The sequence below is a fragment of the Acanthochromis polyacanthus genome, chromosome 19, assembly GCF_021347895.1.
Source record: "Acanthochromis polyacanthus isolate Apoly-LR-REF ecotype Palm Island chromosome 19, KAUST_Apoly_ChrSc, whole genome shotgun sequence".
Lineage (NCBI taxonomy): Eukaryota > Metazoa > Chordata > Actinopteri > Pomacentridae > Acanthochromis > Acanthochromis polyacanthus.
Window position 1 is genome coordinate 12,976,312 of NC_067131.1, and position 115,401 is coordinate 13,091,712.

The 115,401-nt window shown below is 39.9% G+C and overlaps 7 protein-coding genes across 15 annotated transcripts; 3 read left to right on the top strand and 4 right to left on the bottom strand.

Annotated features, from left to right (window-relative positions):
- Positions 1-7,544: 7,544 nt before the first annotated feature.
- Positions 7,545-19,688, top strand: atp2a1l (ATPase sarcoplasmic/endoplasmic reticulum Ca2+ transporting 1, like). 2 transcript variants are annotated; one of them, XM_022220602.2, is made up of 24 exons: positions 7,545-7,811; positions 8,770-8,787; positions 9,120-9,202; positions 10,355-10,459; positions 11,331-11,469; positions 12,287-12,367; positions 12,457-12,542; positions 12,644-12,941; positions 13,048-13,214; positions 13,298-13,386; positions 13,485-13,587; positions 13,685-13,816; positions 13,964-14,080; positions 14,184-14,402; positions 14,506-14,617; positions 15,112-15,335; positions 15,456-15,676; positions 15,771-15,973; positions 16,623-16,708; positions 16,801-16,934; positions 17,586-17,703; positions 17,856-17,973; positions 18,272-18,317; positions 19,363-19,688. In XM_022220602.2, the coding sequence occupies exons 1-23, from the start codon at positions 7,694-7,696 to the stop codon at positions 18,274-18,276; spliced, it is 2,976 nt and encodes a 991-aa protein (XP_022076294.1). In that variant the 5' UTR covers positions 7,545-7,693; the 3' UTR covers positions 18,277-18,317; positions 19,363-19,688. The 2 variants fall into 2 exon arrangements, with proteins under 2 accessions (XP_022076294.1, XP_022076293.1); XM_022220601.2 differs by lacking the exon at positions 18,272-18,317.
- Positions 19,689-20,033: 345 nt separating this feature from the next.
- sult1st6 (sulfotransferase family 1, cytosolic sulfotransferase 6) lies at positions 20,034-30,349 on the bottom strand. The gene is made up of 7 exons (XM_022220603.2): positions 29,625-30,349; positions 27,869-27,997; positions 26,110-26,207; positions 25,792-25,918; positions 22,006-22,100; positions 21,338-21,518; positions 20,034-20,411 (listed from the first exon to the last, which is right to left on the bottom strand). The coding sequence occupies exons 1-7, from the start codon at positions 29,809-29,811 to the stop codon at positions 20,299-20,301; spliced, it is 930 nt and encodes a 309-aa protein (XP_022076295.1). The 5' UTR covers positions 29,812-30,349; the 3' UTR covers positions 20,034-20,298.
- Positions 30,350-34,766: 4,417 nt separating this feature from the next.
- LOC110970350 (tectonic-3) lies at positions 34,767-40,454 on the top strand. The gene is given in 18 exon segments (XM_051939981.1): positions 34,767-35,438; positions 36,668-36,782; positions 36,873-36,914; positions 36,916-36,940; positions 36,942-36,956; positions 37,296-37,361; positions 37,363-37,405; positions 37,922-38,034; positions 38,122-38,159; positions 38,436-38,448; positions 38,671-38,712; positions 38,714-38,797; positions 38,883-38,979; positions 39,077-39,188; positions 39,367-39,514; positions 39,756-39,890; positions 39,992-40,058; positions 40,061-40,454. Coding segments are annotated over 18 exon segments (1,446 nt in total). The 5' UTR covers positions 34,767-35,323; the 3' UTR covers positions 40,237-40,454.
- mto1 (mitochondrial tRNA translation optimization 1) lies at positions 40,392-46,277 on the bottom strand. The gene is given in 16 exon segments (XM_051939489.1): positions 40,392-40,632; positions 40,748-40,905; positions 41,037-41,146; positions 41,238-41,409; positions 41,575-41,778; position 42,884; positions 43,163-43,293; positions 43,465-43,578; positions 43,581-43,654; positions 43,735-43,847; positions 43,970-44,172; positions 44,175-44,267; positions 45,517-45,634; positions 45,736-45,935; positions 46,081-46,197; positions 46,200-46,277. Coding segments are annotated over 16 exon segments (2,040 nt in total). The 5' UTR covers positions 46,270-46,277; the 3' UTR covers positions 40,392-40,470.
- A 2,836-nt stretch (positions 46,278-49,113) lies between these two features.
- Positions 49,114-63,211, top strand: LOC110970348 (ataxin-2-like protein). Of its 2 annotated transcripts, XM_022220605.2 has the most exons (24): positions 49,114-49,347; positions 49,749-49,858; positions 50,766-50,805; positions 51,396-51,452; positions 51,866-51,937; positions 52,104-52,263; positions 53,124-53,245; positions 53,425-53,516; positions 54,175-54,423; positions 55,258-55,709; positions 55,789-55,875; positions 55,993-56,106; positions 56,293-56,373; positions 56,567-56,628; positions 57,551-57,894; positions 58,001-58,070; positions 58,415-58,549; positions 59,006-59,069; positions 59,803-59,984; positions 60,568-60,709; positions 60,831-60,940; positions 61,582-61,761; positions 62,210-62,375; positions 62,472-63,211. In XM_022220605.2, exons 2-24 carry the CDS (start codon positions 49,806-49,808, stop codon positions 62,519-62,521), a joined length of 3,084 nt encoding a protein of 1,027 aa, XP_022076297.2. In that variant the 5' UTR covers positions 49,114-49,347; positions 49,749-49,805; the 3' UTR covers positions 62,522-63,211. The 2 variants fall into 2 exon arrangements, with proteins under 2 accessions (XP_022076297.2, XP_022076296.2); XM_022220604.2 differs by having other exon boundaries at positions 49,114-49,858.
- A 91-nt stretch (positions 63,212-63,302) lies between these two features.
- On the bottom strand, positions 63,303-95,986 carry LOC110968257 (ADP-ribosylhydrolase ARH1-like). 5 transcript variants are annotated; one of them, XM_051939485.1, is made up of 10 exons: positions 95,920-95,952; positions 95,631-95,667; positions 94,053-94,124; positions 79,274-79,388; positions 69,785-69,893; positions 69,375-69,473; positions 68,910-69,015; positions 67,222-67,488; positions 66,013-66,227; positions 63,303-63,924 (listed from the first exon to the last, which is right to left on the bottom strand). In XM_051939485.1, exons 3-10 carry the CDS (start codon positions 94,058-94,060, stop codon positions 63,776-63,778), a joined length of 1,068 nt encoding a protein of 355 aa, XP_051795445.1. In that variant the 5' UTR covers positions 94,061-94,124; positions 95,631-95,667; positions 95,920-95,952; the 3' UTR covers positions 63,303-63,775. The 5 variants fall into 5 exon arrangements, with proteins under 5 accessions (XP_051795445.1, XP_051795446.1, XP_051795447.1 ...); XM_051939486.1 differs by lacking the exon at positions 95,631-95,667 and having other exon boundaries at positions 95,920-95,986; XM_051939487.1 differs by lacking the exons at positions 94,053-94,124; positions 95,631-95,667; positions 95,920-95,952 and adding exons at positions 83,643-83,714; positions 85,708-85,726.
- Positions 85,537-95,986, bottom strand: LOC110968258 (ADP-ribosylhydrolase ARH1). 3 transcript variants are annotated; one of them, XM_051939480.1, is made up of 9 exons: positions 95,920-95,986; positions 94,053-94,124; positions 92,187-92,301; positions 91,180-91,288; positions 90,770-90,868; positions 90,093-90,198; positions 88,405-88,671; positions 87,197-87,411; positions 85,537-85,899 (listed from the first exon to the last, which is right to left on the bottom strand). In XM_051939480.1, exons 2-9 carry the CDS (start codon positions 94,058-94,060, stop codon positions 85,751-85,753), a joined length of 1,068 nt encoding a protein of 355 aa, XP_051795440.1. In that variant the 5' UTR covers positions 94,061-94,124; positions 95,920-95,986; the 3' UTR covers positions 85,537-85,750. The 3 variants fall into 3 exon arrangements, with proteins under 3 accessions (XP_051795440.1, XP_051795439.1, XP_051795441.1); XM_051939479.1 differs by lacking the exon at positions 95,920-95,986 and adding an exon at positions 95,631-95,667; XM_051939481.1 differs by lacking the exons at positions 94,053-94,124; positions 95,920-95,986 and adding an exon at positions 93,965-93,987.
- Positions 95,987-115,401: the final 19,415 nt, after the last annotated feature.

Sequence of the window (115,401 nt, forward strand, 5' to 3'; positions counted from 1 at the left end):
TGTACTTTTTTCCATGGCATATTTCAGAATAATATAATAATAATAATAATTATTATTATTAATATTATTACAGATTTTATTATTATTGGATTATAGTTATTGAATTATAAGTATATTCTTCTCTTTAATATTGAAGCTGGTAGAGGTGGTCTATCTACTTTGTATAACTTATCTGATGGTCTGATGGGTTCAATTGATGAGATTACGTCAAAATGTATTTTTTGATCGTGGTTTGTATTAGTAAATGAAGTTTGCACGTAACTTAATGCTGTCCAATAACAGATGTGGAGTAAAAAGTATCTATTTGTCTGTGAGTTGTTGTGGAATGAAAGTATAAAGTAGCAGAAAATATAAATATTCAAGTATATACACAAATACCTCAAAACTGATCTGATCCAGTAAAGCTAACAGGTGGCTATTCTGGATTCTGCAGACTCTGAGTTTCCAAATAAAGCCTCTTTGCCATTAAATTAACAACATTGGCCTTTAAAAAATGCAGAGTGAGCCGAGTAAACGACACTCCAGTAAAATGAAAGCTACTTTTGATGAACAGTCTCACTTTCCCGTCGGCTCCCCTGTGGCTTATATAGTAAGTGTGTGGAATGGTGCGAACAACAAGGAACTCTTCGGCCCAATGTACCCCATGGATACTGATGACACCGTCGAGTCAGAGGTGTCCTCCAGCATCCTTCTTATTTTCACTCAATCAGCAAAAGTGAGAGTCCCATTGGATTCTGCCACAAAAAAGCAGCAAAGCCTGTGTGGTGCCGTGCCCAGCAGCACTGTTCCACCTGCTCTATTTATATCCTGGCAGGAATTCAGGATTCAGAGACTCAGCTGCCACTTCTATTATTAATATTAGCTAATACTGTACCAAGTACCCTGCTAACACCAGCTCTCTAGCTCCTTTATCCACAGCCTTATTGCCTGGTGCTAATTATGTCCTCACTGTCAGTACCACACATGTTATTAAATGTTATGATGTTGCTCACGTGAAGGTGTATGTACAGTAAAGATGAGCCTGCTGCAGTCATGCATGGGGTCATTTGAGTTGCAAAGTGGCGTTGAGATGAGATGAGATGAGGTAAGATAAGACAAACCTTCATTAATGCTAAAGGAAATTCTTGTGCCAGATATTGCCCAGAAAAAAACAACAACAAATGGCCTCACATGAGAAATGCAGTGCCTAAAAGTAAAAAGCAACTTGATATAAGTGTAATACATTACTGAAATTACTGGAATAAATGAGCTAAATTAAGGCTATAATCGAACAGTAAAAGTAATGTTGGCAATTACATGGGAGTGATATTACATATGAAAATAAAGCAAAATTAAATATATTAGATTGCACATGAAAAATTAAATTAAAATGAAATATTGCACAATTTTCTCCATGAAAGTGAAATATCGCAAATGTTGTCAAAAAGAAAATGGAACCAAAGCATTTTTGTGACACCTGTCACTTTTTATGGATCCAACAGCTTGACAGTATACACTGTGCAACCCGCAGAACGTGGCGCTAATGGCAATAACCCATCCATCCATTCTCTATTCACCGCTTTATAGTCACTAGGGTCGTAGGGGTGCTGGAGCCTATCTCAGCTGACTCGGGCGAAGGCAGGGGACACCCTGGACAGGTCGCCAGTCTGTCACAGGGCTACATATACAGACAAACAATCACACTCACATTCACACCTACGGGCAATTTAGAGTAACCAATTAACCTCAGCATATTTTTGGACTGTGGGAGGAAGCCGGAGTGCCCGGAGAAAACCCACGCATGCACAGGGAGAACATGCAAACTCCATGCAGAGAGAACCCATGCCCAGGCCGGGATTTGAACCAGGGATCTTCTTTCTGGCGAAAGTGCTGAGCAATCCACCACTGTGCAGCCCCTAATGGCAATAACCTTCTTTGAGAAATATGTCGATCTTTCGTGGTTCTACGCTGTTAAGTGACAAACGTCGCCTTGTCCCTCTCACTTTGCTTGTGGCGTGCGAGTCAGCAGAGACAGACTTAGTTGCATAAGATCTGTACAGCTGCACCACCACAGCACTTAACACTTGTACAGAACTGGGAACATGCAGTGGGTTCACAAGTGGAGGAGGGAGGGCCTGATGGGTTTCGGGGGGCACATGGTGATCCCTCAGCCTGGCACGAGGGCGTGGCGCGTTAGCACTGTGCTGGGAGCTGGGGGAGATGGGTGTCCCAGCCTTCTGGGGGTTTTACGCCATAGAAGCCCCCGGCACATTCGGGCTACTGACACTTCAGTGGTAGACAGAGGCGGAAGATGGAGAGGAGGGAGGGAGAAACCTTATCCTTCTGGGATATTGAGTTAAATGTCATTGCTCTGCCCTGAGGGAGACACTGACAGGCTGACCCCTATCGCAGCCCCCAAATCTCAGAGGTCAGAGCGGCTGCACGACAGCTGAGGCCGGGAGAACGACTGGGTGGAACAGAGATGGGACACTGGCGAAACAGGACAAATATGAAATGTTTTATGATGCTTGTCCAGGAACAACAAAAGTTCATGTAAAGTTCCAAATATTAGTCCCTTTAACTTGTAACTTATTATTCACCGCCAGTCCAGTGCTTCAACACTCCGAATAGTAATATCTTTCACACTGTAGAGTGCAATGTCAGTTTGCATTGTCATAATTGCATTAATCATTAATATACCATTTGGAAATTGCAGTTCTAAATGATTATATGCACTAAATTCAATTCATTCATTTGCGACATTTATGTTTTTATGATTATATGCATACACACCCCATACAGCTTTGTATGCATTTTGTTTTTTAAAGAATATGGATGCTAATTATGGCACAATTCTGCTGCCATTTAAAATATACATTGAACAGTATCTCTTGCAACTCTCCTCCCACATACTTCACTGCAGTCTGCTTTCTGCAAATGTATTTTCACCTCTCTTGCAGGCCACATGGCAGGTGGTCACCAGCAGCTGATTGGAAACTTGAAAGCTGTCACAAAAACAACTTCCTATTTTAGAAATTCTCTGTGGATGAGCAACAGAAGCTTATGTTTGTGTTATGAATAGGCTAGTACTGTATATAGTGTAAATATGGCCTCATAGTTATGTAGCATATCAACAGTATGTTACTCTGCCAGTTCTCCAGATATCTGTGGTTTAATTCTATGAAGTGTGTCTACAAATTTAAAATATAGAGTATATATTTATAAAGAGATATTAATTACATATCAGTGGGGCCTATTTGTTTAGAGACACGCAAACGGAACAAAACTGAGTCTTTGTGTTTCAACACAGAAATCATATTTGTAATGAGTCAAAGAGCTGTAGAACAGTGATTTCCAGTCAGGAAATAACGATATCCAGGAGGTAAGTAGAAAGACAGCTAAAACTCATCTGAAAAAGACAGAAATTACAATTTTATTAAAGAACTGAATTGACCTGAACAGGTTTGAGTATTTAAGTCACTAAACGTGGTGGATGAGCAGAAAACACTGGCAACCAAAAGTAGTATTAAAATAGATAATTATTGATGACAAAGATAAAAGTGATTAAATGGTTGAATTATAAGGCTGTAGTTTAAATTAGCTAAACATAATGGACAAACAGTTGAAATAGCTAGCTATAATTATGATGAAGCAATTGTTAGCTCATATTATGGCTAACGTTTGAAATTGCTAGCTCACATTATGGCTAACAGTTGAAACTGTTAGCTCGCATTATGGCTAACAGGTAAAATTATTAGCTTGAAGAATTGCTAACAGTTGAAACTCTTTGCTCATATTATGGCTAATAGTTGTAATTGTTAGCTCATATTGTGGCTAACAGTTGAAATTGTTCGGTAACAGAATTGGCAACAGTTTAAATTGTTAGCTCACATTATGGCTAGAAGAATGAATTAACTATTTAAAAATATTATCTAAATGTTTGCTTAAAATGTTTGCTATTCTTAAGGAAAAACCGTCAACATAAGAAAATTTTAGATAATCTGTTTATTTATTATTATTTGCTAAAAGTGTGAAATGACAGTGGCAATTGACAACTAAATGTAATAGCTCTTAAATGGAGTTGTAACTAAACACAGTGAGTGAATAAAAGGCAAAAGTTAAAGATAAAGTTTACTGATCTGTCTCTGGGATAATTCACACATTACCGCAACCCAAAGATATAAACAGATGGAGAAAAGTGATGAGTAATTGATGATATATTAAAGACAAAAATAAAATTAATAAAGACTATATATACTATATATTCCTTCACATACACTGATATGATATCATGGATAGCTGTACCCATAGTTTTAGGACTCACGTAGTATGGAGAATTGCATTTAAAAACTGTAAAGAGATGAATGTAGTTGCACATAGGCTGAATTGCATACAGGAATTAACATTGTAGTGGGACAGTATGAATACAGAATCATTGTAATAGGAATAGTTAATCGCTCATGGATACTCACCTTACTTTTCATAAACAGCCAGCAAACCATAATTTAGAAATGGTAAGCCAAATATATATATATATATATATATATATATATATATATATATATAGATAGATAGATATAGCTTAAACTAATAATAATACTAGCTTAAGCCAAACTGGCTTAAACACATGAAACACTGTTTTAATATTAATTCTATTTTATTTTTTTAATAACTATGTTCAAATGAGCACATTTGTATTGATAAAGCCTGTGGGGGTACATCGGATGAAAAAAAAAAATCTGTAAAATAACAAAACAAGTTTGTAGCTGTTTTTATTTCTTTTTTAAAGCTGTCTTAAACTTTGCATTTGCTCTGTCGACAGCCATAGTGACAGTCCATGAGCACGTTCAGACAATCCTTCTGCTGAAAAAGGTGAGTTCAAGTGTTTCTTTCTGCATGCAGTTGCCCAGCTAGAGTAATTTAAATAAGTCAGTGTCTCTTACATGAGTTCCATCTTCCATTTCATCTGTTTCGGTGTTTTTCTCTTTTTCGACATACCATACAATTTATTCATTAATGTTGCATAAAAAACATAAGTAAAAGCCACATTCCTTAAAGAAAACTAGCCTTTTTTTTCCATTTCCGTCACCACAATAGAATAGCCTAACTTCAAAGGATTTGAACTCTTATGGAAATAAATCACATATCAAATTGAAATCAATCTGCCAATTGGAATTATGTCAAATTTCAGGTTACTGCTGATTTTAAAGGGCGCTTTGATTGGCAGTATGATTGGTGTACATCATGATGTGAGCTTTTGTGATTTCATATGATCAAAAGGCAGTTGTGAAACTCATCTCTTGAGCTGCAGAACGAGTTGTTTTGAATTCTAAATAAAATGATAATTTAAATTTTAAAAATGTGCATGCGTGGGTTTTCTCTGGGTACTCCGGCTTCTTCCCACAGTCCAAAAATATGCTGAGGTTAACTGATTACTCTAAATTGCCTGTAGGTGTGAATGTGAGTGTGATTGTTTGTCTTTATATGTGGCCCTGCAACAGACTGGCGACCTGTCCAGGGTGTCCCCTTCGTCCGAGTCAGCTGAGATAGGCTCCAGCACCCCCCGTGACCCTAGTGAGGTTAAAGTGGTGTATAGAGAATGGATAGACCATTCTGTAGGTGAGTATGGTGGAAATTACTGTTTCAATTTGTGTGCTAAGTTTTCATTTTCATTTAATCTTTAAATCACCACTTAGGGTACAAAATGTATAAAATGGTATAATGTAACAAAAGCAAAATGACTTTAACAGGCTTTAACATCCAAATGTTTCCTATTTGGTCTTGACTAGTGACTTTGATTAGTGATCTAATTCACACCCTAGATGACAAGGTTTTATTTTTGGTGAAAGTAATGTGTTATGCAACTCTCACTGTATGTGAAGTACATCAACAGCTGTTCTCATTTTCCCTCAGGTCCAGTTTGTTTGACCTCGTTTATCTGAAATTGCTGATCATCCAGCCTGTGCGTAATAGTGTCAGTGGCCTTCAGATGAACACAGTTCAGCCATTCATAAAAACACAGTGTGACACTACTGATGATTAAAACAACTTTTATATATATATATATATATATATATATATATATTAGAATTTCCATAATGAGATTGCAATATGTCAACAAGCGCATCTTTAGAATGCTTTATTAGTATTTCATGGTGAAAATCAAACAGATCTTTATGCAGGCTGGCACAGTCACACTGTACTACATAATGCAGTAACAAATAGACTGCGTCAAAAATGTGCCCTGCTGTCAAACATGGTGAGTAGTGTCCACTGCTGCTTGAACGGGGACAAATGTCAGTTTATTGATTAGCAACAGCAACTTGAATTCCTATCTACAGTGGAGTGTGTGCCACCCAATAGTGCGTTTACTGCTGTTACAACACATAGTAAATCAGCAGATCTCGGCGTTGTTGTCAGAAACAGACATTTTTATCCTGACACGTAACAAGCAGCCAAAAAATAAGAGAACAAATCCTGACTTCCTGCATGGAATAATGGTTAAAAATGAAACAAGCCGATTTAAACTCAAAGATATAAAATAGTTATTTCCTCTGTCAAATCATGAGGATGCTTAGATGGTGATGGACCATTCAGTGCTCTGATTCCACCACAAGAGGCCATTGTGCCTCACTGAATAGCAGTTTGTGGTGAGATCATCTGTCCTGCATCCACTTAAGTTGCACCATATCTCTCTGCTGCCTTCCCTTCCCCATAAAAAAAGAGAAATAAAACTTGATCCTCCTGTGTCCACAGTCTGGGCTTCTCCTCTCTGGAGTGATACAATGACACTCTGGCTGTCCTCTTGGCATTCCTCTCCTGCAACGATCATTCCTCCATTACACGCTCACTTTCCTCTATCATTCCCATGTCTTACTTAACGGTCAGATTCTCCGGTGTTACAAGTGTTTATTGTGTCTGTAAAACCTAAACGACGTGGACACATGTTGGTTACAGGAGGTCATGCAGCTCTGGCGTACAATGTTCTGACTTTTGTTCCCGGTGATGGAGAACATCATGTGTCAATGTGACGACATGTCAGACTCGCATCCTGTGTGGAAAAGCGACAAACAATTCAGAAATATTTATCCACCATCTCCCTTCCTCAGTGTCTTTCTCTGTGTAGCAGGTCTCTCCTCTCGCTCTGGCTCGGCCACCTTCCTCAGCAGAAACCAGTTGAGCCGTCAGTCAATGCTGCACCCCCTCCTCCACCCCTCTGGATGATCTCCTGTCTCACTCTCTCACCTTCTCCCTTCGTCTTATTCCACTGACCATGCATGTTCCAAAAACAGATCTCATTTTCATCCGTGGTTCACCCCACCCCTGCCCCCCCACGCCATCCGTCTCCTGCGTTACCTCGTTTCCAAATCCAAGCCTCGTCCCCAGTTCCTGTCCAAGTCCAACATCTCACCTCCCAATTGCTCCACCTCGAGCCCCACCCTCACGCCCCCCTCCACCATGACCGCCCATGCTGGAATTTGTAGGCGTGAGTAACTGGGGTGTCCACCAATCCCCGGCCTCTCAGTGGTATAAAACCCTGAGAATGTATGCACTTATTCGCTCTTTCTGTCAGTACAACACTCCTGAATTGGAGGGTGCCACACTTCTAGGTGAGGGTGGTGGACCAAGGGTGAAAACTGCAGAGAACAACAAAGAAGTGAAAGAGCGCGGATAGGCACGTTTAATCGGCCAATCCCTTGTCTGTCCAGAAAGGATGGAGAACGCACACACAAAGAGCCCGGCAGAATGCCTGGCCTACTTCGGGGTGAACGAGAACACTGGTCTGTCTCCTGACCAGTTCAAGAAGAACCTGGACAAGTATGGCTTCAATGGTGAGAGTTCGGGCAACAGGGATGGGGTGGGAGGCCTACTAAAGGAAGAAAAGCTCATGTAGTAGCTGTTTGGCAAATAGGCCACATAGAGAAACCCAACTGTCAAAGAAACATCCCAGTGTTCAGAATATTCCACAAAGCACAAAAACGTTTGCTAGGATGATTTGGTAAAGTGCTTTCCCGAGTCGACACCCGCGGAGTTTCCAGAGATACTTTGTTGAGTTGGGCTAGGTTGAGATTTTGCTTGTGATGCTTTTTTAGAGAGGAGTTGCAACAGCTGGTAGAAATGCAGAGACATTGAGAAGCAGAGACTTTGAGGGCTTTGAAGAGCTATTTAAAGATAGCCAAAGAAGATGGCTGGAGAGCGAGAGAGACAGGTGATGGCTCAAGAAGCTTCCTGGGTGATATATGGGGCGGGCGCTAACAGGAGAGGTGGATAATTTTAGGCCGGGTAGAATGGGGAGGTCCTTAGATGGCTTACAGCTAAATGATCCAGACAATGATTGCTAATCAATAACCAATGGAATGGTGAATTAAATAGCGAAAGGATCTGTGATATGATGGAGAATAGCAGCAATATTCTTGCTTTTACGGGAGTGTTGCTTTGGAGTGTTTTAGTGAGCTGCCATTAGACATGTATGAAAAATTAAACCGCTTTATGGAGGTTTTCAGGCCTAAGCTGCAAATCGTAAAGCTTTTTAGTGTAAAATTTAGCCAATCAGCTGCAATGCTTAAAGCCGTCAAGTGTAAAACACACAGGGAATATTGAAAAGGTGGAAGTTTATGAAATCAGTCATCTTGTGGTCACAGTTATTACTTTCCACCAAAAGGCATCAATTTTTGGCACTTTTGTTGAAAGTGTTTCTTGGTGAACACACGTCATTTTGACTAACCATCCTATTCTCTGTCTTTCTGTTTCCACACTCGTCCACCTCCTTCACTTGTCTGTCAACACCAGAGCTGCCCGCTGAGGAGGGTAAGTGTTCATCCAACCACATTTACAAAATGTGAACATCCACACACTTGATTTGACCCAGATAATGTGGCCATCATCATTACTCTGAACTGGCTCTCCTCCACAGAGGGGCTTGTTTGTGTAATCCCCACACCCCGCAATAACATCGTACTTACCACTGGACACCACCAGTCACTGACAATATATCATATTTCTACCATCATAATGAGCAACTAAAAGTACAAATCAGTACTATATCCTGTGAGCATGTCCCTTTCCACACAAATACCCTCCCATCTAATCTTATTAACCACTGATTAATAGAAGTTGAACTTTGTCTCTGTGCTGCTCAGGTAAGAGCATCTGGGAGCTGATCATTGAGCAGTTTGAGGACTTGCTTGTCAGGATCCTGCTGCTGGCTGCCTGCATCTCTTTTGTAAGTACACAAGCATTAGTACTACTTTTCATTCACGCCAGTAGGTTTCATATGAGACATAATACTAGCAGCAAATTCCACAAGACACTGTTACATGTGATCATTTCTCCATAGTGACACTTGAAACACAGAAAAGTTATTCTTACTTTTGTCATTGACAAGATTAACACTGCTTCCATTTTCTTCCATTTTGACAAAATCTTTTGTCCCTCTCACAATCTGCAAATAGGTGATTAATTGCATTCAACTTAAAGCCCGTCACACAAACCAACCCAGTAAACAGGCAAGCTGTAGCTGATCATAACTTCATGGCCTCTTTGTCAAGACACCATGTTATCCTCCAAGAAGAGTTCTCCACCCCTCTATGTATTTTTGAGGACAACTTGAGAGGAGGGAGACGGATTGCGAAGGCTTGTAGGAGGTGTATTAATTCCTCTGCACAATTTTCACCCCTTCGGGCAGCTGTCATGATGGCCTTAGAAGGCGAATATTGAGGAGCAAGTGAGAGACGGGGGTCAGAAAAGTATAGGGGGGCTAAGGGGTAAGGGTTTATTTTAAGAAAGCATCAAGCTGAGGAGAGAAACTGAATCCTTCGGGAAAGGTCAGGCCAGAAGGAAGGAACGAAGGGCCTCCTCAGAAAGAGGGCTGCAGTCAGAAGAAGCAAGAAGCTACGGGACACTGATATCAGATTATCAGTAATTATATAATCATGTTGGGACATACAAAAATTAGATTAATATACCAGCTGTTGACACAAGAAATGAAAAAAATGCATTTAAAAAAATGAAAGTAAATGAAAATAAAACCTAAAAAAATGGTTTCATAGAGAAGCATTTAAAATCATCATACATTTATATTTTATTGCATTGTTTACATGTTTTTATATTACCCAGCTGACATGTACAACCACATTAAATGCATCCAAAACTAAATTCCCTCTATATACCTGACTTCCTTTATAGTAGCCTCTGTAATCCTTAAAAACTCTGATGTTTATCGACTTTTTAACCCTGTTACGGGTACTTTCATTCAGACACAATGACATATTTTAACCATGTTAATCTTTCAATCAGGACAGATACGCGGAGACATTTTCACCCTGTCACTGCCGTCTCCACCACACTGACTGACTCTTTTTCACTCTGGCTTCAGGTGCTGGCCTGGTTCGAGGAAGGCGAGGAGACCGTCACCGCCTTTGTGGAACCCTTCGTCATCCTTCTTATCCTCATCGCTAACGCCGTTGTTGGAGTGTGGCAGGTGAGTGACAAGAAGCAGCACATTGAACAACAAGACATATCCATTACTGCCACGTTTTCTGCCCAGACACAGTTGCTCAACAGGAATGCTATCACTTTTAGGCTCAGAATAGTTTAGGTGTTGAGCAAATCCTAAATAAACAACTTCACACACAAAAGCTTTATATGATATCGCTTTAGTGTTATTATATGAATATTCTTTCAGTTGCAAACATCATCTCCAGTGTATGTTTTGACTGCAAGTGTCAGATCACGCTCTTCTGCATGTTTGCCAATAAGGAACTGGCACTGCTGTCAGGCATCAATCAGTGAGGGAACATTGCTTTCATCACATCCATGCCAAGTGTCGAAATCAGCTGTGTTTCTCATTTAAAGGACTGACTTTAGCTATTAGAAGATCTACACTGTGCACCCCAGATCAAATTTATCAGTTCAAATATTATCTCTGAACACATCTGGACTCTTACTATATATATGCACCAACTTCCACACAGAAAACTGTGTTTGAAAAAGAAAGAATCCCCACCACGGTGTCCTCAGATGTTCTCGTGCACATCAGATAACAGATGTGACCTACTCATGTGTCATCAGTAACTTGTGTACCACTCTGTAATTGCTGTGCGTAATGACTCAAAGCCTCTTAGAGGACATTGCCAGTGCCGGACCAAGGACAAAATGAGTATAGTTTACATCCAAGCGAGGATAAACAGGCGTGTCGACATCCCTCTGATGTTCTCATCCGCTTCATCACACACAAATGTGACACAGAGATTTCATTTGTGTGTTTTTGCCTCTTTTTTTTTAGCAGGTATTCTTTACTTGCTTTGACTTTGTATGACATTTTGTGTCTCTTCCGTCTGTGTTTGCCACAGGAGCGTAATGCGGAAGATGCCATCGAGGCCCTCAAGGAGTACGAGCCTGAGATGGGCAAGGTTTACCGTTCTGACAGAAAGAGTGTGCAGAGGATCAAGGCCAGAGAAATTGTCCCTGGAGACATTGTCGAGGTGTCTGGTAAGTAATTCCATTCTTTATCGGGAGTCTCTGTTATCTTTAAAAGTGGAAGCCAGTCTGTCAGCATCTAATTAGATACCTAGGTGCTATTTAATAAAAGACAGGCACAAATATAGAATTTATTTCTCTGGTAAAGGCTTATTGCAAAGCCATGCGTGTTTTTAAGGCAGCGTGAGTGAGACTCAGCAGTGTAGCGCTGCAGTGAAAACATGCTGACTGGAGGAAAACAAAATCATGAGTATAAATACTCCCACCAGCACCTGCCACACCTCTTCTCCACTCCCTGCCAAGGCCCGCTTCGGTTCATTTGTCAGTGCACACCTGTTGCCTCTAGCTGGCTGTCCCCGAGCTGCAGCGTGTGAACTTCACTTTCACTGGTCAAAGTGTGTATCAGTTACAGTTCAACATCATTATCAAATCCACTTTTTAGAAATTTGGCCAGTTGTGTAAGAATTTGGAGCTTATGTTGGAGAATTAAAACATTATTGTATTTTTATTAGTTGTGGTAATTTTCTGTTAGGTTTAGCTGAATTTTAATAGTTGGTTCATAATTAGTTTAGGTAAATTTTAATTCATCTTACACTTAATAATTTGACGCTATCAGAGTCAGAAATACTTCATTGATCCCCAAGGGGAAATTGCTTTTACACTATTACAGTCACTTGATCTTATAGTGTGCAAAAATAATTAAATACGACAAACACCACAGCAGTATGGCTGTATTTAACTGTTTAATATCTGTAAGAAAAGCATGTAGGCCTTTTGTGACAGGTCAGTTGTGTGAATGTTCATAATGGTTTTTGTCTGATTCCCACAGTTGGTGACAAAGTCCCCGCTGACATCAGGATTGTCTCCATCAAGTCCACCACCCTGCGTGTTGACCAGTCTATCCTTACTGGTAAACTGTCAAGAAAATCAGCCAGGAACTGGTTTTCTGTCACGTCTCAAACTGTAGTTTTTCAGTAAATCTTCTATTCTCTCTCTCAGGTGAGTCAGTCAGTGTGATTAAGCACACTGAGTCTGTTCCTGACCCCAGAGCTGTCAACCAGGACAAGAAGAACATGCTTTTCTCTGTAAGCATCCCACCGCTATCAATAATTTATCCTCAGTGCTTTTCCACATGCTCCTTGTTTCAATTTCATCTGTTTTCTTTTCTCCTTTCTCTCCACTATAGGGCACCAACATCGCTGCTGGCAAGGCCATTGGTGTGGCTATTGCCACTGGAGTTTCCACTGAGATTGGCAAGATCCGTGACCAGATGGTTGCCACCGAGCAGGAGAAGACTCCCCTGCAGGCCAAGCTTGATGAGTTCGGCGAGCAGCTGTCCAAGGTTATCTCCCTGATCTGTGTTGCTGTCTGGGCTATCAACATCGGCCACTTCAACGACCCCGTCCATGGAGGCTCATGGATCCGTGGTGCTGTCTACTACTTCAAGATTGCTGTCGCTCTGGCTGTGGCTGCCATCCCTGAGGGTGAGGGGGGAGGAGGGGAAGACAGTGAACTATCAGAAAGCCCTCATGTTTCTTTCACCTCCACTGCTTGTTCATCACACTGAAGTTTTTCACCGATGTGCCTCAGGTCTGCCCGCTGTCATCACCACCTGCCTGGCCCTCGGTACCCGCCGTATGGCCAAGAAGAACGCCATTGTCAGAAGCCTGCCCTCTGTGGAGACTCTGGGCTGCACCTCTGTCATCTGCTCCGATAAGACTGGCACCCTCACCACCAACCAGATGTGTGTGACCAAGGTCAGTACTAAACCAAAAAGAGACTTTCCTTCAAAACTACCCACTTGAGACACAATAAAAACTCCTTAATTCCTCCTCTACAGATGTTCATTGTCAAGAGCGTTGATGGCGAGCATGTTGACCTTGATGCCTTTGACATCTCTGGCTCCAAGTACACCCCCGAGGGCGAGGTGTAAGTTGGTTTTTCATCGCCGTGTATCATCATTCAGTATAGCCAGTGAAACTGTACATGAACCGTCTCTACATGTTTGTATTCCCCTTCTCTTTCAGTTCCCAGGGAGGCGCCAAGACCAACTGCAGCGCATACGACGGCCTTGTTGAGCTGGCTACTATCTGCGCCCTGTGCAACGACTCCTCTCTGGACTACAATGAGGTAAAACCACCAAAGTCATGCAGTCTGTTTGCCACACTGAAACCTCATTACCTTCCACAGTGTGACCGATTCTCTCCATCACCTTCCTTTTGTCCAGTCCAAGAAGATCTATGAGAAGGTCGGTGAGGCCACTGAGACCGCCCTGAGCTGCCTGGTTGAGAAGATGAACGTGTTCAGCTCCAACGTGAAGAGCCTGTCCAGGATCGAGAGAGCCAACGCTTGCTGCAACGTAAGTTGACTCTTGGCTTGTGCAACACGTGAAGGACAATTAATATTTTAGTTTTTAGCGCACAGAATTAGTCTTTGTTTTAGACTTTTTACAATTTTATTAATTGGCTAGAGGGTGACTACCTTGTCTCTTTGCGCTGTCCAACAGGTGATCAAGCAGCTCATGAAGAAGAACTTCACCCTGGAGTTCTCCCGTGACAGGAAGTCCATGTCCGTCTACTGCACTCCCGGTAAGGGTGATGGTGGTGCCAAGATGTTTGTGAAGGTCAGTCCCTACTTTCTTATTTGTTGCAGCCTTTAGTGAGACCCGCACTCTGATGGTGCTGCATTCGCTAAAACACAAAATAATCGTCCTGTTGTCTCTGCAGGGTGCCCCTGAGGGTGTGATTGACAGGTGTGCCTATGTGCGTGTTGGCACCACCCGCGTTCCCCTGACCAACGCCATCAAGGAGAAGATCATGGCTGTTATCAGAGACTGGGGTACCGGCCGCGACACCCTGCGTTGCCTGGCCCTGGCCACCCGTGACACCCCACTGAAGGTGGAGGAGATGAACCTCGAGGACTCCACCAAGTTCGCCGATTACGAGGTGAGAACACGACAACCTGATTGGACTTAGCGTTAAAATTTGTGGATACAACGCTGACTACATGTAAGAACTTAGACTGATCCGTTCACACTTCTCTTCTCAGATGGACCTGACCTTTGTTGGCTGCGTTGGTATGCTGGATCCCCCTCGTAAGGAGGTCACTGGCTCCATTGAGCTGTGCAGGGCTGCTGGAATCCGTGTCATTATGATCACTGGTTAGTACTGTGAATGGGTTGAATTAGTGATTCAGAAATGTGCTGTGATGCCCTCTGCTGTCGAACATTATCAGCCAGGTTGTATCGGTATCAAGATCTACACTTGGACTGAGTAAGACGCTGATTTGAGTTTGCTGGAAAAGGGGAAAAAAAAGTATGATTTTTATTTAAAACCAAACTATTTACTTATTTAGAGAGCAAATATAACATATTGTATATTGAATTCCTCAGTAATTTGCCATTTCATTGGAATGTTTGCCTCATTAGTTTCACAGAAATTGTAGCACACTGTAGATAGTATGTTTTGCATCACAGAAATTATTTTATTATTTTAGAACTCTGGTCATGGGTTGTGTATTTGTTAAAAATATACACAGTATTGTACCTCCTTTAGCACTTTTTGGTATTTCCTGTCCCACATGGCCCCAGAATGTTTGTTGAAACACCTCAGAAACTTTAACAACTTATCACCAAACGTCTCATCTGTATGTCAGGTGACAACAAGGGAACTGCCATCGCTATCTGCCGTCGCATTGGCATCTTCGGCGAGGACGAGGATGTTGAAGGCAAAGCCTACACCGGACGTGAGTTTGACGATCTGCCCTCCCACGAACAGTCCGAAGCTGTGCGCAGGGCCTGCTGCTTCGCCCGTGTGGAGCCATCCCACAAGTCCAAGATTGTTGAGTTCCTGCAGGGTTACGATGACATTACTGCTATGGTAGGAACCCAGCAGCAACAGATAGAACTTGAACTTGATACAGACACATCAGGTAATTTATCTATACGTGTATGTAGTGTGACAGCAATTTATTGCAGCCATCATGTCCTCTCAACCCAGACTGGTGATGGTGTGAACGATGCCCCTGCCCTGAAGAAGGCCGAGATCGGCATCGCCATGGGCTCTGGCACTGCCGTTGCCAAGTCTGCCTCTGAGATGGTCCTGGCTGACGACAACTTCTCTTCCATTGTGGCTGCTGTTGAGGAGGGCAGAGCTATCTACAACAACATGAAGCAGTTCATCCGCTACCTGATCTCCTCCAACGTTGGTGAGGTCGTCTGGTGAGTGATAAAAACACTACGACAAACACCTAACCGCCATCTTTCTCTCTGTCTCTGGCTAATCTCAGCTTTGTGTCCTCTTTCACCCCCTCAGTATCTTCCTGACTGCCGCTCTGGGTCTGCCTGAGGCTCTGATCCCTGTCCAGCTGCTGTGGGTGAACTTGGTTACCGATGGTCTGCCCGCCACCGCTCTGGGTTTCAACCCCCCAGATCTGGACATCATGGGCAAGCCTCCACGTTCCCCCAAAGAGCCCCTGATCTCTGGCTGGCTGTTCTTCAGATACATGGCTATTGGTGGTAAGTAGCAGCCCGATCTCACGGGGATTCGTGAAACTGTCACGTAAGTTTTCGTTTCGGTTTCGTGCGCACCAACACGATTTCGTCATGTTTTTTGTGCCGCTCACCACGAAATGCGCACCAATGTATTTTAAACGGCGGACTTTTCGTGCCACTCAGAACGTATTTCAAAAGAATGTGTATATTATATTTTTAATGTAAAACCGTGGCGAATCCAACGCTATATTTTGCATGACATCGTCCCTAAACATAACCCTAACCATAACCCTAACCATAACCTAACCATAACCTAACCATAAGCCGGTGGTACACTTACCAATTTGCATAGGAATTTCAAGAATGTCCGGCGGCCGCAAACGCGATCACACAAGCAGTATACGCCGATGGACAGCTTAGATCGTCATGAATCCGCCGGTATAAACCACTTTCAGATGTGATTACCACAGCGAAAAACATTTCGTGGTGAGCGGCACGAAAAACATGACGAAATCGTGTTGGTGCGCACGAAACCGAAACTAAAACTTACGTGACAGTTTCACGAATCCCCGTGAGACCGGGTTGCAAGTAGGGGTGCAGAGATTTTGTGAGGGTTTCGTTTAAATTTAAGAAACCACTTACCTACACTGACGCCGTTCTCCTTTCTTAACAGGATACGTCGGTGCTGCCACTGTTGGTGGTGCCGCCTGGTGGTTCCTGTATGATACCACTGGCCCCAATGTCACCTACCACCAGCTGGTAATTGACTGTGTCTGCTTCATACTGCCTTCTAAAAAAAAAAAAAACCCTGTGATGCAGACACTTTATAACCTCACTTCTCCTCTGTGCAGTCCCACTTCATGCAGTGCCACGAAGAGAACGAGGACTTCACCGGCATCGACTGCGAGATCTTTGAGGCTGCTCCTCCCATGACCATGGCTCTGTCTGTGCTGGTCACCATTGAGATGTGCAACGCTCTCAACAGGTACTACTTCACATGTGTTAAAATGAGACCCCGTTTTTGATGATATACTTAACCCTTCTGTTGTCCCGCGGGTCAAATTGACCCGTTTTAAAGTTTGAAAATGTGGAAAAAATATATATTTTCACAGTGAAACTTCTGATGTTCACATTTTCAACATTTCTGGGAAATTTTTAGACATTTTTTGGTGGGAAAAATAAATGTTAAAAAAAAGTTTCTTTAAGAACATTCACAAAAAATCATCCAAAATCCAGCGAAATTCGCTGGATTTTGGTTGATTTTTTTGTGAATGTTCTTCAAGAAAAAAGATGTTTTACAGATGTATATGTATATATATGTAAGCACTAGGTATTTTTAGGTTTTTTATGGAAGATTTTTTTCAAATTTTTTGAAACACATTTACAAGAATTTTCTTTCCAAATTTGGGGGATTTTTTTAAAATAAAACTTTTAAGGGAAACTTTTAAGGAATTATTCAAATTTTCTGAAGTTTTTGCAAATTTCCATAAATTTGGACATTTTTTTGCTGAATTTTTGTATTGTTTCAGACAAGGAAACAATATTTGTGATGCCCATAAATGAAGACAATAATTAATAATGTGGTTTCTTCATGCAACACAGACATTTACTATCACGCTTTTGTTTCTTTTTCAAGCTTGTCTGAGAACCAGTCTCTGCTGCGCATGCCCCCATGGAGCAACTTCTGGCTGCTTGCCGCCATGACTCTGTCCATGTCCCTGCACTTCATGATCATCTATGTTGACCCTCTGCCCGTAAGTCAGACATTCACTCTCTCTACAGCCTGATTTAAGAGCTGAGGGCTTTAAATCTCCCAGCTTTGTCCTCGGTGACTTGTAGTTTTTGTTCAAATTGCTCTCCTCTGTCGGTTTCCACCAGTCCTGACTTCCCTTTTTTGCCCCCCCAGATGATCTTCAAGTTGACCCATCTGAGCGTGGATCAGTGGATGGTGGTCCTGAAGCTTTCCTTCCCCGTCATCGCCATTGATGAGGTGCTGAAGTTCGTCGCTCGCAACTACGTTGAGAGTAAGTATCTTTGCATTTGTGCACATCCACTCAAACATATTTTAAAAAACCTAAATAATAATATTTTATTAATAATCATTTTACCTTTACTCAGTGAATAATTGGTTAGTATTGTCATCTTTGTAGAAGTAATGATTAATTGATATTAAAAGTTCCTCTTCATCTTGTTCAGTCATTTAATTTTCATTTAATAATCTCCGTCCATCACTCCATCATAACCTAAGTGTTTTAATCTTTGTGATCACTTGCGGTCTCCGCCCGTCATTAACTCACTTAACCACTTTTTGTCAATTTCCAGACTAAATGCAATCAACCAACCACCATTAGCCTGTAACTAAAGCAAGGTATTCCTCAGCTGCCACTGCCAGTCATGGCTATTACTGTTTATCTACAGTTTGTGTGTGTTTGTGTACTTTTCTGTCGTCTACCTGTTATCAGAATCATGTTGATGTGGAGTTCTGGGGTCTCCCTGTGACTTAGAATTCATTTTAAGTTTTGACAGTTTGACTCCTGTGTGGGGAGATCCCCGAGCGCTGCTGTCTGTCGGTGATGTTCTGCTCTGAGCTCTGTCTCTGTTTGTTGTTCTTTCTATTTCTGGCGGGTTGACTCGGTCACCTCTGAGTAGCTGCTGTCAGCATTAGCATCACAATGTGCGTGTTAAATGCTTATGACCGAGTGTGAATGGTGCCTTTTCTGGTACCATGGCTTGTAAAAGCGCATTTATAAGCATTTAATAAATGGTTTATAACACTTTCTAACATAGTAGCAGCGAGATAATATGATGTCTGTTTAGGTATTTATTGATTATTAACTCATAAACTGTGACCTGGTACAAATGCAGATAATAAATAACAATATAACATGATTTAAATCACGCAATTGTTGGCAAATACTGCACGAGGAAACACTTTACTTACATTTGACTATACATTGCAATAAGTTATAAACCATTTACTACATGCTTTTTTTTACAAAGTATTGCTGTGTTGAATTAGACTGCAATGCTCTTCATGCCCATATCTTAGTCATGACGAGATGTTTTTCTTCTTTGGAGGTACATGTTCTCTGTGGTTCTGTTTCATGCCTTGCGAGGCTACATTTGCTTGAAATATTTCCCATTTTACAGCATCAGTTTTGCTTTTTGCTTTAGGAGTCAGTTGAGCGCAGTTTGTCCCATTTAGTGATTTTTAACACTGAGTCTAATTTTATCCTCTTACTTGGCGACCTGCCTCTGCCAACAAACAAGATTCATTGAACATCAAATCACCTGGAGGTTAACTTTAAATGGTTTGAATTGTTTCTCAACTGACTCAAGAGCTCTGGGCCTGCCGATAAAAGAAAAAGCTGAAGCCCTTTCCCTCTCTGATTTATCTGTTTTTTCCTTCCCAGGTACAGAAGCTAAATAGAGATGTAGAAGAAGAGGATCTTAAGGGTTCAGGAGAAAGAGGTGGAGAAGAGAGAGAGAGAAAGATCACAACCAAAGAGGGGATCCATAGTGAGCCATCTAGAAAAGAGAGGAGAAAACACATGAAAAATGTACAAAAAAAACTATAAAACTCATTTTTTTAAAAAGTCAACATAAAAATAGCCTCTATATAAGGAAGGAGATTGGCTTGAAATGAAGGGAAGTATCCCTGCTGATAAAGTATTAAAATATTTAAGATTTTATTCTAAGAAATAAATATGTATTAAAGGTGATTTTTTTGTTAACCTTGGATATTCTCAGCTGTTGTGTTTTTGTGTCCTCTGTCCATTTTCATATGATTGACTTTCCAGCTCTTTACTTTGAATCTAGTCTTTGTTGCTCGTGTCTCGCGCAGCCTCCCTGCTTTAGCTGGGCTCTGTACAGTGTGGTGTAGGGTTGCAAAATGACTTCATATGGGCAGAAAAACCAGCCTCCAGCTGCCAGCGCTCTCCATAGGCACCATGCGGTCAGCGGACTCTGTTGGAGGTCTCATGATACAAAATGGGCATGTCCACTCAGTCACAACACTTTTGGTCTTATATATTGTTTACGTGACAAGCTGCAATAAAGTGATGATTAAAAACTCATTAACTCGTATTGTGAAGCACATTTTTATTGATCCTTCACACAGACGTTTGGATAATTTCCTCTCTATAGATAGATCATGAGGTGCAGTGATTACAGTGTTTACCGCCCACACATGAAGCCCAAGTCAAACCACTTTCATTTCATTCATTGTTTGTTTTGATTTTTAGCTCATGGCAAACTTTCTGACAGGATTTCTGCTGCTTGATTGCTGCACAGTGTCCGTTCATCGGTCTTTGGTTTGCAGAATGAATTTGCAAAAAACCTAAAATCCATTAGATGAGGGTCCTGAAGGGAATGTTGGACCCTTTCATTTGCTTCTCATAATCTTCATCAAACATCTTCGATTGCTCGGCTGAAAAATGATTTTGCCAATCACCTACTTCACCTGTGCAGGAAGAAAAGGCAGAAGAGACAGCAATAGCGTTAGAGAAGTAGATCAAAAGCTACACAGAGGAACTAAATAGTCAGTTCTTAAAAAAACTTTTCCTAAAGCTTCTATTGTTGAACATCACAGGTATAAATATCAGTTTAGCTGCTATTTTACTTGTTAAAGGACTGATTTGTTTGCTTTGTTAAGAAGACAGTGCCCAATATCCATGACGACTGCCTAGCTGAAGTCTTCAAATTACTTTTTCTTAAACAAAAATAATAGAAAATCCAAACTACAACCCTAAAATATATGAAAAACAGTAAATCTTCACATCTGAGAAGCTGCCACAACAAATTTGAGGCATTTTTGCTAAAAATAAAATCATTAAAAAGATGAAGACAACATCAAAATAGTTTCTGATTAATCAATTATTTATCAGTCACCTCAGTTATTGCATTAGGCTCCTCTATTCTGTAAAAATAATAGAAGGCAAGATATCCAGAAAACTCTAGGGGGCGACATTGCACCACAAGTCCTGATAAAATAGAATTTAGGAAGCTTGTACTGATGTAGTTCTGCTGAGAAAGACGTTGATTGAACTGTGCCACATTAATTTATGGACATAATGTCTTCAGCTCTCATCCTTGTGTGACAAATTCAGGAATCTTTCAATTTGAGAGCATTATGTCCTGATTTCATGTTTTACATTCCGATTTTGCAATAATTTCCCTCAAAACTATGTCCCCTTTCTCAATAGATCCAGCTCTGGTGCTCAGAGCTGTTTGTCAGCACTTAGATATGCTGCTTCTTGCTTTAACTTTAATTCTCCCACTGCAGAACACTCATCCTAAATCCAAAACCTGGAGCTTTGAGGCTGCATGTTTGCAATTCTGCAGATCAATATGTTAATTTTGGACAAGACGGAGAGCTGATTGATGCACCTTTTCTCATAAATGGAGAAATGGTCTGATCAAAAACAGGTGACGGGACGCAGGAGTAATTTGCCATCGGGTTCTCCTTCATTTTTTTAAAGGATGTGAGATCCACAATCCGGTCGATGACTTCATCAGAGACTGACAGGTCCAGGTACTTCATGATGCGCACCACTTCACGTCGAGGATTCTGGTAGTGGAAAACAAATGTTCAAACAGCTGTAACAACACATTATGTCATTATCTTGCAACTGAGAACACAACTGCCAGAAATACTGATACGTGAATTCATGTTTATTTTTTGAAGGTCTGTTTGTTCTAAATTCTTCAAAAACAGAAGGAGATTTTAAAAATCTACATTTGCATGTATAGGATTTTGTCAACAGAATCAGATCGTTTTATCCTCCGTAGAAAAGTTGTGTTGTTGGAAAGAAGGGATTCTGTTTTTCAAGTGTCGCCACGAGGACTGATTGTTCCATGATGAAAATCTGTGTTTTCTAATCAGTCAGCTTTACAAAATGTACACGTATCATTACCAGTTGTTACATTTCTTGTTGTATTTATGATTTTATGAATTGTTTTTGCTGTCGGAGAAAGGGAAAAGTCAAATAGTTGGTCTTAATTCTTTGATAATATCAGTTTTACAAAATGCAACTGGGCTCATATGTTCTCCGTACCTCTTTCATATCCTCGTAGAAGAGGTAAAGGATGTTCTTCTTCTCTCTCTCTTCCCAGTAACCTTTCACGTGATCATACCAGGAGCCCCATGACACTGTAGAGACACAGTAGGAGGAAAATGTTAGAATACACGGCTTCCACTTCCTGATCTTTACTTGTGTAAGTCATTAATTAACCTTTGGGTTTCCACACTGTGAACAATCCCTTTGACGGATGTTTATCCTCCTTCAGCAGCACATTTGTTTTTTGTTTTTTTAATGAGCCTTTAAATTTGCCAGGAAGTTTTTATTAAAGAGAAGTTGAACCTCTTAACTTTTAGGGCTGCTAGCAACAGCTAGCAAAGTAGGAAATTCATGAATGAATAGCATTAAAACATTTCGTGAGGGACTCCCCAACACCCAGATTCAGAATCCCCAATGGGCTGTCAACATTTCTGAGTACTGATTTGACTGCTTATTAGTGATTAACTGATTTGTTGTGTCCTGTGCAGTAGTGGACACAAGCTGAAGACACAAAACTAACGTGTTGCCTGCTTTCAATAGCCAAAATAGGTAAGGAAATGAATCTTCTTTGTCACAAAAAAACCATCATGCATTCTGGTTCTGTCATGGATTTATTATACGTCTCCTGGAAATATTAGAAAATCTGCCGGGGCAAAAATTTACACACAGCGATGCTATTATTTAGTTCAGTGTCCTTTGGTCATTTTCACCTCAAACAGGCTTTTATTATCCATCCACAAGCCTCTGGTTGTATCTTTCAACACTCCTCTTGACAGAATTTGTGCACTTAAACTAAATTTGTTGTCTTCTGTCACAGACTTGTTTCTTTATTGTGGTCCACAGGTAAAGTGGTTTAAGTCAGGACTTTGGGGAGATCAGTCTGAAACCTTAATACTAGCCTGAACTAACATTTTAATTATTTTTTTTTACCACTTTTGATGTGTGTTTGGACTCATTGTCTTGTTGAAACACCCAGCTGAGTCCAAGACCCAACTTTCTAGCTGATGATTTTAGGTTTTACTGAAGAATGTGGAGGTCAACAGGTTGAGCGTGTGACCCATAAACAGACCTTAGTTCCCTGATAGCAGCAGGCATGGGTTCAAGTCCAAACTGCTGCTTTCTCCTCACATTTCCTGTCTCTCTCTCTCCACTGTGCACTATAATAAGGGCCAGAAAAACTTTAAAAAGAAGAATGTGGAGGTAATCGTCATGTTTCCATTTACAGGTAAATAGCCCCAGGGCATAATACTACCACCACCTTGCTTGATGGTAGGTGTAGTGTTCTTGGGGTTAAAGGCCTCACCTTCTCTCTTCCAGACATATTGCTGGTCATTGTTTCATCTGACCACAGGACCTTTCTCCAGAAGGGCTTTTCTCTGTCCATGCAATCAGCAGCAAACTTTAATCTAACTTGAAGCAGTGCTGCTTCAAAAGGAAAGGCTATGTAAAACACTCTCGATCATCTTGATCAAATGTCGCGCAGTAGCAGGTGAGCTTACATTTACATTGCATTACAGAATTTCCCACTGGGGATTAATAAAGTCTGTCTAAGTCAATTTCCTTCTGATCATGGCAGTGACACAATTGTACCATTGTACTTTGTACTTGCAGTTGTTTGCAGAGATTATTTTAGGCTCTTAGCTGGTTTGAAACAACTCCAAGTGATTTTTCTGACTTGTTAAAGCCAGTGAGTTGCTTCTTCATTTCTGTACTCAGCTGTCACTGTTGCTTTTGTCTAATGAGTGTATCTAACGGGCCCTATTGAAATTGTCACAGAGAAGTCAGCAGATCTAGTCAACTGTATTAACTCATAAGAAAGTAAGAAGTGATGCCACTAAAAAAAAGATGAACACAGTCATATTTCCAGAAGACCTATAATAAATCTTTGATAGAACCAAAATGCATGATTGTTTTTTTGTGATGAAGATGCATGTGTTTCAGTCCTTTCATCATATAAAACTAAGAGCTGTAGGGGTCATTGGAAACTCTGACTGACATGATATGGATGATCTTTACAAGTGTTTGTGAACTTCTTGATCGCTCCAATAGATTGGCTGGGACTTTGGACTCATGATAAGATACAGCAGCCAGTTACAGGTTGGGCTGTAGCACTGTGTCATTGTGATCGTTCCTGAGGTATGTTGAGTGGACAGACACAGCAAAGGACTGACTGTGTTTGGATGCTGTAGCTGAAAAGCCTGTACAAATGAGAGCATCTCCACAGTGTGGTCTTTGGGCTGCAGAGGGGTCCATGCTGACACTCACAGACCAGGAACACCGGTTCATGACAGAGTTTGCATCACACATACAGTGCTGTATGATACATAAAACACAAAAGGCTTTTTTAAATGAAATAAATATATTTACTGAAGATTTCTTGAAAGTCAATATCACCATGTGAAAATGTAATTGCCCCTTAAACTTAATAATTGGTTGGGTCACCCTTGGCAGCAACATCTGCGTCAAACGTTAAATGTTTGTCTTCCATATCCCCATGGAGGAACTTTGGCCTTCTCTTCTCTGCAGAATAGTTTTAATTTAGCCACATTGGATGGTTTCCAATCATGAACACTGATCTTAACTGAGGCCAGTGAGACCTGCAGTTCTTTTGATGTTTGTCTGGGTTCTTTTGTGACCTCCTAGATGAGCTGTCGATGCACTCTTGGAGAAAAGTTGGTTGGCCGGCTGCTACCGGGAAGGTTCACCACTGTTCCATGTGTTTTCATTTGTGGATAATGTCTCTCAGGGTGCTTCTCTCGAGCCTTAGCAATGGCAAATCCTTCCTAGACTGATAAATGTCAACAACTTTGTTTAGCATCTGTTCTTGAATCTCTTAAGAAGGTGGCAAGATCTGCTGCTTTTTGAGACCTTTCAGCCAATTCACAATGCCACACAGGTTCTATTTGGTGATGTTCAGGTTCAACAAGTCTGGCAGTAATCATATGAGGGTAAGGATGGTGAAATTGAACCCAGCTGCCTATTGAATTAGGTCCTTTGGTAGATTGGTAGCTAAGGGGGCAATTACTTTTTCCCATACAGTAGGTGGAGCTGGACAGCATTTTACCTTTAATAATTGAAATCATCATTTAAAAACTGCATTTTATGTTTTCTTGGGTTAGCACTATACAAACGTGAAAAGCATGAAATGACCTGAATTTGTGGCTATCTGCAGTGCAAGTCTGCCAATTACACGTGTCATTAGTGCTGGTCAGGCTAGCTGAATAGCTATTTTTCCTTTTTGAGCTCTTAAATGATCTATTAAGTATTACCAAATACACATTAACCTTTAATAAAGCCAGAAAACCAATTTAAAAAACCAAGTGTGGTAAATACTAACAGTTTCATTTTGTCCATGTGCACCAGAGAGGTTGTCAGCTATACAAAAACAAACAAACAAAAAAATGCTTCTCATGCATTAAAGTAGCAGCTGGTCTGGACACCAGTGAAGGAATAGTGAACCTTCTGTTTTTGTAGCTTTTCGTAGAAGACCTTTTTCTTCTGAACTGCCTTTATTGCACTCTGCAACTGTGCAGGGTGCTGCTAATCTAATCACAGCCACTGAGGCATGATCAGGTTCTCATGGGAAGAAAAGATTAATAAATATTAGGTAACCTTAAGTATAGGATTCCAGCAGTTACCATCCACAAGTACATATTGAAATTTTCTACAGGTTCACAAAAGCCTCCAGATGTCCAAAGGTGCTGGATTAGTAGGTTGGGATATGTTTGTGATTCAGGTAGAAATGCTAAGAAGAAACACAGATATGTAATTGAATCTACTTACACTCTCCTTGCATGAACTTGGTGACGTAGCCATCAAAGGGCCCTGGTTCAGGCTGGGTCATATTCATAAGATCAAAGTAGTAGTAGCTCACCAGGTTGTCTTTGGCATTGCGTGCCACGTAGATTGTCTTCACACACAATCAGAAGGGACATTAAAAGGAGATTTATAACAACAATAAAGACAAGAGGCCACTGCACTGACACTTGGTGAATGGCAATAACCTCTTATTCCAATTACATGCGTTATATGTGCAATAACCAACAAAAGAGACTGCAGGACCTTTACGCTCACTTAAATCTGTCAGACAGCAAGTTTTACCTTGCATTTGTTTTCCCAAAATCCAAGAGGTACCAGCTGAAAGGGAAGATGTGTCTTGATAACTCTTGGGGGATCCATTGTCCTCAGCAGATCGAGGCCTGAGACACGCAAAAGAAAGAGTAAAAACACATTTATTCCATGTTAACTCAGATTCTAAGTTACAAAGCCCATGTAATGATGGATAATGACCCCACGGTTGCTTTATAATATTCAACTAACCTGAACTATTTCCGTTCAAACAAGATAAATACAACAGAAAATTTCTAAAGTCTGTTTGAGGCGTCAATTGTAGTTAATTTTAAACTTTATAGCAGAATGTCAGTCACTTCAGATTAAAGACGATTTGACACAGGGTGTGTTTACTACATCAGAATTGGTAGTAAAAGTGTTTTTTTATCTTTAACTGCATTGTCAGGAAAGTGCAAAGTCACTCAGCTTGACAGGTAGAAGGAGCTTTGTAGCTTCATTTAGCTCAGTGTTTTGTTAATGATTGCTCAGACAGTCTTTGAATTAAAGAAGTACATTAAAAAATCTGAGAAGAGTTGTTTTCTGGATAGGTTAGATAAGAAGCTCGGTACCATTCTTATCCTGCATTACACAGGATGTTACAACCAGTGACTTGATAACTAACTAGCCTCTGAAAGGCTGTGAAAGGCCACATTTCCTTCCAGAATTGATCATTGCAACTTATGTAACTGAAAAAAAAAAGACAGTAAATGACAGGGTGTTTTTTTTTTACTTTATTCTTTGTCATTTGTAAGTGTCAGCAAATTGTGTTTCCTTTGAATAGAGTTTACAGTGTTCCTTAAGCTAAGCTAAGCTAAGCTAAGCCAAGCAAAACAAAGCCATGATAAGCTAACTGACCTTTTGCTATAGCTACATATTTAGTCTATAGACAGTAGAATGGTACTAATCCTCTCATCTAAGTCATTAAGATTACAATTTAACTGATTTCTCAAAACATCATAACATTTCTAGCAAAATAGGTCTTAAAAAGCAACCATACACGGACTGCAGAAAGATAACATTCACAACTAACTAACTAAACACCCTCTAAAAGACTATTCAAGCCCACAATTGATATTTTTCTGGCCCAAGTTGCCCAACATTGATAACTGCAACCTATGTGATTAAAAAATATGCATTTCCACAGCTATTTTTGCTTTGTAAATGAAATAACTCAATTAATACATTAAATACTACATTTTTAAGGTGCTGGTAAGCAAATTGAGTTCCTTTTGGACAGAGTTTACAGTGTTCCTTGTGCTAAGCTAGTGCAGTTAGCAACGAACAAACTAACTAGCCTCAAAAAGACGATGTAATGTCACATTTAATATTTTTATGCCTCTAGGGAACTGTCAAAAAAGTACCAAATACATCCAGAGAATTTGGAGAAATGAATTTCAGTTTCACTACAAAGAACCCCTTTTCACCTGACAACCACATCAGCAACTATATTATCTCTTTTGTCCCTCCAGCAGAAACATGTCTGTCACCAGGACAGTTTGCCCATTTTAGCACTAAAGGAAATATTTATTGATTAACAGCTCATTGGCCCTGGTTAAAGCGAAAGAAACAAACCATTGTCAAAACATTCCTTCAGGAACTGAATTTGTGGGTCCTAATATAAGATATAGGTGAAGAATGCATCTTAAAGAGTTAATGCAAAAATCTTGAGCACACAGTGTTCTTGTAAGTGAGGGACAGCTCAGAGCGCAATCTAAACTTCTGTACAAAGTCCAGAGACAGAAACACAAACCTGAGGGGATGGGTGGTGGGGAGACGATCTCGAGGAAGGGGCTGCGGACGGGAGTCGGGGCTCGTCTGCAGGCCTCAGCATCTCCATTGTGAAGAAGCAGGTCAACTATCTCCTGGGTCCACGTGGTCCCTATAATGTCCCCAAAAAACACAGATGCCCAAGTGAATATACAGGATTCCTCGAGTGTCACCAAACTGAGACAAACACAACTCCTCATTCTTTACACAATTTTACAGACATTGTCCTGTCTGACACCAACCACTCTGATGGTGCTACAAAGACTTGTCATCTTTAGGTCAATAGGGAGTAGAGAAAATGTTACAAAATCAGGAAAACACCTCTGAAACCGCAGCTCAGGGCAGGTGCGTAGATGTTTTTCTGTGTCACTTCAGGTTCTACCTATCACACTTTGTTATGGCTCCTGGTGGCTGGATGCCTTCTGCTTTTGTGGTGGACTTTTCCAGGTTTTGTGTGGGGAGACAGCTTGGGCAGCTGAACTCAGCTATAGCTGCCTTAACAGTTTGCTCCAGACCCCAAGGTAGTCATTCCAGCTGCAGCCATTTGTGTCTTTGCGCTTTGTGTAATTTGTAGCTTCTGTTAGCAGCTGACAAACTTAGCTTAGAAGTTACTCATCCCTCGTTGGTTTGTGTTCTGAGGCACTCGTTTCTTTAGTTTCTTTTATGGGTTATGGTTGTTGCTAATGTGTTTAAGTTGTTTTATTTTTGTTTTCGCTAGTTTTTCATAACTCTGCCATCATTTGGCTTTACTTGGTTCTCTGATTTAGCACCATCCACTGGCCCAGTTTTTCTTTAATTATGTCACTAAGTAGTAAATTGCTTTACCTCACCAAAAACGCTTAGTTTTTTTCTTAGTCCCAGATGACCCTAGACAGCTGGGTCGTAACACACCTCATCAAACCGTTCTTAGAAGATCAGTCCAGTGTTTCGGGACTTTTCTGATATTTTTTCTACATTTTCCTACATAGTGATTTGGGCATGTCCTCTTATGCTTTCTTTATTTTCTGGAAAAGCACTGTATCATTTAGTAGAGAAAGAAGCACAAGTAGCTAGCTTTATGCACTGTCCACCTACACTCTCCTTCAGAACAATCTTAAGCTTGACTCACTGTTTTGGGGCAGTTGACTTGACTAATTTCACCTGCCTTTACTTCCAGCTGCTCTTGCTTTACTTGGTTCATTTTTTTTATCTTGAATTTGTAGCTGCACATTGTAAATGAGGCCTCCACTGGGATAAAGGTTGAATGAATGAATAAAACTTACATTTTAAGTTCTGGACTGAGGATAAAATGTGCCTCAAAAAGTACAAAAAAAAAGTAAGTAAAAATACTCAGAATTTATTTAAAAAACCATTGTGAGTGCACCATTATGTATTATATTCATGGATTTTAGTTACTTATTCATCTCATTTCTTAATTCCCATTCATTTTAACATTGTTAAATGCTGTTACTATCTCATATAGCCATGTGCACCTCTTTTATTGCTGTCCTTTGTGTGTAAATGAAATGAGTGTTGTCCCAAGATGTGTTCCCTGAGGTTTTAAATGAAAAGTAAACGCAACAAATGAATGAAACAAATGAGCTGCAAAGTAGCCAAACCAGTTTCTCCACACAGATAAGTGCAAGTAGAAAATGTAAACATGCAGGTAAAGTACATTTAATTTTCTAAATGTACTGAGTTACCTTCCTCTGGAGTGTTAATATTAGATTTTTAAACTGATTTAGCAGCAGCATGAGTACCTGCTTTAGGGTAGGTGGCAATGAGGAGGTCCGATGGATCAGGACGAAAAGCCCAGATGTCATCAAAGTTGTTGGCGATGAGCTTCATGAGAGGGATTCCTCTGACAGGGATGACAGGGAAGCGCATCAGGGAGGACCCAGCCTTCTCAATGGACTCCCTGTAGGTCATCTCTCCCTCTCCCTCCATGACTGAAACTGCCAAAAGTTTACTTGAACAAATCAAGAACCAGAAGCCAAAATCTGACTGTCAAGTGTCTCAAGCAAGACTAGCGTGGTGCTTTTTATGGAGCTCCTGTCCTCCGCTGACTTTGTCGAACATTCACAGCTGAGCCACTTCTGTAGACGACAAATTCCAACTGTGCACAAATCCCTTCCTGCTTGACTGTGAAGCGCACGGTCACTGTGTGTGTATGTTTTTCTCTGTCACTATCTCTTCCGGTGGTTATCTGTAGGTCCAGGAATCCTTTGGTTTTGATTACTCGTGGCTTCCAGCGTAAGTCCTCTCCAACATCTGAGTCCAACAGTAAGAATCTCTCACAAGACTCCCAGAAGCAGTCCTTCCTGAAGTCCCAGCTAAAGTCTAAGTGCTTCAGTGTTCTTCTCTCCCTTTATCTATCTTTGTAACCTGAGTGCTTGTCCCAGGTTCTTATCTGTCTGCAATTACAGGAACACACACAGGCAGACAAAGAGAAAGTGCCCTTATGTAACATTCCCAGTTACGTATGATTTCCCCCTTCCCTCACAATGTTTTCCCAACAGCTTCCCCTGTAATTTTAGGAAGGGCGGAGCCCTCCAACCCACAGAGAAGTGAAATGCAATCACACCGAGAGCGCATAAGAGATGGATTGAATATTTACTTTAATGCCACAGTTGCTTTATGTTGTGTTGCTTCACTGTTGCTCACTTACCAAAGCAAACAACAGTTGTGTTGTAGTGAGTGAAAAATGAAAACATTTTTTTATGACAAAAAATGTCAAATAAATGTGACTGCATTTGTGAGTTGTGTGGACATCCCTTCATGTGTTCATGCTCTGTCTTTTCAGCCAGAAGGAACTGTTTAAACTATGCATTCCTGGATTTCCACAGTCAGTATCCTGCCCAGCACAGAAACAATATTTTCAATGAAAACAAGCTGAACCCCAGAGACATTTACCAACGGACAGATTCATGTTAAGTTCAAAACTATTTTTTAAAATGCAGAAAAAGTGCAGAAAATGTCATGGTCAAAGTAGTGTAAACAATAAGTCACTGACTGAGCTACAATCAGCAATCATGGGACAAAAATTCAGGGAATTTCAGGTAAACTGTGTTTACACAGAGCAGAGAGGAGATGATGAAAGAGACAGACAGCAAAATAAAAATATCCTGAGCAGTAAAATAAGCACAGCACTGCTCAAAAACAGCATATGGGGAAGAAAAACAAAAAGTTGGAAGATACATTCAGCATGGTGAAACATCTTTCTAAAGCTGATGAGTTAAATTTCTATAGCATGTGGAGCAATTCTGTAATAGTGTGGTTATTTCATTTGTGACACATATGCTCTTAATGTTATCATCTTCTATATCTAAACATCCCTAAATATAAACCTAAACCTATTATTTAGTTAAGGATTCTAACAAATAGTTTCGTAGCTGAAGACAAAATGGTTTCTTGTATGTTTGTTGTTCTTACAGTCTGAATAGGAGAAGCATGTCTCAACCTGCAACGACTGACTGAAATGTGTGCAATTCAACACATTCACATGTGGAAGCTTTCCAGAACATCCACAGCTGTTTGTCCTGGTTTCAAGCTGTGCAGCTCCACCAGAGCAGGTATGTATTTCTGGAAAAGAAACGGCAGTCCAATGAGATGCATTAATAAAACAACAGCATACAGCCTTTAAAGTTTAAAACAGAGAGTAATAGTGAATAAGCCTGAGATCGGGCCATGCTTTCATTCTTTCATTCACAGATGTAAAATCTGCATAGAAGCAGTGCGGTACTGAAATGGTGTGGGCCCGTGGGTCATTGCCCTTCACCTTTTGTACACTGTTTGCCCTGCAGGCTGTGAACCTCACCGACATGCAGGTCAGGCTGGGATTTTGTAAACTAATCATTGCAAGACTGAAATCTGCCAAGCTGTGGAGAGTGTGACACTATCACTAGTACTGACACTGGATTGTACAAATACAACCTATTGCTGTAGTCAGACCCTTAGATGATCCATTCCATAATTGGCTTTAAAGTGTTCGCCTGCTTGTTCTAAATAATGGTATTTTTTTTTTAAAAAAAGACATATTATTGCCATATTCCTACTAGTTTTAAAACTGGCAGCACTAGAAGTGACTTCTCCAGTTTTCAGTGTTTGCTTACTTATAAAGGATTAGTCCAACCACTGTAAAGATCAGTTTACTTCATGTGTCCACAGACCTCAGCATGTGAAAGCAGTTGTGTAATGTTTTCTGTAGCCCTTAGGGGAGCTTTGTAAAGTCTAAAAATGCATTGAGCTACAGTTGAAGTTTCAAATATTTGGCAAGAAACCTACAGTATGAACTGGGGACATTTTGTTTAAAAGGTGAATCCATTTAATCCAAAGGGAAAGTCTAGGAAAAGCAAGATGTATAGTTTGAAGTGGAGCAATTTTAGATTACTGTACACTACCGCACATTATGTACAATGTTTTCACAATCCCTCAATGAAACTGTGGATGTTTTGTTACTTTGAAAACATATTAAGACATTTTAAACAGATTTAAATCAAAGTTATGGTATATCATTTACAATAGTTTCAGCTAAAATAGCATACACAAATGTACACTCATGACCAAATACATATTTTCTCTTACGTTTATGAACATAAAGTTTGAGAATTCTGAGAACAGTTATCCAAAATTGAAAATAGGGGACAAGATTCAGTGAATTAGTGGGTAAAAGTGAAATGAAAATATGAACATTTTGTGCACTTCTGATTGGTACTGCATACACTGCAAAGAAGAAAGAGCACATCTTTAGCTACAGATACCCTCGAGTGGCACTCCTTCTTTCCATCATCCATTGTTATTCAAAATTCTTGATTCAATCTTGTTTCTGGGGCTGCACAGTGGAGTAGTGGTTAGCACTTTCACCTTGCAGCAAGAAGATCCCTGGTTCAAATCCCAGCCTGAGCCTGGGATCTTTCTGCATGGACTTTGCATGTTCTCCCTGTGCATGCGTGGGTTTTCTCCGGGTACTCTGGCTTCCTCCCACAGTCCAAAAATATGCTGAGGTTAATTGATTATTCTAAATTGTCTGTAGGTGTAAATGTGAGGATGATTGTTTGTCTGTACATGTAGCCCTGCGACAGACTGGCGACCTGTCCAGGGTGTCCCCTGCCTTCGCCCAAGTCAGCTGGGATAGGCTCAAGCACAACCCCCGCCCCCCCCCCCCGCCCCCGCCCCCCCCCCCCCCGAGACTCTAGTGAGGATAAAGTGGTGCATAGAGAATGGATGGATGGAATCTTATTTCAGTCACCTTTTGCTCTTTGTTCTCTGACCACCTGTCATTAGCCTTGTCACCTTGTCATTAGTTGTCACCTGACAACTAATGAAAGCTAACCACTATTCACCTTGGTATTAACATACAGTCCCTTCCCACCTTTTGACCCACCCTTGACCATGTCTATAAAATGTTCTGGGTTGGCTTATCTTTGCAGACTCGAACTCAGTAAGCCCACCGTATATCAGAATACTAAAAAACAACCCACTATAACAAATTTTGAAGGGTTAAATTTCTTCAACAGCTGCAGGTTTACAAAATGCTGCTAATCTTGTCAAGATCGCTCAGGCACAAAAAGTATGTAACCAACACTGCAAAAACTCAAAATCTTACCAAGTCTGTTTGTCTTATTTTTAGTCAAAATGTCTCATCCCACTTGATTTAAGATAAATTCATTTAACAAGTGACATTTTAGCAAGATGGATGGACTTGTTTTAAGACAATGCATCTTAAATATCTTGTTGAGTAAAACAATCTTGAAATTATCTTGTTTTGAGTTGTATTTTATAAGAAAACTCAAAATAAGTTTAACCTTTGTGTCGTCCTGCGGGTCAAAATTGACCCATTTTAAAGTACGAAAATGTGGGGAAAAAAATCTATTTTCACAGTGAAACTTCTGGTGTCCACATTTTCAACATTTTTGGGAAATCTCTGAGCATTTTTTGGTAGAAAAAAGAAAGAAATATCAACCAAAATACAGCAAATTTCGCTGGATTTTGGTTGATTTTTATGTGAATGTTGTTAAAGAAAATATTAGAAGTTTTACTGATGCAATCAGTTCAGATATTTTTAGAATTTTTTTGGAAGATTTTTACTCATTTTTTGAAAATATTTACAAGAATTTTCTTTCCAAATTTGGGGGATTTTTTTAAAAAAAACAAAATTTTTAAGGGAAATTTTTAAGGAATTATTGGAATTTTCTTCCTGAAGGTTTTGCAAATTTTTAGAAATTTGAGGAATTTTTTTGCAGAATTTTTGGATTTTTGTCAAACAAGGAAACAATATTTTTTGGTGCCCATAAATGAAGACAGCAGGAGGGTTAAAACATCTCAAATTAGGAGGTTACATGAAAGAAAAAAAATTGTGAAAAACTACTATTTTTTAGCATGTCTGGCTTATTTTCAGACACCTAAGCTTGTCAATTTTGGTAAAATATAGGTTAAAATAAGTTTTCCCAGCTAATTTTAAGATCTCAATATTCTAAATATCATACCTTACTTCAGGAAATGTGCAGATTTTTTTTCTCACTTATTTCAAGGTGAAAGTTTTTTTCTAATTGTCACTAATTACAAACAGAGCAAAATTGGAAATGCTTACCTCCTCTGATTATTTATTTATTTATTTATTTATTTTTACAAATGTTCGCCTACTTTTGATAGTGAAGATTGTATTCGAAAGTTCAAAATATCTTCAGTATGAGAACAAATCTAATCTATTTAATTTATTTAATTTTCCCCTTTTGTAGTTTTGCCATGTGTAATTGTTGCAGCTATTTTTTCTGCTGCGTAAACTGTAGAATTTGATTACTCAATGCAACGTTGCTGGTTGATAGTAATAAATGTATTAAGCTGTGGGGGAAACTGCTTTTCGTCTCTTTTACGTGTTTTACGGCAGTGCTATCCACGCAGATGTCTCCATAACAACTTCGTTGGCAACAAGAGGCTTGCTCCATTCACCAGACGACATACTGACTGTTAGCATGTAGCTAAGTGCTTCCTTGGTTAATATTTTCGAAATGACTTCTATTAGTACTTATATTCATTTAAACATAATTATTTTTTGTCTGTTTGGTCAAGTGTCTGGCGTTTTTACCGAGCGACGTAAGAAAAAAGCTTCAAGTTAACTGTCAAAGCTAACATGAATTAACAAGCTAGCTAAATTAGCTACACCTGGCGACTTCAGCGCATCATGTCTCTGTTGACGAAATGAATTCCCGCCGCTGGTTTCGTTCACTTCACATATTATCGTCTTGTGTGGATGTTTGGCCCACGGAGCCACAGACTCGGACTCACTTCCACCGTCAGTTCCATCCCAAACTAATGGGGAACCTTCCAGCCCAGCTACCCCTGCTCCGGGCGGGATGGAGAACCCGAACCTCCACGGAGGAAGTTACTCTGGATCCCACAATGAACTCCATTAGAGGAAGTTACTCCTGAATCCAACAGTGAATGCCACTGAGGATTTTACATGAATTCCACTGTGAACTCCACGGTGACCCCGACGCTGTCAGTGTCTGAAGAGCCCACTGTGGACACGGAGGCTCCCTCTGCAACCACCGTCCAGCCTACCGTGACTCCACAGGGTAACTTCCACCAGCCTGTTGAGCTTAAAATCTAAGTTCAGCTGCTTCTTGTCTCCGTCCCGCAAACAGTCTTATTTTAGTTGCCCATGTCAGCCTCTTACCCTGTTTAAATTTTCTTTAACTTCTCAGCTACTCAATCACCCATAAACGTGGCTGTTACTGTTTATACAATGAAGCTACAATTATTATTCTGTTAATTGTCAACTATTAAATGATCTTAGAGTAATTAATGTTTGAGTAATTTAAAGAAATTCTCTGATTCCAGCTCCTTAAATTTGAGTATTTTCTCATATCTATACTTCTTGTGACAGCAATGTGAATATCTTTGGGTTGTGGACAAAACACGACATTTTGGGAAACACTGCAAAACATTTTTCCTATTTTATAAAAAAGCAACAAATCAATAGATAAATAATCAACAAATTAATTAACTCTGAAATAATTGATAGTTGTACTACTTTTAAAGGTTTTTAAATCTGTCTCTTTAATGCTCCTTTAATGTACAGAAAAGTTTCATTATGACCTACAAATTAAAACCTGTTTTTCTGTTTTTAATTTTTTTTTTATTAATGAAAACTTGTCAGACCAAACAAGTAATTGATTAATCAAGAAAGTAATTTGCATATTAATCAGCAATGGAATAATCATTGGTTGCAGCTCTATAATAACAAAACTTCTATTCCAGATTAGGTTTTGTAGATTTGTGGCCTTTACATGTAATAATCAGTTTCTAGGTACCTTTTTGACAGTTGTTTTGACACAGTTTCGGCTGTTTTTCTGTCCTCTGTTGTGCCTTAAGGGAAAACTACACTGATTCTGTACATAAATTCCACTTATTAGATATATATTATATGATATATATTATATATATATATATATAACCTTTATTTACAGGGTAACAGCAGCAAATAGAAAAACAGTTTGAATAAAAAAATAGCAGCACACAATGCACACAGTGCATTGGTATAGATATTTTCTCCTTCTAAAAGAAAAAATACAAATATTTACAGCAAAATAATAATATTTAATAATGTTTATGAAAAAACTTATTGTCAGTATTGACTAATGAATGTACTGTAACTAGTCACATTTTTCAGTTCCTTTTTTAAAAAAAATAGGGTTACTAGTAGCTACGGTAATCACAATAAACACTATAATATAGCACAAGTTTTTTTTAAGTATTATCGAATCTTCTCACGACTAACACATTTCTTTCTGTTGATTTCCAGCTTGTCTTTGTGATTTGACGCCTGGTTTTTGTGACATTGGCTGCTGTTGTGACACAGTTGATTGCAATGTTGCTAATTTGAGTACTGTCTTCACTGGATGTCCTCAAAAAGCCATGTAAGTCATCTGTGCATGTTCTAATACTATAGCACATAAAATGTTATTTTTATTGAGCATTAAAAAGTTCTAAACCTTTTTGTTTTACAGATCAGGAGTTTGCATTGAGAATGGCTTCATGTTCAGAGCAACGTGACTCGTCTCTTATCACTGTGACGGGACTCTTTGTTTTGTGTCCGGGCCTGAAGGTAAATAGATATAATGTGAATATATTAATTTGAAAACATAGTATAGTTAAGCTTTCAATTATTTCAGCAGCCACGGGGGGTACCGTCAGCAGCATTTTTCTACCTCACTACAGAAAAAGGCACCCCAGCCTCCTTCCAGCTGTACTTCAGTATCCAGCTTTAGGGGATTCGTACCACTTCAAAACCACCAGAGCCTACAAGCATCAGCCACAGCAGACATTTTCTATAGGGTAAACAGACATGTTGCTCAAAGTTTCTGGCCCCAAAATGGTATCTACTGTATTTAAAAAAAAATGCATTTTATTGAGAAATTGCAGTTTTCTAGGTTGATGATGTCATCCAGACATATTCTCCAACTCCCTCTGTGCGGGGTCTCCTCCGTCAGCCGTCTGCAGGGAGCTGCAGCTGCATTCTGTATCAACCGCAACCCTGCAAGTGAGTCACTGCTAAAATTAAATGCTAATTATCACAATGTAGCAAACCTGCAACCTTGAAACTTCTTCTGTATCTGCAGGGACAGTGGTTGGGAGCAGGTTTACCAGAGGAACTCCCTGAACCCTGTCTGACCTCAGAACATTGTTTTAATGTTAACGTCCAGGTCAAATAGTGATGGAAAGGTGGTTGACTAGTAGAGCAAGCAAACACTGAAGCACCTTCGTTTAAATGTTCGTTATTTAGAATCCAGAAACTTGATCATTTCCCACCTGAGAAGTTTTGTCTTACCTTGAAAGTCATTTTAAGAATTCAAAATCTCCACAAAGTGACAGGCATGTTTAGAGTGAATTTACAGGCATTTTTCAGTCCATTCTCTGTTATACATTGTATAAACAGTCTTCTCCTTATACAATGCAACCATTTTTCTATGTGTCTAATACACATCTATACATGTATATTACAACTGTATTAACTACTCTATTTCTTTCAATATGTTCTGTCTTCCTCTGCCTGTAGAGTTCTTGAGATCTGTGTCTCTGTCTTGTGCCCGTAAAGTGACTCCTCAGTCATGCACCACAGATCCAATTCTGAGTGCCCGCTCCTACTTCTCTGACCTGAGTCTGATCAAGGTCAGAAAATCCACTTAATGCTTTTAAGTACATGATACTGGTGAGAATCTCACAGCAGACGGGCTAACATCAACTTTTTTGTTCCAGATTCCCGTAGGGGAGTTGGAGCCAGTGTCAATTTTCTGGTAAGTGGCTGATTGTAAATGCAGCACAAAGTCATGTATGACATTAGGAGAAACATCTTCATTTTGCAGTTCATATGCCTTCATAAGAGTTCAGTCAGCTACAAATCAGCCATCAACACTAGCAGTTGAGGTTTTTCTCCAGCTAGTCCTAAAGTAAAGGTGCTTCTCATACTGTAATCTGTAGTATAAAATCTGTTCACAGCAAAAAATTACTTGTTAGGTGTTGTATATAACAAGTACAGCCTTTTCTTGATTATTGTTATTTCTGGATTATAGGCTTCACAAAAAGGTAAAGATACAGGATGTGCATTTAAGAATAAATGTTTTATGTCAACACTTTACTAATTCTGGTCTCAGATCCCAGTAATGCGCTGTCTGATTGGCCTGTACAAGACAACAAAACAACTCCTGTAAAAAATGCAGTGAAAAAGGTGAGCAACCGCACAAATGACATATTTTAAGTTCATGATGAAACATCAAACTGAACTGTGTTTTTCTGACATTCCTGCAGGTGGAGTTTGTCATAGGCTACACCGGCAGAGGTGAACTCACATATGGCAACAGTGAATATCGCCTTGGCTGATGTGGATCCCAGTCAGACGTTGTTGCAGATGCACTCTGTTCAATTTCAGGGGACTGTTAAAGCTGAAGCTTCTGCTTACACATTAAATAGACCAATTTAAAAATTTAAATATCAAGATTAATCTTATTTGTCTCTTGTAGCTGGATTCACCGAGCCCGACTCCAGGAGGTCTAACATCCGCAGTCGGTCTTCTAGCAGGATCTCCCTCATCGGGTCGTTTCAATGACAAGGAAGCCTGTACCTTACTATCAATTCTGCACATTTCTCCTTAAGGGATTAGATATTAATTTATACTGCAAGCTTTGAATCAGTCAACATCATGACTCCTTAACAGTGAGTCAGTTGACATCACTGGGGGTGTCACAAGGTGGGGAGTGTTCCTCTGATCCAAACAGACGAGCACCAATCCTCTTTACATACAACACCATCGCTGGCTGCATATTCAGGTGAGCCTGCACCGTTTTTGCTGGCTTCATCACCTCTAGTTTTAGCTAATTTATGTAAAAAGAAGTGTTGGAGTTGTTGAAAGTCAGTCCCAGGATTCAAGATTAAAATGCAAACATGAGTTCTATTCTCTCTTACATGTGGCTCTCTTTCATTTCTTTCTCCCCATGTTGTGTCTAGTTCTGCAGCTCGAGACTGCTCAGAGCTGCGGTCACAGATTTATGGGATCTTACAGGGACTCGCGACTCCAGATGTGATCGCCATGAACTCAGGCTCCCAGCCACAGTGGACGAGAGTCATCACTCAGGAGTGCCCTGTCAGCCTGCAGGTACAACATAATGAAAAGGGAATATAAAGTAAAGAAAGTGTAACACCTTTAAGAGTTATGTTTCACATAGTAACTGCTGTATGAGTGTGCACAGAAGGACTTGGGACCATTACATTTTTTTTTAAAAAAGTCCCTTGTATCTGTTTTTTGTTTAGTAGTAAGATCCAGATTTCTTTGGATATAAAAGATGTTGTAGTTGAAGTGTTGGTGAACTTTGCATTTATCTTCTTCCCTCTCTCAGGAAACATGTGAGTCAGGCTGCATCCTCCCCCACTCTGTCTCTATCCAGGTGCTGTGGGCTCAACAGGGTCTACTTGACCTCCCCCAGAGTTACATCCTGGGAGCTAAATACCATTTCCAGTGTCAAAATGTCCAGGTACAGATGTTCTGCCCTTCTGCAGACAACGTAAAACAAGCCTTCCTTTCATTGTTTTACCTCTGAAAAAATGTCCAAATACTCTCCTCTCTTTCTTTCAGTGTCCTTTGTCGTCCTCTCTTGCTCTGACCGCCACAGTTATGTTTGCTGACACTACAGTTTACCCAGAACCCCCAGGAGTCTGCCTCAACCTCACTGGAAGTTTCCATTTGGCTTCTTCACTAGAGGCGCTGCGGAGCTGGATGGGCATGTTGTGATTAACGGCAGCGACACTGACAAGGTCACATGGAGTTTAATGCTGTTCACAGTCATGCTGCTAACAGGATTAGAATTCTTCATTAAGTAGCAGAAGAGGTAGCAGTGAGCAATGAGGAATTGTTTTAGGACTTGCTTATCTGAGGAAAAGTTTTATATGAATGAACTGAAATTTATGTACCAAGTTTATATTTGTCGCACTTTTTTACAATCTAAAAAGTCATTGAATTTGAGCAGAGCACATCATCATCCTAAAATACCTTAATTTATTCTTTTGTTCATTTTAAATAAATACAAACATTTTTACAAGGCTGTTTGAGTCATATTACTGAGGCAAAGATACATTTCTTGCACGCTGCTCGTCTTCTCTCTCGTCTGTTTGGTTTCTGTGCGTTCTTTTCTCCTTTTTTCCACTGAAGTTCACATAGTTGAGGAGATTCACTATGGCAGCAGGAGTTACACCTTCCAGACGAGTAGCAGCGCCCAGCTGGAGGACATAGCAGAGGATTAATTGCATATTCCTGCATTTCTGGTAGACAAAATGACCATTTTATTTCCATTTTTAGGTGGAAAAAAATTATACTCTAAACGTGCAGACTCACAGTGCTTGGCCGAACTCTGTCCAGAATCTCTCTGACTTCCTGAGACAGTGACACTGGCAAAGAAAGATAATCGATGTCCTGTGGCAGAGACATGTTCTCCTCCCTCTGAATTCTTTCAATCTCTTTCTTGTTTGCGTCACAGTGAGGCTTGTAAACAGCTACATGACAGAAAGAAGAAATGTCGTACTGAGGAAGAAATATCTATTTTCTAGTATCTTAAAATGCCATAACAGCAAAGCAGGGTACAACTATAAGAGACGCTTATGACTCTGAGTTTGTCACGTTTTACCTTCTATCTTGAGTCTTTGTGAGAACTCCATGTAAGATGAAAGGCGCTCTGGGAAGACATTTGCCAACATTTCAAAGGTCACATCTTTGTACTGCAGCACGTCCATACCACTGAAAAAGAAGCCAGAGAAGTTCTTTCAGCTGTATCCTTGCATGTACAGTTTGAAATTTTCGGCTGTGAATCCAAACATTTGTCACTCACGTCAGTATGCTGCTCTTGGTCTCACTAATATGGATGCTGGGCAGCTTTTTTCTCCAGTTGGTGGTGGACATACTGAGAGCCTGAAGGGATGTCAGTGCATCCTGGAGGCTGTTCTTCACTCTTAAAGCTTCGTGGTAGCGCAGCGAAGACACACAGCCCACCTCCTTCCACCCTGACAGAGGAAAAACAGCATGAGAGGAGAAAGGAAAGTCATGACTCCAGAGCTTTTAAATCCAAGTAGGCGTCTGTGAATGTCACAGAAAGAAACAGATTTACAGCCAGTGAATGCGTCAACAGTAGAAATGTTTTATGTTGTTGGCATAGACACCGTACCAACCTTTCAGACTGAGGCGGAGGTCAGCGTTGTCTGGCCTCAGAGAGGTTCGAAACTCAGCCCGGCTGGTGAACATGCGATAAGGCTCAGTGACACCTCGACTCACCAGATCATCTATGAGAACCCCAATGTAGCTCTCTGTTCGAGACAGCACTGCTGGAGGCATGGAGAGCGCCCAGCGGGCAGCGTTGGTCCCCGCCACAAACCCTGGTCAGACACAGAACAGTTTCTGTCAAAGTCTTACTGTTTCCTGTACACATGTAGATCTGCTTCAGTGTAATATGGTATGACTATGGTGCTTTGTTACACCAATAATAAACTAGATCTGAAATTAAACCTTCTCATCTTCAGGTTAGCTAGCAGTTCTAGCTATACGAGAACATGTTGCCTGTTGTGATACTGATTCTGATTCTAGAAAATACAGCTGCTCTATAAACCTAAAACTTAATGCAATAAACTCAGTACCAACTCATTAACTGCTGAGGACGCTATATGTATAAATGCTGTATTTTGTCTTTTTCCAGTTGAAGAGAAGGTTTGGAAACAACTAACAAAAACAGACTTTGATTTAATCTAGAACATAAACTGATAGGCAGCAGTGTTGCTGTAACGCATTATTGTAATCACATTTAATTTGTCAATATCACATAACTTCCTAAATTCAGTAACCATATTATAGTTACTAATCAGTTACAACTTTTACTTTAAGTCACTGTAGCCTACTGTCAGAGTCACTCATTTTTGGACATCCAATTGAGCTTTTCTGTCAGATTTTTTTCAGTGAAGTTTTCTTCGAGCTGGTTTTCAGTCAGCTTGGTTGTGAATTTTGAGGTAATACTTTGTTAAAGAGCATAAAAGAAAGGTCTTGTGTATATCCTCCTTATTGAGGTAGGAGTTTGTGCTGATTTGTGGGCATATGTAAGGTTTAACGATATATGTATGCATGGAAGGAAAAAATTGCCTCACCTGCTACAGCTGATAATCACACTAAACTTAATTGGTTGCTTTTTTTGCTATAACAGAACCAGCATCATTTTTAAACAAATGCTGACCTTGAAGTAGAAGTCGGTAATTGGGTAAATTCGCCCAAATTCAGCTCACTGTAGGTCTGTATATCTGTGGCTTGTTAGGTGTGTATCTATGTGTTAGAGCAGTGGTTCTCAACCAACTGCAAGATAGTTGTAGAAAAAAAAAATACAATTACATAGAGAAGAGGGAATATTTTTTTCATGAAATCCCCTGTACTAGTTGTATAATTCACCCTAGAATCGACTTTGAATGTGACTGAGACTCAGAAAACTCTTTATTTAACCCTTTAAGTCATATTAAGTTTATGATTTTACAAAACAAATGCCCACTTGTTTAGCTGTGAGACTTAAAATCATATACTAAAATATTCAGACACTGGAAAGCATTACACCACTGGTCAGCATACAGTTAATCTACCAGTGTATGTACAGTTTATGAGTGATTAATGTTTTGCAACTGGTTTATTCTGGTGTGAGGTTTCAGAGAGCAGAAGGACTATCCAGATGGAGTTTGACGACCCGTGATGATTGTATGAGGCCTAGAGGAGAGAAAAAGCAGCTACCTGTGCAGCGGCCTCCTCGTACCCCGTCGTTCCGTTAATCTGACCGGCCAGAAACAGACCCTGAGTGCTTTTCACCTGGAGTGCAGGGCTCAGCTGAGTCGGACACACAAAGTCATACTGTACTCCATAACCTGGGAAAGAAAAAAAAAAACATCCACTGTGACATTTATTTGGCTAGAGACAAGCAGGTAATTTCAATACCCATCAGAAAAGGAGTGATTGGAATGCCGCTGTTGTTCCCTCATGTGCTGTAAACCTCCTGTTGCTACGCAGAGCAGACAGGGTTCAAGCAGCAGTTGTACCAGGTGTGTGGATCTCCGCTCTGTGCATGCCGGGGATTTCTCTGATGAGACGGAGCTGCGTATCGGGTGGCATGGTCATGGACAGACCCTGTGGATACAAAAGGTCAGAGGTCACCCCTCAGGTTCCAGCCACACCTGGTGCTGCCGGCCTGGGAAGCGCAGGACTCGTGACTCGATGGAGGGGCAGTACCTGTGAGAGACAAGGACACAGTTGCTCCCTTCAGCACCAAGTCGAGCATCTTTGTTCTCTGTGTTGCTACGTGTACGTACCTGGGCCCCTTGGTGTCTTGCTGTATGTGACAGTTGAGATGAAGGCTCTCCCTCACCACTCTCTCCACGCCAGGCGTAGTGTAGGTCAGGTAGCAAGGCAGCTGCTCTTCAGGCTATAAAGTGTTATAGTTCCAAAATAAAACATTCAATCACTGGAAACCACACTCGCTAGTTCTGAAAAAAGCTGTTATAGAGCAGGCAATGAAAGAAGTACCTTGAGACACATTAAGTTTACCTTGCAATGTGTGCGGGTGTTGAGGAAGCTGAACGGGGTCGGATGACTGTCAGGGGGGTGAAGCTCAGTCAAGGAAAGGTCCACTGAATCCCTCACAATCCTGGGAGGGGTACCAGTCCTCAGCCTGCCTATCTTTAGCCTCAGCCTGTCCCTCAGCGTGTGGGACAGACCAGCACTCGATGGAGCATCTCCAATCCGACCCCGGGGGATGAGGTTTGGCCCACGAAGAGGGAGCCGGACAAGAAAGTACCGGTGGTTAGAACCACTGAGCTGGCAGAGATGGAGTGGTCGCAGTTTGCTGAGGTTGGAAGAGATTAAAAAGAATCAGAAGTTGATTAACCAATGGCTTTTTCTGTAATTATAAGTTTTACAATACTGGAAGTGCATTTTAGTAGTTTGCTCATATATTAGAAACTGAAATCTTTCTTGACCCTCTGAACCCTAAAACCCTAAAAAGGCATGTTATCTTTTCTTTTTCAACCCAAAATTGTAAAAGCTGCTTAAATGTTCACATTTTTAACTTTCTATGTCATGCAATTCAGTCTGCAAAATTAACCAACTCTAAACTTAAAAGATATTTCATTAAAATCCTTTTATTCTACAAGCCTCACTTTAAAAATTGCCAAAATGAGCTAGTTACATTAACTAGATTCTGTTAAAGACTAAAAATTCTCTGCTCCTCAGCACAACCGGGAAGTCGACTTTTCAGGTGAACTGCAGGCTGTGTTTATGCAGGACAGACAGGAGGACAAGCATGGAAATAAATTAAAAATGTAAGTAATACAATATCTATCGCATGTCTTGTCTGCACTGTTTTTAGAAGAAAAAAGCTACAAAGCGACAAAAAAAAAAAAATCAACAGATGAGACAAAAAATTCCAACAAAATGACAAAAATGGTACAATGAATAAAGCAAGACACTAATTGACAAATGTGACAAAAAACAGTGTGACCAAAAGGAAACACAAAACAACAAAAATGTTGAGATAACTGACAAAAGTGAGACAAAAACAACAACAAAAACAAGACAAAATTTTGCAAAAATGAGCACAAAATGACAAAGAACAATCGGCAATCTAGTATTTTACTTTATGATCAAAACAACTTGTCATAGTGTAGGAATTATTTTAAATTTATAGTTTTACCAAATTATAGTTAATGCCTTCTCTGTAATTTTACACTTTAACAAAGTCGTCCACATTTGACAACCCTGTATTAGAGGAAAATTATACAGGTATATTAAAAAAAAATGTTGAATGCACTGAAATTTGATGATAAATTGATGGTAAAAATTAGGAAAAAATAGCAAAAACTAACACAGAAAATTAACACAATTAAAATGGTGACTGTCAGGAAGCCAGTGTTTTATTCATTATCACTTTGCCACATTTAATCTGTTGACCATGTATAAATTCAGTGTTATAATACAATCCCTGTGCTGATTATTATCTGGTACTGGTTGATTAAATACTAAACTGTCTAATTAGCCGTCCATTGCAAATGTCCCTATCCTGTAAACTTTTACAGATAGTCGTCAGTGCTGCTCACCCAAACGTATCCCGGTGACTCTGTGCTTTCCGGGCTCCTCTGGGTTTAGTTCTGTCACCAGCAGCTCCTCCACTGAGCCCTCCAACACCGTCAGCCTGGGAGTAGACAGCAGCTCAGACTGAACGACAAACAGCACACAAACACACAATTAAACACACTGAATTCATTCACAGACAGGAAATCTTCTATACAGCTTTCTTCCATGACTGTCGGTGACACCTGAATGAATTCACGGTAGCGCTGCCGGTCCAGCTGGGCTCTCGGACCCCACACAGCGGGGCCTTTTCTCCGATTCAGGATGGAGAAGTGGATCCCAGCGTAGTCTCCAGCTCGACCACACAGCCCATCCAGAGCGTCTATCTCCTTCACGAGCTGGCCTTTCCCTACTCCTCCCAGAGACGGGTTGCAGGACAGAGCACCTGGAGAGACATTACATAAGAAGGAGCAGGTCAGAGTAAAGCACATTTAGCAGAAAACCCTTTCAATCAAATCCTTTACAACAGTATCATCAAGCTCTTTTATTGTTTGAGTGAACTATCCCTTTAACTGAGCCCTTTCTCTCACCGATTGTGTGGATTTTCTGTGTGACCAGGAGAGTCTCGGCTCCCACTCTGGCTGCTGCCGCCGCCGCCTCGGTCCCTGCATGACCTCCACCCACCACAATAACATTGTACTGCTGCCTGCGAGGTGGCCGACGCGTCTGGAGACCAGCAGCAGAAAACTGCGCACCGCAGGAAGCTTCTTTGTCAGCATGTAGGACGCACACCTGTGAAAGGAAAGGTCAGGTGGGCAGAAGTTTCAACACATGGACTTCTTTGCAACATAAAAACTGCTTTAATCCTTTGCTATATGTTGCTTGATATCACAGCGGAAAAGCTGGTTGTCATGGTAATATTTACTAAGATGTACTCAAATGGTTGCATTTAAGGCATCACACCTGACAGGTTACCATTATTACTCCACCAAGGAATGTGGCGGAGGTATGTGACGATCGGTGTACATTTGTTCTTCTGTCTGTTGGCAACATTATTCAAAATGGACAGACGGATTTGGATGAAATTTTCAGGGAAAGTCACAAATGACAAAAGGACCCACTAATTAGATTTTGGCAGTGATGCAGCTTATAGTCTGGATCCACAGATTTGTTAAAGATTTCTGTATCATTGTGAGATAGCGGCATGGCGTCATTGAACACTACGTCAGCTGCCTGCTACGATCACGATCCTACTAAAATTGACCGCTGCGGACTTTTCGGGACTTGTCTGTCGGAAAACATACAGCGACTCAGCAGCATTAGGGAATACTGCGCTCTCTGGATGCTTTTCTTGATTTTATTTGTTTATGGGCTATACACTGCTGGTATTGTGCCCCTCAAAACAGCAAAAAGATGTGAAAACAGCTTTAGTTATGGATTGTTTAGGCTCCCAACTAAAGTGGTTCAAGGCTTAATGGCCACATGTGAGGGAAATAGGTCATTGATTTCTACCTGTGAAAGCAGTTCATATTGTTTTCTGTGGGTCTGCAGAGAGTTAAAGAACTATAGTGATGTCTTAATGGGTATCTCTGCCTAAACATCCATTTTGCAAAGTTAAGTTTTAAATCTAAAGGTGACCGTACTTTTGCCATCAGGTCTGCTCAGCTTAGGGCAACCTGTCTGAGGATGTATTGTTCATAAAATCAGTGTCTTCTATTGAATCACTTCTTAAAACCCATTTTATAGACTCGATTTTATGTGATGTTAGATCTTATCTCTTCTTTATTTCAACCATTATGCTTTACCTTGGCTATCCTGTTCATATGGCTGTTTTCACACATGTTTATACTTGGGGTTTCAGTGATTCTTGTCATTTCCTCCATGCATTTGTACGCACTATTTTGCGCTATAAACTGCGTGTCTTCTCTCTGGTGTAGTTTGTGATTTGTCATCTCTTCCTGTACCTCTCTGCAAGTACGTATTTTTGGCTCTAGAGCTGCACATATTTCAGTGAGTCTGTGGGTACTGATCACATCAACCTCTCCAGTGTTTATGATCTCTTGTTGTTGTCAGTTTCTCTCTGTCATATTTTTCTCTCTGCAGATAACCGCCCTCCCTGAGCCTGATTCTGCTGAAGATCTTTTCCTTTAAAAGAGGGTTCTTCCTCTCTGCTGTCACCAAAATGCTGCTCATAGAGAATCTTTGAATTTGTTGGTTTTTCATGTATAAATTTCCAGAGAGGTAAACTTAATGAATATTGTAAAATAGTCAAAAAAGTTGTTACAATACGTTCTCAACTCAAACTTTTAAGCTTGTCACGTAAATTTATATATATCGCTGTATGGTATTAACCCTAATAGTAATTAATTTAGTTGTTGGAGGGTCTGAACTGCAATATTACACTTGTTAGGTGAATTTGCCAATCTTATTTCTCTTCTGGAAAGCTTGTAACAGTTATTGCTTTAAGTCGGCTGTATAAATAGCAGTGACTTGACCAATACTAACATTTTCCACTTTTGCATTAACCGTCTTCTTGTTTTAACTTTATGTTCTATTGACATCTGAGTAATCTGCTTTTGCACTGTCTGTCAGGGTACTTTGTAAACCCTTTTTGTAAAGTTATCATACATTGTTTAACATGAAACCTGCTTGCAAACTGAATGTGTGGGGTTTGAGAGAGGCACTGGAGATGTCTTTAATTGCATTAATGCCCGTGTGAGACTTTTGACTGTTTTAAGCCTGTCTCCTCAGTTTCAATTCGCCAAAGAGCCCCTTTAATGTAAAAAATATATATAATCACATTATAACGTAAAAATTAAAATCAGCTTTAGTGCTACTCATTTTTTAACTTATGAAAATGTATCAGTATTTAAATCAACAACCATCGACAATTATATCAACTTATAACGGTCATAGCTCTGTAAGAATGTCAGGTACAAATCAATAAATGAGCTTTGTATCATGCTCTTGATATATAAAGATCACAAAGACACTTAATTTCACAGTTTGACCCAACACGAGTGTATTTGTACATCCGTATAGATCCACCACAACTGATCAGTTCTAGTAGGAAAGGTACTTACAGTTTTTTTCAGTGGATGACAGAATGAGGATTTCTGTATGGTTTCCAAGCAGCTGATTGTCAAAAAGACTTAACAGGATCAAGATCTGCAGAAAAATGACTGACTAAACTCCTTCTGTGTTACACAAACGCTCTCTACGGAGGCTGCCATGCTGCCTGCAGCTCAGAGCCGTAATAACTGCTGTACATGCGCACTGACAAAGTTGTTTTGCTGGCTCAGCTCGGCTTGCCTCATGCTTTGGTTTTCTTCACAAGTTATTGATCCATCGATGAATGGATTGAAATATAGAAATCAAGTAACAGCAACGTGGATGCGGAAAAGTACAAGAAGAAGGGTTTAGCACAAATCCAGGTGTAAACAAACAATACTGGTGGTTTGTGAGGTGACTGCCACGTGTACAAGCAGAAAGCCGTGCGTTACAGATTGTGCCCCGAGAATCTATCGGTATCGATCACCCATTGATTGGTTTGCACGTTTATCCCCACGTACGCGCGCTCACTAGTAGGTCAAAAGCGCACGCGCACTCCTCCGCCCCCCTCCCCCTTCCAGCCGGTTTCCAGTTAGCCGCGCGCGGATTGAGTCAAGTGAGGCTACCGAGAGGTGGTGTTGACCGACCGCAGCAGGTTTTCACCGAGGAACCTGGAAAAAATACGCTTCCCGGGGCGACTGACAGTAACGCCGAGTCGTTAATTTTTAACGGAAGGGTCAGCGGTGCCGGAGTTCAGGCGACGCGAAGCAAAGAAGAAAGTAAATCCCGGAGGGAAAGCGCCCGAAGTGAGCCTGAGGATCAAAGCTAATGCTAACTTAGCCAGCTATTGCTAAATATTACACGGAAACTGGAGTCATTTAATTAGTCACTTGCTTTGACATAACCACTGTGGTTACCAAGTAGGTAGTCTGTGGGATTTTTTAAGTTATATGTTACATTTAATTTCATTACCGAGGTGTTTTGCCTTTGCATTTTAGGCCACAAGCGACTGGTGTTCACTTAGCAAGATTAGCAACAATAGCCGGTCTTATTGAGGTTACACCGGCTCTGCGCTCCTTAGGACAGGTGATACCGCTAAAGATAGTTCGCTTTCAAAGCAGCTTCAAATCGGGAGGTATCAGTGTTTATAAGTTAGCTTACACTTGGTACTGTCTAAGCCTTGTGCTTCGCAATGCTGAAACAACAGCAGCAACCCGGCTCAGGTGGGAGAAAGGCGTCTAACGGGACATCGGGCCCCGCCGGTATGTCTTCCCCAGTCAGCGGCATCAACAGTGGCAACAGGACACCGGCTGGGAGGTAAGCAGACGGGGGTTTCTGTTTCAGGACAGTCCGGGGATTGTCCTGTGACTCAAGAGGCCTACCGGTTAAAGCGCTGTGTCCCTAGGGGGCGTGACTCGGAAATAGAGCTTCTCTCCAGGCCAATGGGATTAGTTAATATTAGATTGACAGAGTTTATGGACCAATCAGAATGCTCAAATGGAACTTTAGTCGAATCAGTGAGGTGGGATCAACTTGGTGAAAGCACTGAGTGGCAAGTCGCCATAGATGCGATGCGAAGTTTATCTGGCCTGTCAATGCACGAGAAGGGCCGCTAATAATCGAAAAATGATTAAAAAAATTTACAACAATGCGCATTTGTCGCTAATAAAACCCTGAAATATTGATGTTATCGTTAACTATGCAGACATTTTGTGGCCTGCTTGGGGTCATGTAAGGTCTGATATTAACAGATGGATGTGTGTTTACTTAACGTCTTGTGAGCTTCGCCTTTGTTTTGTAACCGTGTATGTAACTAGCAGTGCTACAATCCCACGTGATCATACTTTATGTGGAGTGTATTGTAGTGTCCAAATTATTCATTTCATTGTCTGTTTTTATTTACTATATGTGATCCATTTCTAGCGATCTTTGACACTGAAATATGTTTTTGAGATGTTTACTGACTAATCATAGCATAACCTTCAAGATTTAGGCTACAAAGACGGCAGGTGGAAGCCAACCACTTCAAGTAGCTGTAAAGAGAACTCACTATGGGATTTTAGTGCAGTATGGATGTTTTATGAAATAGGAACTAGTCAGACCACTTTACAAAGCTTTTCAGCTTATCAAATATGTTGTTTCTATGGTATGTGATACTGACTTGACAGCCTTTGAAAACAAGTTATACTCCTTCTAAACAGCCAAACTGTCCTGTTTCCCACAGGAATCGAACTTCTGCAAAGCCGTCATTCCAGTCGTCTCCTGTGAGTATCCTGTACTAGAAAAGCTCAGCAAACAAACACAAAACAAACTGTGCACATTGTTAAAAATCTAAGGGGTGGTATTGAAAAATGTGTCCTAAGTCCTTACATTTTTATTTCATATTTAATTGCAACCATAATAACATTACATTTACAAACATAAGTACGGAAAAACATTTAGTTCTCTTCAGGAGATTGTAGTTAAAGTATGGGACTGTAACTTTATAAACCTCACTGATGTAAAACACATTGCATAGAAACAGAAAATATTGAGTGGGTTTAACTAAAGTTGATTCAGATCCTTGAGAATGGTGACGACCAGGAAAAAACCTGTGACAACAGATCGCATGACTGTGCTAAACTTGTGTTCGGAAAAGTGCTGCTTAAGTGGGTCTCCTGTATAAAAGAGGCATTCACGAGTTTTTGTAGTAAAGCTACTATTTCCTTACCTTAGGGTTACTGGTCAACTGTGTTTCACAGTGAAGCCTCTTGGCATCAAACCGCATTCTTTTTAAAATATCCCTATGTCACCAATTTTATATCATGTCTTTGATAAACAGTTGATTGATTCTTGTGTGTTTTCACTTGGGTAGGTGTTTGAGGGTGTATACAACAATGCCAGAATGCTTCATTTCCTCACAGCTGTTGTGGTGAGTTATTGGGCTTGTTGTCAATGTTCATGAGTATGATAATTATACTCAAAAAGTGCCTTCCATCTCATTATTTGACTTTTATCATAATTTTAGGGGTAGATATAACTTGTCTGCTATAAAACCATGTTTTCTTTCATCATCTGCTCTGTATCTGCTAGGCAGTTAAAAGTTATAGAAAGCTGCAGAAAACAGCTGGTCAGTTCCTTTTTCAATGAAACTGGAAAAGTTTCATTGAAATAGGAAGACTGTATATTATGTGTCACAGCTATTCCTGATCTGAACTACATAGAGTGTACAAAATATGTGTAGTTGACAAAAATATTTCCAGTTCTAGACATATCATTGACCTAAATAGCAATTTGTTCCTTTTCTCGTAAAATTAAGTTTATAAAATACTTCTTCCTTTGCAGGGGTCTACCTGTGACATAAGAGTGAAGAATGGCAGCGTCTTCGAAGGCATATTCAAGACTCTCAGTTCTCGGGTAAGTAGCTGATTTTAATCACAAAGGGACACACCTTCCCCACCCAAATGATTGAATCACAGTTGATAATCCATTAGTCTGACGATGACCTATTGCCAAGAGAAACGATGGCCTCGTCTCGTCCCTATACTGTATATCTGCCACCTTCCCAATGTCTCATTCTCAGTGTGAGTTGGCTGTGGATGCTGTACACAAGCGTAGTGAAGAGGAGAGCTCAACATCAACCCCACCACGGAGAGAGGACATCACCGACACTATGGTCTTCAGCCCCTCAGATTTGGTTACAATGACCTGCAAAGACGTTGACCTCAACTATGCCACCAGAGGTATGAAAACAAGCTCAGTGGGGATAAAACAATGTGTTTTTTTTCAGGACAAAATCCACTACCAATTCTTCGTAATGATAACCAATATTTGCAAGTGATATAGAAACAGCATGTGATGGCAGAGACCATGAAATGCATAATTTGACTACAAGCAACAGTGAAAGTAGCTAATTTTCTGACTTGTGGTCGTGGCTGTGCTTCTCATTCAGATTTTTGAGGCTGTGTCTCTGTTGGAGAGATGTGTCTGTGAGTTAGAAAAGAGTAGGAAAAAAGTTATGAGTCCTCCAGCTTGCGTTTGTCACCGGCCTTGACGGAAAATCTTTAAGTGAAATGGTTGGCCTGGCTACCACTTAAAGGCTTGTGCCTCTCAAATAGCACTGGCATGTCCGTACTTCCGTCCTTTTCTGACCCATCCTACCAACAGTTCTCTGCATGTTTACGTCACGTACTTTGCAGGATTTGCCTGAGCTACCGACAGCACACAGACGGATGCAGCTTATTTCACACGGCAAACTGAGATGGTCAAAGTTTGGTTTGCATTGTGTAGTGACTCCCAATTGTATGCAATTGGAATTAAACAATAACACAGCCCAAGTGTCAGTGACAACAGCAAAGCCAGTTTTTCAGGATTCTTTTGTTTGATTGGGGGTGGGGTGTGGTGGGATATCAGGGTAGGGGGAATGGTAATTCATTTGCAGCCAAGGCTCCCATTTTCTGCAGTGGAGTTAAAAGAAAGTAAATGGTGGTGAACCTAATGTTCCGTAATTTATAAACCAAACTGTAGGCTGCAGACAAGTCTTGGCAAAGAAACCAATTTTAGATCATTTAATCATGTCCCGACTGCTTCTGTGTGATTTCAGACACCTTTACAGACACAGCTATCAGCTCCACCCGCATCAATGGAGAACACAAAGAGAAGGTTTTGCAGCGATGGGAGGGAGGAGACAGCAATGGAGAGAGTTACGATTTGGACAATGATGCAGTGAGTTGCTTTTTCTCTCCTCAATGACCAGAATCCATTGAATGGCATGACATTAGAGATGAACCCTTAATTATCCATGCTCTATACATACAGCCTGTTGTTTAACTACTGCCTGTTAATATTGCATTATTGTGCTGATTACTGTATGACCTCATTAACCTCCCTGTGTGTCTCCTCAGTCCAATGGCTGGGATGCCAATGAGATGTTCCGTTACAATGAAGTGAAATACGGAGTCACATCGACGTATGATTCCAGCCTCTCCATGTATACGTAAGTTTCCATATGGGTTTGTTACTTTTATCTAGGATTTATAAGAAACTGTAGAACAAAACACATGCCTTTTTGTGATTTTTGAGCCATTTACACAATATGTGTTTGCTCACTTTAAAAACTTCTTATATTTTTTTTTGGTAGGAAGAATGGAAAAAACATGGAAGATGAGTTTTTTGTGTGTGTCAGTCAAAACAGGCAGTTTTAAGATGTTTGATGTAATGTGAGCAGTGAGACTTTGTTCAAATGAACTAATTCATACCACAAACCTTTGAATGTATGTCTTGCATATTGCATCAAGATATTTTTCATTGTATAGATTCTATTATGAGCATCCCTGGTATCAGTACAGGTCAAAAGAGAGAGTCTGTTCACAGAATTGCAATCATAATAGACTCTAATGTCCAATTATGTCATTGTTTATTGGTATTTATAGGTTTTAACCCCAGATACTGTACTGTCATTCTGATTTATTGAGATCTGAATGAAAGAGGGAGAGCAAAAATGACTGCAAACAGATTTCAATAATTGTGACTGTATGACACACAGCTCATTTATGAAGTTGTTTCCATTGATCTTTTGACTCTTCAAATGTTTTTAAGTTTTTTGTTCCCTTTTTACATTTTGTCTTTGTTCTACTTTCTTTCTCGACATCCAGTGTACCATTAGAGAAGGGCAACTCTGAGGTCTATCGACAGAGGGAGGCACGCGCTGCCCGCCTGGCCAGTGAGATCGAGTCAAGCCCCCAGTATCGCCATCGTGTCAACCTGGAAAATGAGGAGGGCAAAAGTGAGGAGGACAAGTACAGTGCTGTGGTGCGTGATAGCAACGATCGTGAGAAAGGCCGTGAGAGTCCCCGGGACAGAGAGCGTGAGAGGGGCCGGGACAGTCCTGGAGCCAGCAACAGGTAAGAGCAATTGTTTGTGAAAGATGTGTCAGGCAGGTAGCTAGTAATGTTTTCTAGCTAAGGATACCTGCCCACATAAATAAATGTTCTCAGAGAAGAGTTTGTATGTGATTGGATGCAGCAGAGACAAATTACTGGAACTGTCACCCTTTTCTTTAGAGCATGGCAAATTTTTTTTGTGCAGCCACTCTGAGTGTTTCATGTTAAAAATTTCTGAACTTTTCACAAAGGTGCTGCTGTTGTTACTGCCTCTTCTTTTCAGACAACCAATCATATAGATGTGCAGCAGCGATTAGAGTGGCAGCATGCTGTCAAGATATTGTTGTCATGGAAACAAACCCACATGCAGCATAGTAGACCGCTTTTTAAGAAGCGCTCCATAGTGCCCTGCCAGCGAAATAAAGACTTGTGGACCCATGGACACAGAAGCCATTGATTCAGACAGATGAAACTTGCTTGAGTTAATTAGATCATCTCCATAGATATCACACTCAAGTGAAAGTCTGTGATAATGCAGCTGAAAACACAATGGTTTTAAATAGCACGACCTTCCTCAGCATTTTGGCCTTCTGAGCACTTTGTTCATGTTATCTTAAACGTATCAGTCCTGCCTTGACTGCGGTATCGGCATATCATAGGAAGTAATATGACTAAAAGCTCCAAAACGGCTGCTAAATGCATTTGAAATGAGATTCTTTTTTCAACTGTTGTTTCCAAGTTAAAAAATAAAGAATTTTGAACCTCAACTAGTTTTCATCAGGTTTCTGTGCAGCAGCTGGTTTTGATAGTTTCTTATATCAACACCATGTGTTTGATGTGCTCTTCTTCTGTCAGAGAGGGCAAGTACATTCCATTACCTCAACGCCAGAGAGACATGAACCGGGAGCGAGAGCGGGCTGAGAGGGGTCCTGGTGGGCCTCCACCACACAATCGTCTAAGTGGAGGTTACCGCTCCACCCCTCCATCGTCCTCTTCCCCCAGACCCCCGCTGCCATCTGCTGCTGGACCTCAGCCTGGTGTCTCCCCGTCAGAGCGAAGCAGCCCTCTGTCAGGTAGAGGTGGAGCCTACACTCCTCACCACCCACAGGGAAGCCCCAGTCCAGGCCCAGGCTCTGGTCCTACCAGCTCGTACACACCTGCCTCTCCTGGAGGACCAGCACCCACCCCAGCCTCTCATTCAGCTGCCACATCCCCAGCCAGCCCCCCTGCTCCACACGGACACGCAGTTCCTCTTTCCCACTCACTCCCACACTCGCTCTCTGATGCTGGCAGACCTGTTAATGGAGGTAAGTGCTGTGTCCAAAATGGCTTTAGCAGCTGTAACATCTGTATATGTTGCTAAGACAGATTTTTATTGTCTTTCAGTTTCAACTAGAACATCTCCTAAAGCCCAAAGACCTCCACAATCGAGCAGGACAGGACGCACTCCAAACTCTCACACTCAGTCCACAGGTCAGTCTCAGTCACATTCAGTCAGCTGTTGTTGTTTTTTTTTTAATTTTCACCCATATTGTTGATAAATTGTGCCTAAAATGTAACATGAGTTTCTGTTCTCTCATATTCTTGCAGCTACTCGCTCTCCTAAATCAGGTTCTTCCCAAGACTCGCTTTATTTGGACACATCGTCTGTCTCCCTGCCTGCGCAGAAGACATCTGGCCCTGCCCCTCTCTTCCCTGTAGATGGTACTGTCCCCCCTTCTTCCTGTTTTTTCTGTTAAAAATAATTAAGAGTCAAAACCATTTGTAGCCTATAATGACATGAGCTTTAGTGAGACAGTCTCACTCTACAGCAGTAAGCGACTGTTATTCAAGGAAGGATCTAATGAGGTGCTACAACTACTTACTTCGCCATTTCTGTCATCTTTACAGTGAATGAGATTCTTGGTGCTGCTGCAAAAGAACGCTCTGCGGAAAGTCCAAGCAGCACAGAGGAAAGCAAGAGCAGTAAAGGTGTGTGTACTTTAAATTGGTGCCAGTTAAATCCTCAAAACTGCTGGACATCTCAGCTGGACACAAAAATTAAAAACTCACATCGTCTTGTGCCTCATTCTGTCACCTTTCCATTTCTGACGGTGTGCACATAGTTTGCAATTTCCAGAATTTCACATTTTAATTAACTGTTGTTCTCTCTCACTTCCGCCAGCTCCCTCAGTTCAGCAAAGGTCGCAGATTGAGGAGCTGCGGAAATTTGGCAAGGAATTCAGGGTAAGAGATAGACTGTCATTCAATGAAGTGTGAAATTGAGAAATCTGTGACGAATCAAGGGGCTGTGTACTTCGACATCACTGATGTCAAACTTACCCCAGAAAACATCTCATGTATGAGACTACATCCACATTAATATGTTTTTATTTTAAAACAGAAACAATCTATCAGAAAGTGAACACGGATATGCACATTATTGTTTCCAAAAGTTTCTGCCTGAGTGCATCCAAACTGAAATGTATTTCTGGAGATTTCACATTAAAATATCATCAGCAGCATTTTCCAATACCCTCACCTCACAGAGCTTTTAGCTGTGCCAGGCAGTGACTCCACAGGAATATGTAAAATGGTCGTCCGCTTGATTCCCTGTTTGAGTGGTCTTTTGTTTGACAAAGCCAAGGTAGCCCTGCAGCCACATTTGCAAATATTCAGATGCTAATTGTAGCTATCCAGAGTCTTCACTTTTTTATCGGGGTCTTCTGACCACTTTCTGGGTTTGCTTTATAGCCAAAAAACTGGTTTTGCTAGTGTTAGACCTCTGTGAGGTGTGGTCAGGGCTATTATTCCAACAACCAAGACTCGTCTGACTACTCAACGATGGCCGTTGTATCGGTGGGGGTCTCACAACGACCATCACACTCACAATGACCATCGTTGAGGAGTCAGACGAGTCTTGGTATTGGTTGTTGGAATAATAATAGCCCTGACCACACCTCACAGAGGTTTAACAGCTGAGGCAAGTGTTTTGCAAGATGTGTTTTTGCAATTTTTAAACATTTATACACCCAAATAATCAAGAAAATAATCAGGTGAGACAGACCGATTAAGCGATCATTAAAGTAGTTTTTCGTCATAGAACTAATGTAGTACTGGTTATCTCTCATCAGTTGGCACTATTTTCATCTGCTTGTCTGTCTTCCAGCTCCAGCCGAGTAGCATCCCCAGCTCTCCCAGTTCTCCGGCAGCAGCAAACCCTCCTGCCGTCCCTGAGGTTACCCAGCCCGGTTCTGCCAAGCCCTCTCCATCAGACGCTCATCCCGCTTCAGAACCGAAATCTCAGCCTCCAGCTCCCAGTCCATCCCAGCCTCAGGCTTTACCAGCTCCCACTGAGGACCCCTCCAAGGACACAGCAGCTGCACCCGGCAGCACCGCAGCCACCGCCACCACAGCACCCCTCTCAGACAGGCAGTCCCCGGCCGCCCCTCAGCCAGCCAGGACCCCAGGAAGTGAGGATGCCAGGTCTGAGACGACGGAGGGCGTGGCAGAGTGAGTTTCCAAAAAGAATTAGAGACTCTTCACTGTGAAATGTTTGAATTTGCTTACTTATTGCAAATATGATCTTATTTCCTAACACTTGTTTTGTATCTTCCAGCCAAGTGAAAAAATCAACCTTAAACCCCAACGCTAAAGAGTTTAACCCGATCAAACCTCAAATGAATATGGTAAGCCTGTTTGTTCCTGTTACATCCTTCAAATGTCATCAAAGAAATGATACTGGTTAAAGTTTGAGTAGTTTATAGAGAGCGCTTCAGTGATGCATCAGAAATTGCATTGAAGTTCAGTTTCTCTCCTAAGAATACTTTTGTCTGGTCCAGATAATTTTTGTTGCATATTTTATAGTTAAAAACCTCGAAATTTTTGATATTATTTTAAATATTATAATTTGGTATACATAGGAAATTACAATGTGTGATTATAGTATACATTTAAAATACAGATGTGTGGAAACTGCTTTGTCAGGCTGTGACATGTGGATTTATGTCCCTCTGGGTGTGTTACCATACAGGCGAAGCCCAACACTGCACCCACCCCACCTCGGCCGACTCCTCCAAGCCCAGTGGTCCTGCAGCACCCAGGTGCACAGGGGCCGCTCTACAACACTCCCTACCTCTCCTACGTCTCACAGATCCACTCTGTGCAGGTGCGTACACAAATCCTTTGACGAACAATGTGCTGACAGCTTGTCTATGATTTAATAATGATAATTTTTACTAATACTGACAATAAATTCTATCCCTGATGAGACAACGTCTGTTTTATTGAAGTTATGGACAACAACTAACAGTTTATGTTGTTAAATAATCTGACTACGCTAACTAATTTAGTCCTCACTCAAAAAATACAAGATACCCAACAAAGGTGAGACTGAGGTGACACCTCAGACGTCCTTGAAATGCAAAGACTCCTTTTACTTTAATAAAATTGTAAATATCAACATTTGCTAAGCTGCGATCAGATTTTTATTTTACAATGTGCTATAAACATGATAGAAATTCTACATCTTTTTTTTTTTCAATCTGTTTTTTAATTTTTTCTGTCTTATAATGCAGCAATAATTTTTCTTGTCTTTAACCCGTTGATCTTTTCTGTCTTTCAGCCTCAACAAATGTACCAGTACACCATGTCTGCAGTCAGCCAGGGAAAATACCCCAGGACCAAAGGTAAATGCAGTATTTTTCTCTCCAATGTTCCGCATCTGCTGTTCAATTTTCAGTTTCATACCAATTCATGACTTATTTTATCTCAGGACACTTCAGCTCCAGTCAGCTCTAGACCTTAAAGTATTACAGAGAGAAACCCAATGAATCTGGCTATTTCCTTGTAGCAGGCAAAAAATAAATAAATCACCCTTTTAACAGGAATACGCCACCTGTCTGTGCTTTTCAATTTGTTGTTTTCCATTTGAAACTTTTTCAAATTGGTTCAAAATGAATTTTCGGTCAGCTCACGGTAAAGCCTTTACGTCAGCTTCACAGAAGGTGCTGAGACTGCAGGAACACTGACTTTAGGATTTTGTCAGTGTTCCTGTCTGGTGAGGCGCTGTGTATTGTAGACGTGTCAGGCTACAGAGTTCCAGCTTTCTGTCTGTTTAATCTACTTCAGAAAAGGCAATCTTCGTTTGCGTAAGATTAATGAAGATAAAAGTTGTTTGACAAGTTGTGTTGAAGTGTTGCTCTTCTCCGATCAGAGGCTGCAGATAGATCATTATTATTTTTACTTTGTGCTGCCTCACTTAATGATCTTTCTACTTATTTGGGAACTTCACCCACCTGTGCACCAAAGTATCGCACAAAGCGAGCCTTGTTTTGTAGTGATCACTGCGCCACCAAAATATGCCTTGGATGTTTTGTCCTCTTTGTTGCTGTTGTGGTAATAATTCTCTCCTTTCTCTAGGCTCAGTAGTGGCTCCACGCTCTGACCACGGCACTTCAGCTCCCCCCATGTTGCAAGCTGCAGCATCTGCAGCTGGAGCCCCCCTGGTCGCGTCCCCCTACCCCCAGTCCTACCTTCAGTACAACCCCCAGCAGTACGGCCAGCAGCAGGTCATCCAGGCCATGACACCCTACCCTGGACAGGTAGGACGTCAAACATCCAATCTGGTGTTTAAATATCGGTTGTTGGCTTTAAATAATGGTTCGTAAAACATTTGGTAACCATCATTATTTTTTGTTTTGGAGAGTTAATTATTCAGCAGTGGTTAATAAAGAGGGCTTGACTGATGAGGTCTTTTGGGGACTGACACCAGTTGTTAGTCACGAAGGAAACCATTAACCAACATACATATGTCCTGCTGTCAAAATGGAGAATAACTTCATTGCAAAACTTCACTGTCTTTGCATCAGTTAAATAAAACAGTTCAACATTATTCCTTCATGTTTTTCATAGGCTGTTATTTGTGACGTGTAACTAATCAGTGCTGTGAGTGGGATATTGCTTTAGACCACAGGGTAATGACTACAGAGAGGGAGAGAAACGATTGCATCAGAGTCAAAATAGCGCATTTTCACTTAATTAGTTTCCTTGGGAACTGGTGGAAAAAATCAGAAAAAAAGCTAAATATCAGATCCAATAATAATCCGTTACCTCCTAAGTTATAGCTTGCTTCCACATTTAAAGCAAAAATAGTAACTGTGTCTTATTCGTTCTTCTCCTCTGCAGCCGATGTACTCCATGCTGCAGGGTGGAGCCAGGATGATAGGTCAAGGTGGGGGTCCCCACCCACAAGCCCTTGGACCACCAGGAGGTCCCCAGTTCCCCACACAGGGAGATGGACCTCAAGGACCTCAGCAGGGCATCTATGGTGAGTGCTGATGAATATGAAAGACAAAATATTCAAATTTAAGGATAAAACCACACCACTCTTTTCATTTTTTTTTTTGACACAAAGTCAGCCCTGACATCATTTCCTGTCTTCTGTGCAGCTCCACAGTCGTTCTCTCATCACTCGGGTGCAGTTCATCAGCCACAGCCCTCTAGTACCCCGACAGGCAACCAGCCCCCACCACAGCATGCTGCACCTAGCCCTGGACAGGTGAGATACCCTCACAGAAATCATTCTCTGGGGCCGCAACACCTGTGTAGTGTTTCCTATGTGATCCCTCCACTCCCTGTAAAAATACAGTTTAAAGTCCAATCAATAAGGTGTAATTTATCACTGAGTTTAGGTTTAATTTTACCTCTAAGTAAACACGAGTTTCACTTTCACACTTTTTAAACCTATTTTCCACTTATTTTGTCAACAGACATTTTAGAAGTTACTTGCGTACCTCTAATTTTACTTGGATGTTATCAATGTGCTGAATGTATGAATTTGTTTTCAGATTAGTCATTGACAGTATCATCTATGGGAGGTTTTTGTTTCAAAACATGTCGGTAGTGTTTGTTTAAAGTATACTTCTATGGAAATATAGATACACAAGTGTGGTGTTTTACTGCAAGAAATCCCAGCGTTATGCAACTCTAAGTATTCTACCTCTGGCGTTATTCATAGTGAACTGTTTTACTTTATGTTTTAAGTGATGTGTTTAGAAATTGTGACTTCATAATGTCCAGATAAGAGCAGAAACACACGTCTACTTTGTTCTCGCTTTTGGAGTAGGCCTGTCCTTCAGAATCAGCTGCTGTGATTTATTTATGATCTCCTGTAATTTTTAACGCCATGTTTCCTTTCAGAATGCCCAGTCAGGCCCACAGCCTCAGTCCTTGTACCACTCAGGTCCCTTGTCGGCACCCACCCCACCCAACATGCCACCAGGCCACACGTCTCCACAGGGCTCTTACCCCATTCAGGGCTACAGCATCCACAGCCATCAGGGCATCCCACCCACTTACCCCCTGGGACAAATAGCACAGGTATGTCTCTGTCGTTACAGTTTTCATACTCGCCATAAAAATTTGTATTTTGGGGGTTTTCTTGACTCAGAATGGGTCTTTTTAGGGGTGACTACACTTGGCAACAAGCTGATTTTGGATCTGTTGACAATAATTTGTGCTTTTTCCTGTTATTTGTGACTGTTTTGTTAACACAGAAATGTCTATTATGTTGAGTTACTGAAACCCCAAATATCAAAACTGGGTAAAATAAATATCAATTGCTATTTTCATCCTCAATCATTGTTTTGCTACTGATGGTTTCCCCTCGGAGCTTGCTAAAAGCTCTGTGAGTGGCGCCAACAATTCCTCTATGGAGGAAAAAACCAGACTTTGATGACTGTGTGACTCTCCAGTGTTGTTTCAACTGTTGTTATAACTGATCTAAACTATGTCCGTTGTTTTGTCGTTCATGTCTTTGCCTCCCCAGGCCCATGTACAGGGAGCCATGTCAGGTCCTCACCACTCTGGCAGCCACGGTCAGCCCCAGTTAGTGATGTTGCCTCCTCAGCAGGGTCCCGGCGCCGTGCCCCAGCACCCCCAGCACGGACCTCAGCAAGGAGCACACCAACACTTTTACATAGGACACCCACAAGGTAAGAACCCCCGCCTCTTAACCGGTCCAAAAATAGTGACTGTGGCTTGAAATGTCGGTTTAACAATTTCTGTTTTTCTTGTTTTGCCTCCCACAGCGATGCAGGTACAAACACACCCTGCTTCCTTCCATGCACCTGGAAACTAAAGCCCCCTTTGCCCTCCCAATGTCCAAACTGTTGCCCCCCCACCCCACCTGCTGGATGTGTGGCCCAGAATCACTGCCACTCATACAAAGAAATTCCAGCATTATGACAGGAGGAGAGAAGAAAGTCTGACAGCACCTTATTCTTCTGCTGTACTATTCTTCACCTGGGTGTCGGCCTCAGACGAGGAGGACCCTTTAATGCTAATGATGAAGGTGACAGAGTGCAGCAGCAGCAGCAGCGTCCGACCTCCTGCTGCTATCCGGCTCTTCTCTCCAACTTCCCTTTTTTTTTTTCTTTTTTTTTTGTTTAAAGAGACATGCGGCACCTTGTTGGGCAGGCCAGTCAGTGAGGGGAAAACCAGATGGAAAAAGCAGCAGCGGACTCTTTATCTTCCCGGAATGTGTTTTTAGCCTTGTGGGGTTTTGAAAGTACCATGACACAAAATGGGAAACACAGACTGTTGCGGGATTCTCATGAAAAGGAGGGAATTGAAGACAAGAGGGGATTTTTAGCTTTTTTTTTTTTCTTTTTTCTTGTTTTTTTTTTTAACTTGATCCAGTAGTTCAGACCAGCCCCTTTGTTACCCTTCCTTCTCTCCTGTAGGAAAATATAATTAATAAAAAATGGACAAGACAAAAAAAATTAAAAAAAACAATGACAAAAAATAAAGTTTTCAACTCAACTACAAAGCTTTGTTTTTGCTTCATTTATTATATCGCTAATTGTGCTTGGGCTGTTGCAGCTTTTCTTTTCACTGCATGAAGTGACTGTTAACAGAGATAATGAGGCGCAGAAATTTATTTTTCATTAGACAATAACAAGAGCACACTTAATCTGAAGCTCACTTAGCATTTGCTATTATGTCAGGCTGATAAAACAAAGTAATTACCTCCCAGGGGACTTCTTGTATTTGTTTCACATTGTCATTAGCGTGGATTCGTTCTGCTCAGTGGAACCCTGCATGTTAATTTAAAACGGTCACTAGAGGGACCCCTCTTTATACGCCAGCATCACTAACGGCACCATGAGGCACACTGTCCTTGTTGTGACTCTTTGGGTTAGTAGGACACTTTGCCTCCCCTGCAGGCAAATGTGACACCACGCTTTACGGCTCGGTGACAGCGCTCGAGATCGATGTACTACTGAGCGGACCAGCTAGTTCTACGTCAACGTGTCAGAGTGTGTGGCCTAGTTTCTCCCCGCTGCAACATGTTAGGACAATGCTGTCAGTGCAGCAGGCTGTGGCAGCCATCTCAGTGTGACAGAGCATAGAGCTGCTCGCCGCTGCGCTCCAGTCGGTCCCGGTACTCCAGATTGGAGTAGTTGCCTTCAGGGACCCCGTTTGTGTCGTAGAGGAGACCCCAGCAGCAGCAGGCGATCACGGCGGTGCTGTCGCTGTCGCCTGGACAGGATCAGAGAGAGAGAACAGGATGAGAAATGTGATAAAGCATGACTGAGTTTTATCTTTGTAGCCATTTTAACCCTTTTATGTCCAACATGTGTCAAAAGTGACCCAAATCCAGTAGAAAATGAGTATCTCCTGACCCACACAGTGCATCAGAGGGTTAACAGTGACTGTATCAACCATAGATTAAATGAGAGTAATGTGAAAGTGATGATCGGACAGCAACTTTAGGTGAATCAACTATGAACAGATGATCAAAACTTTATGGTATTCTAATTATGTCAGCACAGTAAACAGTCATCTGCATATTAAAACATCATCAGTGCAGAATGACTTTAAACCATGAATTCATAGTAAGAAGAAACAACACAGAATACAATATGGACCCATGATGCTACAATGCCAAACTTGACATTCAATATTATGACTGAAGACCGTTTATACCTGCAGTAAAATCTTCTATTATCAAATTTACATTAAGTTCCTATCTTTATTTTCTTGTTTTCTTAAATTTAGTCTCCTGGTGTAGTATTTCATATTGCTTTATTCACAAATTGTTTTCTGTCATGCTTTAATTCAATCATGAATATTGAGATTTTAGTTTTTTTTTAACCTTTTGAATCTTACAGTGTAATCGCAGATAAGAAAAGATAAACTTTATGGATCGCTTCACATGTACAGATACGGAAATAGCATGATGGATAAAGGTACCCAAATTGTAAGACATAAACAGTCAATTTAACAGTTCAGTCTACTACGAATAGGCAGATTATGTTAAACTATAATCCATTGTTTTTGCAATAACTTCATCCTTTAGCATAAATGCTTCTTATTGACTAATTGCTTTATTAATTCAGTTTCCTTTACACTTGCCACATCTACACAGCTGCTTCTCAATATAAAGGCAGATGACTAGTTAAGAGTTTAGATCTCACCAAATGTAGCAAAACATCTATTTAAATGTTTAGATAAGGAGCAATGTTTACAAAAAGTGTTAACAAATGTGACTTGTGGCTATGAGGTTTAGAGTTTCATGAATGGAAGTGCTGCGACCATCTGTGTAAATCAGAAGACAAAGACAACAGCTCTACTGCTAAAGCAGGAATAATGTAGCCTAGCTTAGCTAGACTGTATTCCCGTTATAAGGGATATACGGGAATACGGTCTAGCCCTCCTCCATTGACACATTTTGACAGGTTTTCAAGCTCTGAGCAGATCAGACCGAACCAATCAGAGCACCAGAGGCGGGAGTTAACGATGCGTCATCTTCAGGGCCGAGTTGGCGACCGCAACAGAGCGAGGTTTCTCTCGTGCGCTTTCCTCTGTTTTGCACGGGCTGAATTTGTCCTTAAAACCTCAACAAGAAGCAGCTCTTAAAGCTTTTCTTTTTAAAAAGGATGTATTTTTAATTCCGACAGGCTGTACGATAGAATGAGTAATGCTGCCCTCCACTGTTGGAAGGGAGAGCTTAGATTTTCCTCAGGACCCCTGTACGGCGAAGGAAGCTGTTAAAACTACAAAACATCATGGCGGAAAGGCAATTGTTAGGTCGCTTAGTGATTGCGTCACACATGTGTTATGCTGATTGGCTCTCTCCAATTCAAGCTGTGATCAGTAGTCCCGCCTCTGGGCTAGATTTGGTTCAATGGAGCAGTTCCAGACTGGCTTTATGTGTATTTGTAATACACAATATAAAGGCTGTCTGGTCCCCAGGCAAGGAATAATGCCCCATTCAGTGGAAACTGGGAACTCAGAATTCCTGATCTCTTGATGAGTGAAAATGTAAGTCAGTGCACCCAAATGATCTCCGACATGGTAAGTTTAAAGTCTAAAGCAATAGAAAATGCACCTTTTGAACTTTTTTACTTTACTGTTTCTTTAGTTAACTGAACTAACTTTTACTAAAAAGTAAAAGTAACATACTTTACCCAAGTCCAAGAGACACTGAACACATCATAAGGCTAAAGATCAACAAGTTTACTTATAATATTTAAAATTAGAGATGAGGTCTTCTGGGATTACAGTTAATGCAGCATTTTCCCAACAGCTTGGTGTACCAGAGAGACATTTTTTGTGACCTCTGACCTCCATGGAAAGCTCCTCTGCTCATCAGCTCCTCCCAGTCTGGACCTGCTCCCAGCAGGGCGTCCAGCGCGATCATTGGAGCGTCGTGGCCGCTGCGTCCCCCCCAACCCGCCAGACTGAAGCTCTTGTAGGCTTCGTCTCGCTCAGCAGGGCCGTAGGAAGAGGGCCAGATCACAGGGCCGACCCCGTTAGAGAGGCCCCGCAGATCCAGGTACCTGTGGACGGAGGTGAGAGGATTTCTACCAGAACAGAAAGAAAAACTTTCTACATGCATGGAATGGAATATCCACTTTGTGTGTCCTCAATATGAAACACCAGTTAGCTTAGCTTAGCATAAGCACTTGAAACAGACCGCTAGCTTTGCTCTGTCCAAAGGCAACAAAATCTCAAAGTTTCATGCTAACACGCTAGCTGGTTGGTTTCTGATGTGCTTGTTTGCTATACGCTAATGTTCATATCCAAACTGTTTTGTGCCTGTTAAATCATTTGTGTTGTTTGTGGATTGTTGAGCTAGTTTTTGGTGTTTTTGCGCCAATAAGTGTTGTGGGGGTTTGACTAGCAACGGGCTACCATGAGAGAGACTTGTGTGGTAGCTAATAACTTCCAGACAGTATTAGTGCAGGGCTGTAGTTGTGTGCGATACTCTAAGATTTGATATCGATCATGCATCGGGGTCTGTGTGGAGAGTTATGTCATGTGGACCTTTGTGGAAAGTACAGTGCTGCCCTAACAATGGTTTAACCCCAGCATCTAAATCTAAATCAGAAAGCCAGTAAACCTTTTTTTTTCTAAAATGTCAAACTCTTCTTTCTCTGTCAACAATAATTACTACTAGGGTTATAGTATCTTTATACATCTTCTTACCAGCACACATTACATGATGCTGACAGCAGTGCACAAAGCATTTCTTTTTCTACCAACATCCTACAGTCACCAGGTGCACTAAGATGCCAGTAGAATACAAATTTGCTCGTGAGTTTGGTGGGAGATTAAGTAATCGATCAATATTTTGTGGGAAGCTGCAGTTTTGAATAAGAACGAGGTCTGTGCTGCTGAACTGCAACAACCCGATGACATTTCACTACGATGTCATGTCATCATCTGTTAACTTTGGGACTGAAATAGGTTAATAGGAGCTGCTGATGCTGCAGGCCTGAATCATAGCGCAGCACGACAGCCCAACAAAGCCTTGATTTCAGCAGCTCTTACCACTGCCACTTGTCACAGAAGTAGCTCCAGTCCCTCTCCGTCTCCTCCACTGCGTAGCCTTGACTCTGGACGAAGCTCTTTGCTATTGGACAGGCCTCGTTGATCAGGCCCAGACCCCAAGTCGTGATCGGCCTGCGCTGGACGGCGTACGAGGCGAAGAGGGCCGACGCCACGCCTCCCAGGAAACCAGTCGGGTGAGGGTGGGTCATCCTGCTCGTCTCCACGGCAACCGCCACCAGCGACTGCAGCTGGTCAGGCTTCGGGTACCTGGTGTGGATAAAATATTTACGTCCTTATCAGCATTTCCTGAGGAGGACACTTTGCTAATATTCTAATGAGGCTTGGATATTAGAGGTTGGAACAAATTAATTCTTAAAACGGTGTAGTTTGCAGTGGGGGACTCCATATCGTCTGCCTGAGGGCAGCAGCTCGTATTCTGAGTAAAGGATATGTGACGGCTCAGTCACGAGCCTCTGTGCTTGCCTGAGAATAGTTTGTTCATAAATCAACTGCAAGGATTGGAGTCAATTTTACCCATCACCTTCGTGGCCGAGTGCATCAAACAAGCCAGTTTTTTTCAACTTATGTATTTATGTACTTATATCAAAACAGATTTATCTTTTTTTATGGCACTCCTGTGATTCCATAGAACAAGTATGAAAATCAATTAGAAATGTAGGACAATATAAGGAAAACATCTTAAGTATGTAAAGTTAACTTATGACCAGTATTGGTAACAACAGTGGACACTTAGAAAAAATATGTACATATTGATTGCAGTTTTTTTGTATAACAAATAATGAAATAAATAAATTTTTTCTATCTTTTTTTCAAACTACTGCATCATAACAGTGTCAGAAGGAATTTCTGAGTTCTCTCTCCTTCTAGTCATGGTGGTGCTGATTCCATAGAGGTGCTTACAGGACTTTATGTTTGTGGTTCGGAGGAGTAGATACAACATTATTATCATGACTACACCTTGTAGATCAGTGGAATAATAATTATCACCTATTTGACCTCTCATACACGAGATCAACAAAACAGGAACGCTCTCATAGACAAACCCCTCACACAGCGCTACTAGAGGACAAAAACTCCACGGGAGACGTTTAAATTTAAAGGTCGTGTTGGTAACATGAGGTCAATTCTTGGTGACTTGAAAAACCTTGTAGGAGATCCAGGATTGATTTAGTCTGAGAAACCAAACAGTGCCGGCTGCTGCTGGATGATCTCAGAAGTGCCATAACTGTGATCGGACTGTCTTTGGAAGGATGGGAGTCCAATGTTTAGCACACTGAGTTCTTCTGTTGAAATGTGCAACATAAATAAAACAGATTTCCTCTTCCTGAGAACATTCAGCACGCCACAAACAAAGCCCAAACCCTGAGGAGAAGAATGTAAATGAGTCACGACAGCAACTTGCTTTGACTCTCTGGAAACATTTAGAAATATGAAGTGATGATATGAAGACAGTGTTCAGTTTAACTTCTAACTTACTTTTCTGAACTCATCCTAAAACTGCAGTAAGTTCACAAAACTCCAAACTCTTTCAAAAAAGAGGCTTCAGCACAACTCAGTTCATCATTAAGATGCCGCGCATCTGCTCAGGAAAGTAACACTTTTATCCACAAAAGAATCATAAAAACTGGCATGCATAGAGATTAGACAGAGTTATTATGTAGATCTACCTCAGGCCGATGCACATGGACCTCATGGCTGCACCACAGCCGGCTCCATGGGGGTTATATTTCACTCTGTAGCCTCCCTCCTGTCCAGGCTTCAGCTGGGAAACTCCTGAAAGAGAAAATGAGACACTTTAGCCATTTTTACCAACAGACATGATGTGATTTGAAACCTCATGCCGTCCTCATTTATGGGCACCAAAAAATATTGTTTCTTTGTCTGAAAAAAAATCCAAAAGTTCAGCAAAGAATTCCCCAAATTTTTGAAAATTTGCAAAACCTTCAGGAAGAAAATTTCAATAATTCCTTAAAAGTTTTATTTAAAAAAAATCTCTCAAATGTGGCAAGGAAATTCTTGTAAATATGTTCAAAAAATGAGTAAAAATCTTCCAAAAATTTTTTGAAAATATCTAAAATGATTACATATATATCAGTTAAACTTGTAATATTTTCTTTAAAATAAAGATTCACCTAGGATGCTGGAAGGCCCCGGTTTCCTCCCCTCCATGTCCTTCATCCCCTCCACGTACCGAGCTGCCACCTCATGCAGGAGATCCTCTCCTCCCTTTCCTGTGATGGAGATGACAACTTGTTCAAAACAGACTTTAAAGATGTAACTGATCTGTTAGCGAGGCTCGTTGTTTGTCTGATCACAGCAAAGGTCACGTTGAATGTCTGCCATGTTCCTCGCACTTGTGCAGAGTCTTAATAGAGCAGCAAATCAAAGCAAGGCTGGAAATTAGATTTAACCTTCACTTGAGCTCTTAAAGAGGAGGAGGGTGTGTTACATAAATCGAATCAGCTCCTCATCTTTAACAAAATGAGCAAAATGCAGACAGAAACCGGAGGAAGCAACGGGTTCAGTGTCCTGTTGACCTCACCAGTCGCCAGTCCTTCAGCCGTTGCCAGATGCAGAACCGTGTCGTCGCTCACCGGCCAGTTGGGGAGCTCAACTTTGATCTTCTTCAGACCACCGAGCTCCTGCAGCTCCTGCATGGAAGAGGGGATGAAAATGACATTTTGGAAGGATGATTTTGGCCAGAAGTCAGCAGTATCTTGCAGTTTTTGCCAAGAAACATGAGGCAACAACAAATCAGTCTGACCATTTAAATCAGTGCAACAAAGCTCTGTGTGACGAGTCCAAAGCCAATTCTGAATGCAATCCAAAGTAAAATAAAAAGATTTTGGATGCCTTCACTGGTGCATATCAAATCATATGAAAAATGAATGTGAAAAGCCTTAAAAAAAAAGAAATTCTAAAGCATTTTTCACAGTTATTGTTCATTTTCTTTGCAGATGTGCTCTAAAAAAATCACCTCATCATTGTGAAGTGATGAATTCTTTCCAAATACATACATGGAATTAAACTTGGGGAAACCAAATAACCATTATATATATATTCAGATTTTCATTCCATATATTCAGATTTTCATTCCATATATTCAGAGTTTCATTCCATATATCCGGACTTTCTTTCCTAAGGAGCCCCGGAAGGGACATGGCGAAAAAAAACAGGAATCTTGTTGGACGTTTTCTCTTTAGATGAGCTCTGCTGTGATTAGCTATCTGTTTTCATCGTTGTCACAGGCAACGGCGACTACGTTTGAGAAGACAGGTAATTTTTTAGAGATGTTTTGATTCTGAACACTGAACGTGTTAGCGTTAGCTTAGCTACTTAGCTTCAACTACGTTTATATCCACTGCGTAGTGGTTAAACACATGCTATGTGTTGATGATAATATCTGTTTATCTTTTTTGCTGGTCTTAAGGCTAATTACGAGGCAGAGGTCAGCTGTTTTGTGGACACATCCACGATCACGCCACTGGTGGGACACAATTGTACTGGATTTCAGCAGAAGGCTGCTGTTCTGTCCAAACTGTCATGAGACACTTTTACTGTGATATACCCTCCGCTGTTGTTAGCTTTTGTTTCAATACATTTTTTGAGATGAGGAAATCACAATTGCATGTTTCTACTTAAATGTCCTACTTTAATGACATAATATCACTACAGCATGAACTTTTTACAGTTTCCATAAATTTCACCCAAAAGTTGAATAACTGTGAGTAGTGCATGTAGACATGTCATGTAAGCACACTTCAATAATTTATCTGCTGCAGTAGTGCAGTTTATATATCTAGCTTGGTGTGACAGTAAAAGAACAACACATGTTGCTGATATGTTCCAGACTAAAATCTGCTTGAAAAGCACAACTGATTATCTGTCAAACTGTGTGTAACAGAGGTGTGCGCTGAACACTGAACAAAGTCTCTGTAGATTATAGACAAAATTTGCATCTCTCATCACAAATGTCTGTTTATTAGGAGCAAGAGTACAATACAAAACAGGTGAAGTTAAATAAAAGGTAAAAGAATTTACAAAAAACTTTAATTATTCATCTACTTCCTGAAAAGTTTGGTCAAAAAGACAAAAACTAATATTTTCAGCTGAACTAAAGACAGACTTTGTGATTTTTCTGTTCACATGTTGTGTTGTTGTAAACTTACTCTTTCAAATAAATAGCCGCCTAACCCCCTGGAAACCAGCGTTTGTCCTGTTTTTGTGTCGCTGCTTGGTTACTCTAGACAGCTGGTTGTAATGTTTTTTGAGCAACACACCATACTATGACGTTTTTACAGTGATGGTTCTACTATGAAACCAGTTTGACATGTTCAGGCATTTTGTGTGAAAACTCAGAGATTTCAGGTATCAGAAGGTGGTTTTCAACTTTCTTTGTTAACTTTCTGCTTCAACTTTAAACTAAATTTACTTCACTAAGCCAGCCCTCTGGACTTCCAGTAAGCTGTGTTCCTATTGGCTGTCCAGGTGGCTGCTTGGTGTTATCAGGAACACCTGAGCAGCTCAGTGTCTTCCTGCTTTATGTCTGCAGTCAAACATTTCCTCTGCTTCACTTCACTAAGCTGGGTTGCTTCTGTTTGTTTGTTAGGCGTTGGCTTGCAGCTTCCAGCAGTAAAACCAACTTTAATGTGTTTCTTGGTGTGTTTTAGGGCTTTGTACTGGATAGTTGTCTTGGTAAATGTGGTTCTTTAGCCACAGTTAGCACATGGTGCTAATGTGTGCAGTGATTAGTGGATTTGGTGCAGCTGGGTTGTGTCTTTATCTTGGCTGTAGTGAGTCTTTACAGGTTTTTGGTCAGACACATTCTGTATTCTTGTTTGTGAACCAGCGTTGGTTGTCCAGAAGGTAAGAGTTCCTGTCCTGATTCTCTGTTTAAAGAGGTTCTCTGGTAGGCTGCAGGAGACTTTATTGTTTGAGTTGTTCTAGTTTGATTTTTGTATGGTTTCATTTGGACGACTATCTTGAGGTCCCTCCATGTGGTTTAGTGAGGTTTTCTGGAACAGTTCTACAAAACAACCTGCAGCAGAAGAGACTTTAAGAGTTTTTAGGAAGTTCTGGAGACCAGACTTTAGAGCAGCAGAAACATTTGTCAGCAGTTTGAGCAGGAGAAGGTGAGCTTCAGAGTAGAAATGAGAAGGAAACCTTCTTGACCCGTGTGGTGAGGTCCTGTATGAAGAGTTTGAGCAGGTTGTGAAGAGTCAGTAGTTCTTTGGTCTGAAAGCACCAGAAGTGTTGACTCATTAAAGGAGAAAACAGGAGATATTGTTGGTTCTTCTGTCGCTCCGCAGTTTCCTTATATCTGAATATCAAGTTTCTATTTTACATGATTTACCGTGTGAGCCCAAAGACTTCAATAAACTCCCTCCATCCCCTGGACGCATGTTTTATTACCTTGTTCAATCTTTTTTTAATGTTTTTGAGTTTTTATCATAGTTTTAGCATAGTTTTTTCTCTCTTTGCTTGTTTAGCTTTGTCATCTGTGTGAAAGGTGCTAAACAAATAAAGTTGAATTGATAAACTGAATAATTGACTAACTCATGATTGTGACAACAGAAGTATTTTTTTATTGTGATTTAAGGGTTTGTTTCATTTTTAAGGTTGAGGTTAAAATCTTGACAAAAAAAGATTAAATGAATAAACTATATTTAAAAAAGCAATTAAATCAAAGGAAAAAACTTTTAATACAATTAAACTTTTAAAAAGAAAATGAAACATTAAATACAATTAAACTATATTAAACAGACAAAATATTTAATTAGAAAATTAAACAGAAGATATGAAACATGTAATTATAGTATTAAACAACATTTTTCATCTTTAAACATAATTAAACATTTAAATACAATAAAACAAGAATATTAAAATTTAATATATATATATATATATATATATAAACATTAAATTGGATAATTAAACCAGTGCGCTTCAGTGTCCCGCCGGCGGTACACCTACTAATTTGCATAGGAATTTCAAGAATGTCTGACGGCTGCAAACGCGATTATACAAACACTATACGCCGATGGAAAGCTTAGATTCTCATGAATCCGCCGGTATAAGCCACTTTCAGATGTGATTACCACAGCGGGTGAGAAAAACACATTTGTCCGACAAAAATGAATATTCATCCATCTGTTCTCTATACACGGCTTCAACGCACACAGCGCGACTCACATTTCCGGGTTCATTATTACACACACAAAAAAAGATTCCACAAAAAACGGCCATAATCCAACCTTTTACATCAGATGACACAAGCCAGTAAACTATTTTGTCCAAAACATGTCCTGAAGTCGGTATAAAATCCCCAAATCGGTCGTTTTCAAGGAAATGCACCTTGCGATGCGCGTCCAATATTCCCTGTATTTTTCGTAATTTTTTTATTTAAAAATAGAATATTAGCGATTTTTTTTGTACTGAAAATGGCTGGAATTGACTGAAGCTTAAAGGGTTAAACCTTTAAAAAGACAAAACATATAATTAAATGTAATTAGAAAATTAAATATTAAAGACAAAACTTTAAATAGGAATTAAACAGAAAATACAATGAAGCATTTAAAAAGAAAATTAAAAGGTGGTAAAATATTTAAAAAGAAAAAACTTAAAGATTTAATCTAAAAATTAAACATTGGAAAAGAAAAGGAAAAAGTTTTTTCAAACAAGCCGATAAAACATTTGAAAAAACAACAAACATTAAAAAGACAAAACATTTCAAAATCAAATCAGATATTAGAAAAGATTAAAAGGTGAGAAAAGAGCAAAACTAAACATTTAAGAAGAATCAAACTAAAGACAAAACATTTTAAAAGACACCAGTTCAACTTTAGAAGATCAAATTAAACAGAAGAGACAACAAAACGATCAAAAAGAGCAAAAACAGATAAAGGTCTTAAAGCGTTTTCTCGTCTGAAATGAAAACCTCAAGTTGTTTTTTCAAACATTTCCTCTTTCTATGATCTTAGATTGATTGTAGACAGATTTACTAAGAGCTAATTTCAGAAAACTGCTTTCCAGATAAAGTCTACTCGTAGTTGAAGGCATGAATCAAACTAATATTTCCTTCTGATCTCCACAAACTTTACTGTTCAGTGAAGTGAATCAAAGTTTGTTCAGGATTTCTAAAGAACCCACAGGTGAAGGTCTGAGAAGAACTCAGATGGATGGTCTAAATGTGAAATCAAGACTCATGGTCACAAGTTTTAAGGCTTCTGTTAACCACAAAGTTCAAACTAACAGAAAAATACTGAGAAACTTTGAAAACTTCAGTCCTCAGACTGTCAAAAGGTTAAAACTAACAGTGAACTACTCAGGAACTTAGAAGATATCAGTCCTTGGACTGTCTGAAAGTTAAATCTAACAGAGAACTACTGTGGGACTTAGAAAATTTCAGCCCTCAGACTGTGTGAAAGCTCAGGTCCTGAGGACTCGGGAGGTCTCAAGGCTTTGGAAAGTCTTGAAACTGAGGGTTCAACCCTCCAGCACAAAGGCTGAAGTCCAACCTCCTGAGAAAAACGGTCGAGACGAGACGCAAGTTAAAAAAAACAACTCGAAAACGACAAAAAATCGATGATAAATGCGCAAAAAAAGAAGAATTAGTATCTGAGTGAGTAGCTCAGGAGGATAAGAGGAGAGACTACCAAGTGGAAGGTAGCAGGATTGAGTCCCACCACCAGCATTTTTCTCTTTCTTTGTCTATATTTTTCAAAAAAAGTAAGCAGGTCTAGGTCTTGAACCAGTGACCTACAGCTCTATAGGCATATCCTTAACTCATTGAGCTACAGATCAGACAAAAAGAAATAAATTCGTCGTCCCTTTGACATCGTAGTTTCCAAATGACCACATGGGTGGAGCCAAAGCAGAGTCTGGGTGGAGTCAAGGTGGAGTCAGGGCAGAGAGTAGGCGGGGAGGTGGGTGGCGGCCTCCCCCCTCTACCCCACCACCTCCCCCCCGCTGCCCCCTCTACTCCCCCACCGCCCACCACACCTTCCCCTGCCCGACAAGTTTTTCGAAAATCTGAGTCTCGACGGGTTTCCCGAGTTTCTCGAGTTTCCACCAGGTCAGAGGCAGAACAAGATGTCTTGAAGAGGTGTTGAAGTCGGCGAGGATGGAGTGACTTTTAACAGTGACTAGAAGAGCAGGGGCCTCATTTATAAAGCTTGCGTACGCACAAAACAGGGCTAGAAAGTGGCGTACGCCACTTTCTACGCAAAGGTTGTGATTTATAAAAACAAACTTGGCGTGAGAATGTGCGCACCGGTGCACCTACCTTGATTCTTGATGCTTCCTTACGCACAAAACAGGGCGTAAATCCCAAACTTTGCGTAGAAAGTGGTGTACGCTGTGTACGTTGTGATTTCTAAAACAAACTTGGTGTGAGAATGTGCGCACCGGTGCGCCAACTTTGATGCTTGCTTAAGCACATTTTGGAGACAGAGAGAACGGCAGTGCCGGAGGATGAAGTGGCGAATTGAAACCAGATTGATCTCAAACCTTTATTGTTATCACATATTAGACTTGTAGAGCCGGATAATCATAAACCCTCATTGTTGTAGATGTTCATATAGTGCGTCATTCGGCCGACGACTGTATTCGCAGAACTATGTTCATATATCAACAGGGGCGGATTGAACGTTATTTCATTCGGTCGTTTGACCGAAGGGCCGGTCCACATCTGGGGCCGGTGCGGTGGTCTCTATTAAATAATTTTGTTTACTGATCACCTGGTGCCCGTATGGCTCATCGGGAAAAGAAGAAGACCCATTTGCAGGGGTGGTCTCCAACGCAGTAGCCCGGCTTCGATTCCTGCCCGCGGCACTTTTATGCATGTCTTCCCCCTACTCTTCTCCCCATTTCCTGTCACTCTTCACTGCAACTATCACAGTAAAAAGGCAAAAAAAAAGTAAAGAATTTTGTTTATTTATCCATATGCGGCCGAATGGGATGAGCGTCCAACCATTAATCAGCCCTGTACAGGCACGCAGGCACACATGCTTCACACCACAACTCCCGAGTGAAAATGAATTTGTCTATGTGAACCGAAAAAATGTACATTCAATCAGTTTACAAATTATTTGTACATCGGACATGAGCATAACAAATTTAGTGGCAGGGTGGCCTGGGTCACACATGATTCATTCATCCTGACGCACAGCAGTGAAAAGCTGGCGCTGAGTGAAATGCCGTGGATCAGCAGCTTATTTATATACAGATACATTCATGAGTTACTTTGCATTGACCATTCATGGTAAAATGTGGGTGTGTTGTGGGCGGAATGTGAGGTGGATCCACCTGTGCAATCTTCCAGCTGGTGTCTGATTTATCAAGAAATTGCTTGCAGCTGTGCTTACGCACAGTTTTATAAATCAGGGGCGAAGGGCATACGCCCATTTCGTATTTTCAAACTTTAGTATGGATCCTACGCAATGTTTTATAAATGAGGCCCCAGGTCTTTAACCAGCACCCCTAAAATCCATGGAGTCGGCTCCAGAGAAATGAAGGGAGGTCAACTTTTATTGGCCTCCATCTAGATGTTCAACTTGATATCTTTACGTTGAGATTTTTAGCACCACAAACCTTTAGTATCACACTTTATCATTTATTAGGACTTTAATGGAATCTACCAGCAGATTTAGTTTTTGTTGACAAACGTTTTCTTGTCGGCGTGGGACTGCAGTATTTAAAACTGTTCCTTCTATTTGACTATTTCATGTTTATTAGTTTTAGTGGAGAAAGTTATTTTAGTCTTTGTCCATTAATCTGCTGATTGTTTTCTCCAGTAATCCATTTCTTGTTTTGGTTTATAAAATGTTAAACCCAAATATATTCAGTTTACTGTCATAAAAACCAAAAAGATTTATATTCACGATGCAGGAATCGGGCAGTTTTTCACTTTTTATCTTAGTTTACTCAGAAAGATAGTTGATAACGTGTGAAGTGTTGCGGCTTGTGATCCGTAGAAGGTTTTAATCTTTGGGGCCGAGTGTCAGAAAACATTTAGAAATCAACAAAGATTTGAACTTCATTAAAGGGAAATCCAATGTTTGCATGACAATGTCTAATAAAAGGACATTTATTTTCAACGTAAATGTGTGATATTCATCCTCTGGAACTTCTCTTCACATAGTCTTCCACCTGGACAGGTTTGGTCGGGAGCATGTGCAACAAACATTTGAAAAACTGCACTTTAACATCAATGAATGATACTGAAATTTAACCTCTACATAAATGAGACTGAGTCTGGATGTGCTGCTCTGTCATTAACTCCTAAGTTTAGGGAAAGTTCAAACATAGGAGGACAGTTCAGATCAGACTTGAGAATGAACTTATTTTGAACAAACATCTCAGACTTTCTGAGCTTCAGCACCTCTAGCAAGATATTTGAACAACAAGCAACTCAAGAGATCCAGAAGTTGGAGAGAGTTAGCTTTAGCTGAGCCAAAGAACATGCGGGACGCTAACCTAGCAAACATGTCAGACTATTCTCTGTGAATTCTGAGAAATAAATTCCTATTTAATAACAGAGGTACACATCTGAACTCAGTCTTATTAAAACAGACTCTAATTCAGTGTCATCCATCCATATTAAAGTGCAGGTACCCAAAATGTTTGTTGCATGAGCTCCAACAAAACCTGTCCAGGTAGAAGGCCACTTTGACAAACAGGAAGTGGAAGATTCCAAGCAGATTTATAGAAGGGGGAACCAGACTGTACTAAGTGTGGTCGAGTAGAGAGGGGTTTTTGTGGGTTTTTAAGGCTGACAATGATTATTAGTGAGACATCTAGAGTAGATATTCATTTGCACTAAAGGAAAGTGTTAAAAATATTTGAATTAAACTTAGAAGAACACAAACTCTAACAGAAAAATTTGTTGATATGTTTTTGTTGTTTACAGATGTTAAGTTAAAGGAGTTTTATTTGTGACAGATAACCAATCAAATCAGTCCAGAAGACGGAGCGACCACAGCTAGATAAAGGTTCAGAGCCAAAGTAGCGTCATTTTAAAATGGATTTATTACCGTAAATCAGTAAAAAATAAAATGCTGATAATCAGTAAATCAGTCAGCCCACAATAGGTGGCTTGCAAACGTGACTTTATCGGTGGCATTAACTTCCGGTTAATTAAGTGGTGGTCAGGCCAACCAAAATGGCTGCCGCAGAGCAAGGAAAACGCGACTCTTTTTCGGAGTATTTTCGTGCTTTAGATTCTAATTCTCAAACTCGATACATCGAAAAACTCAAATTTTGTGATGACATAGATCCGTATGCATTATCCACGAAGGATTTGACCTACGAGTTGGAAAAATATCTGCCACTTCAGTTCCCTGATATCTCAAAATATCTGGTGCTACAAACAAGCTTTTGCACTGCTAAACAAATGAAGGCTTGGAAAAGCATGGATTCATACAATTTCTTTGTCTGTGGATGGGTTAAAGAAGTCGGAGTTAAGATCCTGAAAGACAAATCCTGCATCATGTTATAGATAGTATGATAGATTTTCTAATCTAATCACTGATCCGGTGCCCGGACCATGTTAGCTGGCATAACATTCATAATATTGATGTGGGACTGTTGTCGGTGGCGTATTCATAGTAGGCTAACAGCAAAAACTTAACAGGATCAGGATCACTGGTCTACATGGCAGACTCGCTGTGCATCGCACTGCTTGAATGTCTTTGTATTTTAGGCCGATTTCAAAAATAAAACTCAATAAAACTCTCGTCCGGGCGTGTCCTTCATTGTCATTTCGCCATACTGCCGTGTCCCTTCTGGGGCTTGGCAGGAAAAAAAGTCAGAATATATGGAATGAAACTCTGAATATATGGAATGAAAGTCTGAATATATATGATGAAAGTCTGAATATATGGAATTAAACTACGAATATATGGAATGAAACTTGGGGCAACCAAATAACCATTCCATGTATTCAGAGTTTCATTCCATGTATTCAGAGTTTCATTCAGGGCTCCGTTTTGCTGTTGTGTCGCTTCTTTTTCTCTGTTGCTCCAACACTTACTTTGTGAATTGCTGGTCCAGACGAATTGTACTCCCACAGCTGGTTCCTGTAGCCCAGAGCATCTCCAGCGCCGCTCAGCAGCATGGCGGCCTTATAGTGCTCCACTGTGGCAGATCTGCAGCGACAAACACACTGTTGGTGCTCTGTTGCACTCTGCAGGGTCCACTTAGATCAGGGGTGTCAAACTCATTTTAGCTCAGGGTCCACATTCAGCCAATTTCATCCCAAGTGGGCCAGACCAGGAAAATCAGAGCATAATGACCTATAAATAACCACAACTTCAAATGTTTCCTTTGTGTTAGTGAAAAAAAGTTCATTCTGAAAATATTCACATTTAAGAAATCATCTTTCACAAAACATTATGATGAGCTTGAAATTTCTTTAGAAAAATGAGTTCAATTTCAGTATCAGTTCACCATTTACACATTACAACTTACAGATCCCAGTGTTTCTACAAACATTCAGTCACAGGTTTCTGGAATTGAACAATATAGTATTTTACTTTATGATCAAAACGGACTCCTCCTGTATGACCATGCAGCACAGCTCCTGGTACAGGCTCTCTTCTTGCATTCAAATCTAAAATGAAAACAGCTCCCTCCTACCTGAACTCTCTCATTCAGGTCTACACTCCTCCCGCTCTCTATGCTCGGCCACAAAAGGCTCCTGATACAACCACCACAAAAGAGCCGGTCGATAGCAAACTCTGTTCGATCTGCAGAGTCTCTTAGTCTTTAAGAAAAGACTAAAAACCCAGCTCTGCACTGAACACCTTTGCACATGACAGACTGCAAAAAAATAAATAAAAATAAAACATCCCATTACATCTGCACTGTCTGTAGACACCACGGTCCTATTATCACACTTCAACTTGATTTATGGCTCTTATCCAGGTTGTTTTCCCCTGACTAGATCTTTGCTTGTGTTGTAGCTACTCTCAGATGTACATCGCTTTGGAAAAAAGCGTCTACTAAATGAAATTGCAGAATTGTAGAACTGTAGATCCCCTGCACTGCAAAAAGTCTATTTGTCTTATTTTTAGTCAAAATCTCTCATCCCACTTGATTTAAAATAAATTCACTTAACAAGTGACATTTCAGCAAGATGGAGGGACTGGTTGTAAGACAATGCATCTTAAATATCTTCCCTCGTGTCGTCCTGCCATAGACTGTATATATAGTGGACGTAGCATCTGGCTCCAGAATTGAAGCCAACCCGGAAGTGTCAAAAACTTGCAATATCACGCCGTCCGCTAGGGTTGGCTCCAAAAAGCTTTTGCTCCATAGACCCCAATTTATTTTTGGAAAAAATAAAATTTGATAGACTGATGTTCTACAGCTCAGGATTTTTTTCCCGTTAGTTTTCATGGTCAAAATGAGAGATCAGGTGGCCGATCTTAAAATAAATCAATACTGAATTTTAAATAAATCGTTAAAGTTGGCGGAGCCAGGGGGCGTGGCTATACTTAATAGACAGCAACAGAAGCCTCTGCGGTAAAACGTGGGCGGGATAAGAGAGTCCTCAGCCAATCCTGCCCCTAGTTGCTCTCCGGTCCAGTCTGTTTGATGACGCTTTTTACGTCACTGGCTCCAAAAAATCCAAAACGGCGACCAGGAAGTAGCAAAATCCGGGCTTCATTTTCTCGCCGTTGAAACCAACAGGTGACGTCATGGTTAGTTTACGCCTGCATCCTGCGAGTCAAAATTGACCCATTTTAAAGTTTGAAAAGTGAACAAAAAATGCATTTCCACAGTGAAACTTCTGATGCCCACATTTTCAACATTTTTGGGAAATGTTTGGACATTTTTTGGTGGAAAAAAGACATTTTAAAAATGTTTGCACCTAAGCAATTAGTGCACCTAAGCTTGACAATCCTAATAAAATATAGCTTAAAATAAGCTACTTTTAAGATCTCAATATTCTAAACATCATATCTTATTTCAAGAAATCTTACCAAGTAATTTTTCACTTGCTCTATTGGCAGATTTTTTCACTTATTTCAAAATAAAAGTTCCTTGAAATTAGTTTTTTTTCTTGTTTCGAGAGGGGCATTTTTTCCAGTGTGTAAATTTCCCTTGGGATTAATAAAGTATCTATCTATCTATATATCTATGCAAAGTGTGACATGCAGCACTTTAAACATAAAGTTAATTCCAAACTATTCACACTTATGCCAGAGTTTGACTTATAGTGATCTTTTCTTTTAGCAGCAGGTTTCTTCTGGCTAGAAACGACACAAACAAGTGAAAAAGACATTTTGTTGGACATTCTAATGATGAACTGTGACTATTTCAATGTTTTTCTCACATTTGTAAATGTCATGTCCAAAATGATTCATTCTGCGTAATCAATGGGAACACCTTTAATTGCCACCACAACAATCAAAACAATTATAATTGCAAACAATCCTCCTGCACATCTCCGCTGGGGGATTTTGTTCCACTCTTTCTAGCGATTATCTCCAGGTCATGAGGATTTTCTGACGTCACTCTGGGCTTCAGTTCCCTCCACAGATTCTTAGTAGGATTAAAGTGAAATGCAGCTAAAGGCCAAATTTTTCTGCAGACCTCCTCATGTTTTCCTCCAGAATCTTAATCACGATGCTCTTCATTTTGACAAACTTTTCTGGCCCATCCAGAGAAAAACGACCTCAAAGCCCCATGCTTGGATGTGGGGATGTTTCTCCTTTCTTTCCCGAATGAAAGCCACATCACCCTGTTCAAACAGCTACATTTTCGTCTCATCTGACCACAAAACCGATGATGAAAAACTTTGTTCTTTGTCCAGGTGAGCTTTTGTGTGTCTGTCTTGGCGAAGTGAAGACTGTATCCATGGCGACCAGCTTTATGTGTCTGCTGGAGTGCCTGCTTTGAGATGTCTGTCTCAGATTCATTAGGGTGGCCTCGGTGCTAATGCTCGGATGTGTTATAGCCTCTCTCACGATGCCATTCTTGCCAGAGCTGCAGCTTCTCTCAGCTTCTTTTCATTATCTCTGAGGTTCTTCACAGTGGGGAACTCCATGTACTTTCTGATTCTGCTCCGTGGCCACCAGCACTTGTAAAACTCTTCGATATGGCTTTATGGCCTTTTTCTGTTTTGTGAGCAGCCACAATGCACAAATCTGTCCCAGTGATGGACCTAATAGCAGATTCACTGAGCGTTTCATTTTGGCGGTGGTTTTCAATTGACTAAAGAACTACTGCATCAGCTATTGTCAGTTTATAGCTCATTAGACTGCTGGAAGAGGGTGGAAATTATCATTTGGACTGGTAGAGAGAGCTGCATTTCTCAAAACTCTGAAACAGTCAAAAGGTATGAATAATTTAGGACCTTGCTTTTTTTTAGTGAAATTGAGAAAAAAAAAGACAGAAATTGCTAAAAGTGTATCATTAACATCTCTAACACCATGTTCTATTGTCTTTTTGCACTTGTTTATCTCATTTTCAGCTAAAAGAAATCCAGCAAAATAAAAATTCACTATAAATCTAAAGATAGGTTTAGCCTAATTGCATGCATAACTATATAAAAAACTGTCTCTAGAGCAGGGGAGTCACACTGATTTTAGTTCAGGGGCCACATTCAGCCCAATTTGATCTCAGACATCAGCAATCTCAAGAGCGGTTTTGGCCAGGCGTAAACTAACCGTGACGTCACCCGTTGGTTTCAACGCCGAGAAAATGAAGCCCGGATTTTGCTACTTTTTGGTCGCCGTTTTGGATTTTTTGGAGGCAGTGACATAAAAAGCGTCATCAAACAGACTGGACCAGAGAGCAACTAAGGGCAGGATTGGCTGAGGACTCTCTTATCCCGCCCACATTTTACCGCAGAGGCTTCTGTTGCTGTCTATCAAGTATAGCCACGCCCCCTGGCTCCGCCAACTTTAACGATTTATTTAAAATTCAGTATTGATTTATTTTAAGATCGGCCACCTGATCTCTCATTTTGACCATGAAAACTAACAGGAAAAAAATCCTGAGCTGTAGAAAATCAGTTTATCAAATTTTATTTTTTCCAAAAATGAATTGGGGTCTATGGAGAAAAAGCTTTTTGGAGCCAACCCTAGCGGACGGCGTGATATTGCAAGTTTTTGACACTTCCGGGTTGGCTTCAATTCTGGAGCCAGATGATACGTCCACTATATATACAGTCTATGGTTTTGGCCCGCTGGCCGCATGTTTGACAACCTCGCTCCTCAGAGAATATTTTAATGCACATTTGTAGTTTGATCTGTGAAATATAAACCAGCGATTCAAAATATATCAAACATATGAACGTCAACCTAAACATAAATTTGCTCTCTGGCTTGATTTAAAATGAAACTGGATCAGATCCCGCAGGAAGTCTTTGCTCTATGCGGGTTCAGCCTCACCGGTCCATGGCAGCGCGTCGTCCCCGGGATCAGGCTTCAGGAGGCGGTCAGTGTCATCAGTAGACTCCGGGGCTGCGGACGGACAGAACAGTGATCAGAGCTGCTCGAAGCTGCAGACTGGAGATCAGTTAGAAGTTGTGCAAACAGCAGCGTCCATTCACTGAACTTACTGCAGGAAGTTACTGCAGGCTGAACTCCGTTGGAAGTGTGCGGCTAAAAAAAGACGCAAACCGAGTCGAGGCGCATGTTCCGCAGCTGTTAAGATGGTGGAGCGTAACTGGACAAATGCCGAAGAGCTGAGTCCTCACTGGTTCTCAGAAACCATTTAAATACATGCACCCTCCTGTTACAAAATGATTAAAATCTTATGATTAAATGCTCTTTATGATTTCAAAGTACTGTATAACTGTGTGACTGTAAACTCATCTAACCCAATGCACCCAGTAAATTTCCATGATTTAACTTTGATCATGAAAACATAACCAGTTGATCCTGCAAGCAGCTGGTTGAAACTCACTGCTTAGAAAATGATAATACCAAGGTAACTTGTTTATGTGCCTGCTTAAAAATTAAATAGTTTCAATAAAATGCATTAATATTTTGGTTATTGTCAGTACAGTTCCAAGGTAATCAAACATCTTTAATCGTCCTGCAGGTCAAACCAAAACCTCGCCCTTTTAAAGTTCGAAAATGTGGAGAAAAAATATTTTCACAATGAACATTTTTGAGAAATTTTGGAACACTTTTTGGTGGGGAAAAAAGAAATGTTAAAAATGTTTAAGAACATTTACCAAAAAAATCAACCAAAATCCAGCGAATTTCGTTGGATTTTGGTAATTACTTAGGTTTCCCTTAAAAGTTTTATTTTTAAAAAAAAAAAAATCCCCCAAATTTGGCAAAAATATTCTTGTAAATATTTTCCAAAAAATGAGTAAACATTTTCCAAAGAAATATTATAAATATCTAAAGTGATTACATATATATATATCAGCAAAACTTCTAATATTTTCTTTAAGAACTTTTACATAAAAATCAACAAAAATCCAGCGAAATTCGCTGGATTTTGGTTGATTTTTTTTGTGAATGTTCTTAAAGAAACATTTTTAACATTTCTTTTTTCCACCAAAAAATGTTGAAAGATTTCCCAAAAATGTTGAAAATGTGAACATCAGAAGTTTCACTGTGAATATATATATATATATATATATATATATATATATATATGTTTTCCACATTTTCAAACTTTAAACTGTTTGAAAATGACCCGCAGGACAACATGAGGGTTAATCTGACTGCATTTTATCTGAATGGCACAAAGGTGACAGTATATGCCCCTTCAGATTTCGGTTGGAGCCATCCTACCAACATGGTCTGGGTATGTGGTCGATGCAGCTACCTCTACCTACCTGACACGATTATCTGAACTTATAGAACAGATGAAAAGGAGAGGTTCTCATGGAGAAAATGGCCGGGACTTGTGGAATCGGTTTACATCGGGACTGTGGATTCAGGTCCTAATGAAATTGGCTACCCAGTGATAATTCTATTGATTCTATTCTGTCTGTTCACCTCATGTATCTTTCTACATCTCAGAGCCATGATATCTAGAATTATCTATCAAAATATGCTCTCCTTCAAGGAGACAGGCATTCTGTGCACTCGTCAGACGGAGGATCATGAGACGGAGAAGACGAAGTCTAAGTAGAATGTGAAGTGAACCTTATATAATCTCTCTTATGAAAGAAAGTGATAATGCATTGATGTACACACATCCAAAGTTATATATACACATACTGGGTGTCCCAAAAAATCTGACATCATTTCGCAGGCCAATAATTTTGGCAATTCTTATTGAAATAACCTCAAATTTTCACAGAACGTACAGAAACAGATAAAGATTTTATATTTAATGTTTTATTTTTGTTCTGTCTTCAGGTTGAGCCATGCTGTTCATTCCCAAAGAGAAGTCATTTATTATAATTGCAGGTTATAATATCACAATGGTCCATTATGTAGCTGTTTTTCTGCCAGTCTCACCCCTGTTTTTCATTCTGGGATCCCATACCTCCATGCTTCTCGGCACAGTGCAGCAGGCTGTGGCAGCCATCTCAGTGTGACAGAGCGTACAGCTGCTCGCCGCTGCGCTCCAGTCGGTCCCGGAACTCCAGATTGGAGTAGTTGCGTTCAGGGACCCCCTTTGTGCCGTAGAGGAGACCCCAGCAGCAGCAGGCGATCACGGCAGTGCTGTCGCTGTCGCCTGGACAGGATCAAAGAGAGAGAACAGGATAAAGCATCACTGACTTTTATCTTTGTAGCCATTTTAACAGTGGCTGTAACAACTATAAACAAGTGAGTGTCACGTGAAAGTGATGATTGGCCAACGACTTTAGGTTCATTGACTAATGAACAGATGATCAAACACTGCAAAAACTCAAAATCTTAGCAAATCTATTTGTCTTATTTTGAGTCAAAATGTCTCATCTCACTTGATTTAAGAAAAATTCACTTAACAAGTGACATTTCAGCAAGATGTTTTAAGACAATGCATCTTAAATACCTTGTTAAGTCAAACAATCTTGAAATTATCTTGTTTTGAGTTGAATTTTACAAGAAAACTCTAAATAGGTTTAACCCTAGTGTCGTCCTGCAGATCAAATTGAGCCGTATTAAAGTGTGAAAATGTGGAAAAAAATATCTATTTTCACAGTGAAACTTCTGATGTCCACATTTTCAACATTTTTTGGTGGAAAAAAAAAATATTAAAAATGTTTCTTAAGAACATTCACAAAAAAATCAATCAAAATACAGCAAATTTCACTGGATTTTTGTTGATTTTTATGTAAAAGTTCTTAAAGAAAATAGAAGTTTTATTGATATATATATGTAATCCTTTTGGAAGATTTTTACTCATTTTTGGAAAATATTTACAATAATTTTCTTGCCAAATTTTGGGGATTTTATTAAAATAAAACTTTTAAGGGAATTTTTTAAGGAGTTATTGGAATTTTCTTCTTCAATTTTCAGAAATTTGGAGAATTTTTTGCTGATTTTTTGTTTTTTTCAGACAAGGAAATAATATTTTTTGGTGCCCGCAAATAAGGACAACAGGAGGTTATGAGGTTTAGAATTTCCTGAAATGAAATGAAATTTTTGCGACTATCCGTGTAATTCAGAAGACAAAGACAACAGCTCTACTGTTAACACTGGGAACTCTGAATTTCTGATCTCTTGATGAGGAAAAATGTTAACGCACCCATCGACCTGATCTCCTACTTGGTAAATTTAAAGTCTAAAGCAATAGAAAATGCACCTTTTGCACTTATTTACTCTTCTGTTTCTTTAGTTAACTGAACTACATGTCTATTGATAGGTGATAAAAAGCAAAAATAAAATACTTATCGCACTTCAAAGACACATTGAGCACATCATAAGGCTGAAGATTTACTTATGATCCTAAGACATATTTTAGTTGAAGGTCTTCTGGGATTACAGTTAACGCAGCATTTTCCCAACAGCTTGGTGTACCAGAGAGACATTTTTTTGTGACCTCTGACCTCCATGGAAAGCTCCTCTGCTCATCAGCTCCTCCCAGTCTGGACCTGCTCCCAGCAGGGCGTCCAGCGCGATCATTGGAGCGTCGTGGCCGCTGCTTCCCCCCCAACCCGACCAACTGAAGCTCTTGTAGGCTTCGTCTCGCTCAGCAGGGCCGTAGGAAGAGGGCCAGATCACAGGGCCGACCCCGTTAGAGAGGCCCCGCAGATCCAGGTACCTGTGGACGGAGGTGAGAGGATTTCTACCAGAACAGAAAGAAAAACTTTCTACATGCATGGAATGGAATATCCACTTTGTGTGTACTCAATATGAAACACCAGTTAGCTTAGCTTAGCATAAACACTTGAAACAAACAGCTAGCTTTGCTCTGTCCAAAGGCAACAAAATCTCAAAGTTTCATGCTAACACGCTAGCTGGTTGGTTTCTGATGTGCTTGTTTGCTGTACGCTAATGTTCATATCCAAACTGTTTTGTGCCTGTTAAATCATTTGTGTTGTTTGTGGATTGTTGAGCTAGTTTTTGGTGTTTTTGCGGCAATGAGTGTTGTGGGGGTTTGACTAGCAACGGGCTACCATGAGAGAGACTTGTGTGGTAGCTAATAACTTCCAGACAGTATTAGTGCAGGGTTGTAGTTGTGTGCGATACTCTAAGATTTGATCTCGATCATGCATCGGGGTCTGTGTGGAGAGTTATGTCATGTGGACCTTTGTGGAAAGTACAATGCTGCCCTAACAATGGTTTAACCCCAGCATCTAAATCTAAATCAGAAAGCCAGTAAACCTTTTTTTTCTAAAATGTCAAACTCTTCTTTCTCTGTCAACAATAATTACTACTAGGGTTATAGTATCTTTATACGTCTTCTTACCAGCACACATTACATGATGCTGACAGCAGTGCACAAAGCATTTCTTTTTCTACCAACATCCTACAGTCACCAGGTGCACTAAGATGCCAGTAGAATACAAATTTGCTCGTGAGTTTGGTGGGAGATTAAGTAATCGATCAATATTTTGTGGGAAGCTGCAGTTTTGAATAAGAACGAGGTCTGTGCTTCTGAACTGCAACAACCCGATGACATTTCACTACGATGTCATGTCATCATCTGTTAACTTTGGGACTGAAATAGGTTAATAGGAGCTGCTGATGCTGCAGGCCTGAATCATAGCGCAGCACGACAGCCCAACAAAGCCTTGATTTCAGCAGCTCTTACCACTGCCACTTGTCACAGAAGTAGCTCCAGTCCCTCTCCGTCTCCTCCACTGCGTAGCCTTGACTCTGGACGAAGCTCTTTGCTATTGGACAGGCCTCGTTGATCAGGCCCAGACCCCAAGTCGTGATCGGCCTGCGCTGGACGGCGTACGAGGCGAAGAGGGCCGACGCCACGCCTCCCAGGAAACCAGTCGGGTGAGGGTGGGTCATCCTGCTCGTCTCCACGGCAACCGCCACCAGCGACTGCAGCTGGTCAGGCTTCGGGTACCTGGTGTGGATAAAATATTTACGTCCTTATCAGCATTTCCTGAGGAGGACACTTTGCTAATATTCTAATGAGGCTTGGATATTAGAGGTTGGAACAAATTAATTCTTAAAACGGTGTAGTTTGCAGTGGGGGACTCCATATCGTCTGCCTGAGGGCAGCAGCTCGTATTCTGAGTAAAGGATATGTGACGGCTCAGTCACGAGCCTCTGTGCTTGCCTGAGAATAGTTTGTTCATAAATCAACTGCAAGGATTGGAGTCAATTTTACCCATCACCTTCGTGGCCGAGTGCATCAAACAAGCCAGTTTTTTTCAACTTATGTATTTATGTACTTATATCAAAACAGATTTATCTTTTTTTATGGCACTCCTGTGATTCCATAGAACAAGTATGAAAATCAATTAGAAATGTAGGACAATATAAGGAAAACATCTTAAGTATGTAAAGTTAACTTATGACCAGTATTGGTAACAACAGTGGACACTTAGAAAAAATATGTACATATTGATTGCAGTTTTTTTGTATAACAAATAATGAAATAAATAAATTTTTTCTATCTTTTTTTCAAACTACTGCATCATAACAGTGTCAGAAGGAATTTCTGAGTTCTCTCTCCTTCTAGTCATGGTGGTGCTGATTCCATAGAGGTGCTTACAGGACTTTATGTTTGTGGTTCGGAGGAGTAGATACAACATTATTATCATGACTACACCTTGTAGATCAGTGGAATAATAATTATCACCTATTTGACCTCTCATACACGAGATCAACAAAACAGGAACGCTCTCATAGACAAACCCCTCACACAGCGCTACTAGAGGACAAAAACTCCACGGGAGACGTTTAAATTTAAAGGTCGTGTTGGTAACATGAGGTCAATTCTTGGTGACTTGAAAAACCTTGTAGGAGATCCAGGATTGATTTAGTCTGAGAAACCAAACAGTGCCGGCTGCTGCTGGATGATCTCAGAAGTGCCATAACTGTGATCAGACTGTCTTTGGAAGGATGGGAGTCCAATGTTTAGCACACTGAGTTCTTCTGTTGAAATGTGCAACATAAATAAAACAGATTTCCTCTTCCTGAGAACATTCAGCACGCCACAAACAAAGCCCAAACCCTGAGGAGAAGAATGTAAATGAGTCACGACAGCAACTTGCTTTGACTCTCTGGAAACATTTAGAAATATGAAGTGATGATATGAAGACAGTGTTCAGTTTAACTTCTAACTTACTTTTCTGAACTCATCCTAAAACTGCAGTAAGTTCACAAAACTCCAAACTCTTTCAAAAAAGAGGCTTCAGCACAACTCAGTTCATCATTAAGATGCCGCGCATCTGCTCAGGAAAGTAACACTTTTATCCACAAAAGAATCATAAAAACTGGCATGCATAGAGATTAGACAGAGTTATTATGTAGATCTACCTCAGGCCGATGCACATGGACCTCATGGCTGCACCACAGCCGGCTCCATGGGGGTTATATTTCACTCTGTAGCCTCCCTCCTGTCCAGGCTTCAGCTGGGAAACTCCTGAAAGAGAAAATGAGACACTTTAGCCATTTTTACCAACAGACATGATGTGATTTGAAACCTCATGCCGTCCTGCGGGTCAAAATGACCTGTTCTAAAGTTTGAAAATGTGGGGGGAAAAAAATTTCCACAGTGAAACTTCTGATGTCCACATTTTCAACATTTTTGGCAAATCTTTGAACATTTTTTGGTGGAAAAAAAGAAATGGTAAAAATGTTTCTTAAGAACATTCACACAAAAAAAATCAACCAAAAACCAGCAAATTTTGCTGGATTTTGGTTGATTTTTTGTGAATATTCTGAAAGAAAATATTAGAAGTTTTACTGATATGTATGTAATCACTTTAGATATTTTTAAGATTTTTACTCATTTTTTGAAAATATTTATGAGAATTTTCTTGCCAAATTTGGGGGATAGTTCTTTAAAAAAAAATAAAAAATTGAAGGGAAACATTCAAGGAATTATTGGAATTTTCTTCCTGAAGGTTTTGCAAATTTATAGAAATTTGGGGAAGCGATTTTTTGGGGTGCCTGTAAATGAGGACAACAGGAGGCTTTAAATAAAGACTCACCCCGGATGGTGGAAGCCCCTGGTGCCCTCCCCACCATGTCCTTCATCCCCTCCACGTACCGAGCTGCCACCTCATGCAGGAGATCCTCTCCTCCCTTTCCTGTGATGGAGATGACAACTTGTTCAAAACAGACTTTAAAAATGTAACTGATCTGTTAGCGAGGCTCGTTGTTTATCTGATCGCAGCAAAGGTCACGTTGAATGTCTGCCATGTTCCTCGCACTTGTGCAGAGTCTTAATAGAGCAGCAAATCAAAGCAAGGCTGGAAATTAGATTTAACCTTCACTTGAGCTCTTAAAGAGGAGGAGGGTGTGTTACATAAATCGAATCAGCTCCTCATCTTAAACAAAATGAGCAAAATGCAGACAGAAACTGGAGGAAGCAACGGGTTCAGTGTCCTGTTGACCTCACCAGTCGCCAGTCCTTCAGCCGTTGCCAGATGCAGAACCGTGTCGTCGCTCACCGGCCAGTTGGGGAGCTCAACTTTGATCTTCTTCAGACCACCGAGCTTCTTCAGCTCCTGCATGGAAGAGGGGACGAAAATGGCATTTTGGACACAGTTAGAAACTCCTTTAGAAGTCACTCAAGAACTTGAAAACAAACACGAGAGCAGCACAGTATATTGTTTCGTAAGGCAAAATAAATCACAACTTTTTTCGCAGCTTTATACAAAAAGAAAGGTCACACTGTTCTCATTTTTCACAACTGATGTAAGAGAAATCTGTCTCATGTAACAGCATTTTAAGGTTCTTGGATCTTCTTTCTTTTAACTTTAATAACAAGACAGATATATATCCACAAAGAAACATAATATCAGTAGAATAGAATTATTTCGGCAACATAAAGGATGATTTTGGCCAGAAGTCAGCAGCAAATGACATGAGGCAACAACAAATCAGTCTGACCATTTAAATCAGTACAAAGAAGCTCTGTGTGACGAGTCCAAAGCCAGATCTGAATGCAATCCAAAGTAAAATAAAAAGATTTTGGATGCCTTCACTGGTGCATATCAAATCATATGAAAAATGAATGTGAAAAGCCTTTAAAAAAAGTTTTTTTAAAGCATTTTCCCCAATTATTTTTCATTTTCTTTGCAAATGCGCTCTAAAAAAAATCACCTCATCATTGTGAAGTGATGAATACACTTCATTTGTTCAAGTCATGAGGTGAATAATCCTGTTTTGTCTCCTACCACAAATTATAATGCTATTTATGTATTTGTCACAATGTCAGCTTTAATACAATACCATGCAGCTTTGTCACAAACAACATTATCATCCAAAAACACAATACTTTCAGCTCAGAAACCTGCTCTTACAGATGAAATACTAGCAAAGTAAAACTCTTCATCTTTGGCTCAGCAGGGCTCCGTTTTGCCGTTGTGTCGCTTCTTTTTTCTCTGTTGCTCCGACACTTACCTTTTGAATCTCTGGCCCAGAATCATTGAACTCCCACAGCTGGTTCCTGTAGCCCAGAGCATCTCCAACGCCACTCAGCAGCATGGCGGCCTTATAGTGCTCCACTGTGGCAGATCTGCAGCGACAAACACACTGTTGGTGCTCTGTTGCACTCTTGCAGGGTCCACTTAGATCAGGGGTGTCAAACTCATTTTAGCTCAGGGTCCACATTCAGCCAATTTCATCCCAAGAGGGCCAGACCAGGAAAATCAGAGCATAATGACCTATAAATAACCACAACTCCAAATGCTTCCTTTGTTTTAGTGCAAAAAAGTTAATTCTGAAAATATTCACATTGAAGCAATCATCAATTTATCATTTACACATTTCAACTTACAGATCCCAGTGTTTCTACAAAGGAACAGGTACCTGGAACTGAACGATATAGTATTTTACTTTTATTTATTTTATGATCTAAACGACAAAAGTCAGACAAAAAAGACAAAAAATATTACAAAACTGAGATGCAAAATGACAAGAACAAGACACAAAATGACAAAAAAAGATGGACATGGAGGAGGATGTTGGCAAAGCTCACATCCATCACGGACGATCCCTCTCACCCACTGCATGGCACTGTGGGGTCTTTAAGCAGCAGACTGAGACGCCCACCCTGGCAGACGCAGACAATGAGGCTGAAATAATTTGTATCCCTCTATAACTTTAGCTGTGATTAATGAAACTAGTCCTAATTCACAAGTGTGGTTGTGCATGATCACAAATATCTGCAGAATAAACCATGTGATGTTAGGACATCACTTGAGTAATATAGAGGGGGGATACATTTTCTGGTAGACACAGACACTCAGCCTGAAATAATGTGTATCCCCCTCATAACATGTTCTGGTAGATTCTCCTGTATCGTCATTTGTCTGTGTTGAGAATCTGAATAAATGCTATGAAGTTCTGATGATCAACAGAGGGGGAATTAAAAAAAAACCCCAAACAAAAACAAAAACGCCAATATCTGAAGATACCCTGGTGGAATTGAGTCTGGCAGTGTGATAAAATGCTCACAGTGGTGTTGATTTTACTGTATCAGAAGTTGGACAGATTGATCAAAAGATTGAATTAAAGCGCGTTTGAATCTAGTTCCCACCCAGAGGGTATTGAGCCTACGTTTAGTTAACAGGGTGATCGCATAGCAACATAACACTTTATTACAAAAAGGAGAAGGAAAAGATATTGTTAGGCAGCGTGATGAATACTATTAACTGGGCAACACGCCATGTATAGCAAAAGCATTTATTTAGACAGAAATGTCACGTGCTACATAACCAATCAAAGCATGATCGTAACAATCCAAGTTTTTTTTTATTAATGAACTGATAAGCTGATATATAAACACAGGATTATAACTCCACCCTTCCGAACGCATGCGTGCTCCCGCGGCAAGGGACACACTTTCTATCGAGGGTAACTACTTTCATCATCCTCATTTGTTGTTTCAAACCGCGAGCACGTTTTGGTGAAAAAGTCTACAGTTTCAGCACATTTGGCTGCGTGTGTTTAAAGAGCTTTCCTCTTTTTATTAATTCTTGCCTTCTCTGTGCACCCACGTGTTACATTAGGATGAGTCTGCAAAACAAACAGAAAAACAACGCTGCCAGTGGAGGCGAAGTCTCGTTCCAAACCAAACAAACAAAAAAACGATCCTTCCTGTTAGTCACTCTGGGTCTGAGTTGATCTGTGAAATATAAACCAGTGATTCAAAATATAACAAACATACGAACGTCAACCTAAACATAAATTTGCTCTCTGGCTTGATTGAAAATGAAACTGGATCAGATTCTGCAGGAAGTCTGCTCTATGCGGGTTCAGCCTCACTCGTCCATGGCAGCGCGTCGTCCCCGGGATCAGGTTTCAGGAGGCGGTCAGTGTCATCAATAGACTCCGGGGCTGCGGACGGACAGAGCAGTGATCAGAGCTGCTCGAAGCTGCAGACTGGAGATGGGCTAGATTTGTGAAAACAACAGCGTCCATTCACGGAAGTCACTACAGGAAGTTACTACAGGAAGTATTCCGCAGCTGTTAAGATGGAGCGTAACTGGACTGCACCCTACTGTTGTAAAATTCTATAAACCTTATGATTAGATGCTCTTTATGATTTCAAACTACTGTATAACCATGTGACTGTAAACTAATCTAACCCAGTGTAAATTTCCATGAACTAAATTTGACCATGAAAATATAACAAGTTGATCCTGCAAGCAGCTGGTTGAAACTGGCTGCTCAGAAACTTATACCAGTGTAACTTGTTTATGCACCTGCTTAAAAGCTAAACTGTTTCCGCCTATTCCCAGACTCTGCTTTGTTCGAGTGATTCTTTGCACAAGCAAAACTTTGCTTTGATTTGAGAGACGACTGAGGATTAATTTGGAGAAGTCAGAACTCCAAATTAATCCTGGAGGGGAGGTGTTGGATTTTTAGTTATTAGGGAAATATTAGATTTTTCTGAAAAGCACAAAAAAGTTTGGGTCACTGTCTTCTTTAGGAAGTTGTAAATGTGTAAATTCTGCACATTTTGTTAATACTATGTGCTAAATCAGTTGTTTTTGCTCCAAATAAAATGCAATACTCGTTTGTCTTTGCAAATATTACTAGTAGTAGCCTACTGGTGTACATGCTGTCCTGTATTAGCAATTAGTTAATGTAAGGCAACAAAAACTACTTGCTATTAGAGAAATCTACACCTTTATTAGCATTTGTTGCAAAAAAGGTGACTTTTTCCACCCAAATTGAATTACAAATGTATATTAAGCTGTTTAAATGTGAAAGTGTTGCTAGGAGCTTGAAATAGTCCAGAAAAGCTAAGATTTTAACCTAATAATTACATAATTTTCAAGTTAATTCACTAAAATGTATATACTGTCTCGAAAAATTGTTCTGTCCTCTTGGAAGTTTTATCCTTTTATTGCTTTTTAATGTTGAACTGTGGTCAATTTAATTAGGCTTTTTTTTAAAACAAGACAATATTTTCCATGAAAACTCGTACTTTATGTGCTAACATAACTGCACAAGAGTTTTCTAATCATCAATGAGCCTTTCAACACCATTAGTTAACACAATGTAGCATTAGTACACAGGAGTGATGGTTGCTGCAAATGTTCCTCTGTACCCCTATGGAGATATTCCATTAAAAATCAGACGTTTGCAGCGAGAATAGTCATTTACCACATTAGCAATGTCTGGACTGTATTTATGGTTAATTTAATGCCACTTTCACTGAAAAAAAAAACAGATTTTCTTTCAAAAATAATGGCATTTCTAAGTGACCTCAAAGTTTTGAACTGTAGTGTAAGTATTAAGTATAGTAACTGTAGTGTTCTCAGCAAAGTGTAAAAACTCTGATTAAACACCAAGCTAAACTTCGGTCAATGAAGACAGAGTCGTGGTGGCGCTGACCGTTTACTCCCAAATCTTCAATAATACGAGGTGAAAACTGTGGCAAAAAACATACAAAATACATAATTAATATGTACACGTATTGTACATGTTACACGTATGACAACTTCAACTGTGACCTGGTGTCACTATACAGGCACTAGCAACAGAAATGATCATTGTCACACTGTTTCTAAACATGCAGATTACATGCCACTAATGTGGTTTTCTAACACAAATAATGTCATTTTTTAAACTAAATCTTACTATTTATGCTTTTTAACAACTTAATCATTCCATATGAACTTACGGCGTTGCCTGGACAACGTGTTATAGGAGATGGCTAACTCATTAGCGTATGCATAGCGTCTCTGCCGTATTCTCTGAGCAAACAGCGATCACATGAAACAGGAAAAGACCCGACGATCTAACAGGAAGTGATGTCGTTAACAGCGCGACTTTCAAAATAAAATCCTCTAAGTCAACATTTTTATGTTTTTACTGCCATTGTGAACTAAATCACATATTTATCCATTCATTTTAAAGCAATATAACACAGAAACACAAAATATGCCTGAGAGGCAACACAGTAACAGATATTTGCCCTTTTAAAGTGACTCAGCAACTGATGCTAGAAGTCACGAAATTAATGAAACGGAGATCAGCTGAGTGAGTGAGTGGGTCTTAACTAATTGTAATAAAAAGGCATCTATATCTGGAAAGTCCAGTCAGTGGTGCATCAGTACTCCTGGATGTAACTACCGATCAATAAAGTGCCATGTCATTCAATGTAGGCAATCATTTCTCTCCATCTAGTCCGATCTTTTGCTTTACGAATTGTGACTGTTGCCCGTTCCATGTGTAGCCATGATGTCAGTCCGTCTTTCATTTTCATTCTCTGTCTGCGTCGTCCTCTCTTCCAGATGTACACGGATGTCCATCCAATGATCTTCAGGTCACCCTTCGGCAAGATGTAGTACCTGTTTAGCCTCCTGACCAGAGTTATGTGAAACCATGACTTGTAGCTGGATAGATGATTGTACAAGCACATTCAGTTAAAGTGAATATATGGTTGTATAATTGCAATGGTGGCCAGAGGAATCCATAGATCAATGGCCAGTGTTACAAGTCCAATATGGACGCTGCAGCTGAAGAAGGCAACGGATGACCACTTCAGTGTTTATTCCAAGTGCAGTCAACGTGAGATGTAACAAGATAAAAGAGCACTCCAAGCAACTCTGAAAACAGTGTATTGAAAAGCATAAGCCATGGACAATACAAGAAAAAAAAATCCAAGTAATCCATGAAGTACAGTTAAGTCCATGTGTCTAGAGCAGCTGTCCTCAAAAACTGAGTGACCGTGCAAGAAAGAGATTAATGTGAAAGGCCACCAAGACCCTTATGACTCTTCTAAGGGAGTTACAAGCTAGCATTCACCACCATGCCTCGCAGTGGGAATGGTGTGTTGGTGATTATGTGCATTGCTTTGTTTCTGTAAAGCTAGCATCTAGGCTGATGCCAAAAAGCTCAGTTTTGGTGTCATCAGACCAAAGAACCATCTTCCAGTTATGTTCAGAGTCTCTAACATGGTCTTGATGAGTGCAGTACATGCCGGCGGTCCTCTAACTGTTTGCTTGAGAATTAGTTTCATGAAGATTTACAGCTCAGATGTAAAAGTGTGTTGTGACAAAAAGCTACCAGCTGGAGTGAGATTGGTAAATCATACAGATCATTGTTAGGCTTTTTATGTTTTAAATAGTCCAGGAGAAGAGACACAGGTGCTGGTGAGGGCAAAAAAAAATCACCCATAGAGTCCCAAAATGCTGTTTCAAAAATAAATATAGCTAAGAATATTTAGATCAAATCTGTTGTTTGTATTACTGACAAAAACTCTGAAAACTCTGTCCAAGTTTAGCCTGATGACAGCTGATCAAACTATAACAACAAGAGATCCTGTGGGCGACATGAACGTGTCTAAATTTCATGACGATCTATCATAAAGTAACTGAACAATAAGATCACATATAGTTGGTGCTGATAGTAGAAGATATTAATATTCATGTACATTTCACCTCTGGTCACGTTTGACAAGTCACAGTTGGATTTAACTTTATGACATGTTGGATGTAGACGCATAACACTTCAACAAATGGAGCTGGATGCTTTGTGGAGAGTTGATTCAAAACACTCACCCCAGGCTTCAGGACACCTACCAACATTTTTGACAAACTATGTTAAATATGCAGCTCTGGTTCTCGTTTCTCCGTGTCTGTTTGTCTCTCATGGTTGTCTCTCGCTGTCACCAGCGTTCTCGGTCTGTTGTTTTTCTGACCAGATGTTGAACTCTTTGTAACCCGTCACCGGATAATCAGGGAAAATCACAGCGGGACTCCACTTCAACACAAGCCTTTGAACCAGTGATTTTATCTGACAGAAGAGGTTCACGTTGGACTTAAAAAAAGTTAAAACCTTCTACTTTTCATCAGAGAATTGATACTAAATACAGAATAGCCCCAAACTCTGTTAAAGGAATAAATCATCATTAAGAGAAATACACTGCATTTATATTCACCTTCCTGCTGAGAGCAACGTGAGAAAATTGATACTTCTCTACAGTGTGGGATATAAAGCTAGATCCTGGTTAGCTAAAAAAAACATCTTCCCACCAGGACTCCTCCTGCACCAGTAAATCTCACTATTTAACTTGTCCCTCATTTGTTGAATCCAAACAAAAGGACAAGTTATGATTTTACAGGTTGTTACAGAGCTCCAGACTGTGTTATAACCAGTCCACTAACATAAATCTTCAGAAATGGCCCATATAAAGGCTTAATAATTGCATAAATCAAGTGGGCACTGCAGTGTTTAGTAAAGGCTACTTAAACAGCACTAAGCAGTAGTTTTGTTGAGGACTGTATTCAGCTGTGGATCTGATGTGTTAGTGAGTTGCTTCTAATGCTTCTGTTCATCCAAGTGAGGACAGATCACCCAATGTATCAGTGCTGATTACTGCTATGTATGAAAGATCCTGGAATCAGTTTTATCCTGACGTGATTCCAGGAAATGACCTCAGAGAAAGACAATAACTACAAACTAGGAGAAAACATGGCCAATAAAACATCTCATGAAAATAAATTCAACAATTGTGTCACCCAACTAAATAGGATCAGTCTATAGCAGGTTAACCTATTAGGAAGAGCCATTAAACAAACTACTGAGCTTAACTGGTGTCTGAGTGCATGTATGTATTTGGGAGCGTCTGACTGGATGCTGGCAACGCTATATATAGAAACACACACTATAAATGTGATAGCAACATAATCCTGTGATCTTGCAAGTCACTACTCTCACCTGCAGCTTTCTACACGAGGGAATCGGCCACCTGCTGATCCATTGAACTTTGCAGTTATTGACTTCTTCCAGTATCAGCCTTGTGTTGCTTCTGGACTCTAAGCTGCAACCAGAAGGACCAACATGTCAACCGGGGACACGATAACAATGAAGATGACATTGAAAATTACAGCTACAACAGCATGGACGACACTGACAATCCTGTTGACAATTCAATTAACAAGGAGGACGTCCACATTGACGTTGCTGTTGGTGACGCTGATGACTGAATAGTTTTTGGGGTCGAGGGTTACATTCAGGACGTAGAAGAGGAGGATCTCCTGCCTGGAGGATGTAGGATGAGGTCAACAGAGGAAGATGAACAGGATGTTGAAATGACAAAAAGCAAACAGTGCAGATGATGGGATGAGTTTGGAGAAAGCAGCACTGATTCCACCTCAGTGACTCCAACATTGTCGACTGTAATTATGTGGACAAGAGGAGGAACACACGAAACACACCTGCAGGTGCTGAAGCTGAGAGAAAACTCTGCCAGGTCCATCCAGGAGAAGATGAAGAGAACAAGACGAAACCGAATATGAGAGAAGCAGCTAAAAATCAGGACAGAATTATAAGTTAGATAAGAAGCGAAACAATATTACAGTCAGAAGTGGCCAAAATAAACTGACTCAATAACAGCAATATTGTTGAGGGTGACATTAAAGATGCTGCAGAATAGACTGAGGAGGACGACAACCAGCAGGTGGAGAAGGAGGAGGAACCACAGCCAGGGAGATCTGAGAAGTTACAATCAGTTTCTACATTTTTTCCAAGCATAGTTTAAATACACATCAAATATTTGCGTACTTTGACAGTAAATCAGGCTGTAGGTTAGACATACAAAGAAATGGAAAAATTAGCCACATCTGGCTCAGATTTGTTGATAATAGTGCTAGAGGATTTCTCTTTAAGAGGGTTCTTTCTATATTGGGGAGTTTCTCCTTGTTCTTATTGAGGGTCTGAGCTCTGGATGGTGCTAGTTTCCATTTATTTGATCATATATTTGGCTCCACAGGTGTTGTTTTTAACATGTTAAATAATGGTGACTAAAACTTGACTAGACTTACTAGTAGATGTATAGATATGTATTATTTCTTTCTGAAATTCACTGTGAGCATAATTTAAAAATCGTAAGCATATAAAACTAGAGTCTGCAATTTATGAAAACTTGAATGCATGAAAGTAAGGCGTGAAAGATTTCTTTTAAAAAAGCATTATAATCTATAAAAATCTTTAACTGTAGAGTCGTTAAGGCGATTACTGGATGTCCTAATACTGTACATTCATACTGTTTTAGTTTGAAAATGTGGGGGAAAAAAAGTATTTTCACAGTGAAACTTCTGATGTTCACATTTTCAACATTTTTGGGAAATCTTTGAACATTTTTTGGTGGAAAAAAAGAAATGTTAAAAATGTTTAAGAACATTCAGGAAAAAAAATCAACCAAAATCCGAAATTCGCTGGATTATGGTTGATTTTTAGTGAATTTACTGATAAATATGTAATCACTTCAGATATTTTAAATTTTTTTTTAGATTTTTACTCATTTTTTTGAAAATATTTACTAGAATTTTCTTGCCATTTTTTAACAAATTAAACTTTTAAGGAATTATTGGAATTTTCTTCCTGAAGTTTTCGCAAATTTTCAGAAATTTGGGGAATTTTTCTGCTGAATTTTTGAATTTTTTTTTTTAGAGAAGGAAACAATATTTTTTGGTGTCCATAAATGAAGACAACAGGAGGGTTAAGATGAATCTGCCTAAATATACATTCCTTTGACAGCAAGAGAAAAAATCAGGATTACCAATATTATGGGATTAAACGTTAAGATAAAACTTTTATTCAATGCAAAATAACACATCGATACTTTTAAATAAGAACAGCAACCTTTAATAGTTCAAAATTTATGGAAATAGGCTCATGAAGTTTGTACTGATATAACTTTTGTACCATTAAATGTGAAGCTACAGCCAGCTGTCAGTAGTTTAGAAGAAACAGCCTCATGTCTCTGTGTCATGGTTGCAAAATTCTCTGTCTGGCACCTCAGCAATTTGTTAAATAGCAAGTTATGTCTCATTTATTTAGTCTGAACAAAAATCAAAGCCAAAGTAATGATCAGCTGGTAAATGTCAACAGTACAGACATTAATTATCTTCTCCTGTGAGCAACAAGTCAGTCAACGTTTACTAAAGTGTTTTCTCATTTGCAGACATGTTTATTTTATGTGCTCGTCATTTTAAATCCACACAGAATTAGCAGTTTTATTTATGCATGTACAGTATTACAGTATTAGTGTACTCCATGAATCCCTGTCTATTTACACACACTGGAGAACACAAAGTGACTGTACCATCCTGCAGTGACTGACCCACCAGCACATCTGCACGGTTGAAGAGGTTATTAACGGCTGAACAAATCTAGACTGCCTTGTCGCTGCGCAAGCCGTCACCCAGACAGACTGGGTCAGAGGCACAAGTGTAGAAGTAAGTAGGGGGCCGGAGGAATTTGGCCTAGTTAACCGGTGCTTACATTCCAAACATCACATGTGGCTGTTGTCAAAGATTAAACCCACTATGGTGGCTCATTTGTGTGGAATAGTTTACTTCTATTAGAGAGCTGAGAGAAGCAGATCCATGCTGGACATTTGAGCATCTTAGTAATATAAAATACTTTTAAAAAAAAGTGTTTTTAGAATATCACTTCCTGCCTGAATTTTTTCACAAAATAACTACATTTTTGATTTTCCATACAGGGTTATTCAAAAAGAATGAACCAATTTCATTACGCAATATTTTAACCCTCCTGTTGTCCTTATTTATGGGCACTAAAAAATATTGCTTCCTTGTCTGAAAAAAATACAAAAATTAACGGATTTAAAGTTTGAAAATGTGGGAAAAAAATATTTCCACAGTGAAACTTCTGATGTCCACATTTCCAACATTTTTGGGAAATTTTTGAACATTTTTTGGTGGAAAAAAAAGAAATGTTAAAAATATTTTCTTTAAGAACATTCACACAAAAAAAATCAACCAAAATCCAGTGAACTTCACTGGACTGATATGTATGTAATCTCTTTAGTTATTTCTAGGATTTTTTGGAAGATTTTTACTCATTTTTTGAAAATATTTACAAGAATTTTCTTGCCAAATTGGGGGGATTTTTGTAAAATAAAACTTTTGAGGGAAACTTAAGGAGTTATTGGAATTTTGTTCCGAAATGTTTTGCAAATTTTCAGAAATTTGGGGAATTTTTTGGCTGATTTTTTTGGATTTTTTCAGACAAGGAAACAATATTTTTGGTGTCCATAAATGAAGACAGCAGGAGGGTTAACACATCTGAAATTAGGAGGGTACATGAAAGCGAAAATCTATTTTTGAGTGAAAAACTATTATTATTCTATTTTTAGCATGTCTGGCTTATTTTAAGACACCTAAGCTTGACATTCCTGGTAAAATAAAGCTTAAAATAAGTTTTTCCAGCTAATTTTAAGATCTCAATATTCTAAATATCATATCTTATTTCAAGAAATCTTACCAAGCCATTTTTCACTTGTTCTATTGGCATTTTCCAATTATTTCAAGATAAAAAGTTCCTTAAAACAAGTTGTTTTCTTCTTGTTTTGAGAGGGGCATTTTTTCCAGTGTAACTCATCAGTCTGATGTGCTCTGAGGGTTTTCCCTCCACAGGGTGGCGTGTTTTCACCACAACAAGCCCAGTGGAGGTTTTAAATCCAGCCTGATGACTGACGCTGGCAGCTGCTGGATCCTGATGCCAGACAGAGATTCCTCGTGGCTGATGCACACGGTCAGTCTTCAGTACCGGACGATTATCATCATCAGAGAAGTGCAGATTGAGGAGCTGAGGTTCCAGGAGGGAGACGTCCCCGAGGCTATTTGTCACTTGAATTGTCAGGGGCCATAAATGACGATGGCGAGCAGAGCCAGAAAGAGACACAGTGGTGAAATAAGAACAAATGGTCCGTGTGCAGATATGCTTGGCTCGCCTGTGGTGCAGCCTGCAGTTTAAGACTTTGTCACTATATCACCGTTGTCGTCGCTGAGGGACCTTTGTGTATCGTGTTGTGGTTATGTGTGTCTGAGTGCTCCAGAGATGATAAGAAATGTATGACTGCTGCAAAAAGATCTCCCTCCAAGGCTGCTGAGTTAAAGTCTCTGTCTCGGTTTCAAAAAGGTATGACTGTGATTTTAAGGAATAGATGGATATTGTTGTCATATGAACTCATTTTTGCTTCCAAGAAAAAGAAAAGACTAATGTGTATATGGTTACATTTAGCCAAGATTTAACTTACATTGGAAAAAAAAAAAAGCAAAATCCCCTAAATAGTAAAAATCTGTTAACTAAAGCGCCAAACACATACATTAAAATAATGAAAAATAATCATCTACAGTGCATTTTCTAGCCCTAATTTAACATGAGCTTGTGAGCATCTTCTGTTTTTTGGCTTTTCTGATGTGTAATAAAGCATATTTACATGTAAACACACAATGAAAGCAACTATAATATACACATAGCTAGATAGTTGTAATTATAAAAAATGTGTTTTGACAGTGCCAATGCTTATAGAAGTTACACGCTAGTGAAAATGCATTCATTCAACATTTTTGTTCTCTAATCATACAATATATCACCAATTAAAACAACGAATCTATGCAAAATTACAGAAGCAGTATTTCTTTTTCTGTTACTGGACACTAATTGTATTTAATTTTAGAAAAATATTTACAGTATTTAAACTAAATTCAATAGTTTCATATATTAAATAAAATAGAAAATATTTGCAAATGTATTTTAAAACTGTTTTTGTGTTAAATTAGATATCTCACCATCTACTTACCCATATTTACTCGGTGCATGACTCAATGAGCAGCATTCACCTTGAAAAGAAAAGCTATTCAAGGGATGGAAAGCAAGACAAATTTCTCTTACTTTGGTAATTATTTATCTCCCAGTTTCCATCTATGAATGTTAATGGAATTGTTACTGTCCTCTGCTCTTACAATCCATGATCTGAAGACAAAATAATTATTCTTCAAAATGTCTTTTTATGTCAAGATCGCATTGTTTTTAAAAAATACAAATTTTATAGCTATCTAGAGCTGCAAGTTTTTAATATTACTTAACATGTAAATTCACATTTTATTGTTATAGCTCAAAGATAAGAAGAAAATCTATAAAATATAAAAGTTTTTTTCATAAATTAAAGACTTTTCACAGTGTATGTTAGCATAAAGTCTGACTTAATTCAAAGACAACAAAAATATCATATTTCAGCATCACTAAGGCTCATAAATCAACATGTTTTGTGCGTTTTGTTTAATTGCTACATAAAATAGACACTTTTGTTACATCTGTGAGGTTTCCAGTATCCAGTAGAAGCCACAGGTGGTCACTACTTTGTTTTACACTTAAGCTTCTGCTACAACTGAACAAATAAAATGTAATAGTTTATTTTGGGCGTTTTTGAGGTGTTGGGAGGCAACCTGTCTGTTTTGCCCTGTGTTCAATCTCTACGCTAACCTAACTGGTGCTGCTGGATGTAGCTGTATATTTACCAGGCAGAAATAGTTATTGGAGGGAGACGTGGAGCTGATTATCCAAAAGCCCCAGTATGAGGTTTTCTTCTGCATTTCTTTGGTTCTAAATAACTAGTGTCAGAACTAAATGGAAACCCAGTTGAGAGTGTGATGCTCGTATTAAAAAAATACTAATAAATCTAACACAGTGAGGTTGTGTCTGAGGCTCCTGTCATCCCGTAGAAATTGTTTAGTCCCACCTGCTCTGGGATTCTTTTCTAAATGCAGCTAATTGAACAGAGTGGCTGCTGATGCTGGAGCACCAATGCACTGTGATTGAATCGTGTCTTTGCCCCAGAAAGAGACATCAGGGCAACAAAGAAAAAAATGAAAGAAAGAGAACAAAAGCAAATGGAAAAAAAACAACAACTTCGAGCTGATTTCTTTAAAAAAAAAAAAGCGAGCACAGCTATCAGAGTTTAATGATGGTTTGATCAGGAATTGTTAGACTGAAGTCTGGGTGTCTAGCTTGTAGTATATTAGCATTGCAAAAAATAAAGGAATCAGTATCATAAATGAATCATTGCAATAAACGAATTAGCATCATAGCGGTAATGTCAAAATATAATGCACCACATGGCCCTCAGTTTCAGAAGAAGCCACAGAGATTTGAGCAGGAGCAGGATTGATACGAGGTTAGCTCAACAAATAGCTGCAAAAAGTCTTTACAAGCGGTCATTTAGCTTGACTGGTGTCACTGGATTCATTGTAATCCTAAGATTTATAAGATACCACCAAGCAGCAACCTCCGAGGCTGAAAAATGAAGCAAACACAAAAACTGCAGTTCCTCAAATGGCCACTTGAGGCATGATGCAAAAGTGAGTCAGTCCTCATAGGAATCAATGTTAAAATAGTCAACTTTACAGTGGAAATAAACATGTTTACAGTCCGGTACAAAAAGCAGTTTTGGCTTCTTTAGAAAATTTCTCAATTTAAGACAACTGTATGGGGGGTGGAATTTTATTTAACTCACCCATTTAAATTGTATTAAGGCTTTAAATGATGCATAACTAAGAGTGTGGTTGCATTGAGTTACAAGTAAGTGCCGTCAAAAATCAGCTCATCTGAATTTACGGTCCAAGTGTGTAGTAATACTGTATTTATTTATTTTCATTCTTGTATATATTATTGTTATTTTAATTATTAACTTTACTGTACATATGGTTAGTGCTGCTCTGAAAGATCTTTGCTGCTGTAACATTGGAAATTTCCCCTTATGTGGGGAGTAATAAAGTACTCTTATGTTAAGGAAACTACACTCCAAAAGCTCAAAAAATGAGCCTATAACACCCTTAAAGAGACTGTTTTTGTTAATACCAGTTGATCACTGTCTGAGGGTAAAAGCAGACCAAGTAAACCAAGAAATTAGGAGGAGAATTTAAAATTTTAAATCATGGTGAGCACTGAGGCAGAGCTTAATCAAAATGTAAATTATGGATGTGTGTTTTTTTTCAGCTTTACAAAGTTCAATTATGTTAGAAATAGGCCTACCAGTTGGTTACAGTTTTATTTTTGTTTTCAAACAACAGAAATGGATTTAATAGATATATATCAGCTTACTTTTTATTTTCAGTGTGTTACTATTATTGTCGCATTACGGTCAGACTACGTTCTTTTTTCTTTTTTTCCTATTAGAAACGCGACAAAAAACACCCCCAAGAAAATATTTTTAAAAGATAGCAGATTAAAAAAAAGCAGTGTCTCATGATTAAGCTCAGTATAGTACATAATAACAGAACGGAGAGATCACGTCAGTACTATATGTTCCACTCTCTGACACTGTTCAAACTAATATCAGCATGTTGCTTAGATTGAAGGCAGTGAACCAGAAAGGCTTGCAGCGTATATTTTACATAAGCTAAATGAATCAGACTCATAGCAACTATCTCATATATCAGCATTAACCAGTAAATCCTACCATCATGAAGCACATGGCCCTCAGAGAACGAAGCAGAAGCAGCAGGTTCCTCATTATCTACTGATGAAATTACTGCGGCAAGGTGAGCTTATATAGTAGTAACCTCATCCAATGCAAACATAGGAAGTAGTTTCTCCCCATTAATAACCAACAGATTCATGTGTAGCTACAGTTTTTGGCTCAGCTATTTGTTAAAAGTAGTTTAAAAGTAGGATTTCGTGCTCTACTTTTTATATACCTCTCCTCAAGAAAGTAAATAACTGTTATTTCCCCGAAGATCCGGCCGTTTTGTCATTTAGAGCCCATACTTGCCAAGGTTTTGCTGTGTTTAAAGTGGGAATTGCAGTGATTTTTCAAAAAAAACAACACAGTTTCCACTTTGAGAAAACACGGTTACTCCAAAACCAACATGAATTATGAATGTGTGTATTTCCTCGCCGCTGAAAGTGCTTCGGAGGCAGCTGGGCTCAGAGGAAGAAGTCTATTATGCTGAAGCGCTGCGGACACACCGAACAGCGTCAGAGAAATCCCGCCACTGCTAATTATCAAGCCAGAGACATCTCTCCTCATGTGATTATAATGTTTTTTAAATTGCCCCCTTTGGCACAGTTGAGCTCCAGTAAGCAGCGCTGCTTCTGCACTGGGGAGGTTAGTTTAGTTCTGCTTGGCGACAGGCTGAAGGTACAGCGGGCTTGACTAAGCCTGACAAACTCGCTCCCAGGTTGCCTCTTAGGGATGAGGGATGGAGTGGAGGGAAATCTCATGGGTGCTGGAGTGAAGTGCTGGCAGCATCAGCTCTGTGAAAAAACGATGGAGATGCAGCTTTGCAACCAAATCCAAGTCTCCTCTGCCTACTGGATAAGAAACTTTTTTTTTCCTGCAGCAGCTCAGGCTCTGCTGGGTTTGTGAAAACATCTTCAAATGATCAATTATTGTCATCACCTCCTTGAAAATATGTGATTTACTCCTCAGAGGCAGATTGTACCACAAAATGTTGCCTTTCATGATTAGATAGAAGTAAAGCTATCACTTGATTAATGGTGTGACTGTGGAGGAGATGGAAACAGAGAATATTTGGCTTTTATTTTGTTACTTAAAAAAATACTAAAATGATTGAGTCATTTTTTTAAGTAAAAAACAGCCAAATATTCTCAGTTTTCATCTCCACTGTGAGGCTTTTATTGCCTTTCTTCCTCATATATTAAAATACACTATATTAGAGGTTTGAAATATTGCTCTAAGACAGGGGTGTCAAACTCATTTCAGTTCAGGGGCCACGTTCAGAACAATAGAGTATTTTACTTTATGATCTAAAAGACAAGTCAGATAAAAACAGACCAAAACAATAACAAAAACAGGACAAGATATTACAAAAATTAGATGCAAAATGACAACAAATGAGACAAAACACAAAACAAAAAAGAGAAAAAACAAGTGAGACAAAAAGGAAACAAAACAAAAATGAAAAACAAAACGACAAAAACATGAGACAAACAAGAAAAGTCAGACAAAAAAAAGACAAATAACAGCAGAAACAAGATAAAGTATAACGACGAGACACAAAACGACAAAAGTGAGAAACAAAACGACAAAAATGACACGAAACAAAAGAGACCAAAAACTAGACAAAAAATGAACAAACAAAAATAAGACAAAAAAATGACACCAAATATGACAAAAGCGAGAAACAAATAGCGACAAAAAAATAGACAAACAAAGCAAGCAAGACAAAAAAACACAAAACAATAAAAATGAGAAAAAAAAACAAGTCTGACAAGAAGGACAAAAAGCAACAAAAACAAGACAAAATATTTCAAAAATGAGACATAAAATGACAAATGCGAAACAAAATTACCAAAAAATAAACAACACAGGCGAGACAAAAAAACACAAACCGACATAAACAATACACAAACCACGTCTAAAGCAAAACAAAAAATGACAAAAATAAGACAAAAAACACAAGTGAGACAAAAAGAAAACACAAAACAACAGAAATGAGACCCAAAACAGCAAAAGTCAGACAAAAAAAAAACAAGACAGAATATTACAAAAATGACAAAACAACAATGAGCAATATAGTATTTTACTTTATGATCAAAACAACTTGTCATGGTCTAGAAATTATTTATATTTATAGTTTTACAAATTTCCAATCTGCAGTTAATGTCTTCTCTGTAATTTTTATACTTTTCAAAGTCGTCCCGTGGGCCAGATTGGACCCTCTGGAGGGCCGGTTTTGGCCCCCGGGCCGCAAGTTTGACACCCCTGCTCTAAGAGGACACTTATATTATTAAATACAAATGATTAACTAATTAAAATAAAACATGGGCAAATAATTCTTCAAATAAATACCAAAATATTTACATTTGGAGGTTAAAGCCAGTGAGCATTTGCCATTTTTCTTGTTTGGTTTTTTTTTTGCTGTCAGTGCTATTTGATATTTTGACAATCAAGCCCTTCTTTCCTTCTGTTCATACTTTAAAAATTAAAAAAAGCAATATTATACACGTGACAAAAACAAATAACTGCAGTCCTGCTTAGGTGATAAAGAATATATTTTAATCCTTTCCACAACCCTGTCTCCCAAACATTCTGCTCCTTTATAAGTAATGATGTGGAAATCTGGGTGAGGCGTAATAAAAGCAATCAAGGTGCAGCTGCATTTGTCTTTTGCTTTTCATTAAAGTGCAACAAAGAATAATAAATAAGTGAAATGCAAGTGAATATTTGATCTGAAAGGCAGATCTTCTACACTAGGATTGTGTTCAGACAAAACAAGTTATTGTAGCATTTGTCCTTCGAACATTACAGTCTCGGCTTTCTCATCCAAAGAATGTCAATAATACAGAGTGCAGTCAAAGCCAGACTATGACAATAGTGGCACCAAGGTAATTATAGTTAAATGACCAATTCACTACAGTATAATTTTGCTACAACAGTTACCTGCATTTTTAATTAAGCTTTGAGGGAAATGTATTTTCTCCCTGAAAGTTAAGACCGTGGCGTTTATCAGAATCATGTCTTTCACCTAGAAGATTCACGATCTTGTAGACTCTTGTTTTAAATCTGTTGCTTCCTTTTGGATTCCACTCACTGTTTTAATGTGTGCGATTAGGTTTAGGAAAATATCACACTTTCATTGACATGTTCATAGAGATATCTCCATGTAAGAAGATAGGTAAAGTTTAGGCACCAAAAACACCCGGTCTGGCTTATGAAAATAGCACAGTTCGAGTCTAAATATGACCCTTTCACTACATGTCTGAAGCTGTTTGTTGGCTGCAAAAGCAGTAAAATAAATGTCAAAGATATTTTGATTTAAGACATAATCTGGTAAGAAAACAGGCTGCAGAAAATGACAAAATTTGCTGGATTTTGGTTGATTTTTATGTGAATGTTCTTAAAGAAAATATTACAAGTTTTATTGATGCAACCCCTTCCTGGCACTGGAAGTTTATTATTAGGCTAGGTCACTATTTTAGCCTTAATGGACAGGATCCTGAGTGTTTAGCAGTTGATGTTGAATTGGCTAAATCCCCTTGTTTACACAGGTGGTATTAAACAGGCAAAATTTACAAAGAATAATAATAGCGTGGTGCCTCCACTGTTGAACTACTTAACTCAAAAATCTATGAGCTACACGTTTATTCCCCAGAAACAAATAATAAATGTCTAAAATGTTACTAAACTCCAGTAAAATAAAAATATACAGGTCAACCAAATGTATAACAATAACACATTTAATATTTACCAACAAAGGCAGCTTAACTGATTGTGAAAACAGTCACAGTTTTAACGGTATTCAATGTTTAATTTTGTGTGTGTACACAGTGCAAACAGCTTTCAATGTTCAGTTGTGTGTGTGTGTGCACAGTTTTAACAGTTTTCAAGACTCACCATGTTACCAATGTTACCAAATGCTTGGGTTTATGTTTATCGTTAGGGCCCTTAGTTGGTGCATAAATAAAAACAAACCCTCCTTCGATCCATTAATAGGAAAACAACTCTCTTTGTGCCTCATGGAAAAAGGCTCCTCTTACTCACGAATCCAAGATGCATAGCAGGTCTGAAGAGTTGACGGTGAAGATGAAGCAGCAGCAGTAGCAGGCGAGATGCAACAAGCGTCCTCCGTGTGTCCACACAAGTTCAGCGGCGGGGTCCCTCCCAGCAGCAGTAGCAACAGGCTAACTAGCATGTACGGTCCTCCAGCAAACTCTTCAGCTCTCCCGATCCTCCTCAGTGAAAGTGGTGGCTGGTGTTCATAACTAACTGCCTCTGATATTAATGTGTGCTTAAATGTCCACGTTTGAGTCCACGCTTTGAATTTTTCAAGCTAGTAAAAACAATAACTGCGGCTAGCGACTAGCCTAGCTGCACTTCACTTTGAACTTCGGTATAGTGAGACGCTAAACTACAAGTTTCACAAGACAGAAATCTGCTAAATACTAGTTGTGCCAATACTTTAAAAGTATGCGAGTCTATAACTTTAATCACCTCGACATTAAACTTGGTTTTCCCTGCTGTAACTCTTCTCTCCCTCTTTCTCCAACGTCGCGCCGTTTTCTTCCTGTTTTTCCTCCTCGCCAACAAAAAGTGTTTTGATTGGCCAAGAGTGCAGCTTTACCGAAAACCCTATTGGTTTATAATACATCACTAAAACACCTTAAAAATACATTGGCTGAGTAAACAGAATTTTACACATTGAAGGAATCACGGGCAACGTAGTTCTGACTAATTATACTCATACATATTGTGAACATGTCTTTTAACTATCTGCATTTTGCAGGTCGTTACATTGATATATATGTAATCACTTTAGATATTTTAAGGATTTTTTTTGAAGATTTTTACTCATTTTTTGAAAATATTTACAGAATTTTCTTGCCAAATTAGTTTTTTTTAAATAAAACATTTCAGAGAAATTTTTAAGGAATTATTGGAATTTTCTTCTTGAAGGTCTGCAATTTTTTTTTTTTCTGAACTTTTGGATTTTCTTCAGACAAAGAATTTTTTGGTGCCCATAAATGAGGACAGCAGGAGGGTTAAATGCTGCAGAGTTTGACATATTCACAGGTAAGTGAGGTATTACTGTGACTGAAACTGATCCAGAATTGTTGTGCTTCATTTCTGTCGCATCGAAATTGGTAAAGTTGCAGTTTAGAATTATTAGAACAGCTTACATAAAATTACTGTCACTGACTCATTGTTATTAAGCTGTTATTTTCTTTCAAATTCACAGTTTTGATCAGGCACATGTGAAAATGTCCATTTTTGCTGTTGTCAAATCACACTTTGGTCTTGCCATGGGAACAGAGAAGCTTATAGTCTTTCACAGTTCTCCCAGACATCGATCATCAGTAGAGCCAAAGGTTGTTTGTTTGGCCTCACAGTTGTGAAGCTGTTACTGGCTTAATTTGAGGAAGTTTTTTCAGGTGAAATTTTCAACAACAAAAAAAAAAAATAGCCCAAGGCCCAAGAGATTAATTTCCAGTATCACCCTTGGCCTACGCTTGTCCTTACTATTGGCAGAGCATAATGGAAAACGAAGGGAAGGAAGAGGTCTCTCATCATCCGTCCCTGCTGCTCTGCCCTTCATCTAGCATCATAACCTCACTTGTCAACCTGCTTTCATGGGAAATTGCATTAATGTTGACTGCTGGCTCCCAAGGCGGTTAAAGAGATGGCCGAGTTGTTGCAGGTGGAGCTAACAAGTCTCCATCCGAGTGCCGGTTGGATCGACTGTCATCGTGATCTCCCTCCAAGGCTCCCTCACAGAAACCCCTCGCAATCTCCTCACCCGGCACCCCCATCCACACCCTCACCCCCACCCGCAGTGGGTCATGATACCCGAGCGCTAATACAGGTTCCAGTGTTGCCTAGCAACTGGCAGGCAGATTACAATTGGGGCTCTACATGGTGGAGAGTTAACACTGTTTATGGGGGTGTCAGCGCGTCTGTAAGTGCATGTGTGTGCTTACACTTGTGTGTGCACTGGGGCAAAGGGAGCTAGTGTCTGAGCGACTGAGTAATATGTGTGTGTTTGTGTGGATGCGTCAATCCCTAATGACTCCAGTGAGTGTCTGTGGATGTAACGCTGGTGCCGTTTCCTCTGCAGCTTCCAGTCAATATTCAAACTTCCTCACAGTGGCGATCCCAACAAAATGAATCACGGGGAGTCTGTCTTGTAAATCTTTGGATGTATACTGCTTTTCTACCTCGGGGAGAGTAGCTCAGTTTTGTTGCTGATGAGTGAAAGTTCAACAGTTTTGAAAACTTTCTTGCAGATGGTACTGAAGCTAGAACCAACAGGCAGTTAGCTAAGCTTTGGATAAACACTGGAAACAGAAGCAGCTAGTAATGATTTTGTACAAAGGTAACAAAATCCACTTTCCATTACCTTTAGTTCTTCTGGCACTGATTAAATCCCCTAAAAACACATTCACACCCCCAAGTCTGCAAGACTCCATGCAAACAGCTGCATTAAGTTTGTGTCCCTGTAAAACCATAAGGACCATGTGCATGAGCTTGGCAGTAGCGTTCACTGCAGAGTACGGAGACTCCTACACCTTTGCCTCCGCTAATATGTCTCTATAAAGATGCAAATTAGTCCTCGTCTTAATCTCCATTCATGCCTGCAGCTCAAACATTGTTTGTCCACCTACGACTCTGTTCAAACACTGTAAAAAATGCCAAAAATCAACAAGTTTTATCATCAGAGTGATTCAGCTGCACTGGGATCCAGTTCTTCCCTGTTAAAAGGGCGTTTTCCTTGCCACTGTCGCCTTTGGGCTTGCTCTGGGGGTCAGGTATATGGGTTCTGTAAAGCATCTTGAGACACTTTGACTGTAATTGACGCTATATAAATAAAATTGAATTGAATTGAATTGAATTGGGTCTCGTGGGATCCAATGCAAATCTCATTATAGTGGGTGGTCTTGACTTTGCTGTAGGCAGGAGTGGGCGGTCAAATAATAAACTGAGGGATTTTGCACTAATCACAAGGATGGAGTCAACATTTGAACAAGAATAAAAAGTGTGGTTTTCTAATACACAAGAAAAGCAACGCAAGTTTGACATTTGGACAGATTTCCCAGTTGTTGCCAACAAAGACAGAAATTAATTGGGCATTGTGGACATTAGATATTTGCAACAAATGTGTAAAATATCAAAATACTTGAAAACAGGCACAAATTAACACTCATTTTGAAGCAACATACCCGCTCCATCCAAAGTACTCTGTCTTTAAAACTCTCCTTCAAATATGAAGCAGTTCTTCCATGATACAGGTTGGAAATGTAGGAAATGTGTACATACTGCCATAGAATAACAAATTCTAACAAATGTAATTGTAATTTTGCTCCGTTTTCACAGGGAGATATACAACTCTTTGTTTATGCTACATGGTAAAAGTATTTTCTCTTTGGAACAGGGGAAGACACAAAATCGATGGAACTCTATGTTCTGAGAGCATGGATGGGCAGAGCGTTTGTGGTTGCAGACAGTAGTCATTAGAAATCCAGCAGGAGCCTTTTTTCACATAGCTTCTATGTTTACATGCAGGTCAGCTGTAGCTCAATTCATTCCTATGGGAACCTTTAAGATCTCCGCTGTGTTTGCAAAATGTCTGGCGTTCAGAAAGACTAATTAACTAAGAGACCACCCAGCCTCAGCAATGCAAGATGTACATATTCCATCAAACTGGATGGTAACAAATGAAAAAATTCTTCCACTTCTGGAGGGACCTTGAACATTCATCAGCATAGTTGTATGTTGAATTACAGACAGCAAACAAATCTGTGGGGAAAGCTCTATACACCACATCTATTATTCTATCAAACAGGAAGTCCCACACTGCAAGTTGACAGGATTGGTTCCTTAGATTTGTTACACATCAAACCTGATAAATCTGATTCTATATTTTTGGGACTCTTGTCATCAGTGCGCTGCAGTTGCATGGCATTGATTGCTAATTTTGCTCATTACATGTCTTTTAACATATAAAAACAGCATATGGTCATACACCGATCAGACATAACATTATGACCACCTGCCCAATGTTGTGTTGGTCTCCTTTATGCTGCTAAAATTCCTCTGACCATCTGGGGCATGAACACAGGACTTCAGGTGATTTCTTGGTGGCAGTGAATTCTGTGGATCTTGTGGGTTGCAGGGTGGCACCTACCTAGATCAGGCTTATCCTGGAACATCCCACAGATGCTCAATAAGATTTGGATCTGAGGAGTGTGGAACCCTGGTGAGCACCTTAACTCTGTCATGTTCCCCGTGCCACTCCTGAGCAGTTTTTGCAACTAGCATCAAGGACTGCTGTTGCCATGGGGATGGGAGGTTATGGGGTTGCTTGACCTGCAATGCTTAGGTGGGTGGTAAATGTCAAACATCGACATGAATGTCAGGACTCAAAGTTTCCCAGCAGAAGAAAGCATTATGGCAAGATGATGGATGTTATTCATTTTCCTGTCAGTGGTCATAATGTTGTGGCTGATCAGGTGTATATTAGCAATGTAGAAAACTTGATTTTCTTTTCATTGGATATGGTCTGTAAAGCTCACTGATTAGCTCAATGCATTTTAGTTGTATCTGTATAAAAAGCATTTAAAAAGAGTTGTGGTTTCATCAGAGGTTTTGTGCCAGCTTTTCAGCTAATTTATTAATTATATATTTAACTTTCTAAATCTGTGAGTCTGAACACGTACGAAGTTCGCCAACTATGCAGATGATCACATAATACCAAACATTTGACAACAAAAACCATTCATTCTATCCATTCTCTATACACCACTTTATCCTCACTAGGGTCACGGGGGGTGCTGGAGTCTATCCCAGCTGACTCGGGTGAAGGCAGGGGACACCCTGGACAGGTCGCCA

What these genes read in the sequence shown, in the direction of transcription:
- LOC110968258 (XM_051939480.1), bottom strand. An exon ending in TTCTGTGACAAGTGGCAGTG is followed by an intron (nt 87,412 to 88,404) that starts GTAAGAGCTGCT and finishes CTCCGTCCACAG; the next exon opens with GTACCTGGATCTGCGGGGCC. An exon ending in CAGAGGAGCTTTCCATGGAG is followed by an intron (nt 85,900 to 87,196) that starts GTCAGAGGTCAC and finishes GATCCTGTCCAG; the next exon opens with GCGACAGCGACAGCACTGCC.
- LOC110970348 (XM_022220604.2), top strand. Translation starts at nt 49,734, where the DNA reads ATGCTGAAACAACAGCAGCAACCCGGCTCAGGTGGGAGAAAGGCGTCT. An exon ending in CTGCACCTAGCCCTGGACAG is followed by an intron (nt 60,941 to 61,581) that starts GTGAGATACCCT and finishes GTTTCCTTTCAG; the next exon opens with AATGCCCAGTCAGGCCCACA. An exon ending in TTACATAGGACACCCACAAG is followed by an intron (nt 62,376 to 62,471) that starts GTAAGAACCCCC and finishes TGCCTCCCACAG; the next exon opens with CGATGCAGGTACAAACACAC.
- atp2a1l (XM_022220601.2), top strand. Translation starts at nt 7,694, where the DNA reads ATGGAGAACGCACACACAAAGAGCCCGGCAGAATGCCTGGCCTACTTC. An exon ending in AGACATTGTCGAGGTGTCTG is followed by an intron (nt 11,470 to 12,286) that starts GTAAGTAATTCC and finishes TGATTCCCACAG; the next exon opens with TTGGTGACAAAGTCCCCGCT. An exon ending in TACACCCCCGAGGGCGAGGT is followed by an intron (nt 13,387 to 13,484) that starts GTAAGTTGGTTT and finishes CTTCTCTTTCAG; the next exon opens with TTCCCAGGGAGGCGCCAAGA.
- sult1st6 (XM_022220603.2), bottom strand. Translation starts at nt 29,811, where the DNA reads ATGGAGGGAGAGGGAGAGATGACCTACAGGGAGTCCATTGAGAAGGCT. An exon ending in CAAGTTCATGCAAGGAGAGT is followed by an intron (nt 22,101 to 25,791) that starts GTAAGTAGATTC and finishes GTGTCTCTACAG; the next exon opens with TGTCATGGGGCTCCTGGTAT. An exon ending in TCTACGAGGATATGAAAGAG is followed by an intron (nt 21,519 to 22,005) that starts GTACGGAGAACA and finishes TTCCACTACCAG; the next exon opens with AATCCTCGACGTGAAGTGGT.
- LOC110968257 (XM_051939486.1), bottom strand. An exon ending in CTGGACCAGCAATTCACAAA is followed by an intron (nt 69,894 to 79,273) that starts GTAAGTGTTGGA and finishes TCTTCCATGCAG; the next exon opens with GAGCTGCAGGAGCTCGGTGG. An exon ending in CAGAGGAGCTTTCCATGGAG is followed by an intron (nt 63,925 to 66,012) that starts GTCAGAGGTCAC and finishes GATCCTGTCCAG; the next exon opens with GCGACAGCGACAGCACCGCC.